Source organism: Neopelma chrysocephalum, unplaced genomic scaffold (genome assembly GCF_003984885.1).
Source record: "Neopelma chrysocephalum unplaced genomic scaffold, ASM398488v2 Primary Assembly neopelma1_42, whole genome shotgun sequence".
Classification (NCBI taxonomy): domain Eukaryota; kingdom Metazoa; phylum Chordata; class Aves; order Passeriformes; family Pipridae; genus Neopelma; species Neopelma chrysocephalum.
Window position 1 is genome coordinate 7,276,509 of NW_020897700.1, and position 144,179 is coordinate 7,420,687.

Sequence of the window (144,179 nt, forward strand, 5' to 3'; positions counted from 1 at the left end):
ATGGTGAACATTTATTAAATAAGTCAAATGGAATAAACATAAAAAAGTAAGTCTTTTTAGGGGATAATATGTTTATATGATGTCACAGCTGAATGTTGATTGCTGTGAAATAGCCTGATGTTTTTAGATCTGCTCCTCTGCAGTTTTCACAGCTTGTTTTGAGTGGCATATAAAAGTCTCTAACTCTCCAAAATGTGAATAAACAATTGTAAAACCTTAGAGGTCAGCATTTTCTAGCATGAGGTGTCTCTGTCAAGGTGAGAGGGAGGAAAGAGAAGGTTGTCCCATTCCCTGGTGGGAATGGGAAAGTGGTTCTTGCTGGAGAGTGACCAACATCCTTATGCTCATCTCCCACTCTCCAGGAAACAAAGTCAGCACATGGAGCAATAGCGCAAGACTTCTCAATGTATCATGGCCCTTGGTGCTTGGGTCACCTGTCAGAGACTGAAACAGTTAATGATTTATGCATTCTAAGGAGACTTCTGCAGGCTTTTGACTTTCACAGTGTGCCTCTGATGGGCAACTGGGCCCATCCCCCCCTCCAGTGCTGAAGGTGTCAAGCCCCGAAAAGGCGGGAAGAGCTGAGTTTACCGCGCCCTTCACGTGAACTCCGCGCCAAAACGTTGGGGGTTTTGTTGCAGAGTTGCCCCTCAACTCTGCCAAGAGGCGGGAAAATGTTGGCGGTTCATGGCACGGCCAGGGATACCACCCAATGAGAACAGCTCCCCGCCTTGGGGGAGGTGCAAAAGCATGCTGAGGATGTAGATATTGACTGGTGACTTTGGGAGTTTGGGGGAGTGCTTTTTTCTCCTTCTCCCCCCGCCGCCTGCAAATCAAGCTTTCAGGACTACCACATCACATCGCTGGATCCAGTGGGCGGTGACTATATAAACTTTTACCACTCTCATCTTTTCTTTTCCTTTGCTCTCCCTTACTCTTACCCTGTCTTTCTCTCCCCTATGCATTTTTCTCCCTCCCCAAAAGGTTCGATGACAACACCCAAAAAATGCTACTAAATTGTTAAAATAAATTTTGTCAATATATGTTTTCAGACACCGATTATTTAGTGTCGCTTCACTTCAATCCACCCCAAGGGAATTATTGATAGAAAACCTGAGTTACCTCCCCTCCCCTTTTCATGGGGCGGGTCGTAACAGTCACCCTTAGCTCTGATAGGTTTTCTGATAGAACCTCTTCAGTTCCCTTTTCAGGAGGCATTCCCTTCCCTGAGCATTGCTCTCACCAGCACAAGTAACCTTTCTTTGGTCCAGGGTACAGTCTTGTCACAAGACTAAAATGGGATAGACGGAGTGATGTCTCCAGTCCCCTGTGGGCCTAAGTTGCAAACATGTCACTGAACATCTCAGGAAAGAGACAAATGACAGCAGTCCCTGCATGGACCAGAATCCTTTTTTTTTTTTGAAGCAAAATCCTGGGCTGATCCTCATCATTGCTCTAAATTCTGGTTAAAAATACCTGACCTTGTGAAACTTCACAGTTCTCCCTGGGCAGCCAGCCCCTCCTGTCCAGCAAAACACCTGCTGAGGTTTACTGAGGACCAGACAGTTCTGCCTGTCTCCACGTGTACCTGCCCTTGATCTGATGGCCCCCTGATACTGGCTCTTCGTATTTGTAATCTTCTCCCACAGCTTGATAACTTACTTGTTATGCACCCACACGGACACATGTGCTGACCTGCAAGAGGAGGTTGTGGGGGGGCGGCAGGTAAATGTGGATGTCAGGGTGTGCTCAACCACCCTCTGCCCAGGAGCTGCGGCACAGCGCTGGGGTGGGTGGGTGGGGGTGTTCCTCCTGCAACCTCCCCTGTACTCGGGCTGCTGCTATCCATCTCCAGTGATGGGCTCTGTTCTCCTCGGGAAGGAGTTGGAAGGAATGCTCTGCAGTGCTGACACATCTCCCCGGATCCTCTGTTTATCGGGGCGGGGGGGAAAAACGCTACTGGAATATTGAGCACTTAATAAGCCAGTAAGTGATCAAATAATCATCACTCCTCCACGGAACAAAAACGGTCTCGTTCACCAGCGGGAGGCTAAGCCGCTGTTTCCGTGCTCCGCCGCCCGCGGTGGTGAAAGAAAACCCTGGATGAATGGGAAGCTCGGGGTTTCCCTGCCACTCACCACCTTCGCAGCCCAGCACAGCCCAGCCGTGTGAGCCGGGACTGCGGCGCCCGCCGGGGCGGGAGCGCCGCTGCTGCTGCCGCCGCCCTGCCTTTCCGCGCCTCTCCGCGGCTGCGGACCGGCTGCTCCCGCGGCTGCTTGCCACACCCGCCGCCCTTACGTAACTATTGGTCACACTTTGGTTATCCCTAACCTCGGACTGCCGCTGGATACAGCACCGTGACCGCTGGGCGGCTGAGGGCAGGCTGCGGCCGCAGGGGCCCCTCCTGCCCCGCGCAGATCCCGCAGGGACACTGCCTGCGCAGCACCCCGTGGAGGCTACGCCGCCTCAGGAGCCCCGCGCTCGCACCGCGGACTCCCCCACTTCCCACTGCGTTCTCTCCCCTTTCTCACCGCGGACTCCCCCCTTTCCCTCTGCGGTTCAGGGTACTCCCAGCCGCAGCCCCCCAGAAGCGCTCTGTCCGAGATGGCAGTGCGCGGGGTCGCCCCTGGCCGCCAGCGACGCTCCCAGCCCTGCACTCCGCGGAGGACAGCACGCACTGCCATCCTTGCTCGCAGCCCATTATCCTGAATGGGAGAGTAATTCCCACGCCCAGCTTGCTCACAGATTTTCAATAGCTCTATACAACGTAAGCGAGAAGAATCGGCCACAAGCAAATGCCTTAATTTTTATTTTTTTATTTTTTTTTATTTTTTTTTTTTTTTTACCGCAGCTTCCACCGCACGAGGGGGTGAAGGGATACCCCATTCACTGAACTGGGTCCTCCTCACGGCTGGGCAATGGTTCCCTGTTCCCTCCGCGCTGCTTTTGGGGAACAGCGGAGCCAGCCCTCAGCGGGCTCGTAGGGGTGGCAAAGGGCATCCCCGCTACCTTGCTCTCTGTCTTCCCGGTGCAGCTTGTCCCCGCTGCCGAAGGGACGGGGGAGAAAGCGCTACAGGGGAGGAAGGAGGGGGTGCGGGGGTGTGTGTCGCCCCCGCCGCCTCGCTTGCTGTAACAGCACGTGGTGCTCCTGGGATGCGGGTCCTCAAACGCCCCCCCCCCCCCCGCCCAGCCAGCTCGGCTTCGCGAGGAGCTTTTTATAGCAGCCCCGACACGCTCCCCGATGGGAGGTTTCTTGCCGCGCTCACGTTACCGTGCGGGTGCGATGTTAAACGAAGGAGGGGGAGGAGAGGAAGGGAGTCCGGCGAGCGCCTAATTAAGAGCCGGCGTTAACCAGGAGAGCTAAAAATAGCGGCGAGCGCTGCAAACCACCCAACCGCAGACAGCAACCCCCGTCGGTCCCTCTCGCGCCTCCGCCTGAATGGAGCGGCGGGCGCTGAATGGAGCGGCCGGGAGCATGAATGGGGAGCGGCGCGCGGTGGTGGCGGGGCGGTGCCGGGCGGGGGCGCTGCGGGGCCGCGCGGCGCAGACGGAGCCCCCGGCGGCGCACGTGCCGGCGCGGGGGCGGTCGGTGTCACCTGGCGGCAGCGGTGGCGGCGGGCGGGGCGGGGCGGCGGGCGGGGGAGCCTATAAATGTGTCCCGGCGCGGCACATGCACACTTTGGGGAAACTTCCCAGCTCGAGTGGCGGCGGTGGCCATGGGAGGCGCTCCCGCCAGCCCCGCTCCGCCTTAGGGCGGGCAGCCCCGCGGCGGAGGGCGGCTGTGTCCGGGCCCCCCGCCCCGACCTGCCCTACCGGGAAGCAGCGCCAGGGAGCGACCCCGCTTCACCCGTACTCGGCTTTGCCCTGAGGGGCAGCGGCAGGATGAGACTGAACGGGAGCGAGCTGAACAGCTCCGTCCTCCCGCGGGACCCGCCGGCCGAGGGTGCCCCGCGCCGCCAGCCCTGGGTGACCTCCACTTTGGCCGCCATCCTCATCTTCACCATCGTGGTAGACCTACTGGGCAACCTCCTGGTCGTTCTTTCCGTCTACCGCAACAAGAAGCTGCGAAACGCGGGTAAGGGGCAATGGGAAGGCCCGGGGGCGCCGCCCGGGCTGGGGTGGGGGAGGTCCGCGGCCCCGGGTCGCGGAGCTGTGGCCGCTTCGTCTGCCTGTAAAACTTTCCCCGGGCGCGCAACTCCGGGGCTGGGCTCTGCTCGCATCCTCAGCTGGCGGTTACAGGCTGTGACAGATGCTAAGGGCTTCGTCTTCCTTGCCGAGTCGGTAATCGAGCGGGAAAGGGTATTTTTAGCTCCCGCCACCGAGTCGTGGTGCTATTTTTAGCTCTCGGCGGTTCCCACCTAGCAAAAGAGAACGGCAAGTAAGCCGTACTTAAGAATGAAATGTAGTCACCATACTGGGGATGCTGCTGTGGCATACAGTGTGTGTCTGTGTATGCTGGATGCTATTCTTCTGATTGATTTTCTTTGAGTTACAGAAATGTCTCCAGTAACAAATGCTATGGTTGGAGCTTCAAATCAAGCAAATACGAAATTATAAACATTGCAGGATTCAGGCAATTCCCTCACCCTGCTTTGTTTACCTCCTACTTGCTGTCTAGGTCTTTGGGGAATGGGAAGCAGAAAACAGCTTTAGGCACGTTTTTTAAAAAAGTAAAACTCTAATTTTGACAGGATAGAATCTGTGCTGGCCTATTGAGTAAATCCCTCTTAGTTCATGGATTATTGGTCAGACAGGCAGGAACTTCTTCAGATTCATTCTGCTTTATCATGTCAGACCAGCTGCTGCGCACGTGTACCAAATCTGTGCACTCTAAATCCTGTGCATGTTTCATTGAAAAAAATACAGAAGCATGCGAAGAGAGCTGCACTGTTAATGAAAGCAGAATTTCACTCCATGACAACTGGGAAGCTGCTTTTATTTTTTTCACAACTGAGCTCTCAGGGTCTTCATTATTACTCCACTAAGTTCATTACCTAGTGGTTTAAAATTCATCTGAGGTGGAACTTGAGCCCAGGCTTTGCTGTGAGCTAGCCTAAGATAGCTAGTATTGGACTCTGGCAAACAGTGGCATGATGAACTTTCTAAGGTTAATTCAGGTAATTCAAATGCATTGTACATTTCAGTTTTATTCAGCCACAGTGGAATGCCACACACAAGATCAAAACGAAGAGTAACAAATTTTATTTTTTTTCTCCCTGTGGTTGCCACTGATGTAAATTCTAAAAGCTATATTTGCTTCCTGCTTTCATTGACAGAAATCTCATTCACTGGAGCTGGCAGGGTTACACACTGCAATAGTGTGTAATTGAGAGGAGACTCAAACTCCGGAAGTCCAAGTCAGCACTTGACTACTCTTGTTCCCTGGGATATTTTCAGATGCGGGGAAGAGAGGGTTGAGACAGGCATATTACTGGGGCTACACTAGGGGAAAGGGCGATATTCTTCTCCTCCTCAATTAGTAAATCGATTTACTATCTGCTCAGCACTTCTGTGGGGAGTTGCAATACAAACGTGTCTGGTAGTAAGTCTGAAATAAACGTGGTGCCTGTTTTTTGGAAACAACTGAATCATTGGGCTCTATGTGTGTGCATACTCTCTGCTGTACATCTCATGTAATCCCTCTTGAAACTCAACACGTGCTCACTTGCTCACTCTTACTGCATTTCTTGTTCTTGCCTTTTCTGTCATAGTGGCTGTTAAGAACTGCAGCAAACTGGCAACAGTAATCTCCTACAGCCAGGGGAATAGAGCATTCTTCTGAACATAAACTATTTGAGACTGGAACGTGAACTAGATAATGATTTACCCTCTGAAATTAAGGATTAATAAAAACAAGTAGATACTTTGTACTAGATGATAAATAGCTTATAGTTCTTTTTAGCAAAAAAATAGCAAACTTTTAATGTTAAGTTTTTTGTGGTTTTTTTTTTTTTTTAAATATGGATGTTTTAGTACATGGATAAAGGGAAACTTTGGAAATAACATAATTGATAAGATTCAAAAAGGTGTGCTAAGTGTTTTTGGTTAATCCTGCAAAGTCCTATGCCTGGACATAACTTTACTTATGTGAGCACCACTATTAAATTTGACCTTCAGTTAAGAAGGGGTTACTCAGGCAAGTAAACTTAAGACAGGGCATAAGTATTTAGAAAACTCTGGCCTAATATTTGTAAGTATGAAGACTAAAGTCTCCTAAATCTTGTTTACGCTAATTCAGATTATTCAGGAAGGAATTATATTGAAAATAATCTGCTTTATACATACAACTAGCTTGTAACTTGGTAATGTCAAAGACAGTTACGACTTTCTAGAGAGATGTAAAAAGAAAGGAAATTCTGGTTTTGCAACAACTTATATTAATATAAGTATGGCTGGCATATTTATTGAGGAAAAAGGACACAGGATGAAAATTCCAGCGGAAAAAGGTCAGGGAGGAACAGAAGATGCCTCCTGAAGAAAATGTATCTCACTGAAGATTTTCTTCCCTCTTTGCAAGAGAGGACTAACAGAAATAAAGAGTATTTTAACACTTTACCAAAAAGGTGGATTTGGTGGGGGAAAACATCTTACATCTCTGTCCTACTCTCTATTATATAAATATTTTTTGGAAGATAACTGCAAATTGAACCTGTGGACTTATGATTTTAAGAGTACATTGGGGAATAGTAGGAAGGCCTAGAAAAACCTTCTCAACAAGTGATGTAACCTTCCTGACAGTCAGAAGGTTAGTAAAAGACACTGATCAAAGCAGAGAAGTCAGTAACTCGAAGTTTGTCTCAGCAAGCGAGGAGTATCTGATACTACAGACTCCTTCATAGGCACAAGCATGGCTTCAGTAGATGCTCTTCTAGACACAGAAGCTGATGATGCAACTGGTAGGATCCTCTTTTATTTAATGTACTTGACTTGTAATAAGTTGCATAGTTCTGGTCTGTTTTTAATTTTATGGTGGCTTTGTAATCTGAGAGGTGCCTGACACCAATTCAGTCCTGATGGGAACAGCTGCAATTTAATGCTGACCTACACAAAGACTGAATTTGGTTTATGATGTCTGTGATCTTTTAACTTTGACACAAAGTTCAAGGGAAACATTCAAGGCATAAGGATTTTAATGACTATATCTTGATAGCACATTCATACATCTTGAACTTTAAACTGATATGCTTTCTTTAATAATTAATTTTTTAAAAGAATAAGAATAGCTCACTTTAAAAAAGTTTTGTGTAAATCATCCTAAGGTGTCTTGTTTTCCATTACTAATATTCATACATCAGAAATAAGGTCATTCAACATTTCCACCCTGAAATGATGAAGTAACTAGCATTAGGGAAGGTGGATTAAAGAACTACTGGTACTTTTAGCAAAAAGTGTAGTTTTTACTTGAAACTATCTACATTTAATTAGAGCACCTCAGAAAACCAAAGAGATCATATAAAGTGGTTTATGTGATACTGCACACAAATTTGGTGATTGCTGGTATCCTTATGCCTTTTTTGTTACCCACACCAAGAAAAACAATGCATCAAGAACAAGGTGAGGGAGCAGTTCTGTCTTTGACTACGGAGATTAGTTTATGAGTTGTGACGTTAAAATGTCAGTTAGAATGCACCTGTCATTTTGGTGATGGTGGATTTGGGTAATGATTCCAGAACTGGACCATTCTTAAGGTCAATGAAAAAAGCTTTCTTGAGTGCTATCACACCTCTTGATCTTCTTTCTCTTCCTTTTGAAACTGTTATCTTGGCCTGGTGGGTTGCTTTTTCCTGGGCACTTTATATGTTGAGGTCCAGAGGTTCCCTGACTACCCTTCCAACAGAGCCCTGTGTGAGAAGGGAGCCTCCAGCAGGCAAGAAGAGTCCCAGCAGTCTCACCCTCACTCTTCTGTGTCTGTTCTACCTGCTAACATCTGACAGGGGTTGGGATAATACAGGGACTGGTGCCAAGCTGGTAACTAGCACCTACCACATCAGGGCAGAAAGCTGCATTCACCCTTCTCACCTATCTCTGTTCTGTGCTAGGTGTATTTGGGGTTCTGTACTTTTTCCCAGTTTTCCATGTCCTTGGCCCAAATGTTTTGTTGCTAAAGCTCTTTGTTTTGTTAATAGTAAGGAAAGCAGAGAGGAAGTTTGATATTGCTGAGGCCTCAGGCCCCTAGAGCAAGATGCAGTTAACTTCACTAGGATTGCACACATGCTTAAACCTATGTATGTGTGGTAAATACTTTTCTGAATGAGATGACAGTGAAAAAGGGAAAAACCCCAGTGTTTGTATGCTCAATCTGCCTCACCTCTTTTAGGTCCAAGAGTTCTGTGAAGACAGCTCTGTGAGTGCAAACAAGAATAATAAACTCAAGTGTAATCTCCAAGATCAGTGAAGTTACTTTTGAAAGAACTAAGGAACACAGCTACTTACGTTTTGTTTTGTTTTTTAATTCAGTCTTTGCTAAATAAAACAGTCATTGCAGAATTGAGGATGGGAATCTATCAGTAAGAATTCCATTGTGGAGGCTTTTCAAACAGGTCCTGGGTTTCAGTTTGAGCAGTGTAAGAATCCAGTTGAAGAGTGTTCCTCTCTTACTGCACTTTCTAGAATGTAAATTGGAGCTATCTTTTGATAGTCAGATTGGAGATATCATAAGCCTTTTCAGAAAAGTATTGTTCTTGATGACGTTTTGTTTTTTAATTTTAAAATTATAATGTTAAATGCTATAGTAAAGATTGTTTTATCTAATAAATAAAACTCCTGTTGTGAGTTCAGACTAATGGAGTCATTCTTTTTGTCACAGGTGATCCTTGGACTTCATTTTTGTGCCCTGAGAGACTGGGTAGCCCGACAAATACTTGACTCGAGGAGGAGAACTTGTAGAAGATCAAGCAGTAGCACAAATTCAGGGTTCTCATAAAAACTGAGATGTTGATGGCAGTGAACATTATTTCAGAAATTAATAACTTCCAGTATTAAAAATGGTAAGCTGTTTGGGAGAAGGGAAAATGTCTAGTAGAGATGCTGAACTTTGCCCATTGTTGAAAAGAACTGAGCATAAAAGTACAGTTTCAATAAAGTCATTCCACAGATTGGTTTTGATTGAATACTTTACTGAATCAAAGGTTTACTTCAAAGACTTGTTTAAATGGTGCTGTGCTGGTGACCAAACGTAGAGATGAGTATTTCAAATAATTAATAATTTGTTCTTACTAATGTGTCTGTCAAACTCAGATATTGATTCTTTCTGCATTTTGAAGTATTTAGAGGCATTGCTTTTTCTATTTGTCTACTGCCAGTGGGCGGTGGTACTGATATGTTCTGCTATTTGCTATCTCTTTTAGGTTATGTTTTTGATGGGTTCTCCCTTTTCTCATTAAGTTTTTTTTTGCATCTTTAATCTTTTCATTAGCAATTTCTGATCTGCTTCTACTCTTACCTCCTTTTTCTATTTCTTTTTACACTATCCACTTTTCTGTCATGTTATAACATAGAAACTTCATGTCTTTCTAGGGTAAGACATCATCAGGAAGTCTAGGTTAGTGACAGAAAATACTACCAAGAATAGGCATCCAGTGCTGATGTGACAATGTCTGTTCTCTTTCTACAGTGAGGCTTGCTTTCCTGGGGCAATAAAAACATTGCAGTGTCAATCCAATGCTATGCATCACAGTTTAGTTTTGCAACCTCAATAATAACTTGTCACCCTTGCTGTTGGCAGTTTTTCTTCTAGTCACATCTGTGTGCTGCCTTAAATCCCACATTTTCCACTCCTGAGAAACAATTACCAACCTCTGTTTCAGAAGGACAAGGGTAACTCAAATTCTTCAGGACAAGAGAACACAATTTTTTAACAAAGCTTACTTAATGAACAAATAAACATGTATTTAACATGTGTAGTTAAATAATGCTTGGGACTGTAATACAAATGCTACTACTAAACAAGTGTTCTTTCAAAATCTAGCCCTCCTGAAGTCACACAGATGGAAAATATTATAGTTCAGTGGGATAATCAAGGTTCATACCTAAATGACAGAATAAAGGTCTGATTATCTTTTTAAGATTGGATCAAACATACAAAGAAAACCTTACCAGTGCCCTTAAATTCAGATGACAAACATGCTGCAACCTTCTTACTCTCTTTTCTTTTGAAGCAGAGCAGAAACTGAGGGTAATCAATAAATCTATTTACAACGTTTAGATAGTGACTTTTGTAGCTTCTAAATAGCTTTGTGGTGACAACTGACCACTATGTGTAAAAAGTTTCATGTTCTGCAGTTCTTTTTTTAATGACATTTATCTGTAAAGAGGAGGCAAACTTATACCCCTTCCTTGCACCAGAAGTAAAAGACTCAGCTCATTCTTTTCATTTTACAAATGATCTAGTATAGTAGCAGGTCATATAGTTATATATGGTGTTTGGAGAAGAGGTATTAGATTACTGATGATCATAAAACTGCAGCTCTAGATTATCTCAGAGTCTGTCCTTGAGTTTGGGGCTTGAACTCGGTTGTCTGGGTTTTGGGCAGAGTGGTGGGTTGGGTTTTCTTGATTATGGAGGACTCCTCGTCTTTTCCAGTGCTAGAGTTCCAAGAACATCCATCAATGCTTCACTTCTCTACCCGAACTCCTAAGGACCCCTATTCTCCAAAATAAGAGAGAAAACAAGCAGCTGATTTCAAACCCTTCTGTGTGACCAAGCACTGAAATTCTCTAATCAAATATGTACTAAGCAGCTGGAATCGTTTATGGATGGTTTCAGATTAATCATATTTTATGTGTCCATACCTTAAACTACCTGTTTAGCTACCTTTGTTGTGGAAGTTGAGCAGACTATGTACTGGGTTTTTTTTGCCTTGGGATGCAGATGCAAGGTTAGCAAAATGGAGAGGTTACCAAGCAGAGGTACTCTGAGAGGTCAGCTCCATGCTTGGTATTGTTTGGGGTGAATCAGTAACATTACTTTTTTAGTCAGCCATTTCAGCTGCACTCAAGTATGAACCTACTGCCGTTATAGTACAACTGTCAGAACTATGCTATGTTATTTAGCCGGACAAGATGGCCAACTCCATAGCATTGGACCAAAGTGATGGAACGGGCACGAGTACAGGGATCAGCTTTGAAAATTGGTACCCAGTCACAGCATGCAGAACTTACCACCAGGTACCTATCTTTGTCTGTGTTCTGGAGAAAAATCATAAATGTCCTTTTCCCTCAGTAGTAGCTATATGGCTTATTTTATGTTTCTGTTTTTCAGACTAAGTGAAAACAGTTTTCTACTCCTCAGTCTTACTTGATTTTTAAGGACACACTCATGTCCCTGTCTGTGTTTGGGAGAAAAGAAGTGTTTTCATTTTTGTAGGTGAAAGAGTATTCTTAGGCCAATACAGTTAGGGTGTGACATTTTTGTGTTAGGGTTACTGAAGGGAATTTTACATGAGTTTTCCTCATTAACAACCAGTGTTTGCCACTTCAATTAAACATGAAAAAATCACTTATAAAATGAAGAATTACAATGCCTTTTTATTCTCCTTCAGCACTCTTCGGGTATTTTTTAGGTAACATCATCCACAGGCTTATTTTGAGACTGGATATTGTTGAAAATATGGGACTTGGATATTGCGAAGAGTCAGTTTCCATAAAGGCAAATGAATTATTTACTTTCAATTGCATTTTTGTTTCATTTTGGATAAAGAATTAATGGTCTCTAAATAAAAAAAAAGTTTTGTGTATTTTACATTAATATGCTCTGTCTTAATTATAGTAATTATTTACATTAAAGATATGTCTCCAGATTATGTCTGACTCTCTAATGCTGAGGTCTGCATTCTGTGATTTGAGTATTGCAATGTGCTGTAATGCCTGTGACTAACATGCAGGTTCACATAATTTTAACTTACTTTTCGAAACTTAGGTTCTTCCCCAAATTCCCATTATTCCATATTACATCTCTGAACCTTCCCTAAATCACTATCACTGAATTAATTCTAACTTAGAACACAGGATTGAAAGGGACCTTTTCAATCATTAAATTGAATATCTAGGTGTTGTAGGTGTTGTAGAAATCCTTTCAGAATCGCCTTTCTCTTTATTCCAACTGAATAAGATTGTTGAGACACTGGAACAGGCTGCTCAGCAAGGTTGTGGATAGCCTATCCCTGGAGATGTTCAGGGTCGAGTTGGATGGGGCTTTGAACAACCTGGTGTAGTGGAAGGTGTCCCTGCCCATGGTAGGGAGTTGGAACTAGGTGAGCTTTAAGGTCCCTTCCAACCCAAACCATTGTATGGTTCTCATTGCCTAAATGTATTTTCTGTCAGTTTTATGTGCTTTTGCTGTTGTACCAATATTACATAGCATTACTTAACAGCTCTCTGTTCTTGTAATGAGAATAAAAACATCACCTCTTGGTTGTCATTTTGCTAGTCAAAGAAAGGTTGATAGCAAAATCTGTTAGTCTTTTTACCCAATAACTTTTCCCCTTTTGCAAAAGAACAACCACGTCCAGGAGTATGCTTGATCTCTGGAAACACCTTCCCTAAAAGCGAAATTGTGGTTTTACTGAAATCAATAGCAGATCTCTTACCAAGGTCAGCGCCTGTCTCCCTTCACTTTTTCTGCCTCCGGTACTTGCCACTGAGTAAGAAGGCTGCTCTACTGCTAACAGCCTTAAACCCAAATTGCGGTAAGTAGAGAAATCTACCATAACTCTGGAGACAGAACAGGATCACTGGTTGGATCACTGATATCCTTGCAATAAAGCTGATTACAGATCAGGATCGTAAATGCCTGACCTGTATATCGTGAGGTGGGTGCATCGTGAGAAGCCACTTAGAATTTCATGTGTAGGAGGTATGCAAGCTATTACTTCTGAAAATTGCTTCAAGAACACACCTGGGAATAAAGAAAACACAGGAGACCATCAATGATTGTTACTGCAATGCTGTCCTTTCTGGGGTTACCAATGAAAATTGTGTTACTTAGGTCAAGGACAATTTGCTTGTGCTAGAGTTGTTTGGTTAGATCAAATAAATATATCTCTGATATTTTTGTCCTCTTCTTCTTTCTAGGAACTCACAGTTCTTTAATATGTCCATTAAGCAAAAAAATCTCAGAATTGGGGTTTTGCTGCTGTAGCCTCATTGTACAGATTGTCTGGTGGTTCTGTTGCAAATTACATCATCATATATATGTATGAATTTCCTTTGGAAATTTCTTTTATCAATCCAACTATCTGTGACCACTAATTTTTCAGCTCTCCTTTTGTTGTTTGTTTTTTCTTTTTTTCTTGTCTAAAAAAATGTACTGTTGAGAATCACTGCAGTGCTTATAAATCCATCTTATTCTCCATTCCTGATGATGTAACACATTCCAACACCTGTCGCTAAGGATTTTCTTAGCACTGGCTGTGTCTTGTTTTGGATATGTACAGAAACACATTTATATTAAAGCATGTGCAAATCCTACTGGTTTTTACCATGTTGCAGAAATTATTCAAGCCAAAGGTTGTTTCATTTTGTATATAGTTTGGGTTCATGAATTTACAGATACAGATACATCCAGAAACATTTCCTCTAACTGGGTATTTTTGCAGATTACACCTTTTCATTTTTTTCCCCTTAATACAGCATCCACTGGCACTTGTAACTCATACTTTTGTATATTGATTGTGAATATACACATTCTCTTGAAATTAACATCTCTCATCTGGAGGAGAACAATATTCAGCATGCCTGATGGGAAGGAAGTACAGTAATCTTTCCCTACCTTTCCTCCACCCACGCAGAGGTGGTGGCTTTAGTTCTTAGGCTAAATTAGAACAGTTTCAGTGGTTTTGTAACCCATGCTTATGAGACAGCTGCCAGAGGGATCTTTGTATCGATGTCATGTAAACGTAATTTTCATTGGCCAGACTCATTCTAACTATTTAGGATGCAAGTGTTCGGGACTACAGAGATAACATAGTAATCTTCATCAAGCTGGGTAAAAGAGCTTTTCATGTCCTCTGTATATTGGTAAGTATGGAGAAGACAGCATTTGTGTCGCAGCATATATTAAATACCTAATGTAGAGCTCAAAATGCAGTCAGATTTTCTTGCTCTTGCAGCAATAGTTTTTGAACAATTTTTTGGCAAATAATTGGACATTTCTTTTGCATCTTCTCTTACAAGTTTATCTACATACTACTCCTGGTTTTTGCAGCTCTTCTGATTCCTTTTTCTCTTGTCCATTTGGTGCATGCCACTACTGGGAATGTCTGCAGTGCCTGGTAATACTGTCAACTATGAACATTTTGTTAGTTGGTGGAAAACTGCCTTGATTTTCATGTTTTTTATGGCATAATACTTGTCTTGTTCATAGACACTCTTATTTATGTAACATACCCACTTTTCTTCAAATACTTTTTTGGATGTTTCTAGGAATTTGTTGGGCATCTGCTCATCCTATAATTTTTCTTTTTCTTTGGACAATCCATACCCATTGGGCATGATGGCATGAAGATGACCACTCCTGTATTGAACAGTAACTTTGCACTATCCTTGCTAAATTGTTTGTTGCAGAATTTTTCGTTTTGGTTTGTTTTGGTTTTTTCCTTACGTTTTTCCACTGAGGGTAGATCTGTCAGGTTTTGTCTAAAAGGCTCTTTTTTAAGAGTTGTTATTGACTTGGGTCTCTCCCTTATGGGAAAGAGTGAAGACTGTTTTTTTATTCGCTCTCTAATAATAGAATGCTGAGATGCTGCACTGTTCTTAGGGCCATTATGAACACTAGCATTTTAAAAGGAGATTGATTGCTGCTTTTGTAATTATTCCTGGTAAGAATTTCTAATGCGTACTTGGTAACAATCTAGGTGAAATTATGCAATTGTGCAAAGCTTGCACTTACACCTTGTTAATACTACTTGCAGCAAACATTATCTCCAGCGTGACCTAAAGATGTGACTGAATGTGACAAGCATGTACATGCAGAAATACAAATGGAAAAAAATGAAGCAAAAAAGATAAGTTTAAGCAATCTAGTGGGTGTAGAATTTGCAATCTGCTTGTTATTGGTGCTTGTTTTGTACTGGGGTATCCCATTTGTCACAATAGTGATGCATTCCTTTATTGCAAACTTTTCAAATGGGTTTTTTCTTTTACTTTTCTCAAGCTATTGCAGTGACAAGGCTTTGCTGCCAGGACTCTTCCTGGAGTATACCTGCCTGAGCACATCTTTCTAGTGCAGACGTAACTTCATAGACTACCACCAAAGCAGTGAATTGATTTCTAAGATCTTTTGCTTATATTCAGGTATTTGTATTATCTCCTGTCCCCATATTTACTCACAAAACTTTCTTGATCAGATTCAATTTTCACAGAGATTTCATCTGTTTCTGTCTTTGGTATTGCTGACCATTCTTTGTGATGACTAGACAGAATGTTTGCTTATTTTACTCAAAACCATGAAACTTGCTTGTCTTGCAAATAAACCTCCAAATCATGAATTTGCTTGTGTAATTTTTTGGTCTACTCTTATACAGTTATTCTGATGAAGTAAATGAAATGTCCAGTAGTAACACTATGGCAGCTCCAGTATATTTTTCATTTAAGCCGAAACCCATTCTGAAGACATATTTACTAACATTATTTTAAGGCTTTATTTTGTAGGAACACTTCTGTGAATTCATGTGATAAGTAAAAATGTATGTGACTAAATACTTTTTCTAGAAACACAAAATTTTGACATTTTTAGTACACTGGACATAAAGGATTGTCTAATGTTCATCTGTAAATTAAAATTATGTTGTGTCTTCTATATTCAGAAAATCTCAGTCTCTACCAAAGTGAGAAAAGGGTCAGATGAGCTGACAAATTAGGAATGCAGTGTAACTGGAAAAATTAGGTTAATATTTCATCTATAGTAGGTCACTAATTGGTCTGTAATCCTAAAACCAACCTTCATCTCACAGGTGTAAGTATGGAGTTAGTTATTACAAGTAAACTACTGCTTTCCTTGCATGTGTACTTGCATAACTATTTAGGATTAGAGTCTGTCTGTCCTACCAGAGACCGTTCTCAGGATTAAAAGCTCCACCCCTCACCCAGTGATTACAGCTGCAGCAGTCACTGTACTCATGGTGGACAGAAAGGGCCTCGCTGCAAACTTTCATTCATTCAAGGTGATTTTGGTTCAGAGTGTCATTCAGTTAACAGCCTCAAAACGGTGCTGTTCTTTCTCACACTTTCTTGCTTCCTTTAATTTCTCTTGCTTCTGGAAAAGAAATTGGACCCTTCAGACCCCAGAATATTTCAGGTAGAGGTTTTTTTTGCAGTTAGTGTCATTTGATAAGTGTATGATTTTGCTAAGTACTCTGTCTTATTTGCCCTGAAATTAATTATTTGATTTAGTTTTTAGCTCCAACTTGGAAGTCTTCTCAGCTGCCATGCAGAATGGTACATCTACTTCAAGAATATCTCTGCACCATCCATGAGATGGATATACATGGTACTAGATCACGTCATAAGCCTTGTTACAAGGAGGCTTTCCGGAAGGACCTTCTCTTTTGTTCAGGACATCTTGTTTCCACCAGGTTTCTGATCATTTTAGATTGCTCTATTAAGGGAATGCATTTGATTCAGTTCTTGTTCATTATACGACAAGGATAATGAAACATTTTGTTGCTCATAACTAAAAAGAGCGTGTTATCCAGCATGCTCTTAAGTACTGAATAATAAATGCAAGTGGGCATAGTTAATTTTGTCACTTTCTCTTGCCCTTTATTTCTCTGGAGTTTCAAGCAGCTTTAGGTTGTTTTTCCAGCTCTTCAACAACAAATGGCAGCAGTCTCTCTCCAGTGCTGCTATTTTTGCTTCTTCAGAAGAGCAGACTTCAAAAATCTTCTATTGAAGTTCTAATGAAAGGGCATCAGTTGCCCTTTTCCTTATTGTCTTCCAGAACCATCTTCCCAGCCCTCTGTAGACTACATTGACTCCATATCCATACTCAAAGTTCCGATGTGACCTTTTTTGTCAATCTGTGTCCATATATATAATACTGAATTTTTGAGCACTCGCATAAATGTGACCTCTATTTCTTGTTCTCCCCGAGACTTTTGCTTTTAGGACTGTCCTTTTCTATTTTTGTCCTATTTGTCATGAATTTCCTTTCATATTTGTTCCCAGACAAAGCTTATAATTAATTACATTTCATTTGATCCTCTCATAGATCTTGCTTTTTGTCATGACTTTAAAGCTGTCAGTGTAGACAATAGCTAAATCCGTTGGCTTCTACTGCTTTTTGCAGTCCCTAGGCAATTTTTTCTACACATGTGTTCTAAGTGAAACCCTGCTGCATTTTAAACTGTGACTATGCTTAGGAAACAATGACTTAAAAATTACACTTTAGCACTTTATTCTGCCTCTACATCAGACCCCTTCAGTTTACAAATCATTGAGAAATACCAGGAATATTCAGCTATGAAGTCTTTTCTGCATAAATAGATAGTCTTGATAGCATTCCAGTTAATAACTACTGCTAGTAGTATCTGGAAGAAAGTACAGCAAGAACGTAACTTCAGGCAAAGCAATTTCAAAAGATAAGAATTTTATAGTAAGTAGAGAAAAAAATGTAGCATTACTCTGCAAATATCTTAGAAAGTGTTACTAACAAGTGTTTTTGGCTTCTTGCTGTTCAAGTCCTTGTTTGGATTATGGCCACCGGACAAAACAGTCTGCTTGGAGTTAAGCTGTTTAAAGCAGTACCCAATGCTTTATTAATTGTCCAGACAGATGGCATATTTTAATGAATCATCAATGCCTTCAAAATTTCATGGTGTACTAGTTTCAGTGAAGTGGAGCTAGAATAATTTTGAACCTGATATTCACAAGAACTTGAAATTCCCATTTGCTAGTTTTGTGGGAAAAAAAATTGCTGGATGATTTTTCTGTCAGTAATGACTAATGACTTTTACTGATACAACTAACTATTGTTTGGGTCTTAACTGTTTTCTCTGATACACTGTAAAGCCCTTTAAGCAGTAATAGTGTATACGTTACGCAAACTGACGCAAAAAAAGGTGACAGAAATACATAATGAAATAATAAGAGTAAGGCCTTTCTAAGTATGGAACAAAAAATTCAACTATATGACATTTTTCAAAATTCCAGTATTAGAAAAATCTGAACTCAGAGCACTGCAAATTGTAGTTGGGAGGGTGCCTTAGGACTGTCTTATTAACCTTTATTGTGACAAATTCACGCTACTTATGGTTCTTCCCTTTCTAGGTGTATTTCTGAATCTATTGGCCAAAATGCATTTTTCTAAAACTTATATATTTTAAAGGATTTTAAAGGATTTACATGAATCATGACAAATGTACAATGCTCAGGAATGCCCATAGCCCCTCAAAGAATTTCAGATGCTGCACAGTTAGATTTATTTCAGTGATGGATGCATTTGTTCAGACGATACCTAGTTTGGCATATTTAGGCTTAGTAAAAAGGAAGCTTTTCAGCTTCAGTGGCACTGTAAAAGTTTTCAAGAGAAAGTATTAAGAACTACCCTTATTCTGAACTGTTGCTACCAGTACAGTCACTTCATTTTGGACTTTTTGGATCCTTAAGCACGATGTTGGACTACCTTATCTGAGTGAGACCTATTATCTCTATAGAGGGAGTATCTATAATAATGCAATATGTTGACTTCAGTACCTCTAAAAAGCTTGAGAGATTCTCTAAATACAGTGCATACTAAATTTCTCTGAATTCCATGTTGTTTATTCTGTAGTATTTCAGAGCTGAGGCAGAAATTTTTGAATTTATATTTTGGGTAAGTATTTCGAATATGACAACCTTATATTAATTTTTGACTTTCACGTGTTGTACTCTCCCTGGTCTTTTGTGAGTGGTCTATGAGTCTGTCAGTCTTGATCTTCCCAAACATTTTTAAAACCATTTCTATGCAGCGTGTAAAATTCTGAAAATGTACCTTGCATGATGCATGAATCACTTTAAAACACTTTTCTCCAAATATCCTTTATTATAAAATCCTTTTGTTCACAAAAGTGTTTTACCCAAAGAATATGTCCAATACACCTTCAACAAATTACCTTGAAATGAAGTGTGTAATTAGATGTTCTTGTACTGGCGCAATTTCCTACTCAAGTTGCACAGCTGTTTTATGATGAGGTGACACAATGAAGATAAACATTAGAGGATGTTTGCATTATTTTTTTCTGGGAATGTTCCAAACCTTATCATTTTGAAAGGCATCAGTTGGATGGCAAAGCTAGTGGATTTCATGAGACTGTGGTTCAGCTGATCAGCTTGGTTCAACTACAGGATGATATTTTCAGTACAACTGTTAACTAAACATTTGTTACTGGATTACAGGTATTGGATATATATAAAGACTGGCCATTATTACAGGTATTGGATACTATGGGGTAGGTTGAGTGGCCTCTCTTTAAAAAGTCTTTATTTCCAGCGTTTTCATATAATGCTGTTTAAAACTCTTATCTAAATTTACCTCTCTTTTGATCGAGGTACATCATGAAGATAATTCCCTAGTGATACAAGGTTCAAAAGCTCGTGTGAATTCTTTTAGCTTTCTATCAGCCCCTTTAGTCATGCTGTTTAATTGACTTCTCTGCTTCATATTGCCTAGCCTCAGTGAAAATAGAGCCTTTGGATACTTTCACTCAAATGACAGTTCAAATAAGGTCTAATATGTCCTAGAATGCATTTTTTTCTCAGTTTTTGCATCAGTACCTAAATTCTGTGATGTTTTTCACAGAGATGGACCTAAAATCTTCATTTTACCAGGTGAAGTAAAATGGTGAAGTGTTGTCATCTCTTCCACCACACTTCTGTAACTTTCCATACTGTTGAAATCAGAAACTTTGCAGAAGATACTGGACTCTGCTGAAAGCAGGACATGACCTTGAGCTGCATTTTTCTCCTTGTTAGATTGCTCATATGAATGAAGTTAACATTGTTTTATAGTGTTTGTCCAAAACACACTCTACTGTACTTGCTGGGAAAGCTTATAGTGCTGGTTATTTACAGGCAGCTTTGCCTGTTTTCTCCTTAGACCAGCATGTCTAATGACCATGTTGAGAAGACTGCAGGTTGTCTGTGAACAGATTTACAGTAAGTTTTACAGGTCTCCTTTAGCTTGTGAATTTTTAAACATCTAATAAAATTGTTTATGTCCTTGTAAACAAGTTGAAATAACAGTCAACAGTACTATGCATGTGTGAAAGTTCTATGGACAGACACAGAGTAGTCAGAAATACAGGCATGGCATAGCTTTAAAATCACTACAAGAACAGCTAATATTCTTTACTACTACAGCTATGGTCTTTGCCACTTAAACTGTGGACGTCAGAACTTTCTAGACAGTTTCTGTTTTGCTGACACTGATGTTTATCACATTAATGTTAATCTTAAGAGATGATGAGTGACTTTGCTTAGAAGTATTATCATAATAGAATTAACAAGCTTTTTCCATTAAAACATTAGTCTGGGACTAGCAACCAAATACTCTCTCTCATAAAAGCTACAGTAAATCAGAAAGACTCCTGAAAAATCGTGTCCCTGAAGAAAATAAATAGCAAAGCTGAGGTCAAAGAGTAAACCACAAATCAAACTGCTAGCATAACTCAGAGATTTGTTAACACAGCTGTAAATTGTAAACAGAGATTTTCTGAAAAGCATTGGAGTGGTTCCTCTGTTGATAATGCAGTGATTAAATATTGAAACTATCATGACCAGTGAAAGGGGAAAGCACAAATTTGGAAACAGTCTTGTTTTCATTTCCACAAGCCTTATCTACAATTTTGAAAAAGTATTTTTTAAAACATAGGAAAAATATGAAAGAGACTTATGTTTATGAAAACAGAAATTAAATTACATATCAATAGGAATAATATTACCAATTTCATGCTTTTCTATACTGCCTGTCATGGATTGATCTTCTACGCAGTAAAAATTGCAAATGCACCAAAAAGAGGTCCTTATTAAAGGGATGGCAATCAAGTAATTGGGAATTGGTTTTGTGCAATTGTTGTTTGAAGTCTGATTAAATCAGTATGCTGGAGTTCTCTGCTGATCATTCATTCCAGATGTGTGCCGGAGCTATAACTTGTATTACAGCTAGGCAAGACGTGACAGACTGAAAGACTGTTTGGTGTTTATTTGCTATGCATATATATAATGGGAAATATAATCCCTTGTACATGACATCTCTTTGATTGCCCAGGGCAGCACCCCTTACAGTAATAATTTCATTTTTAAATAACACCTGCATGCCTTTGGCTGCAGATTTTCTGCCTTTTCAGTATGTGAGAATACATCTACCAATAGATTTGACTTCAAACCTGATTTCAAATGGACTATCTCAAACTGTTCTTTTCGCTTCAGTGTCATATTTCATCTATTGAATGAAAATTGAGCCATCTGCCCCATTGAATTCATTTATGTGGATTTTTTACACTGAATTGAGATTTTCACAGTGGATTTTAACAACAGTGGTATTGTCCACATTTTGTTGTATGAAAGTGAGGTCTCTGTGCCACTACAGAATTTGGTAGTTTTCCCCTTAATCTGCTTTAAATCCAGCGAACACATCCTTAACTGCTGTTAATGTTCTCAACTTCTACATCTGTGGCAATCAGTGCAGCTGATATTACACACACCTCTGTAATGATTTTTGCCCAATTAAATTCAATTTCAAGTCAAGAATCATTTCATCAAAGAATAATTTGGGTTGAAAGGGATCTTAAAGATCATCTAATTCCAACACCCCTGCTGTGGGCAGGGATATCTTCTGCTAGACCAGGTTCCTTAAAGCCCCATCCAACCTGCCCTTGAACATGTCTAGGGATGGAGCATCATCCACAGCTTCCCTGGGTAGCTTGTTCCATTGTTTCACCACTCTCACAGTAAAGAATTGCTTCCTAATATGTAATCTAAACCTACTCTCTCAGTTTAAAGCCATTCTGCCTTATCCCATCACTACATGCCCTTGCAAAAAATCCCTCTCCAGCGTTCTTGTTGGTCCCCTTTGGGCACTGGAAGGCTGCTATAAGGTCTCCCCAGAGCCTTCTCCACGCTAAACAGCCCCAACTCTCTCAGCCTGTGTGCATAGGAGAGGGACTCCAGACCCTTAAACAGCTTCGTGGCCCTGCTCTGGACCTGTTCCAACAGGTCCTCATTCTTCTTATGTTGGGGACCCCAGAGCTGGATGCAGCACTGTAGATGGGGTCTCACCAGACCAGAGTAGAGGGGCAGAATCACCTCCCTAGACCTGCTGGCTGTGATTCGTTTGATGCAGCCCAAGCTGCAATTGGCTTTCTGGGCTGTGAGCGCACGTTGCTGACTCATGTTGAGCTTGTTATCAGCCAACAACCCCAAGTACTTCTCCCCAGGTCAAAGTTCTTGACAAATCAAGACTCTCCAGTTCAGAAGAACTGAGAGGTGGAAAGTGAGTACCAGCTTCTCTACCTCATCTGTGGACTAGAGAGAACAGGAGAAAAGTTGGGCACATAAGAACATTCTTGAGATAAGCTTCCCAGATGAAGAGTGAACAGTGTACATATCTCCTTCACTGTTATGGGCATGCATAGAGTTCTGAAGATCTATAATTATTAGTGTCTTCTTTTTCTCTCCTTAAGCTGGAGGGATTTGTTTTGTTTTGGGAATTACTGGCTGGGGAACAACCTGTTCTGTCCACTTTAGGAAAACCTGCATGGGTAGGCAAGGCTTTACATTTTGCTAAGGACCCTTTTTAGAAATTCAGTTCCCACTGTCTTTCAAATACAGTCACCTCACAAAGGACTCAGGTGAAGTTCCTTATTCTTTTTTACATTACTCTTTTTGTACAAGTGAAAAAGGGGGAAGGTGGTCACTGATGTTTTTTTTTGGTTTTTGGTTTGGTTTTTTTTTTCCAGACAGTGTTCTTTTTCAGTGCAGTTCCATTTCAACACAAACATTTTAGGGATATGAATGCCCCAGTCCTACACTGCTTATCCCTGAAGCTGACTAATGTTGAAATGCTTTGCAGATCTGGAGCCCACTATTGGAATGTCTGGAAGTGAAAACCATTATGAACATGTTTTTGTCTTCCTTTTTATTTTTCATGTCTAAACTGAACTTAAAGTTGAAATGTAAATACACAGAGTGCTGCCACTAAATTTGTAACAAGTCCCAAGAATGGTTACTTCAGATAGTTCTTCTCATTGCAAAACGTCCACAAAAGCAGAGCATGATTGATGTCCTAAACATCTTGGGGGGGAAAAATAGGTTCAGTGCCAGTTATACTTGAGAGGAAGAGGCAAATGTATTTTATTTTCTATCCAGATACTCAAGGCACTTTCTACTCAAATGACTCAACTCTTCTTCTGGTAAACAAAGTATTCAAAATGAAGTTCCCAAGACATGTTTTTTAGCAATAGTGACTGGAAGATGTCTTATGTCACTGTGCCCACATGCCTAGTATGCCAGTGTTCCAGTCACTCAAATACATGGATTTATCTAAAATCAAAATCAGTTCCAACACACTGCATTCCCCTTTGGCTTATCCGTAGCTGCTTGAATTGTCACAAAACTCATATTAATAAAGGCAGCTGCTTTTCATCAAAATAAATTTTCTGGTACTGTTTTTTGAGTACTGACAGGCCAAAGCTCTGCACATGAATCGCAATCCAAAGTTCAGAAGGAACTTTCATCTGTCAGCTAAATTTTGTGGGGTTTATTTATCTTTGTTGTTTTAAAGTTGATTTCTAAGTGGTTTTATTCCACATCTTTAGTACCTGTTTTACCCCATCTTTCAATGTTTTTCATGAGAGCTCTTATGAGTGTTGTTAAGCAACCAGGGGTTTTTCTGGTTTCTGAAGGCAAATGGATGGTTTGCAAATGACAAATTTGACCATTTCCAGCAAGCAAATGACTTGACTGTTTTGTGTCAGTGATTCCTTTCCCTAATTACATCTTTTAAGCTAAATGACAGTTTTTGCAGACTTTTTTCTCCTAAAATTTCTAAGAACGTGACTGTTATAAGGGAACATCATTTCTCTTCAGAAATGAGATGAGGTTACTATCTCATGGACTGTCAAGCCAAATCTGCCTGATGTATATGCTTTGTGAACAATACCATTAACACCTGCACAAAGCAGAAAGTCTCTTTAGACTCCATCTATATTGTAGTTATTCAGAATGAAAAAATGTCTCACAGCAGTATTTCCAACAGTTTGGAAACTATATAGCCACAGTGATTGCTGTCTGATTTCTGCCTGGCAGATAGCACTGGCTGAAAAATGATCCATGACATTATAATGGCTCTTGAATACTAAATGGAATGCATAAACATGACCTTAAAAAGATCATTTAAGGTGGTTGGGTACTTACAATATATACATCAACACTTTTTTTTGTAGTTGGAAATTGTGATCTGTTGCACTCTATCTCCTTTCAACCACTTAGTCTTTGGAAAACTCAGAATGAAGCATTAGTATCTCTGAAAATACTGGATATGTCAAATTCCATAGGGATGAGAGCAAATAGCTGTTGTAAAAATTTCAAGGAGTCATCCAGTGTGCCTCATCCTGCCTAGCACAGGATCAGACTTTACAAAGAAAATTCGCAAAAGTGTTTGAGCAATTAGAAAGCTGCTTTGGGTTCTGTGAATCATCTTATTGAGTTTTATGACAAAAAATGCCTGCATATATTGGAATGTTTACAGATTTTAAAGGGAAAATGTTTAATTTCAAATTATATTATATTTTTATGCTTCAAAGTAGATTAACATTTTGCAAAAAAAAAGAAAAATACTTTAATATGATTACATCTTTTTTTTTAAAAATAAGTGGGTTTTCTTTTCTGCAGTCTGAGAGCAGCAAAATATGGCTTAACCTGGAGTTTCCATACTTGTCCATTGAAAAAAGTCTTGCTGAAGTTTTGGGGGGGGTTTTCCCCAAAAGTTTTTTCCAGCACCCTACTGATATTAATGATGCATTACTCTATCAGAATTTTCATAGCCTAATTATGAAAGCTCAGTAAGTTTGATATCTTGCCAAATTCACTTTCAGATTAAGATTCTGTTTCCTTTTTCCTGGTTTAGGTTTGTAGAATTTTTTTTAGCCTATGTAACGATGTCCAAGAAAAGTACCTTGGTCTGTTGATACTTAAGTAATGATAAGAGGATCGAGCCTTGGATGATTACACAAGTCACTGTTTAGAACAGTTCAGTGTGCTTTTTGCAGACAACATCTGAAAAAATAACTAAAAAAAAGGGAAAGAAAATACTTTAATTGTTTTTCATTCTGCTGATGATACAAAGGGAAAATGTTGTTTCTTCTGTTGCTGATTTCTCAGAGATGTAATTAATCTGTTTTATGCCCAAGTTAAACAAATTAATATCTCTAGAAGCAAAACTTTCTTTTTTTCCTAACAAGTCCTACATATTTTTTTACTGATTCTAGACTTTACAAAAGTCATCCAACTTTTCACATATGTCTTGCCACCTTTCTTATATAAAGTCCTCATTTCATCAGTCATGATTTTAATGACAGTTCTTCTGGAAGAAAAACTGTTTAACAGTTCTTTGGTAGATATCTCTTACTATTATTTAATCTTGTTTTCATATTCTGAAGTCTGACTGCAAGTATTCTGTTTTGAAAAAGTTTTCCAACAAATTATAAAATAATAACTCTTTATGTCTTATTGAATATGAATTTATTTCAAAGGCAATATTAAGATGATGGAGTAAATGTTGGTTGACCCTTCATATCTGGAAATGAAAGTGAATGACATTATAAGAAAAATCATGAATTATGCAGCAAGTCATGATACCAGTGTAAAACTTCAGATGCTTGAATTGGACTAACACACCAATCATTAGTAAAGAAACTGAACCTCTGCAGTTCAACCCCTAAATCAAATAAATTGCACCTTTTGATCCAGTTTTTTGGGGGTGTTTCCCTGAAGTCTTAACCTTAATCAGCTTCTGCTTTACAGTCGGTGGACAGCTCAGCCCATTATCTTTGCGCCATTCAACCTGTCAGAATTCATTAGCTTGTCATCTGCAGAGAACTCCCTCTGCAACCAATGGCTTGTTAATTCATCTACAGAAAACTCTGAAGAATTTTACTGAAGAGCCATTTTAGGCGAAGTATTTGATTTATACTTCCTTTGGCACTATTTAGCCAAAGGTTCCACAAATGTTGGATTTTTACAGCTCATCCAAGCTTGGTAAGACCTTTTTCTTCTTGAGATTTTGCAAGTAAAGTAATTTGTTAGCAGTGATTTTGGCAGTGTGTAGATACCACAATAAAAATCTTGTGTGTTATTGCATCAAGTTGTTTAGATTTTTTTTTCCCTGAAGGGAGATTATCTTCATTGAAGTACACTAAAAGTAATAAGTTGCAGCATCTTTCAGTTTGCAAGTTCCATAAGGGACATTAATTACTTGATGCACATAAAGCATATTTTTCTGAGATTGCTACAGAACATTAAAACTTTTTTCTCTTGGAATATAGTTTCTTCATTTTTGTTAAGCCTGATATACTTTTGTAAGAATGTCTCCATGAAGATTGCCAGCATCTTCCTTAACTGAAAATGAGCTGTTTGATTTCATTCTTATACTTGAATGCTAAACACTTTAAAATATAATGGACCTCAGTATTGTATTTAAGTTTATGAATAAAATTCCTCTAAATTTTGTTCACCTTTTCTTGTTGCCTTCATAGTAGTGTCATAATAAAGCAATTTGTCATATGCGGGAGTTCTTTCTCCTGAGAGTATCTAACTCTACGAATATTTTCTAGGCCAAAAATACTTCGGCAATTGCCTGAACAGGGAAAATACAGTGTTGTATCAGGGAAAACACAGTGTTGTATCAAAGGACTAGACACCAAAAAGTCTACAGATTTGCATCAGCTGTAAACTTTTGAAATTTGAGTAATAAGTTTGGAAGATTAAACAGCAGTGTAGAAATCTTATCTTAGACTATTTACTGGTTTTGTTTGTTTGTTTGCTTATTATTAATTTAAAACTCATATCTCTGCTTCTTAAAAAAAATGAGGTAGTATTAGGCATTCTTATATTCTCGTATCTATGTTTTAAATCATAGTTGCTCTCTTTTTTTGTGTCATTCAAGTCTTCTGCTGTAAAATACCAACCTAAGTACCTCAGTTAGGAGTACAATATGAGAGGCATCTATAAAATCACAGGAAACACCTCAAGAAAGCTGGTCAGCTGAGACAGAATGCCCCATCATGCTGTTTGCACAGTTTCAAAGGTTCATAAGAGTGCCATACAGATGGCTGATAAGAATGAGCACTATTATGACTTTCTGAGAGCCATAATTTTCTCATTAAAGGAACATCTGGCTGCTATTTGCTCCATTCCCCTAGTAACTATTTCTGATTTTCAGTTTTGTTACTGGGATTACTACTGATTACAAACATGCAGCGTGCCTAAATCACTGAGAGGAAGACAAAGGCCTATTAATTGTAACAGAGAAGGAGCAAGGTGAGAGGTTTCATTGAAAGGTATGAAGTTTCATTTTTCTCAATAAATAAATGGCAATATGGAACATCATTATGAAGATACCAGAAGCCAAGACAACAAATGTATGTCTAATAGTGAATGTACGTCTGTACAAGCTGAAGCAGATGTACAGAGGGACAATGGAGAGAAAGATACAACTTCTTCTTTCTCTTTACCTCCTTTTTTTTTCTTTAATTGATTAGAAAATAAAATAATTGAAACTGTCATTCTTATTTTTCATGCCTGGAATTTTGGGTGCAAACTTTAGAGTCCAGGATAAAGACTCTTCAAAGCCTTTTCCATTATAAAGAAACATTTCTGAATGCAGAATATATATTTTTAAATAAAACTTTGGTTTTAGCAATGTTCCTCTCAAATACCATGAAATAGATATTACTACTTCTTAAATGATATTATTACATTTTTTTTTTGCTCCTTACTGATGATGAGTTATATTTTATTGTGATTTTTCCTCTGCTTAAAAGCAGAAGAGTAAAATGAGAGGAGCAATAAGAGAAATTTATTTTTCTTGATAATCTAGCTGGAGAAGCAGATTGGCAGAGCCTCATAAGTTCATCAAGGAAAAGTGCAAACTCCTGCATATCATTTTAGCTCACTACTGCATAGACAAAAAAGATGCTCTTTGCCCAGCCTGAGAATGGGAAGAGGGAAGAAATGGGGTATATGTATTCAGGTTTTGTGAACAAATGAACATTGAAGTTTTTTCTTTTGCCTTTCTTGAGAAAGGTCAGTTGGAGAGTAGTCCGGGTATGCAAGAGTGAGCTTGCTCTCTCTGACAGTCAGCAAATCTTTAAGAAAAAAAATTGAAACCAACCAACCAAACAAAAAAACCGCAAACCAAACTCCAAAAAACTCAATAAAAGAAACAATATTCAAAATCTACCATCAACAACAATTTGGAGAAGTTACAGAAATTTAGTTATCTGGTTCAAATTTGTGCAAAGAGATAATAAATTTAACTAAAATAATGTCTGGAGAAAACAGACAAACTTCCAATTGTAGACTCCTCTAGTGAGAGCTGACAAAAAGCAGCAAATTCCAGCTAAGTCCCATTTACACTCAAAGGCTTTCAATTTAATATGACTATACAATAGATTGTAAACTCTAGGAATGTACGCTCCATGCAGAAGATAGGAAACATTCCATTATTTAGTCTGATTTAATATTTACCACTTACTGGGTGTGTTCAGAGAACAGACTCTCAGGGCTATGAGAAAATCTGGTCACTATAGTGACATTCAAAGCAACAATTCTGACTGTCTGTTCTCCAGAGCACCCCACATAGACAGGAAAAGGCCACATGCAAAACATCTACTATGAATTCCTAGACTACATGCCTGCTCTTCTCTATTGACTCTATAGGACTCACATATGATGGTACAGATAGCAGTCACCTTGAATTGCTCTTCTGATCTCTTGAATTTAGCTGCTCTAGTAAGTGCCAGGGTCATTCTTTGGTCCCAGTATATTAAATACATGAAGCCTATAGGGGCAAACTTGGGTGGGGTAGATCAGGCTCTGATTGCAAGTTGACAGATGTTTGCTATTCCTAGAAACCTCTGCTTTGTAGCGAAGATTATATTGATACATCTGAAGATGTAGACCTTTTCCAAAAGTTAAAGATCCACATTATCAGTAAAGTTCAATCTATATTTGCTATAATTGCTTTTAACTGAGTACTATGATGTGACTTTAACTGATCTGAAATTTCTGAAGATATATCTTTTCCCCACTTTTTCATTTCAATAAGGAATTTAAAGCCCATTGACATCAACAGGAAAACTTCCTTTGATTTTATTATGAGTTGGGTCTGATACTAATTCTTCGTTAGAAAATAATTTCAAAATTACCCATTATGACTAACTTAGACTTTAACATGTTCATAATTTAAAAAAAAAACAAAACAAAGAAAAAATATATAAATTAAATAAAATATTGTAATTATTAAAAAAATTGCCTTCAACTTACTGTCATTTTGACCACCAGACACTAGAGGGGAAAAATGTTCCACATCTTTAGACCATTAAGATGCAAACCAAACTGTACCGTATTCTATTTTGTGCATCACTTCTCAGACTATGAACACACTATCTTATAATACATATGTTATAGATTTTCTAGTTGTAGCAAGAAGTGATTAATTATACTGTATTCATATTGCTATTGATTCATTGAATTAGCACTCAGATCTGAGAGAACACGGGATTCATAACTACTCCTTACTAAACAGCCAGCTGGTATCAAGATATGATACAGTCTGATTATTTAATCCTTACAGAATCTGAAAATCTACTAAAAACAACTTTGTCCAGGTGATGGTATCTGGTTCATTTAATTCCTATCTACAGGTAAGTTCTCATGGACATTTTATAGGTACATGTTTGTTCACAGAAAATGCAGTTTTCTTTACTATGAAATATATCCTCATTTTCATGAACACAAAGAATTCTTTTATATTTGTGATTGTCTTTCTCAAAGCAAATCCAGCAGCTTTTTTCTTGAACTCCATACTCTCCATGGTCTACTTTTCCACACGCCAAAAAAAGAAAAAGAAATGGAAATTTGGCATACTTAGACCTTTTCAAAATCCAAATACTTTGAGAATAAATATCTAAATATATATGAAAATTCATTTTATTTGAAATAATCAGCAGATTTTAGAAAATTCAGTGGTGTTTTCTCCCAGAGAGGCACACAAAGCAGAAGTGTGTAACAGGGATAGGTAATAGGTAGCACAGCAGCTGCATGCAGGTGCACTTCTCAATCTAAGCCAAAAAACATTCTAACCTTGATATTGGAATGTCTGTAATACTACAAGGCATATGGCATTATAGGACAGTGTTAAAAGCAGAGGGTTGTTTATCTGCTTTCTTTTTCTAAGGTTGTTTCTGTTACAACTCTTTAATACAACCTGCTGTTTGTACTGCTCACAAATGTGATTGAGATTCTCAAAGAAGCCCAAAGAAACTAGATTTCTGGTTCCCACTGAATTTGAGTGAGGTCTGGGCATCCAAGTCCCTGAAGCTCATTTTAGAACCTCAGCTGAGTGTTCTCCAATGAAGACATCTCTGACCTTATTTCTTTGCTTAGTTTGCTGAATCCCAGTGGGTTAGTTTCAGGAGAAGGTGTAGGAATACTCTATTTAGGGCAGAGATGCATGTTAATCTGTTTTCATTTGATAGATGCAAGAAACAGAGTAAAAGGGAGGAAAGATAAATAGAAATGTCAGCCAGGAGAATTGCTCAACATAATTGCTTACCCCTTGTCTGAGTGCTACAGTACAGTGAGAAATGATGCTGTGCTAGTTCTACTAGGTGATAAAAGATGAATTGACAAGTAAAGAATAATATGAACTTCTATTTGATACTCATTTGGTAGGTGAGAAGACAAGACTGCAAGTACATTTGGGGGCCAAGGAGGTAGAAGAAGATGATCATAAGTGAAAGACTGACACCTTTCTCCAAAAGTATTTGATTTGTTTATTGTTTTTCAGAAGTCCCCAAATTTTTTATGAGGTTATATTCTAAAGTTTAAATATATCCGAACATGATGGAAACAAGCTCTACAAATAGATCAGTTGGTTTAGTCATCTGGAAGTAGATCTTTCTATATAGAGACAGCCAAACACAGAGTTTAGACAGGATTCTCTACAGGTAATTTAAATAACTGGGAAGATTTAATACTTTTATTTATCCTTTTACAAATATAAGTTTATAGAGATTTTTATGAAAGTGCTCTTAGCAATAGAATTCCAGTGCCTCTTGCAAAAGGCCTGATTATTAATCAAAATGTGCAATTAATTTGATAAACCAAAGCAACACATATGTAAAAGTAATACGTCTATAATGGACTGATATACAGAAGGGAGCACTTCATATGTTTTGTACAGCTTCATACGTACTGTGTAGCAAATGTGACTGCTTAGCAAGGCTGAAACAGTTTCCAGACAATGATTTCCAAAAATTAGTAGTTGGATTATCTGAACACATGTCCATGCAATTGATAATGCAGTTATTAATGTCATCTTCAGTTTTAAAAAAGTTTAAATTACTCCTTCTAATATTAATGAGACTGATGTATGTTCAACACGGGGAAAATAGATCCCTAATGAATGAGACTTGTTACTGAAATTTCTGATTATGTTAAATCGTTTAATTTTGTACTATTCTATCAAATTGTTTTCTAATATTATTATTCAACAACTTTGGCTATACTATGAGTTATGATCAAATAAGTGCACCTAAAAAATTAACAGAGTTCAACCTGGTTTGTCATAGAGTCAGGCTTCTGCCATAAACTTGATATTGAACTTAAACTTCTCTGATATTCCCAGACATATCTATCACAGCTACCTGCATTTTATCTCTTGTTCTATACTTATACTAGAGACAATTTGGCATCATGTACCTGTATATAATACAATATATGTGTATGTAAACATAATTTTGTATACGTATATAATTACAGACTAGATTTTTCTCCTGCAATTGCATAACTATACATAGAAGTTGTAAAATCATTAGCCTAGAAGGGAACAAAGAGAGGTGCCTATGGAAAAAGACTGTATATATTCAGAAAAAAACTTCATTTTTCTTTGTGATTTTTATTTTTTTGTCTCCACCTATTTCCTAGAGATTTTGTCAATTGAAAATGCAGTATTTTTCCAGTATTGAAATCATAACCAATAAAGCTGTTGTCATTGAGCTCTAAACTGTGTCAGTTCCTAATCTCTACAAACAATTATATGTAATCTAGAAGAAACAGGAAAATATATTTTGCTAATCTACTAATAAAGATTTAGTGCAATTCAAGCTGAATTAGCCTGCTGTACTCAGTGTTAAGCCTCCTGTTTCATAGTACTACAGATAATCCTTAATGGCACAAAATATTACAGAGTGAATTAGCAGTACAGCATCTGAGAATTAGTACAAAAGCAGAAATGAAAGATCTGGCATAGTCTTAGTTTCTTCAGGTTGCTTCTACAGAGTTCTTTTCTTTTCTGATGCAACAATGTGACATATAGAAATGTCAATTTCTTCTCTGTCAAATTTTCAGTTTCTTGATATTTTGGGAAAGTTTATTTTGAGTCTAGTCCATCTCATTTTTCCAAGAAAGTTTCACCTTTGAGTAGATATGGCACAAACCTACTTGGTTGCCAAGATCCTAGAAGTTCTTGCTTATTTTTCCAGTATTTTTTGGAAATAATTCTTTAAGGCATCTCAGGCAAGGAATGACATTAATTTTTTGACAATTAAGAACATAACAAAGAAAGAATTCTTTCCCTTCTATATATTGTTAATTTTTCTTCTCCTTATCTTTTTTTTGGATGTTCATCTTACTTTCTTAAGACACTTACAAATAAGGTACTTAAACCTGGGTGCTATCTGAAGTATACCAGCAGGCCCATGTTTTTTCTGGCCTTCCTTTTACTGTTTATATACTACTAGGATACTTTGTAGTTGCCTTTCACATTCCTAGTTGCCATTCACATCCAAATTCAACTTCGGTTGGCTTTTCTAATCCTATCCCTGCATGACCAGACAGCAACCTTATTGTCATTTGGGATGACCTGCCCCTGCTCCCACTTCTTGTTTACTTCTTTTTTTATTTTTGGTTGAGATAGTTGTTCATTGCTTATCTGTGCAGGTCTCTGTCACCATTGCTTGATTTCCTAATTCTCAGGACATAACATTCTTGAGCTTGGAAGACATGGTCCTCAAATGTCAGCCAACTCCCCTGCTCTCAAGGGCTATATCCTCTTAAAAGGTTGAAATGTAGGGCTGTGATCCTGCTTTTTGCTTAACTACTTCTCTTAGGATCCTGAACTCCACCATGTCAGTTCACTGCAGCCAAGGCTGCCTCCGACATTTAAGTTCTTCCTTGTTCCTAAGTACCAGGTCCAGTATAGCATCTTTCTTGTTGGCTCCTCAACTGCCTGTGCCAGGAAGTTGCTCTCAAGAAACCTAGGTTGCTTGAGCCTTTCCATATTGTCCGTCTGGTGGATATCAGAGTGGCTGAAGAATACCATGAGAACTAGGTCCTGTGAATGTGAGGCTTCTTCCAATTCTCTGAAGACCTCACCTAATTTGAACAAAACCTCACCTACTCTTTCCTGACAAGTAGGTCTGTGGCATACTGACTACAACAGCGGACTACGTTGGTCTGCCCACTAGTCTTAACCATAAGATCTCAAGTGACACCTGACCCATCTCAAGGCAGAGCTCTGTGCATTCCAGCTATTTGCTGTCACATAAAGTTCAACCTCCTTGCCTTGCCTTCCAAGCCTGCCCTTCCTAAAGAGTCTCTGTGCCTCCACTGCAGCACTCCAACCATGGGATCCTGTCATGTCACAATACCTCAACAAGGTCACTCCCCCTGTTTGTTTTTCATGCTATGTGCATCAGCACAGAGGCATTTTAGAGAGGCACCCAAGTGTGCTAATTTCCCAGTACATGCTTGAGACCAGGCTATATTAAGAATGTTTACCCTTAACTCTGTTGGTTGCTGTGTCCCTTCTGTTCCCATCACCTCGGACCCTTGGCTTGCCTGCCGCGTTCCTTTAGCTAGCTACAATTTTTCACACAACTTGTAGAAAATTTGCAGCAGTGTCCTAGAGAACCTCTTTCAAATTTGATTGAAAAGTTTCAAACATTGGAAAAGGGTACATCCAGACAGAAGTGACTTTTAAGCATTTTTCTTGAACCCAAGATTGATCCTTCTGCTGGGAAATATATTTGTCAATGAATTTTACCTCATCTTGTTTTTTCATCACAGTATGCATGGCAAAAGATATCAGTAGGTATAAAATAGGAAAAAAAATCCAGAAATGATCTATTTTCCATTCTTCATGCAAATGGGAAAATATTTTGTCCTCTATTCTTTCTTGTACTGTCATTTTAGTTCTAACCCAGTAAATACAGGATAGTGTCTAATATAACAACTGGGGCATTTTGACACAAGCCGCTGGCAGAGTAAAATAGTAATTGGTGGGTAATATTTGTAAAGCCACTTCAAGCTGCTACATGGCCAATGTACTAATTCCAGTTAAAACTGACAAACAATGTGAGTCAAAACATTATATGCAGCTTTCACCTGAACTAAAGGTATTAAAAAAGGCTATGATTTAATCTACTGCAACTTCTTATCCCTGTTGTCTCTGCTGTGAAATCATTATTAAACCCACTCTGCAAATAGCATGCACTGGGTGTGTAGCCAGCTTACACAACTGGTCCTGTATGAACAAAATTAAAACCTATACATTATGCATATTCCTAGCACAGCTGGATGGTCCTTTCTGAAGTCTATGTTGTATGTTAGGGCCATTTCAAATACAGCTAAATTGACTGCAGACTCTGGTCTGCTGGTTCCCCATGGAGTAGTAAGAATCATAGTGATGTCTGTGTCCTGACTAGAAAATAGGTTGGGAAGTACTTCTTTTGTATGTGTACAGCCATCTTTCCACTGCAGCTCACAGGGTAGGAGGCATATTTGCTCCTTAGAACAGACCTCTATCAAATATTACAGGCAGCTTTCATAATACCTTAGTTTAAAAAAAGTTACAGTAAAGATTCAGTGCTGCCATACACTGGGTTGCTGGTTTGTACAACCTATTTGGTCAGTTTTGGAATATTACTAAAGAGTTTTCCATAGTAATTGTTCTTTTTTTAAAAAAATAGCACTATGTACATAAGTTTTTGCATTTTTTTGAAAGGGAAGACTAGTGACTACTCGATCAACTGGTATCCAGGATATAATTCCTCTTCTAAGAAATCAAAAACATCCATTTACTTACTTCTGCATATTCACAAGTCATCTCAACTGCAATCTTTCCATAGAATCATAGATACCAGGTTGGAAGGGACCTCAGGGATCATCTGGACCAAACTTTTTCAGCAAGAGCATATAAAACTAGGCAAGATGTCTCAGTATCCTGTCCAGCTGAATCTTAAAAAGTGTCCAATGTTGGTGAATCCCAATTATTGCAGTGGCAGATTGTTCTCATTGTCAAAAGTTTTCCTCTTGTGCCCAATTGAAATCTCCTCAGGAGTAGCTCATACCCATCACCCCTTATCTTTTCCATGTGATTCCTTGTAAAAAGGGATTTTCCATCTTCATCTTAGCCATCCTTTAAATTCTGGAACATGGTGATAAGGTCTCTCCTAAGCCGCCTTCTCTGAAGGCTAAACAAACCCAATCCTCAGCCTTTCCTCACATGGCAGGCTTTCCAGTGCTTTGATCATCTTTGCGACACTTCCCTGGACCGTCTCCAGCCTGTCAACATCTTTTTTTGCACAGTGGGGACAAAACTGAACTCACTATCCCAGGTGCAGCCTGACAAGCACTGAGGAGAGTGGGATAATGACTTCTGTATCCCTCGCTGATGCAACCCAGCATCCTGTTGGCTTTCTCTATTGCAGCAGCAAACTGTTTGCTCATATTGAGCTTGTTGTCAACCAGACTTTAAACTAACAGAAGCTAAGCAACAATTATAATCATCCATCTAGTACTTAGTAACTTTTGAAGATGAAATGCGTTTAAACTAAAGACGCAAGCATTACGAGAGAGCTGCACTGTTCAAGTCATTAAGTTATACTTTACTAAAGTATTTTTTGTAGACTAATTCATGGATGTGTCTGAAATGCTAAATTTACAGATTATTGGCTCAGAAAGAATTCTTGACTTCAACTTGGACACCCATCTGTTTTTCAAAAGAAATTTTTTTAGACCTGTCATCACTACTTTATAATTGAATTTGCTTTGAACATAGAATAATTAATAGTCTCATTTCAAATTAGTGGAGCTTGACAGACATGTAAATACTATGTGTAAGTTATTGCATGAAAAAAGAAGTGCCTAGAATAATGTTTTCCCATTATATTTTAATCCACACTTAAAAGCTATCTAAAATATTTTTTAAAACATATTTCAAGTGTAAATTTAAACTTCGTGAAGCAAGAGAAATCTTCTCTATAGTAACATTATTCACTGGATTAATGGCATCCTTGAATTAAACAAATGTTTCTAATGATGTCTCTGGCTGGCTCTTTGCAGAGTTTCTCACAAGTAGGATGATTGTAGCTCTCAAAAAATCAGTGGGCAGAATTCTGCTGTCAAATATGCAAATTCAGATTGATTTGATAATTTTGTCTTAGCAAAACTAACTGAGGATCCTGAAGAGTTAGTCTCCCTTGGATGTGACTAATTCCAGAGTCATATTTTGCATATAGATATAGTCTGGACCTGAATCAAAGCTTTTATCTGTACACTTTCTATCTTAATGGACAAGGAAAGTGTTTAGGAGCTTAAGTAAATTTCCTCCAGCCTTTATCCGTGTCTATATGAAATAATGGGCATTCTTTGAGGACTCCAAACGACTTACCTCTTCCTTCCATGCAGAACTCCTTACACTGACTGCTTCTGATTTAGCTGACTACAAGGACTGTTATTTTCAGTGTTTAACTCTGTTCGAGTTTACAGTCATATACCAAGAAAAGTATTGAGGATTAACAATAATAGCTAAGAAAAAAAGATTTTTCCTACATTATAAGCTATCTCTCTCTTTTGAAAAATTATTTTAACTTAAATATACAGAGTAAAATCTGAGCCAAAATAAAATGTTGCTAATGAACATGTTTCCAACTGGTGACAATTACAATATTCTCTGGAATACTGTAGTATTTTTATATGTGTAGGAAATAATTAAAAATCATTATTTCACAGACCTGTAGCTCAAACAACTGGCCAGAAATCTCATGTATGTTGAATGCTATAGCTCCCAATAGCCTGTGATTTGTGAGTTCCAGAAATAAATAGACCTCTAAAAACTCAATGTTTCATAAAATGAACATCTGTTCAGGTTATAGAATAGAAAGTTGTTCCTGTGGTGAAACACTGTAACTTCTGAGGTTATACTTATTACAGTAGGTAACCTTGTCATTATGAATTGAGAATTACATATACTTCATTTTTTAGTTCTTTTTTGTTTGTCCATATTGTTCCTAAATGGTCAAGACGCCAAAAATATGGACATCTTGTATCATGATGCATGAGGTGATTTAAAGAACATTCTCACCCAGTGTATGCACATACAAAGAACAATATGGATGAGAAACAGAACATAGAAGCAGTGGATTATTTATATTCTCTTGGCTTTCTTAATATCTGACATGCACAGATCTAAAAATACTCCTACTGTTTGATATTAAAACTCATTTTGTTCATTAAATAAAAAAACTTGTCAAGAATGTGAACATCATTTTTAGTAAGAATTTTTATTTTTACCAAGTCATTATGCTGAAATAATTGGATAGATTTCAATATAACAAAATGGTAGCACATCTATTCTCAGTGTCTATAACCCTGTATGGTTTCCTCAAAGTTATGTTGATTAACTCAAGCAAACATATTTGGACCTGAAAGTTTTCCTCCAATACAATTGCAAGAAAATACACAGAAATGGTATGTAACAGTAATTCCTCTTTGTCTTCCATGTGCCAGAAGGTGAATACATATCCAATAGCAGTACTTTTCCTGCAATGATCATCACAGTCACAATTCCTCTCTAACATGGAGCCCTTTTTAGAAATGGTAAGATGAATGCATATTAGCACAAGCACTGGCTATTTCACTTTTTATGTTGTTTTATAGCTGCCATGTGCCAAAGGAATACAGGGCTATAACTGGAAGATTCACTCGGGCTACAAAATCTCCTGTGTAACTTGTATTCATTCTTAAACACAACTGAGAGAAAATAAAACAATTATATTCCCAGAACAGTTAACTTTGCAAGTGAAAATGTCAGACTTGACAGATGTTAACTTCAGTGACTGCACCAACATTTAATGACATAAAAAGTATTTGCCAGTTAGAATAAAAGATTACCTGAAAGATTTCAAGTAGGTTTAATGGTAAAGTTTTCCTAGAGGACACATGGATTTTTTTTTCACTCTTTCAAATAGTTAATTATTATAATAAGTATAAAGAATTTTAATAGAAATTCTAGTATAACCTTGAGACATTGCCACGTGTTTATAATGTCAATGTAACCAGGATAGGATATTTATATTATAGTTTCTGAAGATTTCCAGCAGCTATATGAGAAATACATTCAAATTCACTTTAGTTTGACACATGCCATTGCCAAAGGCACCCATTTTTTATTAACTTCATGGCATGAAAACTTCAGGACAAAAAGCTGTCCATTTCTTAGTGATGGACACTGGGATATCCTTTCATGTATCTACTAGACTATTCTGACATATATCTACTATTTTTCTTCAGATGCTGTCTTTCCTCATATGCCATCCAACATCAATTTATCTTTATTAATAAGAAAAGAAGCAAAAGGGTAGGTCCTAATGTGATTAAAGTATCTCCAAATGCCTCATTCCTTTTGGGTTTGGAGCATCCATGCTCTGGAAGCAGAGCTTATTATTTAGTGCTAGCATATCCTCCACTACTTGGGCCTTAAACTGTGTGAAGAAGGGGAGAAAAAAAATCAAAGAACAGAGAATGAAACAGAATAATAATAAAAAAGCCAGTATCATTTTGGAAGCAATCCATCAATTTATTGTCTGTAGAAGTGACGTATCTTCAATATCTTATGGTGGCTCAGGTCAGGCTAGACATGACCACACTGAAGCTGTTAAAATTACTGTAAGCCCAGAAGTTGTTACAGCCTTTTCCTAATGAATGCAACCATTCTTTTTAAAATAGAATTTTTGCTTTTCTGATCTTTTAGCAAAATCCGTAATACACAGAGTTGGCTGTGCTAAATGTTAAGGTTTTTTTAAATTAAACTCTTGATCCAGCCTCATAATAATGAGATTTTTTTAAAAAATAATCCGTTTCCTCAGAAAATGAACTGCGACAACTAAGTGAAGTTCTACAGCAAGCACTGATCGTACAGTATAGAAAGACAAAGCATCATCCATCAGCAAGCAGTATATAGTGTCTAAAGGACACTTAAAATAAGCACTTAACTAACAATTTTTTTTATGAAACATGTCTTCCAGAGTGAGGGACAGGTCTCCATCATTAATGTCTCTGGTGTTCTTTAGAAATATTTTCTACATGGAATTTCAATGTGTTTCTGCACACAAAGCTCAGCTCAGAAAGGCAAATATTTCTGCTTTTTGTAAAAAACATTATTTTCTTTTCTTTTATCTTTGTCATGAAAAACAAAACTTGAGGTACCTGGTTTTTACCCTTGAATTACTTTAAAAGTTTGTTCAGAAGGTTATGTGGGTGAATCAATTTGGGCACTTTTATTTATTCTTAAACACACTTGAATTCAAATAAATTAATTCAATTTTCAGAATATTTAACTTTACAAGGAAATAGGATATGCCTGATCTTTTTATTTTGGAAACTGCATCATAATGAATTAATATATTGAAATGTAAGAAGATACTATGTTGAAATAAAAAAAAAAAAGGAGCTATTCAAGTCAATACTTTTTCTGAATTTGATTTTAAAAAAAATAATTCTGAAGCTGTTGTCTATAATGACATTTTAAATATCCAACAGCAGGTATTTTAATTCTATTGCTTCTCAGAATTTCCTTCTAGAAAAGCATTGCTTTGGAATCACTACACTCAAGTTATGTTTTCTTGGGGTGAAGTGACTAAAATAATAAAATCACAGGATATGCTGAGGTGGAAGGGACCCACAAGGATCATCGAGTCCAACTCTTAGCTCTGCACAGGACCATCCCCATGAGTCACACCATGTGCCTGAGCGTATCATCCAGATACCTCTTGAACTTTGCCAGGCTTGGTGCTGTAACCACTTCCCTGCAGTGCCCAACTACCCTCTGGGTGAAGCATCTTTTCCTAATATCCAACCTAAATCTCCCTGGACACAACTTCAGGCCATTCCCTTGGGTCCTGTCACTGCTTACAACAGAGAAGAGATCAATGCCTGTCCTGTTTATTCCCCTCACAAGGAAGTTGTAGCCTGCAAGTCTCCTGTTCTCCAGGCTGAACAGACCAAGTGACAGCCACTCCTCATACGGCTTCCCCTCGAGGCCCTTCACTATCTTTGTTCTCCTCCTTTGGACGCTCTCTAATAGCTTAATATCTTTCCTATATTGTGGTGCCCAAAACTGCACACAATATTCAAGGTGAGGCTGCCCCAATGGAGAGCAGAGTGGGACAATCCCCTCCCTGGACCAGCTGGTGATGCTTTGCCTGATGCCCCCCAGGACACGGTTGGCCCTCCTGGCTGCCAGGGCACTGCTGACTCCTATTCAGCTTGCCATCAACAAGGTCCCTTTCCACAGCACTTCTTTCCAGCATCTCATTTCCCAGTCTGTGCCTATATCCAGGGTTGCCCCAAATCAGGGGCAGAATCCGGCACTTCCCCTTTTTGAACTTCATGTGTATAGTGATTGCCCAGTCCTCTAATTTGTTGAGGTCTCTCTGCAAGGTCTTCCTGCCCTTGAAGGAGTCAACAGCTTCTCCCAGTTTTGTACCATCTACAAATTTGCTTATATAAAATGCAGTAATTACTGCTAATGGAAATTTCCAGGTGTGTTCCTTGAAGGGCTTGATTGTGTGCAATAATAATGAGTCTGAGAAAAGTAAAGTACAGGATGTATTCATGGTGGTTTGAGAATTTCACTAGGCTTCTGTCATTGGCTCTTTTGGGGATTGGGACTTCTTGTTTCTGTGAAGATTAATGATCTTAGTAAGCAAGGTTCTGTTGGGAACACTAGAAAATCACCATAATAATTTGTTTCACTGAATTGTTTTATGTATGAACGATAGGCTTACAAATTACAAAATACTAATGCAGTCATTTAATACTACAAACCATAGTCCCAATACTCTATATTTGTACAATTAACTGAAGTAGATGTGAGGTTGGTTTGTTATTTGAGGTCATGTATAGCATGATTTTTAAATCTTAAATCTTGTGTGGACTGTAATCAAATTTACATCAACATCTAAATTTTCATTATGAGCTAGAGGTAGCAGGGATTTCAAATAATCTTCCCTATTTATAGGGACACAAATGCATGTCAGTCCCTACTTTTTTTCCCACCTATAGTTAACATTATTTCTAGCCTTGTATGGCCCATATTTGTTCAGTAGTCATCATTACATGTCTACATATGAATATAACTGTTCAGCTATATCAATTATTGTTTCTCAACTCACTAGGAAGCCCACTGATACAAGCTAGACATATAGATCTAAATCTGTGTGTGCAGGTTCACAGAAAACAATCATGTTAACATAAACACTTTAAACCATGCTGAGCTTTATCTTCTGGATCCATTTGTAGTAGGAGGATGGGGAGCGACCTGCTCCACTTCCCTTCTGCCCCAGGAAACTTCATTTTCGAAAGTCTCTCCACAGGTGAAACATGAGAGCAGCCAGGTTCACTGTGAAATGCAGCTTCTAATGCTTGGATTGTAGCATTTCTCAACAGTGAACCAGTTGTTGAACAAATGTTCATGCAACTAAATAGTATTTAGTAAATCCTGATTTTTACCATAAACAGAGAAATATATTTTTTATGTCTGTTAAGGATAACAGAATTTTATCATTCTTGGGTGATTAGCAAGTTCCTATTCTGGGCAGTGCTTGCTTGTCAGTGATATTGACTCTAGGTTGTCCTGATGTTCAGGCAATTCGTCATCAGAGAAAACCTTTTGTGACCAAGCTGAGGTAGATATTTTCACAGAATCACAGATTCTGTAAAGTTGGAAGGGACCACTGTGGGGTCATCTGCTCCAACCTCCCTGCTCAATAAGAATCATCCTAGGGCACAAGGCACAGATTGGGTCCAGATGGTTCTTGAATATCTCCAGTGAGGGAGACTCCACAACCTCTCTGGACAACCTGTTACAGTGCTCAATCACCTGCACAGTAAAGAAGTTCTTCCTCGAATTCGGATGGAACTTCCTGTGGCTTAGTTTCTGCCTGTTGCCTCTTGTCCTATTACTTGGCACCACTGAGAAGAGCCTGGATCCATCCTCTTGAAACCCTGTCTTCAGATACTTACAGACATTGATAAGGTCCCCTCTGAGTTGTCTCTTCTCAAGGCTGAACAAGCCCAGATCCCTCAGCCTTTCCTCATAAGTGAGATGTCTGGTCCCTTAATCAACTTTCTTGCCCTTTACTGGACCTGCTCCAGGAGCTCCATGTCTCACTTGTATTTAAGAGCCCTCACAAGGGCTGAGTAGAGGGGCAGGATCAACTCCCTCAACCTGCTTGCAAAGCTCTTCCTAGGGCACCCCAGGATACCATTGGACTTCTTGGCCACAAGGACACATGGACAGCTTGTTGTCCACCAGGACCCTTAGGTCCTTCTCCGCAGAGCTGCTTCCCATCAGGTCAGCCCCCAGCCTGTACTGGTGCATGGTGTTATTCTTCCCCAGGTTCAGGACCCTGCATTTGCCTTTGTTAAACTTCAGACAGTTCTTCTCTGCTCATCCCTCCAGCCTGTTGATCTCATTCTGAAGGGATGCACAGTACTCTGGGGTATTGGCTACTCATCCCAGCTTTGTGTTCAGAAAACTTGCTGAGGAGGTACCCTTTGTCCAAATCACTGATGGAAAAGCTAAACAATACTTGTTTTGATCCTTTGATACTGCTTCTGCTTTGTACCTCTTCTGACTTTTACACCCCTACTGAGAATCTCTAAATAAGTAGTCTAAGTAAATATAACTAAGTAATTTCTTATTCTAGAAGAAAAAGGCTGGATGTGTTTGTTCATTTGTTGTACTTGGTAGTTTGGCATAGGTTTTTAATTCCTTGCAGACTTAAAAGGAAGATTTTCAGGAGCTGTCTTGAAGATGAAAAGTTTAAGTACTGTTCTTTTCTCCCTTAAGTCTGACTAAAGGTATTTGTTACCTTTCTCCTCACTCTGCGTGCCACACTTTGTTAGTAAAGGAATATGTGGCTGAGGTTTATCTCCCAGAAGAAAGGGGAAATTACTCTCTCCCAGGGTCTATAAAAGCAAGTACCAGCCATCTGGAAGATAAGGCACAGGAAGGCATCAAGAAGAAGAAAGCTTGCAGCTACAGCAGGAGCTGAGATGGCCAAGAAGAGCAGAAAACAGATCAGGCTTAAGAAATGAGAAGAGGACCACAGGAGACCATCATAGTCCTTGAACTGACTGATATCAATCCTGGAAGAAAGGATATGCCTTGAAGTACAAGGCAGGGAGAAACTGGTTTATTTTTATTGTTCTCTGTCTGACATGATTTTCTTCATTGATTGAGCTCACTGTAAGAAGGTTGACTGATCTATTTTAAAGCTCTGACCAGGTCAACATCTTCCACACCAAATTTACAGGAAGCCAGCTTGTTAATAAAATATACCTAGAAATCCTGTAAAGAACTGGCACTGTACTATTCCAGATGTTGGAATTTATAAACAAAAAATCCCCGTGGACTTTCCTAAAATATGAATTCAAGTCTATCAGGAAATTACTATGATGCCAACAAATTCTACTATTGCCCATCGATGATTGCAACTGACACACACAATTTCAATAAAAGAGTTAGAAGGAGGTTTTTTATGTATTACCAAAATAGTTAACTTCTGCATCGTGAACTGCCCAGTTTTACTCCACATAAATGAAGGCTGTTAGTCTTGAGTGAAGAATTTTCAGATCTTAGGGGAAGCTCTTCTGCTGTTACTTTAAAAAATACATTAATGTGCTAAAGCGGACGTTTTTGTGCTCATACATGGAAAGAGCTAGAGTGGCTCTCTGAGGAACTCAAGCTGTCTTTCAAAAATGTTGAAGAAATCTTTTCACCTACAAAGCTAAATAGAGATCCTTATGAAACCAAAGTAAGAAAATCTGGGAGGTTTTAGCCGAGATGTGAAAGACACTTTTCCCGCACTCCCTACGCTTTTTTTTCAGCATTCAATTACTTGTAGAATATTTTACAAGGATATTGTTTAAAAAATGAGAGGATTATTCCCTAATAGAACAAAGTAAAGAAATGCAAAGTTACTGGTCAGACTGAAGCTAAGGCTTCCTTACCGCTCATTCCTCTTCACAATAAACTTCAAGTCAGGTTTTGTAACACAATATAAATACACAACATCTTTGACATACACTGATTGTACAGAACCTCTTCTTTTTGGCATCTTTTCAACATAGAAATACATTTTTTTTAATATTCATTGAGATAATTATACCACCTTTCTTTGGGTGCCTTCTTTATTTTTAGTTTCATAAGTAGTAGTGTTGACTTCTGGTTTGTTAAGTTTTGTTAAATAATGAAGTATGTTGGCACACTAAAAACCTGTTCCTAAAAAAAGATGAAGAACTGAGCAGGAAGGTTCAGAGGGAGAACTGGAAAAGTTTTTACTAAATATTTAAAAGGATACTATCTTTGGCTATCTATATATAACTTTTCAGCTTTCTTAAAAGCTTTTTTGTTTTTTTTGGTAAGATTTTCCCTAGCATTAAAACAGAGATAGAAAGGAGCATAAGAGAAAAGAAATGGCATTAAAAAAGCAAAGGAGCTCCAACAGCCAAGGTATTATATACATAACATTATGAGACTCAGATTATAATTATATAGTTTTGGAAATCTGTTTTGTTTTCACACAGTTAAAAGGTTCACATTTTTTACACTGGAGGTATTGAACTTAATTTTACAAATTGTGTTTGGTTTCTCAAAGTGAGCAGTTACAATATTTCTGAGTCATAACAAAAATCAATGGGTACAAATCCTTCAGATGAGATATCATAACAGAGCTTTTAAATGCTACCACACTGAAATTACTATAATACAAAATCCAATATTTTGACAGCAAGTATAGGTTTCAGCAATTTCTTTCATTGTACTGGACAGTTTAGTGCTACAGGTTAGGTAAGAACACTGAGTGATAAGATCTGAAGACCTATGTAGGTACTGAAATCAACATCATTTATGTATATATTTCTTTCCTATTAGCTAGTGCCATAGTCTCATGTCCTTTGACTACACTCAGTAATAAACAAACAGTTCAGTCTTAAGCAATAGAAAAATAAATGCTTTCTGAAAAATTCCACACCACTCTTTATGAAAGTAAAATCCCAAGAACAGGCAAGTAACTAAAACAAGATGGGGATGAGTAACAATACAATAATATAATTATGATTTATATTCAATATGCAGAGCCACTTATTTGCTTACTTACACTGCTTCAACTTGTCAGTGGAGTTAGCTAAGTCATTATTTTAGCCAATTTTTTCTAGACAAAAGCCCACTTCTAAGGATGCAATTGCATGGCAAATTCATGTGTATGCTAAATTACATCTCCATGTAAGGTAACTCTTCGTAAAATCTTCATTTAATACTGCTAAGATAAAAGGCACAAATCCAAACCCCATTTTATTTCTAATAAGCATTAAATTTAAAAGCAATGAATTTTCTAATTAACTAATCAAGAGGATATTGAAAAAATTTGGAGCTGTATGTCAGTAGTTGCTAAAGAGAAGAAAAATCCTTCAAGAGGTTGACCCCACTTGTGTGAGGTACAGTGTGGAAGTATCTGAAATCTTCTGTGATGTCAAAGGGCAGTCATACCTGACTATTTCTTTTTCTAGTTCCTCTGAAATAATTACTGCTGGAAGATTTTATTCTGTGCTCTATGAAAAATCCCATCGTGCAGGGGAAAAAAAAAGAAAGAAACAACAAGCAATAAATGAATTCTCCTTCTCATTATAACTTCTAGAGCCTGGTCAAACCAGAGCCAACATCTGTGCAAGTTTTATCATTCAGATAGCAAAAAAATAGATAATTCAGTTAAAATTTAAGTGGAGGTATATTAATTAGCTACAAGTATAATAGTATATCCTGTTACAGATTAACTAGATGATGTACATGTGCATCAGTACTTCTCATATCATTGTATACTGTAAAGGTATTGGCAAAAATTTAGGATACCTTAATTTTTTGCCTGCAGTGAAGTCACAGTGTTTATTTTAGGCTGTTCAGAAGAAATATCGGGGAAAAAAAAAAGTCATGTCTGTATTTGTCTGAAGAATTAAAGGAATAATGACTTAAGAATATTTTTTAAAGTTCTATGAATTCTTTATAGTCAGTTTGTCCTTGTTGTTTTATTTATATTGACAATTGCTTTTGTAATGAAGAACTAAATTGTACAAAGATAAGAATCCTGGGAAACCTTGAAATAAATTAAAATATTTTTGTGGTCATTCAAATGCCACAAATGTTAAATTTTGTCTTAAGTTCTCTATAAACTATTGCTACTAGCAATGAGGATAACATTAGAAAACTGAGAATTTTATCTGTTGACATCCATTTCAGGATCTTTAGGGAAAGAAAAAGAGTTTAGGCGCAGATAAAGTACATATTTCCTGCAACTTTTTTGATACAAATTAAAAGACAGATTTTACTTAAGGTAGAACAATGTCTTCATTCTTTCTCATCTAATATAACATTTCAATTGTAGGTTTTATCAGCAAGCTATTTTAAAATACACATCTAATATAAACAAACAAACAAACAAACATTGTTTCTGAGTCAATTATACTGTACAGGTGCTAAAAAATTATAGTTTATTACCTGTGTGAATCAGGGCAATAAAGAATAAACTACCTACTTCCTTAATTTCGTATAAAATTATCCTATATCTAAATCAGTTTTGTTTTCAGTAATGCAAGGGGAGAAAATATGCTATTGCCTCTAAGCTTTTGACACACTAAATTTTCAGGGCTATATCATTTTAATTGCTTGCTGCAACAATCCAGATAATCTGCTCTAAGAAAATTGTCTGAAACCTCAATTGTTGTTTTGTCATATTTTGAATTTGCTTGACACTCAGTGTAACCAGTTTAGGTTTAATTTGTATTTCTTACCATATTTTTACCTCAGCGTGGAAGGTGTAGAACCCTGCAGATGGTGTGGGTGCCCATCAAATTACAAAAGTATGTGCTAAGAAAGGGATTCTCCTGGCAGGCTGTGGATGTACACAGACACAGGCAGATAGTGTAGGTGTTGGACTGGAACAGTCTATTTTGGTCCAATAGCAAATTTCACAAGGTTTTTAAACCTTTTTAAGGAGGAAAGGATCTGCACTTCATGGGATCTTCACTCTCTTTTAATCCAGATGTTTTTCCCATATCCTGTTTCCTGGATTCAATTATCTGTTCCTCATAACGAGGAAAAGACAGATAGTAGAGAAGATGGATATTAAGATCCTTCACCCTGCTGCCATGCATATAGAAGTTCCACCTATTTGCCCTGCTTTTAGTTTCCAGTGCAAAATACATTTCTGATGCTATAGAAGAGTAAGAATTCTCCATACCATCAGTTACTTTTATAAACAAACCGCACTAATATTGGAATTAAAATAGCATGTATTCTAGTGAATTCCCCATGATACTTAATCCCATTTCTCTTTCTCCTCTCTGATCTGGGAACATTCAATTTGATTTTTGCTGTAGCACAATAAAGAAAATGAAGAACTGAAAGGGAGGGGGGGAAGAACTGTAGGCACCTGGGTCTTTGACAATGACACAATGGAATACACTCAAAATAATCAAACTGATAAGGTGGTAGTGTAGGATATTCATCTGTGTCTTCTAACCTTTTTTAAGGAACTTGGGGCAACAAAGAAGAGAGGAAAGGAGGGGAAAACAGGGAGAAAAAAGGCTTCTGTCAGAAATGTAAAAGATTTTGTGTTGTAAAGCAGTAAGGAGAGAAAAGACATGATGATGGAATAAAAACAAAAGGAAGAAAGGGAATAGCAAAATAGAGAATGGATAGAGGAAGGGAGAGTAAACACGTTTAACTATATATAAGTGATATTTTCTATAGTGCTATTTTCCATTGTTTTGGCAGATATCCTACCATTGCTGATTTTAGGAGAAAAACTGGGAAAACTGTTTTATGAACTCATGTCATTATCTTCGCTGTCTACTGTGGACTCTGTAGTTAAATATATTGGCTGAATGACCACCTGTACTGTTATTAGTCATAACAGAAAGAAAATGGATTATTTTGTCCTCTCGAGAATTTTTTTAACTTCTTTTTCATCCTATGAATAATTCTATGGACAAATCAGGGACAAAATCCAGTTACATAAAAGTGTGAATTTCAAAGAGATTCAGGAAAGCAATTTTGTGTTTGCAATGTTTTATACAGTATAGAAATCTTCTGTCAGTTATGTGATTGTACCTCCACTCTCCTGTTTTCTCCTACTTGTTTTCTCAAAATATATATTAGAACTTGAAAGGTAATATGCTGTATCCTCACATTTTCTAGCACCAATCCTGACAGATCTGTGAGATTTTGTACAGACATAAAACATAATTATATTTCACAAGCATTCCTCTCTGCCTTTTTCTGCTTTTTCCCTTTCATTTGTTTTAGTCTCTGAACTGTATTATTAGTTTTATTTATCTGAGCTCTTATATTACTGCAATAGTATCATTTTTGTCTTTCCATTTATTTCCAGTCTCTAATGCAAATACAGTTGAAGGGGGAAAAGCACTCTTGCACTGATTCTGCTGTGATGCAGTTTAGTAGCATGATCCTCTGACATCAGCAGTATTGTTATTCTAATCGGTTTCATACCGCTTACTGAACCTCAGTGTTCTGTAACATCTAGGCAACACCTTGTTAGAGAACAGGTTGTCCACAGACTTTTTTTTTCCTCCCAAATGAATCATAGAAATTAGAGATAGAAAAGATCAAATCAGAAGTGGTAATATAATTCCCTTCTGTAAAAGTGGATAAGTTATTCAGGCAAATCTATTTGATCTCTGAAATATTGTCATTATGGCAGAAGAGGCAAAGGGTATAGATGTCCTGACCTTGAAAACACACCTGCCCAGTGTACTGTAGAAAGAACAGTCCAGGCAGATACCAGAGCCAAAAACAGGGTCACAGAACTTGAGACATTCACCACTACGTCTGCCTGCCCTGCAAGACAGCAGGGTTTGTTGATTCACTTTAATGTCATTATAAGCCCTCATGATATTTTATGTTATGTCTTAGTTCACTCTTGGCTGGCTGACAAGAGTCCCTTTCATCTTTTATTTCTATGTTTTAAAACTATAAAACTGTATGACAGTGCCAGTTTAATACAATCTTGCTTCCAGGGTAAGTATGTATTAGCTAGATATTATTGTGATAAAATTTTAGACATTTCTGTTAAAGAACAGTAGTTTTGTTCAGTTTCCTGCTGATTCTAAAGTAAAATATCTTGGACATGAACCTTCTATGTAGAATCTCCAAGCAAAATATTTCCTGCCACTGCATAATGTAACAGAAAGATGAATGTATCCTGAGGTGCACTGAAGCTCTGAGAGCTATTTAAAGTACTTTTTAAAATGACATTTTTTAGAAGTCATTAAAAAAGACCCAGACCCTGACTGCCTCTAGATTTTTTAAGTTCAGGTTCACAAAATATCTTCAGTCAACTCCTGTCTGCTCCTATGTTAGGTGCCTAAGTGGAAAATGGTAGACCAGGCCTTTTCTTTAGTGCTGCTTTCCTCAGGTGCTTTGTATTTCATATCACATAAATTCATCCAGCAGATAGTGCTATCCTTATTGGCATACCGAGGAACACCTCAGTCTTGCCAGTACTGAGATGTTCAATATCCCATGCACCCACTAAATCCACTGCCTAGTACAAACTAAGTACTCCTATCAAGTGAGAGGTCCAATACAAGAGACATTTTCAAAGCAGCCCTGGCATGTCATACAAATTGCCACAGGCAAGGTACATCCCCAAGTCTGTAGCACTCATCCAGCATATGGATTCAATTCCCTTCTCTGTCTGACAGCAAACTTGCATCATTTTACTCTCTTGACTGAACCACCAAGAATAGCACCGACAACTATTTTTAGACTGTAAGAAGGAGAACAATAGCTGTCTCACTCACATGTGTGTCATGGGACTGTAGGAAAAGATGGTGGGTGATAAAGTCACAACATACAGAAAACTGTATGTTGTTTGGCATCCCTGCAAAACTACTTAATCACATCTGCATACTGTTTGGTTACAGTCAACTCGGACCTGATACCCAACCATTCCTTTATTCTGAATACTATATAGTTTGTCTCTGCCATTTTCTGCCAATTACTCATTCATGCATCTGATTTTCTTGGCCAGAAGGTGGCATAGGCATTTCAAGTTTAATTGTTGCTGCAGCTTCACTGGAAGATTCTGTGTGATAATTAGTCTAAATACAGTATAATATTTTGTTTTCTGAGTGCATCAGTAATCTTTAATTTATGCTGTGCTGATTACGTAAAATTTTCTTCAACTTTCAGCACAGTGAAATAAAGCATTACAATATGGATTATTCTGATATTATGCCCTTTAACAAATCTATTCTTCAATATCTCTCAAATATACTGTTATGCAGTTCTCCAGCTGTTCAGCCTTATATGATCCATTTCCCTGAATTTCTATTAACTGCAGTTAAAAGTTGAGGTTACTTAGGTTCATTTCAGTATCTTAACTTGTCTATGACATTAAGGATTTCTACCTTAGTAAGATTGTAAATGAGTTTAAACTGCAAATATTTAATACTCTCCTCAGTGCTAACAAGTTGTCTACCTGACATCATTAAAGCTGTAGGCAGTTGCCATGTCTGTAATTACACTGCTGGTTTCATTAGTGACCCAACGAGGTGATAGAAGGTCTGAAAAAACCTATAATGTGACAGAAGCGTGCACTTGAATGGGGTTTTACAAAAACAACAAAGTAATACAAGGTCTTTTATCAGCTTAAAAGGAAAGAGAAAGGTTTTCCTACATATGCTTAAAGCTAAAAGGTTGAATGTGGGCTTTAAGCCCTTCCCATTTCTCTGCATCACCATCTGCTGCATAAGGTTACATTTGCTAATGAGAAGCAAAACCCACAGGCCCATCACGCTATTCAAATTTAATGCACACGTGGACTTCTTGATTGAGGACAGGTTTATAAATAGTGCCTTCAGTTTAAAAATAGACTTTTTCAGATCTAGGGGAGTTGATATTATTATCTGTAAAGTGAATGAAGCTCCCAGGAGTAACTGGAGCTTATGTAATATTTATTCCCATATTTTTGCTCAGCTGTTTTGTGCCATTTTGATGCTGAGCTGCAAGGACTGTCAGCTTCTTAGACATTTCAAATCTTTCTCCAGTGAAGCTGGGACTGTCTGCACACTTGCTTGTCTAAGTAACCTTACTTGACTTTGAAATTTTGCCTAAGAAACAGTGGTCCATGACCCCACTTACAGGTGTTTTAATTTAACAATTTTTGTTGAACATGATCTCTGTGGAATCCCAAACTGTGCTGCCGGGTACAGCAACTTTCCAATATTAATTTAATGCTAGAAAAATTATGGAGTGGTCTTTTTCTTGAAACATTATGACTGGTTAATGTCCCAGGGAGAAGGAACACTGAGTAGTCTTAAGCTCTGTCTCTGGATATATGAACAAGGAGATTTTATTGAATTTGTATTAGATACTCACAAAAACAGCCTTCACTCCTTGATTTTGTAGTTTTTTATGATGTTTTACAAGTGAAATATTGGTGCTAATGGAACAACAGTCAGGACAAAAATGTTCGTGGTATATGAAACAAATTTAGCTTTAATATCTGTAATTAAGATACTATTTTATGCATGAAAACAATAATGAGACAAGCAGAGGCTCAACAAAATGCCTTTCTAAGGAAGAAGTTCTTAGTGGGAAAATGAAATATATTGCATTGAATATTATGCTTGGGCTTCTCATTTTGCTGTCTTCATTAACTAGCCCATTGCCTTATTTCATGTGATGTCTTAAATTCTAGCCTTTCTAAGAAAGAAGTTCTTAGTGGGAAAATGAAATATATTGCATTGAATATTATGCTTGGGTTTCTCATTTTGCTGTCTTCATTAACTAGCCCATTGCCTTATTTCATGTGATGTCTTAAATTCTAGAATCAAAAACTTATTTCACTCCTACCATTCAGTTGTGAAGGGAAGGTACTAGTTTACTAAACCAGGTGTTTTGCCAGCTATGCTGCCACTTTTGCTATACGGAAATGTGTCAGTATGATGCTGTACTCAGTTATAATTGAGAGGTACCTCATTTAAAGTTTCTGATGCTACAGGCTGTCAGTAGCATCTAATCATAATCTTGTCTTCAACTTCAGCATAAACTCTCAGATTAACGTTCTGAGCAAGGGCTGGATTAGTGAGAAAGATTTCATAATGCCAATAAAATCTGTAAGCTATCCTTGAAGTAAATCAATAGAAGTATTAGAGTGATCAGAAGCCAGTGCTTTAAAATGTAAATAAACATTTTTGTACCATTAAATATATAAAAAGTGTGGATATAACAACCTTGGCAAGTATGATATTTAAATACAGCACGTCTAGATAACATGATCTAAATTTATAAGGAAGTATCCTGTTAATTAAGGCTTGTTATGAAGCAATTGGAAGTGATTGTTAGCATATCTGGAAATATCTTACAAATGATAAAAAGAGAGTAGGTAAGAATGACATGGACCTGCTAGTTAGAAATTAAGTTTGATCTTGTAATTGGTCCAACACTGCTACTTTTTACACTATCCCCTTTACTTAAAGATATACTACACAAGTAAACATTACATGTCTGAGTCAATGGCCACTCAAACAAAATCCTTGTATGTGACTTCAATGACTGCTACATGTACTGTTTAGTCTTACCTAAAAGCTAAAGCAACTTCAGTTAGCATAAAGACTGTAAATCCATCTTACCTAAAATTACTGCAACCTGAAGCACTACTGCACAAACAGGAAACATGATGGTGTGTTTTTCAAAATGTAGCAACATGATAAAAACATGATGCTTCATGGAAAGCATTTGTTGTAAGAAGGCAATGCATTATTTGCACAGGAAAGAATTTGAAATAGGTGAACAGAAGTAGTGACATAGCAACCAATATTAAAAGGTACAAAAATATCTGGGGGAAAAAAGAGGAGAAATAGTAGCCTTACCAATATTTCCAGCAATATGAGTTCTTCTCTAAAATTCACTCAGATTTCCTGAGTACAAAAAAATTCTAACTGGAATCCCTAGTGCTTTAAAACATTGCTATTTTATTCCATTGATAAGCTGTTTCCCTTTTTTACAATATTTTTTTCCCCAGGCTAAAAGTTTTGGAAGAATTAAAGTACTTCACAGTCTCAACACTTGAGGAAAGAGTTCCATAGACCACATCTCCCTCAGTTCTCCTAAAACTACCAAAAGAATTAGTAATTTTCGATCTGCTGGCAAACTGTTCAGCCCTTCAGTTTAAGCCTATGAGAGTCACTCAGTACCATCTAGACTATTTTTTCCATTACTATTCTGCGCTTATTTAAGTTGCTAGAAATTTCTGGAAACTCTCTAATTCCAATTCAGGGCACACTCAGCACTAAATCTAGGGAAAAACAACCCACATATTAATTTGTATGTTCTGCAAATACAAGTTGCTATTGATACTACTACATCATGTAGTTCTTATTTGAGGCTCTTATATTTATTCTGATATCTTGACAATCCCATAAGCATTTTTTCTTATAATTTGTCAGGGCCACAGTTTTTACACTCAGTCTATGTTGTATTGTGCTCTTGGAAAAGTCAAATTATCTAGGAAAATGCTTTTTGTTTTCTGTTGCTTTAGTGCAACTTCATATTCAGCAGGTAGGTCTGATGTTGCTATGTGTTTGCTGAGCAGAAGGGCATCTTTTTCAGTAAAATATTTAATGGAACATTGCTTTAGATAGCATCTAAAAGCATGACTTGCTAAACCTGGTTACCAGTAGATTATCTTTCTTCCCACATACATCCAGAGCACAACATTTGCTTAAATTTATTAAAGCTTATTCAGCCTATGTCGAAGTCAAGAAATTCAACCTCTGCCTTCTCAGTTCAGCTGACTAGCATTACAGCATAATAATATATTCTTTAGTTACACAAATCACATTTTTTCACAGTAATGTGATCTCTCTAAAGAGAATGAATACTTTTTCTTCAAGGGAGAATTATTCAAGATTTTCATTATGTGGCCCTTTAAAAGGGTTTAATATTGAGCTTCAGGCTTCATTTATAGCATTATGTACAAACCTAAATCTGGAGACGAAAATTAATTTTTTCCTATATATATATTTTTGTGGTACTCACCTCTATATGTTAGAGAGTCTCTTGACTCTGTAGAACTTGAAGTCAGTAACGATAAGGTTGAGTGCCTGCGGATCAGAATGAATGGGAAGGCCAACAAGGCTGACATCCTGGTGAAAGTCTATTACAGGCCACCCAACCAGGATGAAGAGGGTAATGAATTATTCTATAAGCAGACGGCAGATGTCTCCAAATCACCAGCCATTGTTCTTGTGGGCAACTTTAACCTGCCGGATGTCTGCTGGGAACTCAACACAGCAGAGAAGAGACAGTCTAGGAGATTCCTAGACCGTATAGAGGATAATTTCCTGCTCCAGCTGATAAATGAGCCTACCGGGGTGGGGACCCACTAGACCTGCCGTTCACAAACAGAGAGGGGCTGGTGGGAGATGTGGTGGTCGGAGGCTGTCTGGGGCACAGTGACCATGAAATAATAGAGTTTTCAATACTCAGGGATGCAAAGAGGGCCATCAATAAAACTTCTACCCTGGACTTCCGCAGGGCAGATTTCAGCCTACTCAGAAGACTAGTTCAGAGTGTACCCTGGGAAACAACCCTCGAAAAGAAAGGAGTCTGGGAGGGATGGACGTGCTTCAAGAAGGAGGTCTTGAAAGCACAGGAGCAGGCTGACCCAGTCTGCTGAAAGGCAAGCCGGCGGGGAAGATGGCCAGCCTGGCTGAACAGGGAGATTTTAAAGGAAATTAGGGGAAAAAAGAGAGCTTACCGACTATGGAAAAAAGGTCTGGCTACTCATGCAGAGTTTAGGAATATAGTTAGGTCATGTAGAGAGAAAATTAGAGAGACAGAGGCACAATTTGAACTCAATCTAGCCACTTCTGTTAGGGATAACCAGAAGTCCTTCTACAAATACATCAATAGCAAAAATAGGAGCAAGGAAAACCTCCATTCCTTGTTGGACATGGGGGGGGGAACATAGTCACCAAAGATGAGGAAAAGGCAGAGGTACTTAACACCTTCTTTGCCTCAGTTTTCAACAGTAAGACAGGTTGTCCCCAAGACAACTGGCTTCCAGAACTGGTAGACAGAGACAGGAAGCTGAATATCCCCCCTATAATCCAGGAGGAAACAGTTAGCAATCTGCTGAGCCACTTGGATCCTCACAAGTCTATGGGACCAGATGGGATCCATCCTAGGGTGATGAGGGAGCTGGCAGAAGAGCTTGCCAAGCTGCTCTCCATCATTTACCAACAGTCCTGGCTCACTGGTGAGGTCCCAGATGATTGGAAGCTGGCAAATGTCATGCTGATCCACGAAAAGAGCTGCAAGGAGGACCCGGGAAACTACAGGCCTGTCAGCCTGACCTCAGTGCCTGGCAAGGTTATGGAGCAGATCATCCTAAGTGCAATCACACAGCACCTACAGGATGGACAAGGGATCAGACCCAGCCAGCACGGGTTTAGGAAGGCCAGGCCCTGTCTGACCAACCTGATCTCCTTTTATGATCAGATGAACCACCTGGTGGACGAGGGGAAGGCTGTGGATGTTGTCTATCTGGACTTCAGCAAAGCCTTTGACACCATCTCCCACAGCATACTCCTGAAAAAGCTGGCAGCCCACTCTGTGTTGGGTTAGGAACTGGCTGGAAGGCCAGGCCCAGAGAGTGGTGGTGAACGATGCTGCATCCAGTTGGCAGCCGGTCACTAGTGGTGTCCTCCAGGGATCAGTGTTGGGTCCAGTTCTGTTCAATATCTTTACTAATGATCTGGATGAAAGGATCGAGTCTTACATTAGCAAATTTGCAGATGACACCAAGTTGGGGGGGAGTGTTGATCTGCTGGAAGGCAGGAGGGCTCTTCAGAGGGACCTGGACAGGCTGGAGACATAGTCTGATTCCAGTGGGATGAGGTTCAACAAGGTCAAGTGCTGAGTCCTGCACTTTGGCCACAACAACCTCCTGCAGCGCTACAGGCTGGGCACAGAGCGGCTGGAGAGCAGCCAGGCAGAAAGGGACCTGGGAGTTTGGATTGACAGGAAGCTGAACATGAGCCAGCAGTGTGCCCGGGTGGCCAAGAGGGCCAATGGCATCTTGGCCATCCTGACAGGAACAGTGTGGCCAGAAGAACCAGGGAAGTGATTCTTCCCCTGTACTCAGCGCTGGTGAGGCCACACCTGGAGTACTGTGTCCAGTTCTGGGCCCCTCAGTTCAGGAAGGATGTTGAGGTGCTGGAGCAGGTCCAGAGAAGAGCAACAAGGCTGGTGAAAGGACTTGAGCACAAGTCCTATGAGGAGAGGCTGAGGGAGCTGAGGTTGTTTAGCCTGGAGAAGAGGAGGCTCAGGGGAGACCTCATCACTCTCTACAACTACATGAAAGGAAGTTGTACCAGGTGGGTATTGGTCTCTTCTCCCAGGCAACCAGCAGTAGGACAAGAGGGCATGGTCTCAAGCTCTGACAGGGAAGGTTTAGGTTGGATACTAGGAAGAAATTTTTTACAGAGGGAGTAATCAGACATTGGAATGGGCTGCCCAGGGAGGTGGTGAATTCACCATCCCTAGAGGTTTTTAAGATGAGACTGGATGTGGCACTTAGTGGCATGGTCTAGTAACTATGGCGGTGTTGCATCAAGGGTTGGACTTAATGATCTCAGAGGTCTTTTCCAACCCAGCTGATTCTATGATACTACAATTCTACAATACCAAGCATTCTCCAAACATAAGGGTTTAATTTCACAATATGTCATTAAAATATAGGAATATATTTTCCACTGATTTTGGGTACCTAAAGCTAGGATCATATTTTTAAATAGCATATTATATAACATATGAAAGCTCAACATCATTTCAGATCCAACTTCGGAGTCTGAAACAATGAACCTCTAAACAAACAAAAAACATACAACAAAAATGTATCTGAACTCAAGTTCAAGATAAAAGTCCACTCTGCAAGCAGGTATCTGGTTTCCAAGCAGTTTCCAGCCCCATGCTTTGTTCATTCAGCTGACATGCTAACCATGAACTGGCAGCTTGGGATTTGGTTTCTAAACTCATGATTTTTTTTTTTTTTTTTTTAAGACAGGCTTCCAAGATATCCTGCTAGCCTCCAATTTTCATATGACACAGCTTGTGTTTCCAAGACTTTCAGTTTGTCACTCTATAGCAGCCAACTGAGAAAACCTGGAACAACTATGGTGTATGAGTTTATGGAACCTTGAGATTTGGCTGATTCAAAGACAGAGTGTCTACTCTTCCTAGACTCAGTTTCCAAAGTTAAACTATTCAGAGAAAAGTATACCATATACTGCCTTTCAACAAAGGGAAAAAATCTCCCACTTTTAACTTTTTCCTTATCATTTGGCTCCAGTGGGTAAAAAATGAGAATATTAACAATATTAATAGATCAGACCAGTTGGATATTAGAAAAAGGTTCTTCACCCAGAGGGTGATTGGGCACTGGAACAAGCTCTGCAGGGAAGTGGTCACAGCACCAAGCCTGGCAGAGTTCAAGAGGCGTCTGGATGATACTCTCAGGCACATGGTGTGACTCATGGGGATGGTCCTGTGCAGAGCGAAGAGTTGGACTCGATGATCCTTATGGGTCCCTTCCACTTAAGCATATTCTGTGATTTAAATAAGTATTGGGATTTTATATGTCAACATTTTATCAATTTTGCAATATTCTTGACAGGGGAAAAAACCCACTGACAGCAAATTTTCATTTACTTTCCAATCCTTGATTCATAAGAAAAACCAGAGCTCTAAGTTCCAAACGGTGTCTTATTCTTGTATCACTTGCCACTAAATCAAGGGTAAATTCTGAAAACAATGTTTTTTTCCCCATATAATCTTCTGCTGAAAGGAGCTCTGATGTTTTTGCTGAAATGATCTGGAATTCTGTCAAAGGCTTCAGGATAAGCATATTGCAGTCTGGCAGTGAATTCCCAGGCAAAAAAAGAAACAACTATAGACAGTATGATGAGAAAGTTGTTTGTAAATCCAGATACAAAATCGATGACAGCTAGTGTAGCAGTCTTTAAATTAAGGCCATTAGTATAAATATCAAATGTGGTACTTTTGCATGTATCAAGACTTAAACAGGACAGTGTAAGTAGCATCTTGAGACAGATATTTTCTGTTTTTCTCTGTCAGCGTTTGCAGACGTAATATTTCTAGCTGGCCATTTAAAGGCTAAGATTAGTGAGAGAAGATGTATTTTAAATTGTTTGAGGTAGAATGCCCTATTTTTCCATAGATAGTTTTATCTTTTCTTATAAACTCTTTTTATCTGTTTGTGTTTTGTCTGCTCAAGCACAAAATAGTTCACCAACCCCACTTTGGACTAATAATGAAATTTTACATCATCTAAAACTAACAATGTATTTTATTACAGGTTGCAACAGAAGCTCATATTTCATCTTCCTTGAATAATCTCAGAATTGCAAAATAGAATCTCAAACACACAAATGCCTATTTAGAATATGCATTTATATACCTACATACATGCATGTATATGCACATATTTATAACTTTCTGTAGAAATGGACATGAACAACTAGACCAACACATGTAATAGTTATTTTTAGAAAATGAATAAAAGTGACTTCAATGTATCTTGTGAGCTTCTTCTTAGAAACTAGAATGGTTGGGAGGTATTCAGTTTAAGCAACTAAAAAAAAAACAAACAATCTATACTCAAAAGATTAATTCAAAACCTGATGGATTCCATTGTTTTTGAAGAACAGAGAGGGGTTCTATCATCTGTCTTTGTTAAAAAATGAACCAAGAGAATATTTCATTGCTTAATTGTTCTGTTTGGAGGCAGAGAAGAATGGGGCATCAGTAGTGTCTAGGAACTGTCTAGGTCACTGCCCAGCATCACTATTTTACTGAAGAGCATGTCTCTCAGTTTAGAAAAGACAACTAAGTCTGTGTTCAACTAGACTCTTAGAAGTTAAGTTTAGATAAGTCCTAGCCAGCAGATTCAAAGACAGTTACTAAAAAAGTCATGTAGAAGTCGTAGAAGCTTGAAATATAAATGGGGGAAAAGAGATTTTCATTTCAGGACTGGAAAAGTTAAGGGGTAATGTACTGAAAGGGAATTAAATTAAATAAGGAAGGTAAATGTGAGTTTTGAAATTTATTAGTAATATTATTTCTGCTGATTTTTCAAGAGAGACTATTTAAAACCAAGGCCAGACCTAAAGTTATGGATATCGTAATTTGATATTAATTCTAAGTCTGTGATTGGAAGAATCCAAATAAATGACATGATAAATATACTAGGTCATGGTAATTAAGTTTAAAGACAGTTTTCTTTTAAAAGGTGCATCTTTAATTTAAGCTACCTTTTTAGACTCAAAATGAGTGTCTTATTTCTGATATAATGAATTATGATCCATAAAGTAGAAACTAATTACATTTAAAGTGTTCCACTTAAGGCTTCTCATAAATATAATGAGACTAGAAATGACAGAAAAAGATCAAAAGAAAAACTAATACTTGCCTTTTTATATTTATTTTACAGGAAATGTGTTTGTTGTAAGCCTGGCAGTTGCAGACTTGATTGTAGCTATCTACCCATATCCACTGGTCCTCACATCTGTGTTTCACAACGGATGGAAACTTGGATACCTACACTGCCAGATTAGTGGCTTCTTGATGGGCCTAAGTGTCATTGGATCAATCTTCAATATTACAGGCATCGCTATCAATCGGTACTGCTATATCTGCCACAGTCTCAAATATGACAAGCTATACAGCAACAAGAATTCATTGTGCTATGTTGTTCTTATATGGGTCCTAACATTTGTTGCTATTGTGCCCAACCTGTTTGTGGGATCGCTACAGTATGACCCCAGGATTTACTCGTGTACATTTGCACAATCTGTGAGCTCAGCATATACAATAGCAGTTGTGTTTTTCCATTTCCTGCTTCCCATAGCCATAGTTACTTTCTGTTACTTGAGAATATGGATCCTCGTTATTCAGGTAAGGCGAAGGGTTAAACCAGATAACAATCCTAGGCTGAAGCCACATGACTTCAGAAACTTTGTAACCATGTTTGTAGTATTTGTACTGTTTGCAGTCTGCTGGGCCCCTTTGAACTTTATAGGCCTTGCTGTGGCTGTCAACCCAAAAACTGTAATCCCTAGGATTCCAGAGTGGTTGTTTGTATCTAGTTATTATATGGCATATTTCAACAGTTGCCTTAATGCTATAGTATATGGACTCCTGAACCAGAACTTCAGAAGAGAATACAAGAGAATTATTGTCACTTTTTGTACAGCAAATGTTTTTTTCCAGGATAGTTCTAATGATGCAGGAGACAGAATGAGAAGTAAACCTTCTCCACTGATTACAAACAACAATCAAGTAAAGGTGGACTCTGTCTGAAAATGGGACTCTTACTGTCATTCAACAGCATCCAAATAAAGTCTCTGTTTTATTAGTTCTACTGTTAAATATTATAGTGAAATATATCTTCTACACTGAGAGCACTTTGATCAAATTCCTTTCATAGTATTTGGGAGCTTGATATAGAGCCTTGGTATACAGGTCCTATTATACAATGGTATATCTCTCATATAATGACATAATGATATCCTTGAGTGAATAACAAGTTATGCATGGATACTTGTTTTTTCCCTTAGATGAAGATAAACACCTAGAAAGAGATTGAAACAGAAGTATCCACACTGCCTAGTGCAGTAAAACAAATCATAAAACTCTTCCTGCCACTTTCTACCTGTTTTTTCTGACCAGGTTGTGGTCCTGATTCTTAAACCTCTGGAAACTTCTTCTAAAAGAAGGAATCAGGCCTTTATGAAATATATTAGGAGACGTGAAGTAAAAACTCAAGGCAATTGAAAATTCATCAGGATTTTTGATAAGTACCTCTATCTATATTTCTTTGCTACTAACATGGACACAATTATAATTTTCTTTGGACATTAAACCTCAGCAACCCTCCTAAGAATGACATTCTCAATTGACTTCTCGATTTTAAAATAGCTTTTAGGGGGAGAAACATGCCTGACTGATTATCTTCAAAGCTCCAAGGGCAGGAGGATAAACAGCAAGGAAAGAAAAGAGCTATGATTCATCAGGTCAAGCCATTCCAGCATGAAAAAAATGTGTAAGAGGGTTGGGAAGGGAAATTTAAATGACCATTATTTCTGAAGAGATAGTAACTCATGAAATAGGGAAGTGCCGCAGAAGAGCTTCTGAGGAAACACCTTCTAGAAACATAGGTGAGGAAGACTGTTATATCTCACCTGTGTAAAGGACAGAAGTTCTAAACCTCTGTGAGAAGAAGATTAATGCATTTAATACGAGTGGTGAGTTTTGTCTAGAACCCCATGCAACCCTGGGAAATAAGATACAGGATGAGCATTTAACATCTTTTGGAAATTGTTCTCCTGAGAATAGCCTAAGACTAGAGGTTATTTTGTAATCTGACATAGATGAGGTTTTCAGATTAATAATTAGGTGTTTGCCACAATTATGAACATAGTGGAATAACCTAGAACAATTAGACACCTTTAAATAATAGAACAGAGAAGATACTACTTATGACAGTGGCACAAGGAGGAACATGTGACTCTCAGGACAGGACGTGTTATGTGGGCTTTCCACAGATAGCAGGCACCTCTTCAGTGAGGGGAAGTACACTGTGAAGTGAGGAAGAATAGCTAGGCTATTCTGCAACAAAGAATGTCTGTTTATAATGAAGTCCTCTGGCGGAGAAAAGCAATTCACAATAGGATTCACCTTCAAATTAACCTTAAAAAGAAGGAGCATTTAGTTCTGGAAAGAAGCTCCAACTGTCATAGCTTTTAATGCTCAAACATTTATACCTGCAGCGATGTTCAAGTACACTTGAGCTTTTCGAAGCCAATTCCAACAATATCAATGGGACTAAGAGTTTCTGAATAGCCATCAGACTTCTGTTAATCTATGTTAAAATGTGAATTTTACCTAAAGGATTTTTTTAAAACATTATTTACTGTAATGGAGATTTTCCTGAGCTTATATGTCTTAGAAAACAGCGGTTACTCTATGTCATAGAAATCCTTAAACTGCATACCAATCTAACAGCATTTCATCTTTCTTGGATCATAGATTGGCATACTCTTGACTTAATAATGAACTAAAAGGAAACAGATTCATATTTACTTGAAAGCACCACTGACACTTCATCATCTGACCAGTTTCTTACCTTAAAAACAGGTGCCTCATGTCATGTTAACAATGGAACAAATGAACAACATTGTAAACCCCTGGTTATGAACTAGAAAGTCAACGCATTGCCAAGGTGCTTGACTCATCTTTGTTTACATTTTTCAGTCAGAACCACTGTGTAAATAACCAGCTCTCTTCTATTGTGGTATCATCATGTGATGCTATATGATACAACATGATTAACAGTATAAAGTATATCACAGCTTTCTTCACTGTGATTTCATCCTTGGAGGATGCTTAGCTCTGTAATTTTATTGCTTTGTGCGTAGTGATTTTAGAATAGCAAGGGAGGCATGACTACCTTACAAGAAAAAGAGTTTTTCATGCAAGAAAAAACAATATTTTAATTCTTACAAAAGTTGCCTTATTTAAAGCATATTTTCAATGAAAATGATGTCTTATATCTATGAAAGTAGCATAAAGACAGCTTAAGTAGCTTAATCATTAGTAAGTTTAGGATTCTCAAAGATCTTTCACTTGCCATTTCCGACAGAAAATGCACATGTGTATCATGTCTACATATTTATGAGCCGGTTGAAGACACTGTATCCAATATTGTGGATTATCTGAGGAATTAAAGTCCCCTGTAATTCGCAAGTGCTAAAATATATTTTTGATGACAATGAAAATACTTTGCTATATACAATAGAACAAATTATGCCAAAGGTATATATTTTATTGAATAGGTCTGTAATAAAAATGGAGAACATTTTTCAGATCTGTATTTTGAAATATTTGTATTAAATCTAAATCACAGAATTTGCATGTTGGTGCAAATTTTTAAGCTGCTAAATATAGCAATAATTTTAATAAATTAATCCCTGGTTCTTCTTTGGGGGGCAAGTCTTTAGAATTTAGTTTAAAATTACTATGGATGAAAAATTTGAGCAACATCTGCTGCTCTCATGAGATTGCTTTTGCATTTACTGCCATTCTGAAGTACTCTGCAGAGATGGTTACTTTTAATCCAAGTCTATTGCTTCAAAGGAGTCGAAGTGATTCATCTAAGACAATCAGCAGCCTTGTTAGCTGCTCATTGACAATGGGCATGACAATGTAAGTCAGCACCTCACAACCTCTGACTCTTTATGGTCAACATAAAGACTGATGAAAATAATAATGATTTCTGTCCATTCTAAGGAGATGGAGTTAGATACTTATCCAAAATTAGTTGCTTCTGTGAAAGTAGATGAGCCTTGATGTGTTTTTTTACATTCCAAAACATTAAATTTTCCCCTGTATTAAAGGCTAGAATAGAACAATTGCATTATTTAGAGTTCCGTCTGGATGGTTTAGATAGTGTACTTGTCCTATAGCAATCATCAGCCCTGGACAGATTAATTTCTAAATTACGAGTCTTAGGTGTCTGCCACATCTGCAGGGGCCCATCCCTTTCCTATTTCCTATCCATTTCTGGTCCGAGCCTCCGTGAAGCCAAAGAACCTCTGTGAAGGAGCAGTGAACGCCTCTCTAGGCAACACACTGAAGACTTAAAGCATAATTGACCCCTACCTTATCCTACAAGAGTTTCTTTCTTTTATCCCAGTCTTGATTACATTGACAATCTGAATATGATCTTATATCAACACATCTTGTACCCTTACAGATAGGTGGTCATCTGCATTGCAAAATTCATGTTAACAAAGAAGCTGTATGGCAGTATTACATATTTACCAGCAAAGAGAATCTTAATGAATATATTAATATCAAACAGGGTATTTATTGTAGTTGAACTGTAACTGTATGCAACAATGTAGTTTCATTTGGAATAGCTTGCTTAAGAGTGCTTTGCACATTTTCTTCTATCACTGGGCTAGTGCAAGTGCATAGATATGAAGCAAACATATGGTTTTTCAATAGGCATAATATATAGCAATGATTTTACTGTTTTTCTTTTGCTTATTATTTGTTTTAGAAGGTAGGTATAGGAATCATCCATAATAAACATACTGTCAATCTGTATTAGTGTATAGTGCATCCTTCTATAATCATCACATCTTTTTCTTCTTTTTGACCACTTTTGAAATGGTATCGTGTGAGATCTGATTAATTATGACATACTGAAGGGAACTGTTGTTTCCCTTAAACTGCACTAAAAAAACAGTCATAAAAAAGTCTCCTTAAAATATAATACACAAGTACATAAGTATATGTGGTCATCCAGTTTAAAATACAATTTCAAAATCTCCTTCTATTTGAAAAACTTGTTCACAAACTGTAGTAATATAGATGGACTGTTATTCTTTAATTTTTTTCTAATAACTGCACTTTCTAAGTATTATTAACAAGGTTTATGAATAATTAAGAACTACAAATGTCTGTCATCTTGTCACTGAGGCTTGGGAAATCACACATGCTAAAGCTGAATTTTTTAGAAGAAAAAATATTCAAGTAGTGGCCTGGCTTATAGCCCCTGTACTGTATCTCAAATTTTTGCCTGTGTTAAGAATTCCATTATGTGGTTTTATGAATTTACTTATTAAAAATATTATTCCTACCTCAAAGATGTGTCTGAGAGATTGTAATATGAATAGGGTGGAAAAAGACTTACAGTACAAGTCAATAGCTTTTATAATTTTAAATAGAAACAGAAGTAAATTCATCAAAGAAGTACATATATTAATAATGGTCACAGAAAATATTCTCCCAATTCAATATTATACTCATCACTCAAACCATCCCTACTACCACACACTAACCAAAGTGTGCACATTTTGAAAACCATGTTATTCATAAATGTGTATACAGATTATTCCAAATGTTATAACCAAACAGCATTTGAGGCACAGTGTCTCATTTTCATCTCACATAAACCAGCACAGCTTCAGTGTGTCATGTCAGCTGAGGATTTTGACATATTAGATTTCATAAATCTAAAAATTAGCTGGTTTATGCTATTTACACAAGAAATATATATTTTATTTCTAAGGAAGTCCACAACTGTCAGTTGTCCAGGTTGTGGGAGAACATGAACTTGCCTGTTAACTGTTTGCAAATTTAACTTCATCCAGTGGAACTCTCTCTGTAATTTGTCATTTTTATAAGTAAATATGGAAAGTCAGCAATCTTTTATGTGGCTTCATTCTTGATTGTATAAGTAGTATCTATTTAGCAGAAAATTGTACCTACATAAGAGATTTAGAGACAGGAAGTCTACTTCCTGTTATTCTTTCTGCTCATATTACATGTGCCCGCAGGGCTTTGATTTAATCACAAGAATTTTACTTTGTGTATTTGTTTCCAGATTCTAAAAGTGCTTATACTCAAATAAGTACCCTTCACTCTTCTTCAATATGTATAGATATTCAGCTTTTCATAATGTATATGAAATTTAGGGCAATACAAGTGTATGTCTCAGACCAAAATACTTTTCCATACAACTTAGGCTGTGAAATTTTCTACCACAGAGCAGTGTCTACACAAACCCTAAGTAGATACACAAAAAACAGTTACAATGATTCACAGAAAGAAGATTCTGTTTCGTTTTTAATAGTACAATATCAGATGCTTAAAAAATAACATGGAAAAACTCCATTAAGCCCTTTTTGATAATCTTTGAAGTTACATAAAAATATTATGTAGATCTATGGATTATATATCCATGCTTTAGAAACCTCAAGTCATGTAAAAAGATGTGTCCACCAAATACTATATTCAAGAGATTGTTTACATCCAGTATAAAGAAACATAGCTACTACAGACACATTAAACCAACTATGAAGCCCTTAGATCCCCAAACTTCTGTTTCAGACTAGCTAAAAGGCTAATATGTCAATAATTTGTTCACTATGTTCTAGTCTTTCCTTATAGTTTATTATCATTTGATCTCTCTCACCATAAATTTTACCTAGCTTGAAAGCAGAAATATTAACTATTTCATTAATATTTATGTTCACACTGGTCATCTCTCCAAACCAATTTTGATGCTAATGCAATTTTCCAAGACAACTCCCAGAAATATATCTCCTTCCAAAAATAATACTTTTTCCTTCCCAATTCCACATGATGTTTTCCTTCATCGGTTCTGAACATGCTATCAGCTTGCCTGTCCCTTTTCAATCTGTTCACACCAGTGAACATTATACCATAATGTTCTTGACTCTGAAATGTCTGTCCTATTGTGATTTATTATGACCACTTGTATTTTTTAGTATCAATATTTTTATATCAATTAAATACCATCTTACAGACAAATTAAATACCATAATTTCAGTACTAGTCACCCTCAAGAATCTCTGATTTAATATAAGCATAAAAATGTATAACATGAACAATACCAGAAGGAGTTATAGTCTTCAAATATAAACTCTAATTTATAATTTTTAAAGTTACTATTTTTCTTTTAAAAGCTCATTAATCCTGTTTAGCCTCCTTCTTTTTTTCTACATGTCAAGACCTCAGCTTCTGTACTGAGGGAGGAATTAAAAAGTCACTAAAGAAGGGTTGCACTTTAAACCTCCTATGAGGTGTGTCAGGGTAGGAAAACAAATTCAGAGTAGGTAAGACCAAGAATTGAAGCATTTGACAAAAAAAAAAAAAAGTGACTGTTAACCAAGGTTTTAAAGAAAGAAAATAGGCATTGTTTCAGGAAGAGTTCAGCAATAAGGAATAGTTAGTAAGAAATCATCCCTGATGTTACCATCAAAAGGCTGTTAGAGGAAATAAGATTTTACTGCTAGTCTAACTAATGTTTTAATGATCTATTAAAAAAGTGCATGTTATTCTTAGTTCAGTTACAATTAAATTAATACTTGAAGTCCAAACCATCTAATTATTATAGAAAATATTTGTTGACTACATGATCAACTAACAGGCCTGGAAACTACGGGCCTGTTAGTCTCACTTCAGTGCCTGGTGAAGTTATGGAAAAGATTATTCAGGGAAGTATTGAAAAACATCTGAGACAACGCAGTCATTGGTCACAACCAGCACAACTTCATGAGAGGAAAGTCCTGCTTATCCAACCTGATTTCCTTTTATGACAAGGTAACCCACCTAGTTGTTCAAGGGAAGCCAGTTGATGTAATCCTTTTGGATTTCAGGAAAGCATTCAATACTGTCTCTCACAGGATCCTTCTGGATAAAATGTCCAGAATGGACAATGGGTAAACACATCATGCAGCGGGTGAACAACTGGCTCATGGGTGGAGCACAGAGGGTAACAGTGAATGGGGCAACATCAGACTGGTGACCTGTCACTAGTGGGGTTCCACAGGGCTCCATCTTGGGCCTTGTGCTCTTCAACATCTTCATAAATGACTTGGATGCAGAACTGGAAGTGATACTAAGCAAGTCTGTAGATGATACAAAACTGGGAGGAGCTGTTGACTCCTTGGAAGGCAGGGAGATCCTGCAGAAAGACTTTGACAAGTCAGAGGACTGGGCAATCAACAACCACATGAAGTTCAAAAAGGGGAAGTGCCGGATTCTGCCCCTGATTTGGGGCAACCCCAGATATATATACAGACTGGGTAATGAGATGCTGGAAAGAAGTGCTGTGGAAAGGGACCTGAGAGTCCTGTTTGACAGCAAGTTGAATATGAGTCAGCAGTGCCCTGGCAGCCAGGAGGGCCAACCGTGTCCTGGGGGGCATCAGGCAAAGCATCGCCAGCCGGTCTGGAGAAGGGATTGTCCCACTCTGCTCTGCACTGGGGCAGCCTCACCTTGAATATTGTGTGCAGTTTTGGGTACCACAATATAGGAAAGATATTAAGCTCTTAGAGAGTGTCCAAAGATGGTGAAAGGCCTTGAGGGGAAGCCATGTGAGGATTGGCTGAGGTCACTTGGTCTGTTCAGCCTGGACAACAGGACACTGAGGAGAAACCTCATTGCAGTCTACAACTTCCTTGTGAGGGGAAGAGGAGGGGCAGGAACTGATCTCTTCTCTGTGGTGAGCAGTGACAGAACCCAAGGGAATGGTCCGAAGTTTTGTCTGGGGAGATTTAGGTTAGATATTAGAAAAAGGTTCTTCACCCAGAGGGTGGTTGGGCACTGGAACAGGCTCCGCAGGGAAGTGGTCACAGCACCAAACCTGGCAGAGTTCAAGAGGCGTCTGGATGATACTCTCAGGCACATGGTGTGACTCATGGGGATGGTCCTGTGCAGAGCGAAGAGTTAGACTCGATGATCCTTGTGGGTCCCTTCCACCTCAGCATATTCTATGATTCAGGTCATATATATGAGTACATGTGATGTATAGTTTTATACATAAAACCTACTAGCATCTACCCTTTTTTTAATGTTTTAACACATACCTTTTCTCAGTACCTCTGAATTATTATTGTGCTCCTATCTGTTAAGATGGAGAAGCTATAAGGAAGCTGTAAATCTATAAAGCCACTGAAACCTCCAAGCCTGAAGGAAGGTACCAACATGGGTGCAGTTTCTGTTTGTGTAAATTTATAACACTCTTCTCTTTTGATTTTTAACAGCAAATCTGATAAAAATAGTCAAATAGTCATTCCCCCATCATACAGGAAACAGTATGTGAAACACAACAGTGACAACTCATAGTGAGAAGTCATGTGTTCATTGGGATATTATTTTCTCATGGGAGGTCCACGAAACATGAAGATAGAGGGTAGGTGTTTTGTCATCCCAAACAGACTTAGAGGTCTATTACACAGATGTCTGCTGCCAGCTGGGCTGGGCAGTCAGTCTGGTCCTAAATAGGACTCTCCTTTTCTGAAATTGTTTCTGGTTTAGTCCTTCAAGATGGACCTTCCATTTGATTCACATATTGCTAGAAAACTGCTGTCTAGGAAAGCAGCAATCAAAGTACAGAATACATCTTACATAATTACTTCACTGATATTAGGAATTAAATATTTTCAAAACAGTATCCTGAAAGAATTATCTAATCAGTGTATTTCCTTATTAATACAGAAAAGTAACAATTCTTTCTATTTTTTTCAGTTAATTCATCTTCTCAGAATACTTCCTTGATGTTTAAGATGTGTTTTCATAATACAGATAACACTACCTAATGAATAATTTTTCTGCAAGCAGAAGAATTCAAAATAAGAATCCAACTGGTTGTTAAAGAAACAATTGAGTAACATTTTTTTGAAATTTGAAAAAAATATTATCAAATCCCCAGTATAACTTTCAAAAAATAATTTTTCATACTCTTATGTAGGACATGGCTTACATCTAAACACCAATACCCTGATAAAAAAACAAACCCTGTTGTTTTTCACCCTCATCTGTTTTTCACAGATGACTATGTATATTCAGGAAGGTAAGCCAAGAGACTCTTGAACATTCTCATAAATAACTCAGCAGTGTGTCATTGGGTCACATCTAAAGATGAATATTAACTATTACAAACTAACCATCTAATCATAGTTAAAGGCAGGATGATGACAGCATGGGCAGATGGAATGAAAAATGTTCCCTTAAAATACACAAATAAGGAAATTCAGAGTAATGTCTGTAGTCACATGAAAGCATTCCTCAAAAAAGAGATTCAGTTTCAGCCTCATCAGTTACTTTACTTTTTAGTTTTATTCTTCAGCATCACAACCTTTGGCCAGTGTTCTATGATACTGAGAACAGCTGTTTAACATCTGTTATGACATTTTTGGTTTCAGTTCTTCCTTCTATTTTGGAAGAAAAAAATGTTCAAGAACCCTGATAAATGCATTCCAAGTATGTTTGGATACAGCTGCATATACATTATTGTAGGCAGCTATGAAAATTAGGTTTGCATTCAGTAAAGAGTAAGTAGCAGTCATGGAGAATGACTAAAGTCTTTGAAAATCATATGTATTACATTTATTTTGTCAACACCAAATTACAAACTGAGCTATACCGAACCTCTGCATTTGCATTTCCCTTTTTACCCTACCTTTCGTTTCATTCAACTGTCATGCTTTCTCTAGGTGGGGGAGATACCAACATAAAATTTTGGAGTACGCTTTGTACATGCGTCTATGCGCTTCAATGGCTGCTATCTCATAAATCACCCTGTTGTGGGTATTCTTTTTCTCTCAGCCTGATTTTCTGCATGCTTGTCTCTGCCAGCTTGAGACGAGACAAAGTGACTGCCACAGTAGCTACTCTGCAGGCACATCAGACTTCCCACTCTAGGGTATACCTCCTGATCTGATGTGTTCGTACTGGCAGAAGGACCATGCACGCTTAGTGCAAGGGGGAAATATCTCTGAAAGGTTTCACTGATGTTTATGAAGTTCTGATGGGCGTGGGCCACGCTAGTAAAAGGCATTCCTGTTTCTTTTTACTGCCTAGTAGTCCTTAATTTTAACTTCTCAGGCAAGAGAGAACATAACAGTTAATACTAGGGATCAAAGTATTAATGGATTTCAACTGAATGGTGATGGTAGATTCTGTGAAGATTTTCTTATTTTCAAGATTTGCGGCAATAGAGAGTGAATCTAATTGCTAGACTTTTAAATTTTTTTTTTAGTTTTTGGACAGGGAAATTTAGAATTTTCTGAGTTTGCTGCTTCTAAAAAGCAAGTATTTTAACTCTAGTGATAAGCTGAAACAGAATGTACGTAATTAATTCTAAAACAACACCATTCCTTTTGCTGAAATTTTCTCTCTGTCATTTATGTCAGCATATCTTGCAGATAAAGACAGTTTCAATTGGTTGGTGTTTGAACAGGACATTTGAACTTTTCAAGTGTTACCAATGAATTTTATGCAGTCATGATAGTCAATACTAGTCCAGTTCTATTATGGAAGATTGGAGGACATTGTGATCTCATTTAGATGAGATGTATCATCAGGACACCACTATTTGTCTTTTTTTAAAGGACACACTATGAAAGAATAGGTAAATTGTGTCCAAATTCAAGACTGACTTATTATATTCTCCTTGCCTAAAGGTCCCTCCTCTGTTTTAGAGCTGACCTAGTATACTTTTCATACACTAAAATTTGTCTGAAATTGATATGCATTGCTACTCCATGGCAACAGGGTATACACTATACTTCAGTAATAAATGACAGAGGCAGCACAAACTGTTCCTTTAACCAGCCATCAAATACATACATATATGCTTTTATTTGCAAATAATGTAGGATAAATTCTCGCTACTCAAGTCCACACCACGAATTTGATTTTTTTCTGGAATAAGAGTGAGACTTATTCAGAATTAGAATAGACTATGGTTGGTTCCCTAGATCACTTTGAAAGTTGGGCTTGCTAGCCCTAATCCTCCACAAACCAAGAACTAAACACACAAAAAGCCAAGAATGGCATTAAACAAAGATATGATTTCAAATAGTAATAAAAATAAAGTACTTTAATTTGCCTTCCATTTTTGGGTCTTAAAGATGCAACCATATTCATATTTTCAATCCTTCTTTAAAAACACTTTTCCAGTGAAGAGTGAGATTCTCCTGTAACTGTAGGTGAAAACCACCAAATATCATAATTATTCTGAAATTAGGAGACATATACTAAGATACATATTTGAAAACCAGGAAAAGCACTCTGCTACTTCTTCCATGCTCAATGGCACAAGAAGCCTCAATAAGATCCAGCATTCCTTTATCATTCAAATGCAAAATAGCTTGTGAATAATTGGGTGGGTAAATCACCGGAGTATTATTTAACACCTCCACTCTGTCAGTCTTTTCATCTGTTCTTTGGAAATAATACTAGGTAGGATCAGGCAGTGTGAAGAAACCAGAGTAAATGAACTGCATGTATAACATTCTCACAAAGAATTTTATTGCTATTCAGTACTGAGGAAAATTTAATATTAAAATACACTAAAATAAAATTACTACTACCGAAATGGTCACCTAGGAATCAGATACATTACACATATTACAAAAATATTTTCTCATAAAAAATAAACACAGATGTTAATTATTCCAAATATTTAGGGCTTCTTTTCATTAGATAATTTTCGAATCCTATTTTTTCCATTCTAAATGTTTTTAATACTAAAATAGAGACAAACTGTACAACAAAATTCACTCATTTTGATTACTGATCCTATAGATCATATAAGGCCTGCAGGGCATACTCAGTGCATGGCAGTTAGAAGACCTGGAGGAAAGGCTTCAGTTAAGCTAGGTTATGCATCACTTCCCATACATAAGCATATCTACATGAGCAAAATACTGATAAAACTCTCCTTTTGTACTGGTGTGTGCAACCTTTTGTACAAATCTAGAGCAGCAGCTAGTGTCAAGTAGTTAAATTCTCTTTCAGGAAGTATTTATTGTAAGTCAAACCTAGAGGTCTGACTGCGGAAGTGTGAGGGTACTTCAGGACTCCATATGGGGACAACCCTTAGTGGCAAACAGCAGAGAAGACATATGTATAATAAGACAATCTTGTGGCTTTAGTTAAATAACATTATTTAGGATTTTACAGCAGCATACAGCTCTTGACAAATTTTATCTGTACTTTCTTTACATAAACATTCCAGGATTAGGATTTCTAAAAGTTTTGGTACTTTGATTTGGATCAACTTATCACTGCCTTTAAATTGTCTCCAAATTATTACTTTGAAAATTAAAACCAAACTAACCTAATAATGTGTAGTAGTTTCAAATATTCATAAAAATCATCCTAAAAATACACACTTTAAAGAAATAACTTAAAAAATACAGGAGCGTATTAGAATTGAAGCGAGAATTAAAAACAAAATAAAACAAAGTCCGGATGTCTTCATTAATTAAAAAAAATATTATATTACTCTGTCTGTTTTTGACAAAGCTTAATTCTGCTATGGGGGCAGTCTAACATTTAAGATATGCAATTTTTGGTTAATTCTTGAGAACTAAGATGCAGCTACTTGTATTCATGAAGCAGTACGATTTTTTTCTAACCTTAAGCAAACTCTCAGATAATTTCCTTAGCCATTTTTTTCCTCTATGGGAAGCACTATCTACTGCTTTTGTCCCTCAAATTCCCATGGATAATTGTGTCCTGTTCATCTTGTAGATGAGAAGCATCCAAGCTCTTGCATAGGACCTTTCCAGAAATAACAAGGGAGTAAGCCATGTGCTCAGTAAATTGTTCTGGCATATGGCCTACATTTGCAGCCTCTCCAGTATGGAACTGCACATGAAATTCTTATGTGACTCATGTGCAGTCGTTCTTTCACCTGGCAAATGTGTATCTACTCACACAATGCATTGAACTCAGTAAGATTTTTGCACTGAAAATTGACTTAATCAAGGCAGGAGACAACCAGGTTACAAAGAATAATTAGTCTGGTGCTTATTTTGCAGTTTAAACTTTTCTAAACCAGCCCAGCAACTAGAAATGGTTTCATATTAAACTATAGGTTTATTCTTTTGTTTTCCTTTTTTGCTACCGGACCCATGAATTCTGCAGCATACATAAACAAAGATGCTTGCACATCTACTCTTTCTTACTAAACCATCAATCTGAAAATGTCCACTTAACTGTAGGTATCCAAAAGATATTATCATATAAGCTATCCAACATTCAAAACTTTACAAAAGTAATGGAAATTTAAAACTTCTTTATTATTACCCTAAAATTCTAATGTTTGCAATCTCAGGTTTTCCTTGCATATTATTAACAATCTCTCTTCATGTCACACTGTAACAGGTCATAAGCCAGCTATAATTTTTATTTATTTTCTGAATTCTTTAGAAACCTCAATAATATTTAAGATTCTAAGCTAATTTATATGAAGACTGAGGTATAGCTCTGTAAAGTGTTTGAGTAGTGTTATTGAAAATTTTGGCTTACTGACACACCACTGTGGTGCATGAAAGCACATGTTTTTTTAAAAACGTCTTCGCTTTTATAGAGCCTGCCTAAGTATTCCAAATGTAGAAAAGGGTGGAGACATCTCTCTGAGAGAAATTTTACTTACTGGAGCTGAGAAAATTTTTGTAAATATACATTTGAGACTCATTTTTAATAAAATTGTCATGTAAATTGCATTCTCTCCCTAGTTTTAATTCAAGTGATTTTTGTTAATTTTCAATTGTGTTCAAATTCAAATTTCAATGTGTTTGGCCAGCATACAGTTATAAAACTTGTAGCCCGTATTTCCAGCACAGGATGACATACAGACTAGAGTGCAGTGGATAACACCATGTGTATGTAATTTGCATTGGTATTTAATTATTTTTTTTAATGTAACAAAGGAACGCTGGCATATAAGATTATTTAAGTTACAGTAAAAAAGCTTTGAGATAAATCTCTTGATAAATTTTAAGCACAACATCAAAAATTTGCTGGCTTATTGTCCCTAAGAAAACTAGCTGCATTCAAATAATGAAGATATGAATAACTTTTTTCTTAAATATATATTGAACAAAAAACAAAATTCTTCAAAAAGTGTCAGTATGTCAGTTTTTGTTTTCTACAAATTGTAGAATCATAGAATATTCTGAGGTGGAAGGAACCCACATATAGGTACTGTAAAAATGAAAAGCGCTCCTCAGAATCAATAACACAACTCTATATTACAGTCCATGCAGAATGAGTTTTTTGATTACAGAATGTACTTTTTTCTAATGGATAACAATTATATTATTATTTTTTAATTCCAACCAGCAGATTTCAAAAGAGCACTGAAAAGATCCCAACCATCTAAATTGTTAAAGAGGCCACAGAAAATGTTCCCGCTTTCGGTCTGCCTGTAACCACATGCATTTGCTTCTAGATTTGAGATATGCCTGACAACAGTAAGATTTGATGAACTTGCCCCTCTGAGGGAACCAAACATGGATAAGATCTCGTGGAACCTTATTTATAGTTGTGCTTTTAGTCATAATGTGAAACACATGTAGAAACTTCAGGAAGCACCATAATAAAACACAGTAGGAAGGAATGCTCTGCAGTTGCCATATCTTGTAGTGTCCCCTGCTTTTACATCAAAGTGATGCTGAGGTAGCAGAATGACTAATCAGACCCAAGGGCCAAATAAACTCTCTGTGTAGGTGATAACAGCACTTTCTACCCCAGCAGAGAATAAATTTTGGTGATTATCTAATTAAGCTTTCCTACCGCTGGCTGAGACTCTCTTTTTCACAGTGAATGAAGAGATAAATATAATTACATACACCGCTATATATAGACCCTGCCAATATAAGCAAGTATACAATGCAATTGAAGTGCATGGGAGTTCACAAGAGTATTTAGGATTTGAAAGGCTGTGCTGGAGCTCCTGCGAATGCCCAGGGAGTGGCTGGCCCAGTAGATCTGTTAATCCTAGGCACCCCTAGACTGCAGACCTCCCCCACTAGAAGCCTGTCATCACGTGTCCAGACAGCAGTTGGTGCCTTGGCTGTGTAGCTCCAATTCCCACCACAACCCAAACCAAGAGCATCTGGTTAGTGCTGATCCTGTGAGCAGCTGCACTCACCTCTGTTTGCACTGTTTCGGATCAGTTGGGGAGCCCCTGAAAGCTTGAGAGTATTGAGGAGCAACAGATCAACTTGAGCTGGATGTGGAGGCACACGACCTGTGTGCTGCCAGGTGAGACCTCACACCCTTCAGGATCCCCTGTCACTGTGACAACTAGGAGAACAAAATGTCTCTCCTCAGGGGACTTGGGCCCAAGGCTTCCTTGGCATTCAGCTGCCAGGTAGCTCTCCTTAAACAGCACCTCACTGCTGCATATTGGTTTCCCAATCCACCCGAACACTTGGGCTTCAGCTAGTAATGTTGTGATACTGCACAAGGACCTTGCCTTTTCCTTGATCAAGATGGCTGCAAAATTCCTGCGTGATGCCTGGTACACCTGCTGCTCACCTGCTGCTTTCATGCAGCAGAAGACTATCAGGATGTTAAAATCGAAGGCCAAGGTTGTTTTGCAGAGTGCTGAGATAGGTGCATACTACCTAAAAGCAAAGTATGGTGTCCATCAACATGCACTTGCTGAAGGCCAGGCAATGGTTTAATTATAGATATTTTCTGTGGGGTGCTGGGTGTATGACGGTGCTTAACAAGAATGTAGATCACAGAAAAATGGGTAAGGTCAGTCTATTATGGGAAAACATACAAGAAGGCAATTTTCAATTAAAGTTCAGCATATTCTTTCAGGCAAAATATGGCAGGCCAAGCAGAGCACCTGCTGCTGCAGCCCAGAGGCACTCTGATGAGCCAACTTTGACTGATGTCACCTCAGCTAAAGCAGGAGTTGAGGCTGATTAGAAACAGAAATGTCACCACTGGGAACCAGGCACAGATCTCTCAGCACTGGGAAGTGATACTACAGAGCGTATCCCTTGTGTATGTCTGCTAATGTCAGGACCAAGATGAGGTGTCAGTATTTTGTGTAGCTAGGACAGCTTCCTTACCAGATCAGAAGCTCTGCTTCCAGATTAACAGCTGAAATTTAGCCAGAGAGTGATGACATGCAAAAGGTAACAGAACATGGACCGGAGAACTGTATTGGCAGGGTCCTCAACCTGCGTGAGACAGCTAGTTTAGATGGCAAGGGACCTTTAAGCCTTTACATTTGTTCCCTTTAATGTAGCCATTGGTTAGCATGAAGGAAAAATGAGTGAATTTATAGGAACTTCAGTGTGAGAAATAGTTTCTCAAACATAAAGCAGATGGTCAGTTTACCTGTCATTAACCTGCATTATTTCTACAGAAAAAGCATGCACTCAGCACATTTATATTATTAGCCTTATTCCAACACTTAGAAATCTGTGGTGAAGAAATTTTGATGAAAACAACCCCCAAATTTATAAGCAGACTACATATTTTAAATATAATTTATAAACTGGGAAGAGAGATTGAGATGCTAGCTAACACCTGGGAGAGCCTACCATGTCACAGAATTTGAACAAATGTTTTGCAGTGGGAATGGCTCTGGTAGAATATCCTTAGTTGCTTCCACGAAACTTAGTCCTTGCTTCCTTGTGTATGTTATCACCATTACTATTTACATAAAGCTGTAGTATTTTTCACAACCTCAGAACTATCATTATGATAAAATGGAGCATCAATAGAAAACACATACAGATGTGTCTCTGCACTTTAAATGATGACTAGGAAGTTCATGTTCACAAGTGCTTGCAAAAATTCATGCGTTCTATTTTCCTTTAAAAAAAGTAATTCCCATTATATCAGGAAAGACTATTGCTATTCAAAATGTATAGATATGCATTACTGTAACAAATGTGTTTATAATATGCTGTGTAATGCAATATATCTGGGGGACAAATAATTCAAAACAAATATCACAATTAATTTAAAGCAAACAGGCTTATTCTACAAGAGGTATCTCCAGTTTTCAGGCTACCTGCCAACTAAAATGTACTTTTAGATTTTTTAGTTTTTCTACCTGGCACACTTATCAAGGGGACATCTGGAAATAAGTGCCACAGTGCAATTACTGATACTCTAATCTACAAAAATACTTTTTGGAGGCCATAGAGTCCCTTACTGCATTTGATAAAATTACATGGTCATGCATTCTGATTTGAACGAGTTGAATGAGAGGATGTCTTCAATGCCTCACAGATATATCTGTAATTTCTGTAACACTTTCCACATCATGTTGCTCTTGATATTTATTTTATTTGGATTTCTGAAATAGCCAGAGTATTACTACAAAGAAGCCACAGCTGCATTTAAATAAGGCATGACTGATGTATCGGCAAATAAGCTTAACTGAGAATTTAATTTTTCCTTTGGAACTCTCGCAGAGAGAACGTGATTTCCTTTTGTTTCATTTTGTTTTGTTTGTTTAATATTCTACCGATTTTTCTACTGCTTAAGGAAACATAGTGTTGCATCCCAAATCAAATAATTGAAATAGAAGGTGTTATCAAATAGTTACTTCTGGTTGACGCATGAAATTAATCTGATTAGTCACATCCTGGACTGTGAATGCAGGCAATCCTAACAAAAAAATTCCCTGCGTATGATAAAAAAAAAATGTTATTTTCAGAAGCTTAAGCTGTGCATTTTTGTATGAGCTTCTTGTAAACATTCCCACTAGTAGAGACTGGTCAGAAGGTAGGTACTTGAAGAAAATAAACACAAATAGAATATGGCCACAGCTGAACAGAATTCACTTAAACAGTCAGGAAACTGTTGATAGAAAATGCTGATAAAATCTGTCCACTCTGACATCTGGATGGCTTGGATAAAAAAAATAAAATTAAATCCTGCTTTGAAATAAATTTATTAAAGTTACCATAGTATTCTGGAATCTCGTGTCAGTTATTCCAGAAATCCAATTTGTTGCAGATATATTGGAGGTTCACGGAAGAGATAAACAGTTGCTGTGGTAAAACATGCTACCAGAGTAAGTAAGTAAAGGATAGAAAAGCTATTTGTTCATGTTATTTGCTTTAGGATATTAATTTCATGCCCAAATTAAAACTGAGTAATGGTATTTGCATTAGCTATGCTTTAGTGCAAAAACAAATCACTTTGTTATTATGAGTTAGCAGTTTTTCTTCTTAGAGGAAATAGTGAAAAGCCCTATTTCTTGGACATATAAGCAGATGAGCGATCACCATAGCAACCGAGGGACGTATCCATCACGTCATTCTGTCAAACGGCCCCTGCATGTGACTGGAAGCTCACATTCCTTACTTCTATCTGAAAGTAGGTTTTAGTCCTGCCATCCAATAAAATCAATACCCAGTAGGATCTTTTCTGTCTGCCATAGCTGAGAAATAAGAAGCTACTTATAGTAGCCTTTTTTGTCTTAAAGGAAAAGTAAAGGTTGTTTATCTATCCATATGCAGAGAGTTAATAAAAAACAGAATTAATAGAAAACAGATAATTTGTTTCCAGGAATGCTAAGTTTTCTCTCTTGCTCTTTATTATGTTTAGTGATTCAGTCATGTCTTTGTTACAGAGTATTATGACAGGTTCTTTGGACAGTTTCCAGCAGTGAGTCTAGCTTAAGAGAAACACTGTGTTTCTCTCTTAGAGTTATGAAAGAGGCTTTGGTTTCTCCATCAAAAGGAGGAGAATCACACTGCAAACATGATTTATAAGTCAGACAGCAGAAACCAAATATAAATTGGATAATGTTAAGTGATAGTCCATTTCCCTTGCAAACTCTAAAGCAGGATTTTATTTTCATGTTCTTCCCCTCTTCAAAAGTGTTATCTAGCTTCCCTCTCAGACTCTTAGAAGGTTGTTTTCACCTTACCTCATCTTTCCTCTTCATCACCCTTAGATCTGAATCTTCTCTACAACTGCAGTGTAATAAGAATCGACACATCTGGCTGCTGTTTTCCTGGTCTTATTCCCGAAAGCCTTCCCAAATGTTACAAAATAATGGTAACTTATGCTTGTGTGGGTTCTGCATTTTACCTCAACAAAGTCAGCTAAGGTTCAGTTTCCATAAGTCAAATGACTACTTCAACAACACTCTCTGGGAGAAAGAAAAAAACTGTTCCCTCATCAGGTAGATCTGGAGGCAGCCACGTTGCTTCCATTTTGAGCAAATACTCTCTGTTTGCTGAGTGGTTTTTGAGGCGTACCAGTGGTACTTAAGAATAACAAGTAAATCTTCACTGGAATTCAAAGTCTCAGTTTAACCACAAAGTGATCATACTTCAGGATCCATACACCAGCATGACATTTATGAAAGATATGGAGAATAAGAGATGGAAAAATTATAATGAAGAGAAGGCACCATCCTATGTATCACCACATTAAAGTCATAGAACGGTATAACCTCCACTAGAACGTATGACTCCAGAACCGGAACTTTTTTTTTCCCTAATAATGCTTTCCTCAATCTTTCCTAAGTAAGACTGAAGAAGGTATATAAAAACTGTGCTCTCTGTCTATATATCTTTCTCTGAAATATACAGTATATTTTAGGTGTATAAAAATGTAAAATGTATGAAAATATACATGAGGCAAGATTCTATATTCAAGTGAATTAACAGATATATGGAAAAGTGATTTGCAAAATGTCAGTTTTCCATATCAGAATAATGATCTTGAAACCCTATCTAAACAACTTCTGACAGTTTCAATTAAGCTGGAGGGACTGATACTTTCCAAAACAGATTGCCAGAATCACACCAGTGAAGCTGTTTCCTAGAGACGTGGGAAGTGAGTTTGGCAACCTCCTTGTGGTGGTTTTGTCCAGGATTAATTTTCTTCATAGTAGCTGGTATGAATTTATGCTGGAAACAGTGTAGATAACACGAGGACGTTTTTGTTGTAAATGAGCAGTGCTTACTTTTTCTGCTCTTCACCTCACCCTACCAGTGAGGAGGCTGGGGGTACACAGGGAGTTGGGAGGGGACATAGAAGGATCAGCTGACCCCAACTGACTGTATGACATCACTCTCAGCATACAAAGTTGAGGGAAGAAGTAGGAAAGGGGGAACTACATTTGACTTCCCAAGTCACCATTACATGTGATGAAGCCCTGCTCTCCTGGGGATGGCCAAACACCTGCCTGCTCATGGGAGGTGGTGAATGAATTCCTTGTTTTGCTTTGCTTGTGTGTGCAGGTTTTACTTTTCCTATTAAACTGTGTTTATGTCAACCCATGAGTATTTTCACTTTTACCCTTGAGGTTCTCTCCTCAATCCCAGTTTGGGGGAATGAGTGAATGGCTATGTGGTGCTTAGTTGCCGACTTGGCTTAAATCACAACAATCCTGTCAAAAGAAATCAAGCAAACCATAATGTATATCCTTTCTTTGTTACGTGTCATTTACAAAACCGAGAACCAGTTCAAGTACTGTGTTTAGCAGTTCCTTTTTTTTTTAAACAAAATAAACAAAATATTTGAGGTTTAATCCTGACACAGAAACACTGAGGTACTTGGAACTTCAACCATAAATCCAAAGATCAAATGTTTTCTTCTCACTTTTAATCTAGTTAGTAGTTCCTGGGAAGATGAACACCACATTGAAGAGTGGGAGGTAAATAACTGTTCTCATAAAAAGAAATCAACAAGGCTAAAAAAAGTAGATGACAGCCTGCGCAGTTTGTTCTGGCTCTGTTACTTCACATATTGTGTTCACTCGCACAGGATTCCCTTATGAATTTAGTTAGACTGCTTCTGCCACCAAATCTGCTTCTCTTTAGCTGCCATCAGGACAGGTCTGCCCAGTTCAAGGTTTGTGCCAACAGATATGCTGTATTTCTTCCCAGTCTTGAAAAGTTGTCACCTGACACTAAGGGGACTTCTTCATCTGACATATCAGTTTTATCAGTTCTGCCATTTTACAAATGCTGCCATTATGTGCTGACCTAAAGTTTGTTCCACCTGACTTCTCTGCTGACAAGACTGGTTCAATAGAGCCATCTTGCCTCATGAGTTCCTGGTTTGTTTGCACTAAGTTACTAAATGTCCAAATAAAAGTGGGAGTTGGGGCTATAACTAGGTCTTGATTGTGACAGATCAAACAACTTGGCCCTTCTCATTTTGAGTTTATGCAAATGAACAGATTACCAGTTTTCCAAGGCTTCTGTTAATCACCTTATCTATAATTTCGAAAAATTTGCTAAAATAGAAAATAAGTTATATATAACCACCATCCCTGGAAGAAAGGACTGCTAAGTCATCTTTTTAATCCAAACACTTTATGTTTGGGGAAAAAAACCCCAACAAAGATCACTGGAAAATATTATGATTTTGAAGGCCACACAGTATTTTTTCTGAAATGTTTTCTATAAGATGTGTTCTATTAACTTTAAATACAAGTGCAGTGTCTTTAGCTGATGTAATACTAAGAAAATAGATGTGTCTGTGTTCAGAAAAATCAATATTGCAATTTGATTCAGATATGCCATTGTTTCCTTTTTTTTGTCATAGATTTGTGGATATTAAATCATGTCAGTTTCCATTTGTGAGAAGCTTGCTGATATGTATACCTAGATTTAGTGTGTAATCTATTATTGTTTTATATTTAAAATCTGGTAGCTTTCAATGCCCCTGCTTAAAGCTGTGGCTTTGCAGTAGCAAGTGCAAATTCTCCACAGGTTTGCAGTCCATGTGCCAGTGATTCCCAAAGGATGTGCTGTGGTGTAGGGTGTGCTGTAAGAACAGTAGAAATTTGGCAGGACCCTGTGTACTCTGCCATTTGCTTTTAGCACCAAATCTTAAGAACCTATTAAAAGTGAACAGTGGTAGGGATGCCGTGTGAGCACCTCGTGCTGGCCAGGTTTTGGGAAGTTTTGGAAGATCTCCCCTGTACCACCGATCTTAGCCTCAATTAAAGGGCACTACAAGTTTGGAATATATCACCATGTGCCAACAAATCTGCATAGGAATTGACAATCCCATTTTCAGAGATAAGTTAATTCTTTTAGTAATATTTCACCGCCCTGCAATTTTCAGGCAGCAAACAATGGATTTCTGACCTCCCAGCAGCCAAGGTAAGGAGAGACTTGGAAGAAGTGAACAAATGGCTTGTATACTCATGTACATAAATAGCTTACACGTAAAAATTTGGCTTTACTCGAGATGCTGATATGGGTAGATCTGGTCACTAAAGACAGTGCACGTATGTAAACAGATCCCGTTTGCATTTCACCAAGGGTTTTTTCTTTTCGTTTTTTTGTGTTTTTTTCTTTTCTTGTGCTGAAAACATCTACCATGAAGAAGAATTAAAATGTCGAATGGATTAGCTGTCCAATAGCAACAATATGAGTTAGTGTTCAGTCTGTTAAACTGTCACTGATTTTTTAGACACATGATTTACTAAGAAGAAGAATGATTTAAAAAATAATTTAAAAATCCTAACTCATATGGCTGGATCTTTAAAGACTTACCAGAAATTAAAGATTCAGTTTTTGTTATGACTATTTGGCCAGTTCCACTGGATAAAGTGCCTTGATGAGTCTGCCCGCATATCACTCTATTGGTTTCATTTCATATATTGCCAGCTAGGAAACACCTGGAAAATAGTGCATGTATGTTTAAACTACAAGTAAATATACACAGGAATTGTTATTGTATAAGATGATTTGTGTTTAGAATTTGGCTGCTGGTATTCACTTGAAACAGCTAGCATACTTTCCAGGCATTACCACTGTGAGAAATGCTTTTCCTTATAACCTGTTTTCTAGATTTGCTTTCTAGAGTTAACACCCTTTCATTCTAGACTCTGTTTTCAAAAGTGTGTAAAGTTGGCCTTTATTTTTATTTATTTATATCCATACATTCAGAATGAAAAAGTTTTCCTCAAACTTGCCTACCTGTTGTTGAGATGGTGGTTGAACTAGAATCCTGAAGATGGGCTTGTGTAGGAATTCCACAATGGGATTATCTTAGATGTGTTTAAGTATTTGAGTGTAAACTAATAAAAAGTAGTTGATGGCATAAAGTTCATGCATATCAGTGGTATATATAATGAAATTTTTTAAAGGAAAATTCCAACATTTACTACTTCCAGAGAAGTTGACTTTTACATTTAACCTTCTTATACTGTTGACCATTGTGAAGAAATCAAAAGGCCCCCAGAGTAGTCGTTCATACCTTACAGTATGACCCTAGAATAAAGCAACAGGCAGATTGTCTGAGTTAAGATGTTTATCTGTCACAAGCAGTTAAAAAACTTACCTTTGTGGCTGAGGATCTCAGAGCTATCAATACAGTCCCCCGTTCTCGTAAGCTTTGGCTCTGTTGACAATGACAGGGGGACTGTGTGTGTGTATCCATCCTCTGATGGAGAATTACCAGGTATGCTGCCTGTGTGACTTAAATTAAGTTGCACACTCAGAGTATAAGATGTTCTGAAACGTTACAGATGTTGTGCTGGAATCGCAATACTTAAAGTGACTTACTGCCATCCAGTATTTCCTTGCCACATCATCCCAAGTCTCCATCCTATCCCTAAGAGTCCAGTTTCCTTCAAAGCCAGTAAAAGCAACAGCCTGCAAACTGACATGATTTAATTTTGTTTGTCAGCTTTCATCTTTGCCTGTCATTATTCATACAGGGAGATGGAAAAGCTTGCAATGTAGTGCAGATGGAAACAGTTTAAGTGCAGTGAATAAACCCTACAGAAATATTTTATGTTAATACAATATTTTCTCTTTTGCTTTAAAAATGTAAAATACAGCTCAAATGAAGTACTAGTTAGTCATAGTGTCAGATTTTAGAAAGCAAAGAGTCCTCAAAGCTGCCACTAATAGCAAAATATTATATAGCCTTTATATTACAAAAAATGTCATCCAGAACAGTTCATCATAACAAATACTCAGATGCGTAACCAGACATGGAACATAGGTAAGCTAATTCCTCACATTCAATTCCTCCAACTAAATTACTCTTTCTAAATACAGTTCCTTCATAAATTTAGAGGAAGAGGAAAGTTAAACAACTCCATAAGAAACCAGAGAAGCCAAGTAGATCTGGAAATTTTAGCATTAAATCTTTAATTATAATTAAATAATGTTTTTTCAGCATTTGAAAAAAAAAGAACTCAAACACAAGAACTAAACAGCAAAAACTAGGCATATTGCTGGTACTACGTGAGTAGCATCTGGTTTCATTAAGATGGTATTTTTTCATTCTTCATAGTATTCACTTTAATGGACCCAACAGGGAAATAGTAACAAAAACTAAGCAACTAGAATGACATTGTCATCTCTGTGGAAACATCAGCACTTATTCGTCATCGTTTCCAGTGCTATAAAAGGTCACCGAGAGAATTTATTCTGAGATTTTTCTTTTTCTGACAAAGGTTTAGCCTAATTAATAATCCTTACATGTAAAATGGAGCTTTATTGTTTTAAATTACACGACTTCTGTATCTCTCTGCATGAATGCCCTTTTTAGGAGAAACAAAGCATTCTGTTGCCTTGATCATAGGTCTTTGTCCTAAAAGAAAATAAAAAATAAAGATTTCTTTATAGTTTCTTCAACTTGTCTCATATGTCAGAAAATAATTGTATTATTAGTGCTTTTCTCTCATTCCCCTGGGTTCCTGTAGTTCATCTCTTTATATGGAAAACTTCAATATTTCCTTTAAGCAGATTTTGCATTAAATGCTCTATAAACTCATAGAGCACACTGGTATTGCCAGTGCCTTCGTGTGATATATTTCATGTAGTTTTCACCTATCTTTGAGCTTTTTTTTTTTAACTGATCTGATAACCTTTTTCAGATTATTATACAGTCTGATTAACATAAGAAATCATTGCCTAATAACAGCAGACCATGGACTGGTAGTAATGCCCACAGGATGAGGCTGTCTCAAAGACCATCATCTAAAATATACAGGATTTCAGGAGTTTTGGCAGTGACTACCAAAACCAAATTACTGTTTCACTGGATCATAGAAAAGCAAAGATTTGCTGTGGTATAAGGACAGTTATGCCATTTCGTTTCTTTGTAATTAACCATAATATTATATTAATGAAGAGCAAAACTTGTCAACCTACTGCATATACAGTGCCAAATATGGTATCAGTCATGCTTTCAGTTTCTTCCTTTCCTTTAGCATCATAAGTTGTGAATGCTGGCAGCTGCATTATAGGCAGACTCAAAAAGCCACTGATAAATATTATGAGTTCGCACAGTGAATAGAAATGTCTTGCAAAAAAGTCTTCTGTTTTGAACTGTGTATGTGTATTTAGCACTGCTATAAAGTGCTAAATATTAGGCATACCTTCAACCAAAAATTTACCTGGTAGAATAACGTAAATAGTTTTAGAAAAGCTTATCATCTCTATACAACTATATGAAGTGGTGTGGTCTTCCTCTTGGGCTTCTATAGCTATAGCAGCAGGTGCCAGTAAAATGATCTTAGCAACAATTTGTGGGATGCAAGTTTCATATGCCCACTAGAAATGTGGTGTGTTAGATGGTCGTGGAGAAATGAGTGAAATAATTTATTTTTATTTCACATCTTTAAGTTGAATAAGGAACATTTTTTAATTTTTTTAAAATTAAGTTTCTTTCTTTCTTTCATTTAAATGTGTTATGTGATTCATTTAAAGAAATGGGTATTTTACCAGACAGGGAACTCAATGGCATTTCAGGTTCAACTGCTTTGTCTATAGGCTCCTTAAATCCTGATACTCTTGATTGTCCCCAACCTGATATTACGTCACCTGCCTTCCACCCCCACCTCCAACCTCATCAAATTGCACCACATGTACTTTAGAAATGTGCAATATACTATAGCAAAAGTAGGCAGAAACTCAATGGAAGAGAGAATAGAACCATTTAAAGCACAAGTTTAAGAATGTTGTTCTTCCAGTCTGTATATTATTTATGAGGTAAGGCATGTAGGTTGCAACACCTTTGTTATGACTCAAGGTAGCTTCCTATATTGAACCATTTTTGTATATGATACAATGAAATGGGTGGCTACAATAAGTTCTGCAGGGCTGAGCACTGGAAGGAGTGCTGTAGGGGTTTCCCAGAGGCAGGAAAGCCCGAGCAACAGTTGAGAAGGAACCTTCCAGGATCTGGCAGCCCTTGCCAGCAGGACTGATCCAGCGATAGGCATTGTGAGGGGCAACCACGACAGATTTAAATGTACTGAGACTGAAAGCCTCCGTCAGTCAGTGAGACAAACAGTGACAGCAGTGGCAGCTATGGTAAACTCTGGGGTGATGAGCACTAGAACAATCACGGCAGTTTGCAAGGAAGGGTGCACAGGGAGAGTGGAGATCCTCTCCATCAGAGGATCAACAGAGTAGCAGAAGCAGAGAGCACCAGAGAGGAACAGAAGTTAACACTGAGGGAAAAGAGCAGACCTCTCCAGTTTTAGTCTGAGCTTCCAATGTTATGGTTATTATGCACCGTAGAGATCATTATCCAGTGGGTGTTGAAGTTTCTGCGCCAATGATGTCAGAGGCTTCCACCTTCTGGCAGTAGATGTATCTGTGCAGGCCTCTGGTTGTAAAGAGTGCCTGGTGCCTGTCCGGGAAGCTGGGGCAGAGTTATGTCCTCTGCAGAAGGTGTGTCTGTGTCAAGGAGCTATGTCACCAGGTCAAGGAGTTACACAAGGAAGTAAGTGGGTTGCATAGCATTTGTGAGTAGGAGAAAGAAATAGATCAGATATTCACAGAGACCTTACAGACACAGGAGTCTTGACCCTCTACACAGGAGATGCAGGTAACCTCTGCACTTCATTTCAAAAAAAGTCAGGTGTTAATAAAAGAGGAAGGCTGGAAATTGGTTTCTTTCCATGCAAGATGGAATACTCCTGTTCCTCCTGAAGAATTGACATTAGCAAACATTTATTGCCTTCCAAGCCAAGGATGAGGTGGTTAAGTCTTCAAGTGAAGTGACTGAGTCACCAGACCCTGAGCCACACAGGATCACCTGGAAGAAGTAGCAAGTGATTGTAGTGGGTAACTCCCTACTGCAGGGGACAGAGGCACCCATCTGCCGATCTCAGAACTTATGCAGAGAAGTTTGTTGCCTGCCAGGGGCTTGAATCAGAGATGTCATGGAAACACTGCTAAAGCTCACCAACATATCTGACTATTACCCACTGCTGGTCTTTCTCATGAGCACTAATGATATCAGAGGTAAATTGGAAACCATCAAACTGATTTCAGAGCTCTGGGGACCTTGTTTAAGGGTCTAGGAGCCTGGGGAGTTTTCTCCTTGATACTGCCAGTTGGGGTAAATGACGAGAGAAGAATTGAATGGACTTATCAAGTAAGTGACTGGGTACATTGTTGGTGTTGGCAACAGGGGTTTGATTTCTATAACCACAGGACCCTGTTTGCTGATATTGACAGTTGCTTGGGAGAGATGACATCCACCTCATGAAGTGGAACACGCATGTTTTTGCCAATAGAATGGCCAACCAGGTAAAGCAAGCTCTAAACTAGGAAAGGTGGGTGAGACCTATAGTGACCACGCAAGTAGCAAAAGGAGGCTTGAGACAAGATACCTCTAGCAAGTACAAGCAACCAAAGATATAACTACAAGACAGGACTATGGGGCATTCCTTTGCACTCTTACTGGGATATTGACACAGTCAAATACATCTATTAAGTGCCTGTATGTCAATACAAGCAGTATGGGAAACAAACAGAAGGAACTAGAGATTTGTGTGCAGTCACAGGGCTTTGACCTCATTTCGATTACAAAAATGCAGTGAAATGGCTCACATGAGCAGAATGCTGTCATGAAGGGCCACACACTGATCAGGAAAGACAGACAAGGAAGGTAAGGTGGTGTAGTTGCTCTCTGTGTGAGGCAACACTTGAACTGTATTGAGCTCTGTCTTGGAGTGAATGATGAGTGTGCTGAGAGCTTATGGGTTAGGATAAAAGAACAGAGTAGTGAGTATGACACTGTTGTGGGAGTTTGCTACAGACCACCTGACCAGAAGGAGGAAATGGATGAGAATTTTCATAGGCAGTTAGAAACAACCTCACAGTCACAGACCCTGATTCTTGTGGAGGATTTTAACTACCCTGAAATCCATTGAAGAAGCAACACAGCAGACTGCAAACAGTCCAGAGGTTCCTGAAAAATGTTGAGGACAACTTCCTGACACACGTAGGGGAGGATCCCACAAGGAATTGTGTGCTCTTCATACTAACACACAAGGAAGGCCTTGTTGGAGGTCACAGAATCATGGAATCAAGCAAGTTGGAAAACATGTCTGAGATCATTGAGTCCAACCTATGACCGAGCACAACCTTGTCAACTAGACCATGGCACTAAGTGCCACATCAGTCTTTTCTTAAACACCTCCAGGGACGGTGATGCCACCACCTCCTTGAGGAGCCCATTCCAATACCCAATCACTCTTTCTGTGCAAAACTTCTTCCTAAAATGTGATAAGATGTGGAGGTTGATGGCAGCCTCGACTGTAGTGATCATGAGATTATGGAGTTGAGTATTGAATGAGGAGGAAGCAGGGCAGCAAGTAAGATTGCAACCATGGACTTCAGAAGAGCAAACTTTAGCCTCTTCACGGATCTTCTTGGAAGAATCATGTTGGAATGGGCCCTGCACGGAAGAGTGATCCAAGAAAGCTTGTTGTTATTCAAAGATCACTTCCCTCAGGCTCAAGAACAATGCGTCCCAATAAGCAAATAATCACACAAAGGGGACAAGATGGATGCATGGATGAACAAGGAACTCCTGTTATTACTCAAGTGTAAGAAGAAAATACACAAGGGGTGGAAGCAGGGTCAGGCCACTTGGAAAGAATATAGACAGGTTGACAGAGTAAGTAGAAATGAGATGAGGAAGGCCAACATCCATCTGGAAATAAATCTGGCCAAGGATGTTAAGGACAACAAGAAGGACTTCTTTGAATACATCAGTAACAAAAGGAAAACTAAGGATAATACAGACCCATTATTAAATCAAGAGAAGACCCTGGAAACAGAGATGAAGAGTCACTGAAAGCCTTCTTTACAACACCCATTTTGTCTCAGAAATTTTAATGTTTATTTGTTGTAATTTAAGATTCAGGTTAAATTTCAGATTCCCACTTTTTTAAAAGAATCAAAGACTTTGCAATGCTACCTGCACATCTGCCTAACTTTAGGACTTCCTCTCATAGGACTGAGTATGCAACTTTACAAGCATTGTAATTTCAAATATATTTTTCCATCATACATGTTTTATATTGCAGCTGTAAAGGTTTTATGTCATTTGCTTGTGTCATTGTAATGGTACCTAATTTTTGTTTGATTTATGTCAGTATTTTCAACATCAGTGCTTAGAGGACTTACTAATGTGCTTTTGAACCTTCTAGTGACCAGCATTTCAGACATGATTTCCCCATGATTATGATGCAATACCATGAACTGTAGTTCCTTCCTCACTCTGTTTTTTTTCTCATTGCAACTTGAAATTATATTTTGAGATTCCATTCCAGTTTCTGAAGAGATCTGGAGATGTAAAATAGAGGGAAATGTCAAATCACATTTGACAGTAACAAAAAATTTAAAAATTACAGTCTTGTGGACTTTGGAAGAAGACCATCTGGTGCAAATACCTCTGCCTTGAAGATCAAAACAGTAGACACCTAAATGCATATATATCTCCATACATATCCTCTAAAATGAGCTTGTCCTGCAGCAAGGCATGGTATCTGAATGTAATTATACAATGCTCAGAATTTGTCAAAGGACTTGCATTAGCATATCCTGCAATCACATTTTCATAGCTCCACATTTTCTGAGAAAGAATTAATTTTATTTACAACACAAAACATCCCTTTCTGCTAGCAATGGTACCAGCTTCCAGAGGTTTTCTGTTTCCAGGCATCATGCTCCATTGATATTTCAGAACACATCTACATTACAGGGCTAATGCTAGCAGAGCCATGCTGGCATAGCTCCTGCTAGAGATGCAGCATAGGCTGACAGGAGAACCTTTTCAGCTGTCATAGCAACACTACCTACCCTGCATAACATAACCTAAAATGGTAAAAGTGCTGTTGTATCAGCATGGCTTTGACAGACACCAGGGGAATATTAATACACTGTGTTTGCTAAATACCCTGATATAATACAAAATATCTTATTTCTCTGTATTGTCGTGCTTTAAGATTTTCATTCGGAATATTCTTAACTAGCACTGCAAAATCTAGTCTTTATCAGAGAATCACTGAATGAATGAGATTGAAAGGGACCCCTGGAATTTGTCTGATCACTTATTACAGGGATCAGCCTCAATGAGAAAGGGACAGGTTCCTGTCTGGGTAACAGGTCTGCAATTAGTACTATTCATTCTCTTAGCTTCAAAGGTCTAAGATTGAAATGTCAACTAAAGGAGTGAACTAAACAGATTTTGACCATATATAAGACACCCTGTACAGAAAGCAGATATAAACACAGCTTGTCATGATGCTCTTCACACACAGATTGTTTGACCATGCCCATATGTCTGACGAGTGTGCGATGCTTAGTCACCTTCCTTGCTTTGAGCCCAGCCAGTTCCTTCCACGTCACATCTCCTCTCTGACTGTCCCCAAAGAATATGACTGACACACAGGCACTCAGGTCATCTGTGGGGCCTGCCTCTGAACACTTATCTATCCATTCCAAGCAAACTATGTTTAAAAGGGCAGAAACTGTAATGATCAAAATCAGGTGGTCAGCCTTTCTTTGGGATGTAATTGTGATCAAAGCAACTTTCTTTTCTTCTTCTTTCTTTTCTTTTTCTTCCCACTTTTTTTGAATGGAGAAGAAGGGAAGGAAGAAAGTAGAAAAGGAACTGTGAATGTTTGAAAGATGTGAAACTTGTTAGGGTCATAAAATTGAATTTTTGAAACCAGTAAGATATTAAATTTCTTTATAGAAAAGAAACACAAGATATATTTTAGTTCAAACTTCTGAGAATTTAGATAAATAGAACAGTCATGGCTTAACGTTCAAAGCAAACTCATGCACAATATGTTCAAGTCTCATATTGCAAGATTTATTTGGAGTTGATATGTCCAGTAAACAGATAAAAATTTGGTGTGGAAGGTTAGGAAAGGTTTCAGAAGCAGGATAGTATATGGACAGAAATAAGATATAATGTCAAATAAAATCTTATTTACATTTCTCTTTTTAAAAGTTTCATATTAGAGGACCTGTTCTGAGATATATAGGTCTTGAGCAGAAACTGCTAAAAGGCGTGATCTTTACGAAAAGCATTTTGAGTGTATATTTTTCATCTCTTTTTATTGTTGTTGCAGACGTTATGAAATACACATGGACTGGAGACAGATATAACTGTTTACTATTATTCTCTGAATTAACAATTAAAGTGTTTTGATGAATGTTTTTCATTTTTGGGTGATCATAACTGTATTTTTACCATGAAACACTGATGTCAAATATTATGCTAAAATGACTGCAGAAGTTGTAATATTTATTCCGCATTATGTGTGTTACATTACAATGTTTTTTTATGGAAACAGGTAGTTGTTCTCATAGGATTGCTTTTTAATGAGAAGAGGTAATTTGGGTGTAACACGTGGTAGTAGAATGTAAATTATCTGAATACTGAGCACAAAACATAATTTCTGGCTGCAAGCAAGTCTTGTAAAAGTATATCAATGGATTGTAATGGGACTATTACAATACATTGCAAATGGAAGATGATAAAATATATAACTAAGGGCCAGGGAATTCCAACTCTCCATCAGTTCTAGCTAACTGCACTTTGGCTAGGATTATTGCTTTCTCCTAAACAATATAAAAATTCTAGAGTTCATCTCACATATATTGGAAAATAAGAAAATCTGGAGGTGTAACAAATGGGGTAACCCATTTATTTTAGTAGAGTACGTTGATTGCTAGCAGTAAAGAGGAAGGCTTTGTGTTTTTCTTTTTAACATAAATGAGTGGTAGTGTTTTCTAGCAAGAGGATCCATATTTATTACAGACATCTTTTCTCTGAAGGTTTTTTCTTGCAGTTCATTACTGAAGGTCTAGCAATCTATCTGAGATCAATGCAGCTGAAAATCAAACAATAGAATACTGCAATATATTATCATGTGTCTGACAGCTGCTATTTTGTGTGTTTCGTTCTCATGGTTTGTATTTAAATTCAACTGCAACCGTTACTCAAATGTGTCACAAAGTGCTAGGATCCATTGCCCAACAACAACTTGCTTCACTTGAAAAACAAGATAGAAGATCTACTCTGAGTGTTAAGCAGTCTGGTATTAACAGAAGATTTTGCATTTTAATTTTATTAGTGTGTAATATTGCTTTTTGTGGGTCAGATTACCTCCTAAGAATGAAGGGGCAAATGACAGGCCTATTAATATGACTTTTGAAGCATAAGTGATTATAACATTATTGCACTGCTAATAAATTAGTAAATAATATATATTGACTTTCTGACTTGGTAACAGCGATTCTGATATAAAAGAAACCTACCCATTTCCCTCCTTCAGGCTCCATATTCTGACGCTATTGCCTTAAGTCTTACTCCATACTAATTTTTTCAGTAGCAATAGGAACGAATCCTTAAAGATCAATTACATTAGTAGAGTGGCTGTTTCAAAATAAATCATAAGATCTTAAGTTTCCAAAGTGTCACAGATTTGTTCCTGTACTTTGCACTTTATACAAGTAAGGAACTATTTTTTTAAAAATCTGGAGATTTTTTCTACTTTTTTTGTGTGTGTCATTTTTACGATCTCAGTTTGGAATTTTGCAGTTAACTGTGAGCTTTCCTTTTCCTTCATCAACGTTGCCACTGCAGGTCCAACAGGTCACTATCTGTCTCCAAGACTCATAATCCAGGGCACCCGAACTGTTGTTAAATTCTCTCTTCAGTTACTGCTTTCGTAATTTAGTTGACTCTAAATTTTGGTAGGAGTGAAAAACAAGAAAAACTTATTTTAGTTAGCAAGTTCAGAAGATATTACTACAAAAACATCTGAAGAAGTGATATTTTTCATTTTTTTCCCTAGAGTTTATCTGGTCTCCTAAGTTTTCTTGGACAGCAGACTGATAGCCAAATGCTCATGCAAATCTCCTGACTTAACTCTGACATCAAGATTCATTAGAGGGATACATATTATTTAAGTTCTTTACAGAAGTAATTGATGCAGATATTAAGAAGCTGTATTCCACAGACTAAAGCTGAACTTCCTCAGCAGTTCATTACACACTGTCCATTAAAAAAAAATTGTATTAAAAAAATGTATACTGAATTTATATAACATATCTTTTATTTAGTGTAATATTTAAAACTTTGCCTAAAGATCTGAGTTCTTTCACTAAAAAATTAACAGGGAGATTTGCCTTTGGTGTATTAAAGAAAGATTCATAAAAAGCACAAAAATGAAAGTAATTGTCCTATGTTTTTACAAATAAGTTCTTATTATGAATGTAACACTTTAAGTCATGCATTTTTCTGATTAATGCAGACATAATAATAACAAAAGTACTTGTCAAAAAAGCTGTAGTTCCAAGGGTGGAGCTCATGTGTTTTGAAATGACAGAACTAATGTTTCCCTTGCTTATTGCAAAAAGTTTTATGAATGTCTGTTTTAAGCACTTTTCTTATTTTGACCATAATCTGTGTATAAGGGTTTCACTATTTCCTGTGAAGAGCCATTCCCAGGCTACCTAAATGCCTGCTTTCTTTCATGTACTGTTTTTGTGAGTTTAGTGAACAAGTAATGATACAAATTTCTGTGGTATTTACTTTGTGCCTTTTTGTGGATTGTATGAACTTTCTTTAATACAAGATACTAAAAGTTCCCATAGACTACAGCAGAGTAATATAATCCCCAAAGTTTTTAATTGGCTGATCATCTGTACAGGTATCATCTACTCTTGTCGGGGGACAACTACAAACATAAATTAAATTAATTTATTTCTTCCCCTTTTTCTTGAAGTTCAAGTGTAAGTAGAGCACCTACTTGTTTGTAACAAGCTCTATATGGGTATGCAACTTTGTGCAAGACTACTCATTCAAACAAGTACTTTAGGATGTGCAGTGGTATGAAAAAATTCTCAGGAATAAGAAAATCAGAAAGTTTATTAATAATAAAATAATTGTGATTGCCATTGCTTAAAAGCAATTTCTAGTGTTGAGAGAGATGCAGAAAGATAAATTTTTGTCTACGTGCTTGCAAGTACTTAAAATTTACTGCCTAAAGTTAGGAATTAGACACAGATAACTGCCTGAAATGAAATGTAAATCAAATTTATGAGAGTTCTAGTATATCTTACACATTAATTATTCAAAAAGTGGGTAAGGGTGGAAGAAATTGTTTAATAAAATACAAAGCCCTTCAGTTCAGTATCTGAAAATTATATTGATCCCATTTTAGGTGTTTATAAATCCACTTTAAAAAGTCTATCACAAGGTTAATTTTTTATTTGATAAAAATAATAGACCCCCTTATTTTCTTTTGTTTCTAAGAGCCTTTTATACAAAACTCAATTCAAAGTTTACATAAAACTATATTGAACATTTAAAATGCATTTGAAAGCAGGAATGTCTTGTGTCTGCAAAAATCTCTTTTTTTTCTTGAGTGTTTTTACTTCATTATTTGAAGTACCATTTTATTATCTTATTTGGTTTTTTGTTTATTCTGTTTTCTGTTATTGTTAATAACTATTTTGTGGAAAAATATTCACCAAAATTATGTTCTCTTACTAGAAATTCTAGTTGAAAATCATGAATTCATATGGGAGGTGCTTATAACTCTACTTCAAATTTAATAATATATTACATTTGCACTTAATGCATCAAATCCTTATACCTTTCCAGAATTTAAATTAATTTTTTTCTTTCCCTTTATCTTGAAGTTCAAGTGTAAGCAAAGCACCTACTCTGAAATAAATACACCGCTTGGACAGAGTGTGTATATCTCTCTATATAGATATATAGAGATGTATAATATATATATATATATGGATGGATAGACAGATAGATAGATGATAGATAGATAGACAGATAGATAGATAGATAGATAGATAGATAATCTCACAGTGAGCACAGATCAGTATGAACACATTGCTCTCCTGAAGAACTTACAGTCTGAACAGAGGAGACAGGATGGGAGAATAAAAGAATACTTATTATCTCATATTTGTAGTTACCAAAGTGACGCAGAGAAAATTGCTACAAGAAACTGCCAGTAGGAATCCTGGAGGAAAACTTGATCTCCTGGATACCGTTGTGCTTACCTACCTTCTTTTCCACTGGTACATTAATTCAGTCAGTGAACCAATGCAGCATAGAACTGTTTCAAAATATGCACTAATATCTGCTGATCTGCATGAGTATGTAAATTCATCCCCATTACCAGATTATTATGCTTGAAAGGCAGTGCCCAATTAGGAGTGATTTCTTACAAATGAAAGTGTCATGTATGGATTTTTGTTGTTTTAAATGAATAAACAAAAATACCATTTTTATTGCTGAATTGTACCCACGAAGTCTACATTTGTTGGACAAAAATAGCACTTCTCCACAATAGTTAGGAAGTCTTCTAACAGGAACATGGGAGTGATAATCTAATGTATCATAGAGTTGATCAGGTACGTGGGGAAAACACCCAGCAAATCCACAAATTAGTCTCACGTGATTTTTTGTGTATTCATTATCATGTACTACAGTACTGTGCTTCTATTAACAGATTAGAAGTGAACACTTTTCCCTAGTAAATTGCATCAAATCTTTGATTTGATACAGCTTGTTTCAAAAGACAGTGGTTTTGGCACTGAGGGAAAAAATAAAATAGGTCGCAGCTCATCTAAATTCCAAAATGCAGTTAACTACTATTTCAAAGCCTGTAGCAACAACTTCAGAGATGAAACATTAAAAGGACAGCAAGTTTAATATTATGTAAGTTTAAAAAGACAGGCACAAACAATTAGATTGAAAATGCATTTAATGCTGGTAGCAGTTAAAAATTATTCCCTCAATTAAGTTTCACTTTTCCTTTAAAATTTTGCTGCAGACAAATATGAAAAAAGACAGTCAAGAGCACAATTGGAAGAGAGAAAAATTCAATTTTTTTCCAGTTTGAAATGGGAAATACTAATTTAAATTTCTGTTAGATGCACCACCATGGATTTAGCTGAAGCAGCTTCCTTGCCCTTTTGACAGTGATCACCACCGTCTCAGTAGCTAAGCAGAATTGGTTGCTTGTCAGCTGCTGCACTTTGACATATTAATGATAGTTCCTTTTATTAGGAGTTTGAGTCTCACAGTCAGACTGTGAACCAAAGCAACTGTAAGAACATTCAGTCTGTTCTCTGCTGTCTCTACAGGGCAACCTTTGGCAGAGAGATAGATTCAGATAGTCTAGGACAGTACTGTATTAAACATTTTCAAAAGATAAACCTATCACAGATTGTCAAGTTATCAATTTTCCTTTCTCTCTTATGGATTTAGCTGCAGTTTTCCCAGACTTAGATTTATCTAAATTGCTGTCTGATCCTTGCCTGTATCAAAAATATGCATGCTTTGTTGTATAAAAAAAAAATCACTTGATCTTTCCAAATCCTATGATGTGATTCAGTAACTTGTGATCAAACTTCATTTGATCACAGTACATAGTACCTTTTTTCCCCATTATGCTTTCAAAATATGTAACCAACACAATTAACTTGGAGTTATAGGCATTAGTCTTTGATTACGCTTTGGTTCTGCCTGCACAGTCAGCCCCTCAAATGTTCTTCATATGACAAAAATTACTCTTAGTCCAAATTTTAGCAATGCTTCATGACATTTAGAGTAAAGATTTGAGTGGCACATTTGAAGATTACATGAATTTATTGGATATATAAAACAATTTCATCTGCCTTTCACATCCTTGCCATTTTCATGTCCAGTGGTGCAAATGGAGGTGACGCTTCTGCATTTCACATTGGTAACGTCTCCCCTTTTCTACCTTCCATATAGGATATTTTTATTTTTTAGTTCGGTCAGCAATTCCTTATTTAACCAGTTTGGCCACCTGCCATGCCTATTCAGCTTTTTGCACATTGCAATAGACTGTTAGAGAGTGCTTTGTGAAGGTTGTCTTAGAAATCAACTGGCTGTTTCTGGACCCCTTCCTCCTGCCCATTAGCATCCCATGGCTTCCTACCTATCAGTTCCCTGATAATGCCAAGGTCTGCTGTCCTTGAGTCTCGTTTCACTTTCCCAAGGATATTAAATCTCTACTGTTTCATGGTCCCTTCAGCAAAGACTTTCATCAACTATTATGTATCTGGAAAGTTCATCCTTGATTCTAAGTAGCAAAGAACCTTCCAGATTATTTTGTCCAACCTGCATACAAAATTGTCCCTAGCAATTTGCTGGATATGACACACTCATTAGGTAATATGTAAAAGAGGTATTAGACCAGTTAAACTCAGCAGGCAAATTCTTGTGCTTCCTGGTTCCTGGATGCAGGTGTCTCACACTGTTTACCCTCAGCACTAGGTCCACTGCCCTTTCTCTCTTCCTGTCCTGTGCCCTCCACATACTCTAGCTTTGTTGATGAGTTTTCTAAAAACATGCAGAAAGTTACTTAGCACCTATCTGCTTCATCTTTGATCCAATAGTGGAGAAGTTTTAATCTGAGAGTCGAGACAAAAGAATTATTACTAGCAATAATCCAAGGAGTTACCTTGTATGGATAACAATTTTAAAAATCCCTTCTTAATGTATTGAGTTATAGTTTCACTTACAGAGAACAACTTGTTGCTAGCCTCAGCTTCTGCTACTCTCTGGATGTGCATTCCACTGTCTTGGTTAATTTTTTAAAGAAGTTACTTGAACCCACCAAACATGAGTCTCACTTCAAAGAAGGAGTGTGATGGTCTATAAGAAGGGATTTTCCTTAATTCATCACTGGTTTATAGTCTACTGGAAAAAAAATTTTATTTTTTCCAGGGTTCACAAGTATAAGTCTTTCTCTGCAAAAACTTTTAAACATTCAGGTTTTATTATTTGGAAGATGTTTACTAAGCTCTTACTAGAAATATCTGTCCATTTTTATATAGATTTTTAAGTGGTATACAGATAAACCCATTATGATAAACATTGTTTATGTTACAGATAAGGAATCTGAGGAATTGAAAGGGGTTCTGCTTTTGAGTATAGATTGTGCTATTTTAGCTTTTCAAAGCATAGTGCTTATTCTCATTTTGAAATTTTTCCAGGTGTGATTTAATTTTTTTAGAAACCAGTTCTGAAACATTCTGTCCTTTATAAGCACTAAGTTGCAGAAACTATAGTTTAAATTCCAACCTAATAACTCTTTTCTACTCACCAGGACAGTATATCTGTAACAGAACTTTCTGTCCTCTCTTAGCCTTTTCTGATTCATCATCAACAAGGCTGTTTTCATTTTCTTGCATTTTTTCACCTCTTTATTCCCTTTATTTATTCTTATTCAATGTATGTTTTAGATTTCTTTTCAATTCTAGTTAAGTAGTTAACAAATCTCTGAGGTTACACTTTGTTTATTGTATGGGGACTGTTTATGTTGGTTAGGCTTGCCTTGAAGCTGCTTTTCACTTCGTCTTTTCAACATACAAATTAAATGATTGAAGAGTGATTGAAAACGGTAGGGATCTTTGAGACATTTGTTCATTGTATCTTAAGCATGTTCATTAATTAGATCCCTTTTTATATAAAAAAATCCCAAACTGGAGAACACAAGAAAAATATTCCATAGTCAGAATCTCCTAACAGATTTGTTTAAATCTTGATATTTTGATGAGCCTAGATCTAGAATATTTTAAATATATTTAATTGACTTTGCAGTATCTAAAAGTTAAAACTTTTGTGATCTTCAGTTTCTCATACTTAACCTCAATAGTGAACATGGACAACAGAAGTCATTATTCAGTATATTAAGGTCAGCAAAACCATGTAAACAAAAGCAAATTTTCTTTTTTGAGAATGCAAATGATCTCTGACTTGTAAAATTGCAGGTTGTTATAAAGTTTAATGGTAGTAAATACTGAATGCTATATTAAAAATTATTCTATGTTACCATTGATTATACTGTTTATTAAGATTCACCAATCCACTGTGTTATAGTCTCTTTTGACCCATATAGTATAGTTGCATGTGCCTTAAATCAGCTGACAATGAAATAATGTTAGTGATTTAAGGAAAGTAACTAACAAAGATAGCATATGCTTACCTGATATAAGTAGAGTTTCTGGCAAGAGTTTAAGGTATTTTGTTTATGTTAAAAAGACCTAAAACATCTATGGTATTATGTCTAGTTATAATCATTAAAATCAGATGATAAGGGATTATTAGTAAGATAATTTCCAGGGTTAAGGACTTCCAATGGTTCTGTGAATCAAAAAGAGCCTGGAGGTATTATTGTCCTCCTGAATAGAATATAAAGATTTTTGAATTTGTTTTCTTTAAGCTTTGAAAGAGACTAGGGGCTTTCTATGTTGTATAAACTGGGTACTGAAGAACAGTTTATATAACTCTTCTTTGACAGAATAAATTCATTTAGATTTACTTTTACTTCTTTTGCACTTGAAAAAATATTTAATTAAGGTAAATCTTGAAAAATCAAGAGACGTCTTGTTCTTTCTAAATTTCTAAGACACCTATGAACCTGGAGAGAGGCCAGAGACTGTAGCATACACTGTATAAAAAAATTCAAAACAGCAACTTAAAAAAAATTAGTTGACAGAGACTTTACTATATTTGCTTTTTTTTTTTTAAGGGATTTTCAGATTACAGATGTTCTGGAAAAATGAATAAAACCAGTGACTTAGATTGGTTCATGTATCAATTAGTTGCGTTCACCTCAACCTACTAATGAAGGAGAGAGTACCATGATTTTTTGGTAGCTGACTTTGCTAACATGTGATTATTTCATCAGCTTTAAGCACTGGTACATTATGAAACACTTAAATAATAAGTGATACTTATTATTATAATGATAAATGATACAATACTTTGTGTTTATAATTTCATTGCTGAAAACTGACTAGACAATGTGAGGTCTGCCAAGCTTGCATATATCACATAACTCCATACATAATGCAATTAGATGGAGAATCAGGGAAATCTATAACTGCTACTTGGCTGTTTTTTTTTAATTTGGATAATAATTCTACCTTAGTCTCTCAAGTTTAGGGCTTTTATTCAAACACCTCTAAGCAAGGGTTTTCAAAGAAAAATTATGAAAGACTGAACCAGAGGTAAATCAAAAAGAGGTATATTCCCTTTTGTGAAAGCCGCAGTGAAAAAAGTCATTAACTGTATGAATTTGCTCTTCAGTTGTTGTCGTAGGATTTCTCTGAAATCACCTTAAGTGCTGTTAGCTCAGTTGGTCAAGGCATGGTCCTAATAACACCAAGGTTGTGGGTTTGATCCCTGTATGAGCCATTCACTTAAGAGTTGGACTTGATGATCTTTATGGGTCCCTTCCAACTCAGAATATTCTGTGACTCTCTGACTCACTACTAACGTCTAACATCTCCACATATAGTCCAGTAAACACCATTACCAGGGAAGGTTTCAGGCTTTACACTGACCTGGCAGTGCAAAATCTCAGTACTTGCCTTTGGTTGCCTTGGCCTGAGCTGATTGTGACTTGGTTTTCATTGTGCAGTGGTCAGCAACAACTGCTTGACCTGTTGTAGTTTGAGCCCTGGGAATACCTAGATTATGACATATGTCTCATTCTAAAGATGAGAAAGGGGAATTCCCTCTCTGTACTAAGAGATTAGCTGTCTTCTGGTAGCTTCTGACATAAATATTTCCATACATTTTGATTTATCCTGATTAGTTATTTTAAGTACATTAAGTGTTATTTCTAAATCTGTGTCTTGAAGGAATGCATAAAAGGGCATCAGTATTTACATTCATGTAGGTCTAATCTATATTCTAATTTGCTAATGCTTAATCAAATACTTATCTCTGAATTCTGAATAAGTTGCAATTTTTCTAAAAATTAAAAAATAATATTTAAAATCTAGAGATAAAAACTGAGAAGATTTAGGGGTTTTTAACAAATTAAGGTTGGTCTTATTTGAAAATCTACTGCAGTTTTTATAGCATTCCAATTAGGAAGATAATTATATTCACTGGCTGTGTCTAGATTATTTTTGAATCTACGACAAGTGAGTGCTTAGATGGACTATGGATTCAGATCTTTTTACATCAAGTTTTATATGACTTTACTCTCAAACCATATGAGTCATCCTACCTCTACAGATTACAGGGGTTTAGATTATGATGTATGCATATGCCTTACTTTGTTTGTAATGTAATGACATATGTTTCATGGTACTAGTACATCATCATTGTGTAGGAATGCCTGAGAATTTCAAATGGAATAAGTATTTCATCCTGTTACTGAGACCACATCCTAGTACTGCATCACACATTGTCCTTTGTGATTGTATATTTCAATTGCTTCCCTGAAAATTTGGGCAGATATCTACCATGAAAGAGCAATATTTTTGGGAAATGTAGTCTTACATCACCAGAACTTCTGCAATCATTTCTTGGATAAAATGATAGAACAACGAGATTTTGTCGCAATTGTTTTATTAAAGCAGTTGACTGGAAAGATTGGTGCTATCTTGTTATCTGGGAATCAATGGAAGAGAAAGACACTTCTGAAAAACAATCCAAAGCTCTACCATAGGATCTCATTGGTGAGAAATAGAGATTACAAAGTTCTTTGGACTTCTCTGTTGGGGTATTTGGTGTTCAAACATACACAATCACTCCCTCAATGAAGAAAATATACAAGTACTAATAGCCCAGCTTCTTGTTTCAAATCATTGCAATTTGTTCAGTATGATTCTTGCTGAGGTCCCAAAATATCAACTGATATTTTGAATAATTATTCTGACTTTCATATGAGGTTTTGTAACTAATTTATGTCTTTATTCCTCTTTTACTCTTGTCTGAGGTGCTTCTTTGAACAAAAAGAGAGAATGTATGGCTTTGATGAATTTATTTGGTGTAATTTACAAAAGAGAGCCACAGAAAGTCTGTGACACAAAAAAAAGGAAATTAGCAAAGCACAGTAGTGGAGAGCAACAGACCAGTGAGGTTAAGTAGGTTTAGAATGGGGGGACAAGTACAAATAGGGGAAAAAAAACAATTAATAAAAAAAAAAAAAAAAAAAAAAAGGAAAAAAGAAAAAAATCAAAAATTAAATTAACCTGTAGATCAATGGATCTAAAGTATGAAGTATGAGGGTGCATGAGGGGATGAAGTATGAGCCCTGGTGGATGAAGGGAAGGCTATGGATATTGTCTATCTGGACTTCAGCAAAGCCTTTGACACCGTCTCCCACATTATTCTCCTGAAAAAGCTGGCAGCCCATGGCTTGGGCAGGGGCACTCTCTGCTGGATTAGGAACTGGCTGGAGAGTGGGGCCAAAGTGTGGTGGTGAATGGTGCTGCATCCAGTTGGCGGTTGGTCACTAGTGGTGCCCCCAAGGATCAGTGTTGGGTCCAGTTCTGTTCAATATCTTTACTAATGATCTGGATGAAAGGATCGAGTCTTACATTAGCAAATTTGCAGATGACACCAAGTTGGGGGGGAGTGTTGATCTGCTGGAAGGCAGGAGGGCTCTGCAGAGGGACCTGGACAGACTGGAGACATAGTCTGATTCCAATGGGATGAGGTTCAACAAGGTCAAGTGCTGAGTCCTGCACTTTGGCCACAACAACCTCCTGCAGCGCTACAGGCTGGGCACAGAGCGGCTGGAGAGCAGTCAGGCAGAAAGGGACCTGGGAGTTTGGATTGACAGGAAGCTGAACATAAGCCAGCAGTGTGCCCGGGTGGCCAAGAGGGCCAATGGCATCTTGGCCATCCTGACAGGAACAGTGTGGCCAGCAGGACCAGGGAAGTGATTCTTCCCCTGTACTCAGCGCTGGTGAGGCCACACCTGGAGTACTGTGTCCAGTTCTGGGCCCCTCAGTTCAGGAAGGATGTTGAGGTGCTGGAGCAGGTCCAGAGAAGAGCAACAAGGCTGGTGAAAGGACTTGAGCACAAGTCCTGTGAAGAGCAGCTGAGGGAGCTGAGGTTGTTTAGCCTGGAGAAGAGAAGGCTCAGGGGAGACCTCATCACTCTCTACAACTACATGAAAGGAGGTTGTAGCCAGGTGGGTATCAGTCTCTTCTCCCAGGCAATCAGCAGTAGGACAAGAGGGCATGGTCTCAAGCTCTGACAGGGAAGGTTTAGGTTGGATACTAGGAAGAAATTCTTTTACAGAGGGAGTAATCAGACATCAGAATGGGCTGCCCAGGGAGGTGGTGAATTCACCATCCCTAGAGGTTTTTAAGATGAGACTGGATGTGGCACTTAGTGGCATGGTCTAGTAACTATGGCGGTGTTGCATCAAGGGTTGGACTTAATGATCTCAGAGGTCTTTTCCAGCCCAGTTGATTCTATGATTCCATGATTCTATTCTGTAATAAGTGACAGGAAACCTATGTATTAAGAGACAAATTTAACAAAAGTCGTACAGTAAGTTTTTCAAATGCAGGTACACACACAACAGATTAACAGAAAAATGCCTCTTCTTTCAAAGTCTGTGTGTGTTTTATGTTAGACTTGGTTTTCTGCTAGTCAACTTTTGTGGCATGCTCAATTAATATACATCCCTATTCTTATCACCATGCAGTATACTTTTTGAATTAGATTTATACCTTGTAATTTAATAATGAGCTAGACAGTCTGGCCACCAACATCTATCCATTGTTCTGCCTTAAATGAAGACCAGTTACTCAGCAATAGATGTCTCTTAATTTTTACAAATATTCTTATGAAGCAGTCTTTGTGCTACTGTCCCGTGAAAGGCCACTTTACATCCTATTCCTTGTATCTTTTGAAATAAATCTACTAACAAAAACTACTATCAAACAGCACTCTGGAATATTTAAGCAATTGGCTTTTCTTGACTCTCCTCAGTTTCTTATATGTTTTATGTTTCTTGAGTGATTGCTTGAAAAAGAAAACATCTTTTTATAGCACTGTATAATTTTTTTGCATGCTTCTAAAAACACCATTGCTCTTGGTCCTGCTGTCCCATACAACATATTTACTATCTTAGTTCTGTATTTTGCTTTATCTTTGAAAGAAAAATATGAGATTTCTCTTCTATTTTCATTTCATGGATTCAACCAAATTCTGATTTCATAAAATCTTTATTTCATTTCAATTCCATTTACTTTAATACAATTTCTTCTAAATTACTATACAGGTTGAAAAATACAACTTATATTCTACCAACCCTATTTTTACGTATCACTGTGTCCAGAACTCTAGAGTTTGTTTTCCCGCTTCATTTTATCACTTCACCTTTTGATGGTATAAAGCCTCTAGTTGCATGCTTTATCTGACTTAAGATTTCTTTTCCACCACTTATTCTATGTCTCAGTTAATCAGTATTTAAAGACCTACTTTCAGAAGTGATAGATCTTTTTAAAAAATACCATCTTTTTTGCAGGAATTATAAGTATGTGATTGGTTTTGTATCTTCAGATTTTGGCATTGAAATCTCTTTAGACTTACTGAATTTCCTTGGATAACTTTAAACTAACCTGTGTGCTTCCTTAAGTGACCAGTCAGGAAATGTTATCTTAACTTAGACATACCTTTACCACCTCCAAATCTTTACTTCAATTTTAATTTATCTAACTGTGCAACTGCTGACACAAAATGTCATGGCCTGTTTTCTTAATAAAAAAAACAAGTTGCCAAAAAGTTACCAGAATGCTTTTTTTCTTTCTGCTGATCAATCTCCTAATCTTTTCCTGATCAATCCACATCCTAATATTTAGAGCCATCTGAGGAACAAGTTCAGGCTTTCTGTCCTGAGATAATTAGAATTTTCTATTACTGTTTTTCCATCTCAATATCTAAGATGTTAATAAGAGAAACACCTTCATAAGAGTTGAAAGATGTGTGAGAGATTTTTTATTTTTCGACTCTGACATCATCATCATGGCTAGGCTTCACGAACGAAGATTTGGGAAGGGCTCTACCCATGTTTCTTGTAAGCACGTTGGTGGCTAAAAAGGCCAATACGAGAGAGGCATGTCCGGTTGCAAAAGGCACAGCAGAAAGACTCCTTAGGTGGTATATTCTGCAAGGGTCGATTCTTTCTGCCTTGTCTTTTTTAATGTTTTTAATGTTTTAATGTTGTTTAAACACGTGTTAAGATGGCTTTTTGCAGAGTCACTGCTTTTTCCCGACACCCTCTGTAAAACTCCTTATCTCTCAGGCAGGAGTGTCCTGGGAAGATGTCCTAAGGTACTCTCATTGGTCTTTTGTTAACCCCTTCCTTATTTGGCTGTTAACTCCCTACCTGATTGGTGTTTTGTAAGACCCCTTACCTTACATGGTCCCCTTTGACCCTCTCAAGAGCTTTATAAACCCCTACCTCACGATAAACTTCCTTTTTTGTCCCTCTCTCCCTGGTGGTCTGGTGAGTGCTCCTTTGTGGGGTCACAGGCCACGTGGGTGGGGGGCAGGGTGGAAGGGCATACACCTTCCAGGTAATGGACTGAAACTAGGCCTGAAGGTTCCCCCCTCCAACTCATCTGCCGTAACACCATAAAGCAGGATCTTAGGGAGACAGTGGTCCTTCATCCTGGAGATGTGCCCTGCCCAACGCAGCTGTGTTCTCAGTAGCATGGCCTCAATACTTGTGATTGCTGCCTGTTCAAGAACAGATGTATTGGTCACATAATCTGACCAGTGGATGTTTAGGATTGTACGGAGACAGCGTTGATGGAAGCGTTCTAGAAGATGCAGGTGGTGGCGGTAGATGACCCATGATTCGGAACCATATAAAAGAGTAGACAGCACTATGGCTCTGTAAACACTGATCTTGGTAATTTTCTTCAAGTGTTTATTAAGCCATACTCTTTCATGGAGTTTTCCAAAAGCACTATATGCCTTCGCTAATCTGTTGTCTTTCTCCCCGTCAATCTTACCATCCGAGGAGATGAGGCTGCCTAGGTAATTAAACTGCTGGACTGATTTGAGTTCTGATTGGCCAATGGTGATGTGGGGATGATGTGGGACTTCGTGAGGTGCAGGTTGATGGAGAACTTCTGTCTTCTTTCAGCTGACTTCCAGCCCAAAGAGCTCCGCAGCGTCTGCAAAGCAGGATGTTAAACACTGCAGAGCTACTTCTGTGTGGGCAACAAGAGCGGCATCATCAGCATAAAGCAGCTCCCGGACAAGATGGTTTAAGGTCTTGGTGTGGGCCTTCAGTCACCTTAGGTTGAATAGGCTTCCATCAGTACGATATCGAATGTAGATACCGTCCTGATCATCGAGGTCTGCCGTGGCCCTTTGGAGCATCATGCTGAAAAAGATTGTGAATAGGGTAGGAGCGAGAACCCAGCCTTGTTTCACATCATTCTTTATTAGAAAGGGCTCAGAAAGTGTGTTGCCATATCTGACTTGGCTGTGCTGATCCTCATGAAGTGAGGTGATCATTTTAAGGAACTTGGGGGGACAACCTAAATGTTCCAAAATCTGCCACAGACCTTTTCTGCTCACGGTATCGAAAGCCTTGGTGAGGTCAACAAAGGTTACATAGAGACCTGTGTTCTGTTCCCTACACTTCTCTTGCAGTTGTCTGAGAACAAATATCATGTCTGTGGTGCTCCTGTTGGCTCTGAAACCACACTGACTTTCAGGTAGAATTCCTTCTGCTATAGCGGGTATTAGTCTGTTCAGGAGTATTCTTGCCAGGATTTTGCCAGCAATGGAGAGCAGAGTAATACCACGGTAATTTGAGCAGTCTGATTTAGTATCTTTCTTCTTATACAAGGTGATGATGACTGCATCACGAAGGTCTGATGGTAGTTCGCCTAGTTCCCAACAGCGCACCACAAGCTCATGAAATTTAGCATGGAGTGCAAGGCCCCCATGTTTCCAGACTTTGAGTGGAATTCCATCAACCCCAGCTGCCTTGCCGATTTTCACCTGCTGTATGGCCTTGAGGATTTCTCCTAAAGTGGGGGCAGTATCCAATTCGTATTTCACCAGTTGTTGTATGATGGACTGAACTGCTGAGTCTTGGACTACACGGTTGGTACTGAAAAGAGTCTGAAAATGTTCAGACCATCAATTCAGAATGGAGGTTTTATCTGTCAGAAGCGTTTTACCATCTGCACTGAGTAGTGGGCTTTGGACTTGGTATGTAGGCCCGTATGCTGTTTTCAGGGCCTCATAGAATCCTTTGTGATCCCCTGTATCTGCACATAGTTGAGTTTTTGCAGCTAGATCAGTCCACCACTTGTTCTGGATGTCACGGAGTTTCTGTTGGAGCTTGCTGCATGCAAGACGAAAGGCTGTTTTTCTTACATGACAGGATGGCAGTGCAAGGTGTGTTTGGTGGCCAGTTCTCTTCTTCCTCAACAATTCCTGGATTTCTTGATTGTTTTCATCAAACCAGTCCTTGTTCTTCTTGAGGGAGAACCCTAAGGATTCTTCAGAGGATTGCAGGATGCTGCTTTTGATATGATGCCAAATTGTTTCAGGAGAGGAATCTGCAGAATCTGTGGAATGGTTTTCGAGCCTAGTTTGAAGGTTTACCTGGAATCTTTCTCTTACTGTGGCTGATTGGAGATCGTTAACTTGGAGTCTTCTACTTGGGATACTGCCCCTTTTGGGTTTGAATTTGAGATTGAAGTTGAGTTTACAGCGCACAAGCCGATGGTCTGTTTGGCATTCTGCACTGGGCATCACACGTGTGTGGTGGACATCGCAGACGTCTCTCCGTCGCACCAAGACATAATCAATGAGGTGCCAATGCTTAGACCTGAGGTGCATCCAGGTTGTCTTCAGACTATTTTTCTGCTGAAAGACAGTATTAGTGATGGTAAACTGTTGCTCCGCACAGAATTCTAGCAGAAGTCGACCATTATCGTTGCAGTTTCCAACACCATGTTTGCCTAATATTCCTTTCCATGCTTCAAAATTCTTACCTACTCTGGCGTTGAAATCACCAAGGATAATGATCTTATCATCTACGGGCACCTTTTGGGTAAGGCAGCGCAGGTCAGTGTAAAATTTATCTTTTTCAGCAGGGTCAGCTTGGAGAGTTGGGGCATATATACTAAAGATGACAACGTGTTGCTTGTTGTTTAGTGGAAGGCGTAGGGAGATAATGCGGTCAGAGTGACCTGTCAGTAGAAACCCATCAGCCTTTGAAAATAACTATTTGGTCCTTAGAAGAAAGAAGAAAAAAGTTTGCAACCTTCTTAGTATTATTTTCCAAAAAGGTATTCATAAGACAAGCTCTTCAAAACCACTTATGTTTATGGATGATTACATCAACAGTGTAGCAAACCAAATGATAACCAGTTAGTACATCTACTCCAAGATCATGAAGTAAACTTCCTTTGCCCTGTGATTTTTGGGAAAATGGTGATTTAGATTTTTAAGGGGTTTCTATATGTGTTTATGTATTTTTTATATGTGTTTTCACTGCCTAGAATCAGTGAAAATGGGTAGAGCTATCCTACATAAAGGATATAACTTTAGTAAATAATTCTGTGGAATAACATTGAGTTCTTAACAAATACAAGAAAATTACTTTTTAAGATAGATTTTAAAAGGAATAATTAAGAAAAGGATTAAGCTTTACTGGTTGATAATAATCTGTGGCACTGCATAGACTATTCTCAGTATGCTTGGCAGCATTTTAGTTTTCAACACTGGTGGCATTGGAAAGAAGGTTAAACTATTAAAAGTAGAAGTGTACCCTTTTCCTGGATACTGGGTTTGAAACTTGCCTTTAAAAGAAAAGGATCTATGCAGGGACAGAAAGAGATTCTTTGAACTACCTCATGTGAGTACTGTTTTCAAGTTCCCTTTAAAACAGTCCTGGAAGCTGTTGGTCTGAATGTCAAGGGGACTTTAGAGATTTTTGTTGTTAATGCTCTTGCTGTTTACCAGCTTCTCTGGTGTAAGTTTGCACAGTGTAATCATGTAACATCTTCTATCATCAGATTAGAGCAATTGCTTTCTGTTGTGCTTGTTTCTACCCATAGCATGAGGTTATAAAAATTTGCCAAACATCTTCATATTGATAACTAATGACTTAAAGCAGTTTTCATACTTGTCAGCACCTGTTTCCAAAAGCTTCTCAGTCTTATAATCAGGATTCATTGCTAAAGAGTTTAAAAATTTTGATAAGGTAATCTCAGATATAAAAACATATAGGAATGTGTACTAAAAAATGCATAAGAAAAAATTAATCTTTGAAAGATGAATAGCAATAGTCATTAATAAGCTTTAGTCAAACTTTTTTATATGTGTATGAAAAATTATCATTCTAGATATTATATGTTGTCACTGTATATTGTAGTCATATATATATATTTAAGCTGTATATGTGACTAAGCTATACAGTTTCAAATTTTATTAGAATCACTAAGGCAACGATTGTGAGAAATGACACTTTTTTATTCAGCAGACACCTTTTTATTCTGAGTAAGTGAATTCTGTGATAGATTTGCTCGGTTTGAGGGGAAGTATCTCTCTCAGGCTCTTAATAAGAAAAAAACACCACAGTAATTGTTTCCTTATGTCAGTGACATGACCCCTGCTGTCCTTATCCATACTGAATAACTGGTAAGGAAAATCTATAGAGAGTAGAGAGACTGACAGCTAATTTTTTTTTTCCTCCTCCTATGATGATGTCATGACAGCCCTATCTACTTGAAAGGGTAGAAACCAAAAGACATGCATGTCCTCTCTCCCGGTCTGCCAAGCTTGTGAACCATTGTATGTAATAAATTAACAAATTGCTTCAACAGAAACTAGTATATTTCTAAGTCACATGAAATGGTTGGCAGAGTTTTTAACGCATTATCTTCTCTGGTTCCTTTTGGTTTTGTTTCGTTTTTTTTTTTTAACACACAAAACTAGATCCACCTTTTTCATAATCTGTCAAAGATCAATGGACTTGTATGTTTGTTTTGAAATCAGTTTAAATCAGTGAGCAATTTGCCCTCATAGGATCAAATTTTGGCCCATAATATCATGTATTTTCTGTCTGAAAAGATAAACATTCTGTGTGCATTTGAAACATCTTTTTTCTTAATTTTAATAAGGTGAGGCAGTTCTTCTATAAAAATAACTAAGGATTCTGGGCAACAATTTTAAACATTGCTACGGTCAGTCCAACTGAAGCGAAAACTGTTTACTGTTCTTAAAAATTTTGCAGCCATGTTTTCCCACAGTCTTCATACAAAAAAATAGTCCAACATTTCAAGTGCATAACTCTTATAGAGCAAATGCTGACTTTGTCTTCAGCCAATTCTTTTTTCCATATTCTTACATCACTACATGTAAAAAGGGGCTATTAGAAATTATTAAAATTTTCACTAATATTATTATCGGAAGAATAATAAAGATGCTAATTTTTTCAGATGCTAAAGGGGACTAAGTATCTGAACTAGATGAACTATAGGAGCTTCCTGTAGGATTATTCCAATGGCATGAGTGTGGTTCCACTACTGTGTCATCTTCAAAAAAATCGGTTCTGTTTTAAGTGAAGCTTCTGGAGCTGGTTTATCCTCAGGAACTCATCAATGATGGGGGCATTGCATTGCTGTGGTGATGAGTGTATAAAACATCATTGTGTGGGTGGTATGTTACTTTTTACAACCCTTACAAGACCTTCTGATTAAACAAAACATAAAGTAAATGTAAATCAGAAGTCATTTTCTGTCTACAAGTTCAGATTTCACTTTTTAAAAAATCATATATTTAAAATCAATATAAACTCTATTAACCTACTCTCATATATTTTTTAATGCACTTTCTTTGATAATTAATCCACAATTGATTTAAAGATTGTTTGTTGAGCAGAACAGAGTCAGGATATGAGATGCTGCAGCGAAACTGAGTGGTTCAATTCTCATTTTATATCTTTGAGTGAGTAGACTCCAAGTACTGCTGAGGGTAAAGTTCCTAACAGGTTGTAAAATGATTATATGGCTCTTGAAAAGCATGTTTGAGATGTTTATATCTATATCTCTCTGTGTGTCTGTGTCTGTTTAAGTATAAACGTATTTCAAGCACAGTATTGCTCTATATCCCTCTCCCCTCCAAATGGAATGATCTGTTGCTATGACCACTGTTGCGATGAGTCAACATCTATTTAAATCTAGTAGGGTAGCAACATGTAGTCAATCACTGGATTTCATTGGCTGAACATTCCTAAGGGCTTTCTAATTAGTAGAGTATTCCTATCCATATACTTTTTTTAAGGCACATACTTAGAGCATTCTGTCTGCATCATTCTTTCACTCTCTAAAAAGGATAATTTCCTCCACTAATGTCAGGGATGTTGTTAAATAAAGAACCCATATGAATATATGAGTAGATAGAATACAGGTACAACATTGTATTTTAAAGACAAACACACCACCAACTAAACAAAGTGCGGATCAGCTCTGAAATCTTTATTCCACGCTCAGAGAAATGAGTTTGGAAGAGACATGATGAAGTTAAAACAACCAAACTCACTTCCAAGCAGCTTCATCAATTAGCATTTAAGGACACTTAAGATTCTTTAACTGACACTCTATCAGTATATTAGAGGAAATTTAATGTTCTTTTCTTAAATAAAGTGCTGCAAGTAGTATAGACAAGAAGCAGTGTTCTTAAAGAGGTCAAAGGATCTTTTTTCTCAGTCACCATGGATCTCTTATCAACTTGTCGTACACTTAAACTTTAACCTTGCATAGATAGATGAAGAAAGTAACGCCTGCCAACATTTTATCAGACTCAATGGGGAGAGAGAAAGTCCCCAGAAAATTTCTTCTGAATTAAAATGTAGAATGAGGCACCATCAAACAGATGGAAGCGCAGATTGGTAAAGTGGCTCCTTTTAGGACAGATGAGCTATATTTAGAGTACACAATCCGTAAGAACATTTTAGTACCTATGCCCATGTAAGTGATCCAGGCATATTTTAATTCCATATCAGAAAGAGATCAGACGCACAAAACCCCCCATGCATACATTCTTTTCCCTGGCAAGAAAAGAACTCAATGCTGACTCCAAGAGACCCACAGCATGTTGTAGCCAAATCTTAAAGACCAAAACCTGTCTAGTGCTATGCATCTCTTGCATGGTCAGGCAATATTTTGAAGATTTGTAACGTCTTTGTTTTAATTTTCAATACAGAAGCCTTAATTTACAGAAGTAATTATAGATTTTACATTGATCAATTATGTGCAACATTAAAAATGCAGTAATCTACTTCCCAAAAAATCAAAATCTTTTAATGTGTCCTAAATTGCTACTGAGACATGACTAAAATGAGAATATGGTCTCATTTAAAAATACAGACCACAGCCCTTGCCTCTCTATTTTTTAAATAATTCTTGAATCTTTCATTGCACTTATGTTTTCCATTTTGCTAATTTGTGTTTTACATTTAAGTGTTCCAAAATAATTGCAAAAGAATTAAACAAGACAGACTACTGAAATTTTTGTAATATCGTAATTTGTACATCATAAGCCTGAGCTGTCATTTGCAGACCAAACAGAAAGACACCTGACCAAAGGCATTGCTTTTTACAACCAAATCACCAAATTCCAGTTAATTTTTGTGAAATGTAATCTGTGAAAATTATGTTATGAGTCTGTCTTGTAAGGAACCATAATCAACTCAGGAAATATGTGTTTCGTATTCATACATTATTAATAGGACCTCCACATAATAATCCAAACTTATACATCCAAAAGGCAAGAATTCAACCAAACTACGTTCCATGAGACACAAAATAATTTTGATGATACTAACAGCATGAACAATTAAATGTAAAAGGGCAATAACCATAGAATCATAGAATCAGTCAGGGAATCATGGATTGGTTTGGTTTGGAAGGGACCTTAAAGATCACATGGTTCCATCCCCCCTACAATGGACAGGGACAGTTTCCACTAGACCAGGTTGCTCAAAGTCTCATCCAGCCTGGCCTTGAACACTTCCAGAAATGGGACATCTACCACCTCTCTCGGCAACCTGTTCCAGATTTTTACTGCACTTACTGTGAAAAAATTCTTACTTATATCTAATCTAAATCAACCCTCTTTCAGTTTAAAACCATTACCCCTTGTCCTATTGCACCAGGTCCTTCTGAAAAGTCTGTCTCCACCTTTCTTATAAACCCCCTTTAAGTACCGAAAACTTGCTATAAGGTCTCCCGTAAGCCTTCTCTTCTCCAGGTTGAACAACCCCAACTCTCTGTTTTGTCCTGTCGTAGATTTGTATAGTTAAATAATACTTCCCTTTCCTGGGAGGAACAGCATATTCCATGCCATGTTACATCATCCCAGATGTATAAACAGATGGAAGAAAGAGAGCTCCTTTTTCTCTTCCAGGCGCTGAGCAAGGCAGTTTCAAGTCAGTTCCTTCAGGGGGAAGAAGAAACATCGGTTGTGTGGGAAGTATCTTTAAGTTCTTCTTTGTATGCATATTGCTTATAGTGTTTATCTATCTGTGTGTAAATATAAATAATTTTCCTGAGCAGCCCCAGAGTTGTTTTTTTTCCTTTTCCTTTCCCTTTCCCCCCCGCCCCCAATCTGGCTGCACTGACCTTGGTGACTGCTTGTTCTCCTGGACTGGAATTTCTTCTGCAAAACAACCTTCTTTTCCCCTGTTCTTAAATATGTTATCACAGAAGCTCATGTCATTGGCTCAGCCTTGGCCAGCAGCAGGAAATCTCTCCTGGAGCTGTTTATCATTGGCTTTTCATAGGAGAGTGAAAGCTTCTAGTAGCTTCTAACAGAAGCCACCCTATCGCCCCCCCCCCCCCGCCCCCCTACTAAAACCCAGCCACAGGTTAAACCCATGACAGTCCTTATAGGAAAGGTGTTTCATTCCTCTGATCATCCCTGGACAAGCTTGAGAAGTAGGCCCATGGGAACCTCATGAGGTTTAACGAAGCCAAGTGCAAGGTGCTGCCCTGGTATCAACACAGGCTGAGGGATGAAGCGATGGAGAGGAGGCTGGGGAGAAGGACTTCAGGGTACTGATGGATGAGAGGCTGGTCATGAGCCAGCAGTGTGTGCTCGGAGCCCAGAAAGCCAACTGTGTCCTGGGCTGCATCAAAAGCAGTGTGGCCAGGAGGTTGAGGGAGGTGATTCTGCCCCTCTACTCCATGCTGGTGACATCCCACTCGAAGTACTGCATCCAACTCTGTGGCCCCCAGCACTGAAAGGACATAGACCTGTCGGAGCAAGTCCAGAGGAGGGTCACCAAGATGGAGCACCTCTCCTGTGAGGAAAAGCTGAGAGTTAGGATTGTTCAACCTAGAGAAGAGAACACTCTAGGATGACCTTATTGGGGCCTTTCATTACCTGAAGGGAGCCTACAGGAAGGATGGAGAGGGACTTTTTACAATGGCATGTAGTGATAGGACAAGGGATAATGGCTTTAAGATGAGAGTAGATTTAGATTGGATAATAGGAAGAAATTCATGACTGTAATGGTGATGAGGCTCTGGAACAGATTGCCCAGGGAAGTTGTGGATGCCCCATCCCTGGAAATGTTTAAGGCCACATTGAATGGAGCTCTGAGCAATTTGGTTTAGTGGAAGATGTCCCTGCCCATGTCAGGGGGATTGGCAATAGATGATCTTTAAGGTCCCTTCTAATCCAAACAATTCTGTGATTCTGTGATAATCTTCATGGCCCTCATCTGGACACTCTCCAACAGGTCCACACCTATGCTGAGGACACCAGAGCTGGACACAGTACTTCAGGTGGGGTTTCACCTCTATTGCCCTGCTGCTTATGTTTATGTTGATGTAGCCCAGTACATAGAAAATTTTTGCTACTGCTTTTAACTTCTCCTAAGGCACTGGCCCACCTGGACAAAAAATGAGGACTTCAAGGGAATGACAAAGCATCTCAGCTTCCATCTGAGAAAAAGGTAGGCTTTGGAGATAGAGAAAGTAAATGAGAAAACACTTCAGTGGAAGGGTGATCCCCCATGTCGAGCAAAGCGATAGAGTCATTTAAATGTGGCTGCTACATTGAGGGTGGAAAAGAGCAAACTGCCCAAATACTGTATCCTACAGAAATAATATATAAGCTCATGTCTTTTTCTGTCTAAAGTGAAGCTGACTGATGCTTCAATATTTTTTTTGTTTGTCTACTTGATTGCTCAGGTGCACTGACATATCAGGTCTCCACACTCCCTCTTTTTCTGTTTCCCCTCTGCATTTCTCCTGAATTCCACACTTGGATGCATGGTTCTTCTGTTCTAAGGTTTCATGATTATCTAACTGCTTTGATAGCATGTATTTTAACATCTTGGTTAGAGAAAAGCTTTACAGTCTTCTAGAACTTAAACATTTTTGTTTTTAATATCAGTTGCATCCTTTAACTTAGGGTTTTTAAAAGTATTTGAAAGAATTATGTATTATTCTCTTTCTTTAGCAAGTAGGCTTTGAGAATATAAACTGGAAAACCTCTAAACTTTATCACAATCTGAATTTCCAAAAGTATTTGCAGACTTATGTTGTTTTATTTGTCTTATGGCCAGGGTTATGTATGCCATGATTTAAAACAAGGTAACTCCTTAACCAAGAAAGATGAAAATTAAAGGCTTTTCCAAAAGCATCTTATGTTCAAGAATGTGTGAGCACTCAAATAACATAGTATGTAACTGCTAATCAGAAATTTTCTCTCAGGTCTGCTTATTTCTTCTGTAGATGAGATATCCATGGGCTAACTCTTTACACACAAAAAAATGGATAAATGACTATTGGGCTAGTAATTTACATCTGACTGCAAACTAGACCCTAGGCTATCATACCTACTTAATTACTATAACAAAAACTGAATTAACATTAAAAGAGTCAAAAAATCACGACTTCCAAAATTCCCAAAGAGATAACAAATATTGAAGATAACATTTTCTCCTGAAACTAGCAGTTGAAAAATGCTGGTTTGTTTCTCAAATCTGCCATAAGCTAAGCAGGACATTTACCCACAGAGTGCCTGAGTTTCTCTGACTGTAAAAATCTAGATAATCTTATTTATACACTCTCATAAATTAATTTCAGATCTCAAAGAGGAAACAAACATCAGACAACTGCAAACAATATTTTTAGGAGAAAATAATAATTACCCAAACAAACAGAATCTGAATTTTCAGATTCCATTTTTTCTGATGGTTCCCAAATGCTAAAGTCATCACCCCCATCAACTGTTAATACCCATCCTAGTATGCTAAATTCTAAAAATGAATCAGTACCAAATGTTTCCAAAAATAGATTTAAAGACCCCTAGGTATTACCAGGGGGAAAATGACTATGAGTAAAGTTTCTTGCTAATTCCTAACCTGTCTTGTTCTTTTTTTAGAGATTTTTTTCCTGAAAAAAGGGAGTCTGAGTTCTATTCTGTTCAAATCTGTTTATATAATCTCTTGGTCATTTTCATGTTAATACACGTGCATTTCACAGAATAGAAATGAAAACAAAGCATCTTATCTATGTCTTTGTCTGTTTCCCTTCTTCAAGTTACACTTCCTATATTAGATTAAAAAAAAACCATTTTTGCAAGACCTTCCTCAATATTTTGTGAGACTTTAAGTCTTAAAAGAATCAGTCACCAATAACCATCTATCAAACACAGAGGTTTCCCATGGTGCAATAATTTGCAGATTGCATCTGCAAATCTGAGATGTGAAACATCCCTTTCTAGTCTTCTTGACTTTATATCCACATAATTACCAATGACAGAACTTGACACTCTCTTAACCACACACATGATTCTGTATTGAGATATTCAATCCTATTTGATGATGATAGTCTTTTGTCAAGGCTTGATAACAGTAAAGGGGGTAAAAAATGTGGATCATCTTTCTTTCACAGCTGTTTTGAATTACTCGCAGTGTGAAGAGTTAATGGAAAAATCCTTGCAGTTGAATAAGTGTAAGCTGAAATGAAAAATTAATTAGATTCTCTTAGATTTTCAGGGATCTTACTTTTATTTTGTATTTTTCATTTGAAAACAACCAAGTATTTTAAATTCTTTCAGTTGATACACTGTATCTCATAGGTCTTTAGCATTTCCACTTCAAAGTGCTCAGAAATCATGAAGCAACTTTTCAAAATGAAGGAAATTTGCTGCAATGTCATGAACTATTGATGAAATAACAAATTACCGGTGGTTTTCTTTTAGTTTTTTTTTTTTATTTTGGAGCACTTAGAATGCTTCAGATAATGTTTCCCTCCTACTTTTCCCAATAATGGATTCATTTTCTGTTTTTTCCCTCATTCATGAGGCTGGAAGCACTTTTAACATGAAAATATTTTTCCATATACAATTCTAGAAACAAAGCAAAAAGGAGTACAAACCCACAAAGTACAGTAAGATCTTCATTACACATTATTTTTCCAGAACTCCAATACTCTATGATATGACAGGAGAAGAGCATAGATTGTTCTATGACAAAAAAAGAGTCAGTAAGAATTATTTGTGTAAATCATCACAACTCAGAAGTATATTGTGTCCTCAAGGTCACTCAGAATCCTTGTTGCTATTCTTTAAGTGATTACAATGCCCTTACAGAGGATTTTCAAAAGAATTATTATGGAAGGTGTCATTAGCTTCTAGGATCTATATTTTTGTTTTATCTTGAAATGACAGACATCTGAAAAAGTGTTGTGGGCACCTGCCCTAATGTCAGTGATTAGTATAAACAATAAAATATGTGTGAGAAGGGTGTGGGGGATTCACTTTCCTATCCTGAGGGGTTTATGTATGAAGTATTTTATCTAATCTTAAACCAGGATAATATTAAATCCTAAAGATTTCAAATTTGTAATTATGTTTTCATTGGAAATATCAAAATATGAAAAATAGACAATATTCATTGTAAAAATCTTCTCTTCCAGAGCACATCACTTCTAAACCTGCTTGTGTATGAAAGAAGAGCTCCTTTAAAAAAAAGAGCAAACTCAAAATGAAACCAAACTGCCCCCAACTCCCCCCCCAACCAAACTAATACAAAATTGACTGTCTGTGCCTCTTCAGCACATGATATACTGCAATGTTAATGTGCATAAATTGATACATGAAGCTTTCATATTCCCCTATTAATTTTCCTGGGTTACAAGGTATTTAGAATTAATTCCTAATGTGTATGTCTTTATGCATGGCATCAGGATGTTCAGTTATTTGTAGAAACTTAGACTGACATATAACTTATACACTAAATTGTCTTGTCATAGCTAATTAAGAACCTTCTCTATATATATGGCTTTAATAACCCTTGGAAAAATGTTGGGAGCTTTTTTCTCACTGTCCAGCTATAGTGCTAGATGTTTTAGCTAATACTGCAATTACAACTTCTAAAACCTGCAGCTGGAATTTGAGAAATTCCAAACTATGACATATAATTTACACTTTTCTTTGTACAGTCCTCTTTATAAAAAAATGAATTGACTAATGTCTCAGGCTAGAACATTCTCTACACAATAAAAGATCGAAGGGCTCTAGTCTGAAAAAAAGTATGTGTACCACAATGCTGAGACTTTAAACATGTAATTTTGAAGCTCCTGCTTCTTCAGGTAGAATCCAGACTAGCATGTTGAGGACAGAGACCCTTAGCATGATATCTGAAGACAGTTAAATACTGGACAAGCCAGTTATTGAGTGCCTAGAGACAGAAAAGCTGAAATAAGCTCATATGCCTCTTCTCTTTAGAACTTGGGTGCATTCACCTTTGTGAACACTTACTTGCAGGAATGTCTGCAGAAACTTCTCTGTAAGACAAAGGTCTATAAGTTTTCTTTGAAAAATACAATGTGCTGTTCTTTGCTTTCAGGACATGAGTGAGAGAAAGAAAAGAGCCATAGAAAAACTTGTAACTCATGCTAGAGCTGGTGTGGTTTGAGCTCCCTAGTTTGGCTTATCACAGTCCAGGAGACTGCCAGAAGTACTAAAAAAAGCATAACAGTGCTCTCTCTGGCCCAACTGACTTTTTTTCACAATTACATGGCCTCGACAGGAGGAGCTTACTTCCAAATCATGGAGACAGGTGATTTGAATTCACATCCCCAGGGAAAGAGGAAAACTCAGCCTTGGTTTTGTGGTCCTGAGTGAGGGCTGTAGTCATTGAGATGCCAGTAGTTTAAAAATAAATTCTTTAAATTTCATGGGAACTTTCCATCCTACACCTACTACAACTACTAGTTCTACTCTCCTGTGGTAGATAAGCATTAGCCCATTCAGTTTGTAGCTGTGCATTAGATTTAGGCACCACGTAGGCGATGAGCTGCCCCCATAAAGTCAGACCTGAAATATTAGGGTCATTTACACCAATGGAACACAGATGCCTAGGGAAACCGAGGCATTATTTGAGTTTATGGACCTCAAGAATCAGGCAGGAGGTAAGCAGAGAATTAAGAATCACAGTGCAGAATTTAAATATCAGCCTAAGTCCAAGGCTGTCTTTGATGATATAGCAGGCCTTGTATTTTCACTACGTCCTAAAATTTGTGAGGCATTGAAATGGAACATACACCATTGAGCAAATATCCAGGTTTCTCTCCTCTGATCTGTTTAGCAAGCTGTGTTAGCAGCTTGTGTTTGCTATCAGGAATATATGTTCAGCCTTGCCACTGGCTGGACCTGGAGCCATTACAGCCTCACATGAGGCTGGAACTGGAAGAGTCCTGAAGTCCACCAGATGTTATCCTCCAACCACATAAGTCACAGAAAAACAGAAAAAAATCAGAAAAAAATAAAAATGTTTTCATTTTTACATGAAAACATAAATTCATACACTGTTAATCCTAGTATAGCATTTTCTAAGAAAGGGAAAATAGAGTGCGCTCATAGTTGCAGGGAACTATCCACATTTCTCAGTGTTTCAGGTAAACTAACTTGTTTCGCAGATTACAGACTTCAGCTGAAATCTAAAAGCACTTCATCTCGTCCTGGCCATGCTTTGCATTCTTTCCTAGAGCAAAAGCCCTGTGAAATTGTCTAAGATGTTTAGTGGAGAATTCACTACATGCATGGTTTTACCACCTGTGTTGCACCCTGGAAAAATGCATAAATCAAGCTGAAACCTGCATTACTTGAAACAAAACTTGGTAGGATAGATTACCAGAACTATATTTTGGTGATATTAAATAGCTGTAGCCAGGAAAGGAGAATGGTTTCCTTGACGTCTCTCCCATTAAAGAAAATGTCTGCCCACAGACACATCTCACATATGCAAAAATATCCTCCCTGAGGAAACAATCAGTGTAATTTATAGAACAAGCCATTCTTAATTTGTAGATGCATCTGGGAAGTAGATTTACTTGTGACTGGAGTTTTACTTGGCTTAGGATCTTCAGATTGTGCCCAAGGCATGGACCCAACATATTTAATTTGATTTTGTTTCCTCCGTGATATTATCTCCTAGTTTGTTGCTATTACTCTTGGCCTCCTCTGCCTTTAGTTTCTCAAGCACCAAATAACCCAGAAGCAGTAACCCCGAGTTACTGAAAGTTTCTCTGAATTAAGCAGACTAATATGATTTCACAAATTTACAGATTAATATGAATTTTTTAAAAAAAACAGGTTATGAATAAGACCACTTCAGAAAGAGAAAAAAAAAGCAATTTGAAAAATTGTACTAGAGGCCAGAGAGTCTCAGAGACCCTTTTAAAAACATGGCAAAGCAAGATAGCTAATGCACACATATGATATAGTGGTAATGGCAGGGAAACATTAAGATAAACCAAAGTACATAACATAAAACTGATATTCCCCAGAGCAATCTGGGCATGTTACGTTAAATGATTTCCTAATAGGAAATATTTTTTCTGTACAAAAAAATTTCAGTACTTTTTCTCTAAACCACTTCCTTGTGTCTGAAATAGATGGGCACGAAGTATTTCCATTTATTGAACTGATTATAAATTTTCAGTTTAAACCATTTAGTAATAATTAGTACTCTCTTTTATGGCAAAAAGTCTCTTGAAAATTGTAGCTTGAACCAATTTTCTCATGAGCTTTTTGGGATGACATTTTCTTCTAAATTACCGTGTATGTGTTCGGTTTTTTTCTTACAAAGCAGCATAGTGAGTCTTGAAAAGTATAATTCAGCCAAGGACTGAAGACATCAGAGAACAGAAGACCCATTCCCTAAATGATGATTCTTAGGGCAGTATAGAATCTTTGTTCGCAAAGCCTAGCCATGACAATGATAGAAAACTGTAGTTTAATCCTGAATTGACCCAAAGTGAAAGATTTTGACCTTTTTTTTTTGGCATATATTCGTTTATTGTTGTTCATTTCTGAATTTCTCAGTTCATTTCAGTCATGCAAATATTTCCATATTTAATTTTGGACCATTTAGAACAACAAGCAATAGTAAAACGGTTACCAACAGGATGGATATTTGAGTATTTGATAAATTTATAAGTAACTTTTGTAGTCTTATCATTGGGTTAAAAATAATGTGTTTTAATTATAGTCTTGAAGGTACAAGCATCGACATATTTGAAAAAAACACCCAGGTTTAAGATGAATGACCAGCAATTAGTGGTGCCACTACCATTTAGTGGGGATTTTTTTTTGCCACACTGTGGCTGCAGTGGTGCTCTGGAGCAGCAAAGGCAGGTAAGTGCCTTCTGGTAGATACCTGAATGACTTCAAGCCTATTTGGTGGCAGAGGAGCAAATACATGAACATTCATATTACTTTCTCTTTTAGAAGGTTTTGCAACATCTTTCTTTTATTTTATTATTTATCATATCATGTTTTTCCTTGCCTGAAAGATTATTAATACGTTAGTGAATGTCATCCTCTCTGTAATTTCCTTTTTTCTCTTCTGTATTCATTTTGATTCAACTTGTTGAAGTCAATAGATACTTTGGGTTTGTTTTCTTTCAGAGACTTGTTTTGCACGCTTTTTCTGAATGTGAGAAAAAGAAAAATCTGTAAAAGGTCTGACCTATGGTCATACAGCCTAAACACAACTTGGTGACCTTAATAAACAGCCCAAACAGTGTCTTTTATAAATAGTTCAAAATTTTTTCTTGATATATGGAATAAAAGATATAGCAAAAGTACTTCAACAATCCTTTTGAACACAGCATATAACCTTCCTGATACTTTTCAATAGGACTTTGGTGTAGCGTAGAAAAGTAACCTTTACCGGTCAGCTGTCCCAAAGTATGAATAAAAATATGCGTATCTTTCAGCTCCACTACTGAACTAGCTGGCTTTGTTTGTTCCTGACATAAAAAATCCATCACAAATAGCCTCAGATGAGAATCAGACTCAGCATAGGAATGGCATGACCTCATGAAGTTCACTTACTGTACAGCACAGTCAATTTTCACCTTTAGAAAAGTAATGCACCCACAGATTGCAGCAGATCTTTTAAAAAGGACCCCAGAGGGATCAGCTACTCTTTACTGATATCCTGTATAATTCCTCTGAATTTATTTTATGGATAGTCAACCACTACACTCAGTGTAAAAGCAGATATTGAACCTCTGGGCTTCAATAAAGTAGAATAAATTGGAACAAAATAAGGAAAAGGTCAATGTTTTCATCCTAATTTGGTGTTCAGGAAAATATATACATAACTGACATCTTCAAGGACAAAAAGTAAACCTTCTATACATGGAATACTTGTATATAATCTAGACAGCATTTAGAAAAATTAAAAATGTTTGAATATATTTCAGTAGTTTTCCTTTTAAAAGGGAAAGTTTTCCCATAATTTACCATAAATTACACTTTCAGCTTCCTCTGGTATTTATTTCTGCCTTCTAAATACATTCCTTTGCTGTTTTCCTTTCTTAAAGAATAAATGGATAGCAAATCATTAACTTAACTGAGCAAATACAAAATTTTACTGTGAAGTTACAATCTTGTTTAAACAGTTGATATCATTCCTGGTATAAGAATTTAATTCATCTAAAAAGTCCCATATCACTTATATTATACATGTACTTTTTGGATTGTATTTTTTGCTTGCAAATCTTTCCAGTTACCAGTATGATATGAGTAGATGCAGATCAGGATAAAATTCAGGATCCTACTCTATACATTGAAAAATTCCCCATTTATTTTAAATGTTGAGATTAAGAGTTCTATTCAAATTTCTGTCACAGTAATGTCTTGGATTCCTACACTGGACTTCTCACAGTGACAGTAAGGATGTTAACACTGGTGGGACTGCCATCTCTAACAATTGTCAGGTAGGATGATGAACATCCATGAACAAAAGACAAAACCTTCCACCTGAAATAAAGTACTTCTCTTCAGAGGCTTCGGAGACTAGAAAGGGAAAATATTTGAGGCAAAGGAGAAACAGACTACTGAAAACCTCTAAAAGCAGAGGTTAATTCAAGGAAGGAATAAAGCATTTTTTTTCCTAGCTGAGAGGAAATCTTTAGTTGCCACATCAGCTGATACTGAAAGGAATTATTGTATAGGTCAGAGAGGAGACTCTATTATCTGCAAGACTTACCTAAATAAGGAAATAAACTTCAGGAGAGAAGAGCACTGAGCACACCAAGGTAAGCAGTTGTACAGTTAAGTTCTCAGAAATTCAGTAGTGTCCCCTGTTATGTAGTTAAAGGATGCCACGTCTGGTGGACTTCAGGTGGCCCTTTTGGATCCCAGTCCCATAGACATGAGGCTGCTGTGGCTCCATGTCCCCAGGTCCAGCCAGTGTCAAGGCTGAGCATGTGTTCCTGATAGTGCACACACACTGCTAACACAGCTTGCTGCATGGATCAACGCAGAGAGAAAACAGTGTCTTTGAGAGCACCCACATCACCAGACACCACACTCACACAAACTTGAGCATCAAGGACAATTTGACCCAGTTCCTCTGGCTGCTCAGTATTGAAGGCTGCTGGTAGATAAGAAAAAGAGAAAACCTTAAAGCTGTGCAAGCACTGCTCAGCAGTAGCCGAAACTTCAGTGTGTTAGCAATGCTCTTTTAGTCACAAATCCAAAATACAGCATCGTATGGGTTGCTACGGAGGAAACTAACCACAGACCAGCCAGCCCCAGTTCAGCATCCCATAATGAGTCTTGCTTATTTCCATAACCTCTTTAAGCCATATCAGAAGCTTTACACAATCCCAAAATACTCTTCCTCCTGCATCAATAGCAAGTCTCATACCCACTCAGGCAATCACTCCAATAGGCTAGATAGCATTATGAAGAGAGGGAGATTGATGGGCTAATCCTGGTGGGCTTTCCATTGGGGTCAATTGTCTAGTTAGTTTTCTCTGATGGCCTTTGAAGAAGCTGGTTCTACAGTGCCATTTTACCTATCACATCATTTGTGCTCCTCTACCTGCACTATTCCCATGATCCTTGCTGGGCAGCTGTGTTTCCTGTGATTAGCTTTTAATCACGTAATCTAGCACATTTAAAATTAAATATTCTAAATACGGTTAAAACATATAATTTCAATTAATAATCATAATGATTTCTGGTTGGATTAGTTAAATAATTTTCATTTTGTTATAACTAGCATTTTGACAAGTTGATGATATGTAATATGGTATATCTTCATTTTTTGAAAGTAACATCATGAAATTATACAGAATTAAACATTTCAAGACCTCTGAATCAAAATGTGTTTATATCTTTTACTGGGAAAATTTGAAAATTTATTTTTGTTTTTCCAATTCAAAACATCAGAATGGTTTTAGTAGCTTTCAGAGGGCTTTTATTTAAGTTAATTCAGAGGCTTATTATTTAACTTTTTCAAAGGCTTGGAAACATATTAGCAATTAAAAAGTTCTGTCCCATTGTGGAATATATACTGCTATTTGAAGGAAAATAGAAGTTGCAAATCCCACATTTCAGCTTTTTAAAAATATTTTCAAAGGTTAATTTCACTGCAAGTTATGAACATCAGGAATTTTGCAAAACTGGTTCAGATAAAAAATTAAAATTAAATCTGATAAAGAATTATATTGTATTTTGTGACATAATTCCAAAGTAACATAGATGAGTTTCTTCCTTGAATCTTTGAAGTCAGAAAACCATAATATCATTTGCACATAATTACTGAGTTCCTTTACTTTCATACACAAGTCTCCTAAAAATTATGGTTCATGTTTTTCTACATGACTTGTGTCATTGCCTTGTCCTTCTACAATATCACACTGCTTTCAGAAAAATTTGAATATTTGTCATACACAAAATTAATATGGCACAAAGTCAAATTTTATTAAAGCTTTAGATTTGGCTCTTTTTCTACCACCAAAGAAGGTTTAAAAGCATTTCTGAATTGACAATGCAGCTTTTCTGTTTCTCCTTAGACTTCCCTGACCTACCTCATACTGCAATGTACAATGTACAGTGCCAATTTTAGCAATTTGCTAAACTTTGTTTTTACTTCCTACTTTCAGATCAATCAAATAATCTGTGGTTATGTTAGCATAGGTGCTGTGTCTACAAGTCTAGGGACACATTTCATTGTAGTGATGTATTTCATCACTCAATTTATTTATTTAGTTTTTCAGTCATCAAACAGGTCAATGAAATTAAGCTATGTATCGGGTCTGATATTTATCATTTAACTCTCTGTTAGTGGACAAATCTCATCTTTTTAAAACATTCTCTCCAAAATCGAATTAATAGCACAATAAGTGTAAATATAAGGTAATTAATTGATCATAATATATCTGTTTTTCTTGAAGACTTTTCTCATTTTATGTTTTCTATTTACTGTATCAAATATGTCATCTAACACTGCATTGTTTCCACTCCCTAAATAAATGGAGAGATGGCAAATAAATAGTGTAAAATTATGGAATATGATCTCTATCTAAACCACACACAAAACTTCTACATGAGCTGAACTTTACTAATTCATCAGAAAGATGGAGAGAACACCAAAGGAATGGAACTTCCAATACCTTCCAGTTGCCAGTCTCTTCTCTCAGGTAAAAAGTGGATGACAGAAAACAGCCTCAGGTTATACCAGAGGAGGTTTAGATTGGATATTAGGAAAAAAATCTTCACTGAAAGTATGATCAGACATCGGAATAGGCTGTCCAGGGAAGTGGAGGCATCACCATCCCTGGAAGTGTTCAAAAGGCATGTGGATGTGACACTTGGAGAAACGGTTTAGTGATGAACATGGCGGTGCTGGGTTAACGGTTGCACTTGGTGATCTTAGAGGTCTTTTCCAAACTTAACAATACTATGATCTAATATCTATTTTAACATCTTGCAATTGCTTTCAAAGCTGTTATGAGGGTTTTTAGTTTTTTCAGAAGTTTTATCGATCTATGGTCATTTCTCTGGAAGCAGTTTTACTTCCTCTACCCTATCTATATTCAATATCTTTTCTTTACCAGACTTGTTTTCCAGTCTTCCCCCCCTCCATCGTAGTTTGGCCCTCCAGGCTAAACATAATCACTGTTCTGTCTGATGTACATTTTTACACCCTGCCTAATAATTTCCCCTGTCTACTCTTTCTTTGTTATGCAAGTGTTCATTCACTGATCTATTAGTGTCTTTGCAGATTTGCCTGTTTGGCAGGGCATCAACCATATCTCTTCAATTATATTATTATTTTCTACAGGCATACACAGACAGATATATAGATTCATTTAAAGATATTGGATATATCAGTACAGTTTCATTAACTTGTGTATCTTGCATCAAGTAGTGCCTGAAATTTGAGTTTCTTTATGTAAAAAATAGACATGATTTGTGTGTGCTTTCACAAAATTGATTTTAATTGTGATTAAAATATCACATATTAATTTGCTTTGACTTTGACAGTAGTTATGCCTACAGGTACTTAATCAGTTAAACAGCTCATTTTTTACTTCTGGTGGATTTATAGTGCTTGAGGGAATTAGACATTTATCCTTGATTAAAGCGTTTGTACATGACCATAACAGAGATAATAGAAACAGGCATACTGCTGATTTAGTAATAGGAGAATATTTTCCAGATCTCATTTATGCTTAACATTATATATATTTGCATAAAAATTATTGAAATAGCTCTTTCTGTTCTTTATTCCCTGGGCAGTTATATACATTAATGCTGAAAGTACTGCTTCACTGGTGTGACTAGCAATAGGAAATGCCTAAAAAGCTTCAGTTGTTATTAACTTTTGCTTTTTTTCTGTTCCTTTTAGGCAGAATATGTCTTTCAAGTTTCTCAGAAAGTCACAGAAATACTAGTTTGGTACATATTCTTGGTGTTAATTTTCAATTATTTAAAATGCTGAAATCCATGTGACTTTTTCAAAATTCTGGGCTTGTTTCAAAATACCAGCTTCATGACATACTGTGCATGAACTCTGTGGTTTTCCCTTGGAAAATCTAGTCTGTGGTACAGACACTAAGTATTCAAATGACATGCTGTTTAACCCACCACCACGGAGCTCCACCCTGTGTTGCTAAACTACAGAGACGTATTATTCCTTCCTCTGCTATTTTTATTTATGTGTGCTTTTTCACAGATCACAGTAGTCCTATTTTCAATGATATGTAGGTTCCACTGACATAAAACCTAGGTATCTGAATATTTATAGGTCATATGTTAGCAACAGATTTTGGGCAATGTACAGAAGACTGTCAGCTATCATTCCTTACATTTCTAACCATATTATGAGAAGATTTTCTTCAATAAAAACTTTTACTTTGCTTTAATTTGGAAAAGACCTAGTTTGAGTGGAAGACACAGGAGTAATCCTGTGACAGGCTAAGTCCAAGAAATGGTAAGAGCATTTGGTAGTAGAAGGAGACGTCACTAAGAACAACAAATGAGCATGTAAGGATCCTGAGTTTAACTGGAAATGGGAATGGGGAATTTTATTACTACAGGAGGGAATGAAGAAATAATAATGGTGAAAGGGTAAAAGACGAAAGAGTGGAGTCATAATATATTCCCAGCAAAGTGTGATAGGATGAGACAGTTCTGCAAAGCTTAGTATCATTCAGTGAAAGAAACATAAGACAGAAATGTAGGAGAAAGAAGACTGTCATTCTCAAGAAAAGCAAGTTGGTACCAACAAACAGACTCAGAAGTGGTAGTGACTAATTGTTGTGCTATTAAAATGGATACAGTTTTGTCTCTGGGAACATGATCTGTTTGTCATATAGTCAAGGTGATGACATGTATCCCTTTCCCTTATCACTTTTTCTTACATATTGCATAGACTGTAGGTAGCCATCTCACATGTAATAAGTGATTAAGTTCCTTCGGATACAGATCCCAGCTCAGTTACAAATTTAGATAAGTTATAGCTCTGAAACTCCCCCACTGACTAAAGAAGAATTGTTCAGATACTGCTTTCCTTATTTAGGAGTCTAAGTGGAAATTGGAAACACACACACTAGTCCGTAGTCTTTCCTCAGGGTTTTTCAAGTGAAGGTTATGACAAAACAACTGAACTGATGCTGTGACTTACTTGTGGATAAAAAGCAAACAGTTCATATTTTTATTGTTGAGTATTCTCATGTATTACAGATTGTGATATTTATTTTGAGGAGAACTCTAGGATTCCATAGCTGATATCAAGTTGCTCTATTCAATCTTTTGTTTTACTACATACAGTCTTAGAGTTAGTGTCTTATCTACTGCCACTTTACTAGTTTTATGTTACATGGAAAAATTATAGTACCTTTCTGGAATTATGCTTGTGAGAGGAAGCAAGTTAAGATCATCTTTGATGAGGGTAAGAAATAAGTTCTTATACCTTTTTAAATTGAAACATACAAATTCAGTCTGTTGAAAAGATCTGTAGAATTAGAGGCAGAAATGTAATTTGATTGTTGGCAAATTTATGTCTAAAGAAGATGACCATATATAGGAGAAAATTGCACCTTGCATGTACCACTGGCATTTCCCTTTCTAGCTTTATTCTAATGACAGACTGTGCCTAAAATAGAATTAATTTAAACTCAGTCCTTAATAAGTAGTCAGATGCAACAGTAGAAATTATGGAATGTGGCTTGACACTATCATCATTGTTTATTCAGAGTACAATCAGCAAATAGACTCAGTGTGGAGTGAGACATACAAGCCATTATCTAGTCTGTAAATAATTTCTCACCCATAATTGAGATGTTGTGGGAGTGGAAATAGTATAACTGTAAGGAAAACATATTTCATATGCTAATGCAGGAAGAAGGTGCCAGTTTTTAAAAGTTAATCGTTCTACAAGACTATAAAGATGATTCCCCTTTGTATTACTGCTGCAAAAATCAAATGACATATTGTGACAAAAAGACTTTCACCTTTTCATTTATTTTAGCAAGTAGCATTTTTATAAACTATTTGTAAAACATAATATCATATTTTGGTCTCATTCAAAACCAAATTGTATCTACCACAGTGGTAGGGTGTAAGATAAGTTTAAATTCAGGATTTTAATATTCATATAGTGACCATATTGGTAGACTATGATGAAAATAGAAATATACGTAAGTAATATAGAAAAAATATTATATATTAGACATAAAGATGTATATATAAAAATATAAAATTAATATACGTATAAATGCACACAAATTATATATTAAAAGATAGATAATATAATATTTAGATAATTAATTATATAAACAAAACTTATTTGATATTAATATAGTAATTATGTCTACAATTATAGACAAGATAGATTATAGCTATGATATAATTAGAAAAGCCATTAGTTCTCTCTTTGCATGCAACTCTTGTACACTTTCAAAGTAAATACTTTAAAAATATTAATGATATGACAAAATATAATAATATATAATAATATAATTGACATCATATAATACAATAGTGTCCTTGAAGGAAACTTATCATAGAGAATAATTCTGCTACTGAGAATATAAACAATTTCCGTTATAAAAATTAGCCTCTCTTAATGGGAAATTACTCTGTGCCCTTGTTCTTTCTCACTGACCCTCTCTGAATCTCTAATCCAAATTCAAGTTCTCCTGTGAGGGAGGGAGAGCAGTCCCCCGTTGTCTCCAATGTTCTAAAGACATATAACATTCTACATCCTGCATTCATGTAACCTAATTATTACTTTCACTGAAACTGCTCACTGAGCTGTAGTTCTCATTGAGCTGCCTGCAGTCATACCCAAGCCCTTTACTAAATTAAAACCATAAGATTATAACCCTATAAAGTGAAAGAATATATCCATTCACTATCTCTTCAGTATGTGTTTATCAATATATTCTGTCTTCATCCCTATTTTCCTTCCTCAAGGGGTGCCTTCAAAGTTTCTCAGAAGCTTTTCTGCAGTTGGCTAATGAAATGACTCAAACATTCTACTGGACTGTTTTCATCTCTTTTCTTGGTATTGTAAAGAGTTTATTACTTTGATCACTGAAAGAATTTTGGGATGCTCATTAAGAATGTAAGCACGTTGATATTATTATTTTACTATTAACCTTTGATTAGTTTCCATAAAAAAATTTCATAACCTCATTGTCTGCAACTTTTTGAGCATAATCTAATTCTTTACTTGATAATGGTGGAATGAGTCTCAATGAATCTAATTCAGAGATGACCAACTTTAGTGGTTACTACTATTGAAGGACTTGTTTACAAAATCTGTCAACCTCATTATTCTTTTTCATATTTAAACTATTTACAAATAATTTTCCATCATTGGAAAACTATTGATATTTAGAAGAACATTATTCTCAATTGGGATAAAAAGTCAAAGTTTCAAGATTTTCAACAACTAATCTTCCTCTTCTCCAGTAAAAAGTGTATGTTTACGTAAAAAATATGCTTCAACAACTTAAAAATATTTTTTACATTCTGAACCTTTCCATTTGTATAGGAGTTACTGCAGATAACATTTTGAAAAGTCAAAGTAGGTAAGAAGCATTCAGCCAGATCTTTTACATTTTTGTCCTGAATTGAGAAATTTTACTACGAGACAAGTGCTCTTTAAAAAATTGCCTGTTGTCTATTTCCTGCAGCTGTATCCACTGTCTGATAGTGAAATGTGTTTTAGAGTTGTAACCCTGAATATATCTATGTCAGAGCAGCTGCAATCTGGAAACACCAGTGCTAATTTTGTCTCATAAAGAATGAGCACAAGCCCAGTGACAGTCTCACTCAGGTTTGTAGTCTGAAAAGCTATAACAAATTCCCTTTGATGGATCATTAAGTCATGTTGCTGTTATGACATGGCACCATATTCCCTAGCACAGTACAAAATCTATGTGGTTTCAGACTCTTTTTTCTCTACAGTGTTTAAAATTAATGTGTATTAATTTCCACATGTCCTCATCAGGATGTTCAAATTTCATTTCCACAATAAGTTCTTCCATTAGATATAATGTACTTACTAAATTTCCCTCCCTTCTTCTCTTTTGGCAGCACAACACCTGTTGTACCATTCTCCTGACACTGTTAGCCTCTTCTTGTGCAGAGATACTTTCTTAGTTGACTTAAAGCTTTGTAATGGCTATCAACACTAGTCTCCAGCTAGACTTGCCTTGACTCCTAACAGATGGGACACTTTCACTTTCAGTGTAAGAGTTAAAAGACAAAGTTTGTAAAATAATCTTGATCCTATAGTAAATGAAATTTAACACATAGAGATAAAGAACACTTTCTTTGAGGAAGTCAAAAATAAGCTTGCATTTGCCTATTTGTAATACACTTTTTATGTAACAAGTTGTCAAAACAAAGAGATGTTTTAAATATTGGACAGACTTTAGAGGGTCCGAAGGAGAACCATGAAGATGATCAAAGGACTAGAGAACCTGCGCTGAGAGGAAAGACCGAAGGAATTAGGTCTTTTCACCCTGGAGATGAGAAGGCTCAGCGAGAGGCACCTCATCGCAGTTTTTCAGTACTTGAAGGGTGACTGCAAAGAGAGACTCTTTCTTTAGAAGGGGCTATGTGGAGAGAACAAGGGACAAAAGGTGAAACTTGCCTTCTGAGAGTTTTCATCTTAATATAAAAAAGGAATTTTTCACAGTGAGAAGAACTGATCAGTGGAACAGGCTCCCCAGCAATGTGTTGGAGTCCTCATCACCTAAGACGAAGACATGACTGGACAGGGTGCTAAACAAACTTGTCTAGGCTCCCTTTTCCATTAAGATTTGACCAGATGACCTTTTGAGGTCCCTGAGAACTTGGGTTGTTCTATGGTATCAATCATAACTAAGTGTCTCTGTGATCTGTCATTTCCTTAGAATCGTTATTAGTATTCAATTCAGCTGAAGGAGGTTCTTTAGGTGTTTATTGAGCTGGTGACTCCATGAGCAGCTTCTTAGGGTGCATTTCTGAAGGACATGGCATGCAAGCAGAAATCCAGATTATCGTCATTATTTCTGAGCATATTGTTTCAATAGTTAGAAGAGGTTCTGCTGTCTTCTGACCTTTAATGTCAGCTAGCTGAACTATGTACATACAAAGGTTAACCTTTCATAAAAGTTTTGAAATTGCATGTTATTTGAGTGAGAATACTATATTTTATAAAGGATACTTTGTGTCATAGGACATATGTAACTTTCTGTTCTACATAAAATAGGACAATACATAAACCCACCTGTTTTCCCTTTTCTGCTTCTAGGAGAGATAACTTCAACTGCAGCTTTACGGAAAGATGGAAGGGGACTTTAATTTTTCTTGTCTTTCTCTCTTCCCGCTATTAAACCTCTTTCCTGCATACCCACCACCAGCGAAAAATCAGATGATCTCAGTGTCTGCATAGCACTATGGCCTTTGGTTTCTTCAAAGCTACTTCATAATGTGTGAAAGTGTGTCCATGTATTTATGTGTGGTGCATCCTATTCCTTACTCTATCCCTATATTTCGTGGGCTTACTAAATGAATTTACAAATTCTAATAATATGGTTCCACTTAGGAAATAGAATCTTCTATATGATGGCTAGTGAGTGTAGTACCTGACTTGTGGGAACAAACCCCAAAACTCACAAAGATCATTGAAGCAGGTATGTTTATTTACAGCGCTGGGTGCATGGGGAGTAATCTCACCAAACATGCACACCTATTGCCTTTGTTCAGCCTTTTTTATGTGATACAATGTTACATATGCATTAGTTGTGTTACATATACATTAGTTGTGTTACACATGCATTAGCTGTGTCAGCAAATTCCTGAAAACTGGGAGGGGAAATCATTAACGTACACCACACCTATAACTCTGCCTTGGAACGCCCCTTCAGGGTCTTCACTGAGGGTCTTCTGGATGAAGTAAGACGTCTTCCTCAGCTCTGACCTTTTCAACTTTGCAAGGAATGCTGAGCTCAAAACTGGTTTCATCTTGTCTCCTTCTCTCAGAGCTCCCCTTTATCAATCTTCAAAGTCTCTCTCAGAGCTCTTTATCACAACTCCAAGGCCTCCGTTTCTGCTAGAATCCTCATTATAAAGTTAACCATATCTTGTCTGTAAGTTAGTATAGGTGAGCAAGGCCCTATTCTAATTTAACAGTATTCTATCTAAAAATTAACTCTAGCAAGCAGCTAAGGCTACAGTCTTTTATCACCACTTCGTATTTTGATCACCCCTTATCAACCTGATTCATGTAAAAGCTACCCCATCTTCCTGCATTCCTAGGGGAATCCCATTCCTATTCCTAGAGAAGCTCTGTAGCTGTGAACTTGTTGAGTATTAGAATAGTTGCAGGAAAATTAAAAATAGAAAGAGTCGAGGTTCCAAACACTGAAGTTTTCATAGCAACCAACTCTTTAAATAAGTATTTTGTAATTTCCTTTGGAAATAACTTCAGGTGGAAATAACTTCTTTAGTACTTACAATGAAGTATCAGCAGAACATTTAGTACTTTGCTCAGAGAACAAACTTAGTCTATTGATACTAATTACTATCTACTTCAATCTGTATTTATTATATTTCTTCAAGCAGAACTGAAAAACTGTGTCTCAGGTTAGCAATCAGAACAGTTTTATATTTTAGGAGTATAGCTTTGGTGATCTCCCATGTATTAACTTGCCTCAGCAGCAAACAATGTGTAAACATCTGCTCTGATATGAAAAACTTTTGTATCTGCATGATGGTGTGTTGCAGTTGCACAGTCAGATTGACCTATATGGCAGCAAGTTTTTCCCTATGAAACCAAGTAACAGGATGCTTGATACCCATTTTCCCCATCATTTTTAAAGTTCCTAAATAGCAAAGAAAGCAGTTAATTGCTTTGTATAATAGCTAGAGGGACCCCTGGTGGCCTAGTGGTTAAGATGCAGCACTCTCACCGCTGCAGCCCAGGTTCGATTCCTGGTCCCCTGGGCAGATGGAGCTCGTTAGCTCTGTGAGGCCATCCATCTATGAGAAGGTCACTCTAAACAAACCTGCGTCCTGAGGACCTCACTGCCATTGTCCAAGCTTGCTTGGCCCCGGCAGATGAACCTTAGGATTAAAGGGTGGGCTCAGTTCAGCGCATACTGTGTCTCACCTAAAAAATCCATTGCGCAGGCTGGAAAGGTAAAAGACCTTTCCCAAAATCTTCGTTCGCGAAGACTGGCCATATTACTACAATAGCTAGAGCAGCACCTGTAAACTGTGCAAAAATGGTAAAAAATAATTAAACCTGCTTCAGTGGTGAATAAAGGTTGAACATAGAGAAGCTTTAATAGAAATCAAGTTCCTATTGAGGTGTACTGATTACTGACTTCACATTCTTGCTTTACTTGAGGCATACTTCAGACTTAACTGAAGACATTTTATCAGACTGCCATTCTTAGGTCATGTTATTACTATTTCATATAGCTCAGTTTGCCTAGAGCAAATTAAGGAAGTGTTGTTTTTTATTAATGAGGTAGAAAAACTTAATTTCAACACTTCAAAGAAAGAAAGAAAGAAAGAAAAGTAAACATACCCAAATGGAAGTACTGCTACAGTCAGTCTTTTGTAATGATCTCAATTGTTAAAAATAGGACTGTACTACTAAGGATTTGGTGTTTTTGTGTTATAAATATAACCCATTTTCAACCAAATACTTTTAATCACAAATAATGATAAAAATCTAGGGTGATGTCTAGGGAAAAAAACAAAATTAGATTGAAGATTATAAACCAAGATACTGCGTCTTGTACTATCTCTTCCATCAAAACTATGCTCGTTTTGGTGTTTGGGAAGCATTTTCTGAATGAAATTGCAGGATTTGACTCAAGGCAGTGTTTTTATAAGTGACAGTTGACTAATAGAGGCATGAAATTAGATACTCCACCAGGGAATAGCTTGAAAAACTAATAGAAGCACAAGGAAAAGCCTAGGAGGAAAATTTAGCAGATACTACAAATTTTGATTATTTTATTTTCCCCCAATCTGTAGCTTCATATCAATAGTCTTTCCCTCCTAAGGTAAACCTGCCTTCTGCAGAGCCCAGACTACAAGCTAGATGGTGATTGTGTTTGTATACTCATGCTCACACCCCTATATCCTCTTTCAGAAACCATTCTTTTTTTGCTTCTGCTTACACTTGATTACCGTTGTTCAGCTTTCCTCTACTCCATTCTTCAGAAGGACCTGACTAAGCTAATAAAGGCATCAATTTGTACTGGAAGCAAAAGAACAGCTAGAATGTGTCCGTTGCCTAAGCACTAACTCTCAACATAATGTCTTCTAGGTAGTAAAAAATGCATCTTCATTCTACTGAAATTGGTATCAAAATTCCTAATGGCTTCAGTATTTACCGGAAAAAAAATTATCTCCTGTTTAAGATTTTTGTAATGGTTTGGAAAACATTGACTGAAACAGACCTGTCTAAAGCCAACTGAGGTGTTAGTATTATGCCAATAGTTCTCTAGGAGCCCTCTACAGGGGACAATTCCAACTTGCTATTCTAAAAGTAATCACAGTACAAGCAGGAGCAAGAGTACACACAGAAGAGTCATTTAACTGTCGTTCCAGAAGGTGTCCCAGTTCTGAAACCCCCATAAGCTCTTTTGATACCTACTCTGATAAGGAGATGTAAATAAACACCAAATGCAGATCACATGTATATTCTATAGAGTATAGGTGGACTTAAATACCTATGCAAATGCATTACAAAATTTAGGACCTGATATGTAATCTTCATTGTAAATTGTATTAGTTTATTAATTTAAGCCTTGTCTGCACTGTACCTTTGCCTCCACTAAGTTTACCTTTCAAGATAGCCCATGGGGGGGAGAAAACACCGAAAAGTAATCTGCAAATATGATTTTAAAATTAAAGAAACCAATTTTAATTGAAGTGATTGCCAAAGAGACAGTTTCTCACTTGTCACCCTTCTCATCAAAGATTCTTGACACTTTCTTTGTTAGTACTTTGTGGCAACTTAGTCATCAGGATTAGAAGAACAGCTGTCTGAAAACAATTTTGTTTTACTGTTGGTTTTTCTGTGCAAAACTGCAGCTGGCAGTGCAACCACAAGAACAGGAATGCCAGAACAAGCAGGTGGCAAGAATATCCACATAGGGGTAGTAAGGCTGGACTGTGCTTCTGGCAGTAGGAGAGGCTTAGGTTGACTGAAACCAGACATGAACCCAAATATAATTTTAAAATAAACCTCATGCTTTAATCACAATTGTGGTGATTTATTTATTTCTCAGGTATTAAGGACAATTAGCAAGACATTCAAGACTGCATTAACAAATAAACAAGAAAAAGATTGAACTTCTTCAATCTTTGAAAATGAAGAGCTTCTTCATTTCGTCTAGAAAATGTGATAACTGTCTTAGCTGGAATATATTAGCAGACTTGTCTGAAGTTATGATTTTAGGTTGCTCAACATTATGCCACACAAAAATTCCCTTCCCCATCCAGACATCATGCATTTTATCAGGATATTTTGAGCTGGAAGAAACTCACAATGATCATCAATTCCAGTCAGGAATCAAACCCACAGCCTTGGTGTTATTAGCACCATGCTCTGACCAACTGAGCTATCTCAGGGTTACAGAACAAACACTGCAGTTTGGCAACGAGGTGTGAGGTTTAAGCTAGTGATGACTGACATACTGTTGGGCATAAAACCCAATGGGAAGGCAACCTCCAGTAGGACAGGACTCCATAGGGGCCTTGGAAACTGTCTGCCCGGCTTTCAACATCACCTGGCTGCAGCCCCCGTGGAGCCCACTGCTGGGTCCCAGTGCTGAGGGGGCTACCCCAGATACCAATTTTTTTTCCTTCAAAAGCAGCTATTATGATCTATTACACCAAAACCTATGGAACATTTAATCTACAAACTTAAATGTTCTAAACTTCTGTGCACTAAGAAGCCACATGACATTTTTGTCAGCAGCGATTATTGTCTATGAATGGATGAGACCCACTTTCCTAAATTACATCAACCAATTTAGCTCTTACATAAATTACTCATGAAGTTCCACTGTAGATTTGGAATACCTACCTACTGTCTTTACATGTACATCTATTTCACACTTTGGTAGAGTCACTGTCATATAATACTACTGCTGTGAAATGTTATAAGCTGTATGTAGCAAGTAGAGTGTATTCATGCCTGTTCTTTGTTTCTCTTTATGCTATTGGTTTCACTCAAGAACCAAAAAATCATATGACAATTTTAGAATTGCAAATGTTTTTCCCCTAAGCATAGCCCCTGTAAGACTACATTTTTGCCCTTCATCACTTGCACAATACTTTTCAAGTTGTTTAGTAGTTTTATTTTTAAAAAGCTTTCTTGTTTCTTCAAGAAACCTGTTTCATAACTTTCAGCCCCAAACACTACTTGTTGATCTTATTACAGCCTGAGAAGTGCTTATAAATTAAAATGATCTCTTAGCATCTATACTGACTAATGTGGATTCACAAGAACTGTTGCCAGTTGTTGCAAAATGAAAAAATAGGTGTTCTAAAATTCCAACATGCATTTAATAAATTATAAGATACTATTCTATTTTTTTTTTTTAACAGAAAAAGACATGGAGAAAATACTCAAACAACATCGTGAATATGCAAGGAAATTTATTATTAATATGAAATGACAAAACAAAGTGTAATACCACTTTGGAAATTTCAGTCTAGCTCAGAAAGGAGGTTCAATAGAAGTAAATTAGAACTGATTAAAAGAAAAAAATGATTACACAATGAGTGAAAGAATTTTGTAGATCTGAATTTCAGGCCAAGGGGACATCTACTGAGATAACTGAGGAAGCTTAAATCAAAGTAAGATAACTCATGTGAAATAAAATAAAAGTAAATATAATGGTTCAGGAGCTCAAAAGCAGTCTTAGCTGGATTATAAAAATGTCCTGGTTGTTATATTTATTTAATATCTTCATAGAGGAGGTCTCTTATTCCACTAAACCTTTCATTCTTTTTAGTGGGATTACTTTTCTTTCCCAGAGTCCTAGCATATCATGTTATAGTCATGGATTAAAAATATAAAGGAATCGAGAGAGAAGTAAAATCAGGGAGGAGTGGTGTTATTTTCTATGTGAACAGCTGGTACACCTCCACAAACCAAATAGCTGGAGATCTTGTGTGATTGGTAAAGATTTTCAAGATCAGAATCATTCATGTCAAATATAGAATACTTGCTTCATGAACACAAATTTAAGCAGAAAAATAAGTTGCTTAAGATCAAAATTTAAATAATCTGTGCAGTCTTGAGACAAACAGATGAATTCAATCCCTGTACAGCAGGCAGAATTGTCAAGTAACTAATATAAATTATAGGCCCATGACAAAGAAATTTCAGTTCTTGCTAAGCTTTCAAACACAAATTTAATCAATTTAACTACCGCTGAAGTCTGTATTTGTGCAATTACTTTTTGACTGACACAGGAGATTGAGAGCAACAGAGGCAGTCAATAGGAAATTAAAGGCATATTGAGTTACAAAGGCATGTTGTCCAAATCTAGTCTACAGTGCCCAGTACTGACTTTTCCAGAGCACAGTCAAGAGGGACAGTTCACATTTTTATAGCCGAACATTTTTAATTTGCAGAAAATGACCATAATTAGTTAATTCAAGAGTTGCCTTATAAGGTATGGTTCTAGATGCAATGTTTCAACGGACAACTTGTATTTGATCTTGTTTGTCTTGGACATAATAAAATATTCATCTTCACTTACTGATGCAAAAACATTATACCTCAACATTTCAGTAAATATTGACTTAATAGAAGAGACTTAGAAAATCGGCTCATTTTGATTACATTAATTCAAATTATATTACATTAAACTACAGTTAATCTAATGTAATATTATTAGATATCAATGTAAATATCCAAAGGTGTCAATATTTTCTATCAAATAATTTATTTAACATATGTAAATTTGGCAAAAGAAATGAAATATTTACTTCAGAGATCTTTTTTAGTCACAAATTTCACTGTGTTCTCTGACAGCACTGAAACAGAAGAATTTGATTCATCTTCTCATTCAGGGTTAGCAAGGGCTCACCTTAGGGCTTAGATGGCTGTGATGACTCAGTACCTGTTGCATGTAGCATAGAGTAACAGCCTCTTCACCATTAAGACAAGAATTGATATGAGGTGTACCCCAGATTTTTTATTATTATTTTTTTCAACAAAGTCAGCAAAAAATTGCATGAGGGGTCAATCCACTGCAAAATTAACCCCGTCAACTTGAACTCTGAGGTAATGTAATTCTTACAGCTTAAATGTTTTTGTCCACCTCATCGGATTTTTGTAGAAGCGCACGAGAACCTAACACAGTGTCTATTCGGATTGCCTGAGAGCAGATGCAGCTGTCACTGGACAACTGTACAGTAACTAGAAAAAAGATATTTTGCCTACTGTCATTCAGGTACGTTTACCTCCATGTAGGCAAAAGAATTCTTAGGTCACTGTCTTTCTGTGGACTCTTTTGACTATGCCCCTGAACTATACTGTCCAAATAATTAGATCTGGGATAATGGCTTGCTCTTCCAGCTGTGAACTCTCAATTCAGGACCACTTTCTTTTATTCTTTAATCCTTGGAGATCACATACATGTTATGGAGTCTATTCCTAGGGGTAATAAAGGAATTAAAACTGACAGCAGTGAAAGACTTCAATAATATTATCTGGTTTTATTAAAGAACAGGAAATTGTTGCAGAGATCTCAAGTGTGGCAGAGCAATTTTTGTCCAGGTATTCTGGTCTTGAGCTTTCTGACTCTTCAGTCTTTGGACTCTTCTGACTCTTTTGGTTATGGTGGTGAACTTATTAACATATGGTGCTAGGAAGTGAAATTCTAGCCTGTTTCCTTTTTTCCCCATGTAATTAACCTACCTTTAAAGCTAGAATTCGTACTGCAGAAAAAAATCTAAAGATGTGATAAAGAGTTTACAGAGAGAGATATAAAAAAGTTGATTTTGCTACTGGTTTACAAAATTATTTCCATAAAGGTCTAAAGTTTTTCAAATTTTAGGATCAGTAAAACCTCTCATCCTAAACTTGGCTCTGAAGTTTTAAGTTCCTTGATTCTTTTCTTAAAAGATCTGTCTGAAGTCAAGTGCCCACACTACACTGGCACCCTGAAGTTAATTTTCAGTAGTTCATCCTTGACTTGACCAATAGTGAAGACCAGACTCCTCTTTAGCCTATGCATTTCTTTTATCTAGGCCAGAACGAACATGTCACATTATAAATATTTTAGAAACTTTGTTTTCTGACCCTGATAGCTTACAGTTATTCTTAGTTTTGAGGTAATCAGTTGGATGTAGCAAACAGACCCTTATCTTTCACAAGGCTGTTATTATTTGACCCATCACAAAAATAATTTGGCATATACAAACTTCAGAGAAACTTCAAGTCAAATGTTAGAACCAGGAAAAAACATTGAAACATAAAAAACTAGCTAAGATACACTGAAGTACAAATCTCAAAACAAAACAAAACAAAAAACCTAGAAGTTTAGAAAAGCTGTGGTGTTCAAAAGTAGACAGTATATATACTGAAAAACATCAGTAATGATTTATCCCAGTGAAGTGGGAAGTGTTACTTTGTTTAACAATGAAAAGTAGAGATGAATGTGTGGAACAGTTATTAAATGATTCCTCACCTTTTGAGACCTTGCTTAGATATTTTTTAATGGAGAACAGAGGAAAGTCAGATGTTTGTATAACTTTCCATAAAGTTCTATAGTTTTTAATTATTTAACTTCATGTAGGCATACTCACATAAATACTTCACTCCTGTCTTGTGTAGCTGCCAAAAGGGATGACACAGAGATCCTTTTGTGGATTGAAACACAAAGAACTTGTCATGCCTCACATTTCCGGACCCAAACCATTCTATGGTTTTGAAATCAGTGGATTTCCTTTCAGTGGGGTAAACAAATATGCAGTCATACACTTTTACTTCTTACAAAAGGAAAACTATGACTTTCTTAAGACAAATATTACAACAGACCCCTAAATAGGGAAAATACTATGATATTTTTCACTTCATGCACATTATATAGCATGTAGAACAGATGTTCTTGAACCTAAGGCCATAATTATGGCTGGAGACTGTTAGTATGTAACTGAGGTTGCAAATCCCATGCATTTTTCTGCCACAGTCAGTGCAGAGCATACATAGACTTTATGCACACTGAAATCCTAAATCCTATGCAACTACTTAGTTGGATTGAGTTCAACAGAAACATTTCATATTATCCTCCATTTTGTCAATTTTACTGCAGCCATAGAAAACCTAATTCCAAGAGATTTAATTAATGTGCTATGATGTTAAAGAATAATCATTAATGAACCTACTCTTCATTACATATTCCAGCTCATGAGCACATCTAGCACATAAATATGGATGATTTGCTAATGATACAAACAGATTAAAACTTCTCAGTTCCTTAAGTAAGAGCGCAAAGCCTCAAATAACGCAACTGTTTGGGGGTTTTGGCTGAGTATCATTCACTTAACAGCCAGATGAATTAATTCACATCACTCAGATATGAATTCATGTCCCTCAGCTGTCTAGACCAACAGCCATCTGTTAGGATGACAGGACACGTTCACCAGGTTGGACCATTGGTCCAGGACAGATATGTCAAGAAGTGGCTATTTTAGATCTGTAACCTGTAAAATACTTTAAATATCTTCTTTATGAGCAAAAGCTTTAGTTGAATGTCATCATTCACTAAATCATGTCCTTTAAACCTACACGCTACATGAAAAAAATAGATACTCAGAAGCAGATATACGGAAAGTGAAGGAGCAGCTGTCACTATCAGTAACCTCAACTAACTTGAAGGTTAGGAAGCCAAGGAGTCCCAAGTAGGTTATAAACACCAATTGGAAGGTCACCTCTACGACAGCCTACAGTGTCAGAAGGGCTAAATGAATTGCAGAGAAATATCTCAGTTCAGTTCCAATGGAAACAAATAGCATTACCAGGCACCACTGAGACAGTTTTGGTTGCCTACAGTGTTGGCCACCTTGCCCAGAGAAAGGTGACTCCAGATAGACACAGCTGTAAAGAAGAGTAACTACAAGCATAGGTAGAGTCATCTAGAATCTGTTGGTTTGGTTCAGTAAAATTAAAGTAGTGTGGATTGTGACTCTGGTCTCTAAAAATACCATGGAAGCAAAAGAGTTATCTAAGTTAGGATAGAATATTAATGCAATAAGAAACAGGACTGTGAATGCATCTGGGAATTTGGAGAATGATTCATAAGCACTAGAACAATGAAGTTTTGAAAAGTTTTCTAATACTAGAAGGGCCAAAATTACCTGACTCCTTTTAAAATTATGTTTTATATATCTATGGAAGGAATTACATTAAGTGTATTGTCATAGGAGGAGATTTTTTGATTTTGTAGTTCTATGTATATGTTTATATTTAGTATGGTCATACTTAAAAGTGCTATAGTACAGACTTATAACAAAATTGCTTCAGGCAATAATTACCTTTCTGTCATTTTTAAAAAGAGTATAACTGAAATCCAGCATAATTCTATTTTTTGAACTCTTAGCTCTAAGATGCCATAAAGCCACCACCTCATTATTATGGCACCAGTGATGCCAGTCTTTGTGTCCTACTATTTAAATTTTTGGCTTTATCCAATACCTTCATTTTTGCATGGCATTCCATGATAACAGTGCATTA

The 144,179-nt window shown here is 37.2% G+C and overlaps 1 protein-coding gene across 1 annotated transcript; it reads left to right on the plus strand.

The window, feature by feature from the left end:
- Positions 1-3,715: 3,715 nt before the first annotated feature.
- On the plus strand, positions 3,716-61,014 carry MTNR1A (melatonin receptor 1A). Its single transcript, XM_027676545.1, has 2 exons — positions 3,716-4,075; positions 60,138-61,014. Exons 1-2 carry the CDS (start codon positions 3,883-3,885, stop codon positions 61,004-61,006), a joined length of 1,062 nt encoding a protein of 353 aa, XP_027532346.1. The 5' UTR covers positions 3,716-3,882; the 3' UTR covers positions 61,007-61,014.
- The last annotated feature ends 83,165 nt before the right edge of the window (positions 61,015-144,179 follow it).

Excerpts from the sequence above, each read along its gene's own strand:
- MTNR1A (XM_027676545.1), top strand. The coding sequence starts at position 3,883 with ATGAGACTGAACGGGAGCGAGCTGAACAGCTCCGTCCTCCCGCGGGAC. Across the intron at positions 4,076-60,137 it reads CAAGAAGCTGCGAAACGCGG|GAAATGTGTTTGTTGTAAGC; the intron begins GTAAGGGGCAAT and ends TTTATTTTACAG.